This window comes from Perna viridis, chromosome 8 (genome assembly GCF_037379345.1).
Source record: "Perna viridis isolate PV_CMFRI_1.1 ecotype Kerala chromosome 8, ASM3737934v1, whole genome shotgun sequence".
NCBI classification, from domain to species: domain Eukaryota; kingdom Metazoa; phylum Mollusca; class Bivalvia; order Mytilida; family Mytilidae; genus Perna; species Perna viridis.
In genome coordinates, this window is record NC_142452.1 from 11,829,489 (window position 1) to 11,973,667 (window position 144,179).

A 144,179-nucleotide genomic window follows, 5' to 3' on the forward strand; every position below is an offset into this window, starting at 1 on the left:
GGGATGAATGTCTAACAGAGTAGGAGTCAATCACTATGTCTGTTTATCTGTATCATAGTTCATCCTTCACAAATACTGAATAAACATTAAACTCCTTTGAGACCAGCTTTTGTATTTTGTTGAAAATTTCTAGGATGGCTAACCAAGGAAACCAAGATTCTAGCGGAAATTAAAAGAATGTAATCCATGGACAAAGACCAGACATGGAAAACAGAAAATTACAACAGAAAACATAAAGTAACTAAAATAGTACACACAAAGAAACAAAAGTAAATGAGCAACTTGGACTCCACTAAAACTAGAAAAAAAGGAGATTTTCTTTATCATATTAAGCAGCCATTTCAATACAACAAATTTGGCACATTTTCACAGAGGTGTTTACCTCTATAATTCAGTATGATATTTTCAGATTTTTACTCTTGATTATGTATTATGAATTGTTAGTCTGAATATGGTCACTCCATGTAAAAAGTGTAGAGAATCCCGAAACTCAAGTTATCATCACCCTCACTAAACCAGTGGTTTGTTTATAAATTGGGGTCATGTTGTCAATCTATTCATCTGTCATTTTGTCTGTTTTCCAGATTTCGTTGCATTTTTGTTCACTCCCAATGGATGACTGCTTGATGTAAATTTGGTATGTGGCTTTATAAGGATGGGACATCTTGGTTGCCATTTAATAATTCACTATATGGAATGATTAAAAAACATTTTGTCAGAAATGTCTTGGCAGCCACTGAATGGTGTGATTTCAAACGGGGTATGTAGCTTTATATAGATGTTGTAATATTTGTTTGATATCGAATTCCTGTTTCGTGGGACTCAATGGACAAGTGGGGGACATAGCAAGAGAATGCATGCACTTCCTGTATTGCAATGTTTACACATTGCAGTCATAACTACCCGGTAAGGAATTTTAAGAGTTATATCAGCTATTGTTATGGCTTGTAGATACAAGTTATCTAACTGGTAGGCAAAATCAACTTGATATATCAATATGTTCTCATATATATTTCTCATTCATATTGGCCTTTTGGTGAGCCTTTGGTCAATAATGATTGAGTTTTTTAATTTACAGTGCCCTGTTGGTTATGCAGGAAATGGTAAACAGTGTGGGAAAGATTCAGATTTGGATGGTCATCCTGATATCACTATAGCCTGTACAGACTGGGAATGTTATAAGGTCAGTGGTCTCCAGGGTGTGGTGTAGGGTCTCCCTGATATCACTACACCCTGTACAGACTGGGGATAGTATAAGGTGAGTGGTCCTTAGGGTGTGGTGTAGGGTCTTCCTGATGTCACTACAGCCTGTACAGACTGGGGATGTTATAAGGTTAGTGGTTCTAATGTTTTGATGGACTCTGACAGCAATGGTCTGATTGATTCTATTGTGAGTAGTAAGAACTGGATGGGTACTTAAGGGAGACAGGGTAGGGATAGAGATAAAAGATGACAACATGGGGTATGATTGTGATATGGACTCTGTCAAGGATGGTCTGATTGATTAGTAAGAACAGGGTGTTAGGGAGAAAGGGGAGTGGTAGAGAGAAAAGATGACAACAAGGGATATGATTTTGATATGGACTCTGACAATGATGGTCTGATTGACTCTATTGTGGGTAGTAAATATTATAAAGAGCGGTACATTTGGAGAAAGGGTAGAGTGAAGGGAACTTAACAGAACATAACATGGGGGATTATTGTGATTTGGACTCCGACATTGATGAACTGATTGATTATATTGTGTGTAGTAGAATCATGGAGAAAGAGAATGTAGAAAAAACTGGTGATATTATGTTGGATGATTGTGTAATGAACTGCTAAGTGTTGGTAGTAAAAGTAACAAGGAATTTGTAAAATCATGAAAGGTACAGAAAGTGAGAAATTTGTTATTTGACCTATAGCAACTACATTTTGTATTATTTTGGTGAAAAAAGGGTTTATTTGATGTATCACATTCCAGAAGAAAATTGAAATAGGTTTGATGCTTATGGCTTTCATGGCTTCATGAGAAATTTAAAAAAAACTGGCTTTTCTGAGAATGCAAGACAATGAAAATTCAGATAAGATTTTTTTTCTTAAAATGATCTGTACGGTAGATTTGCATTTGTAGTTTTAAATTGAAGTAGTTTTAAGATAGTTGATAAAAGAATGCAGGTGTTACAAATATGTAGATGCAAGATGGTATTCAATTCCATTTTTTTTTAATTTTTCAGGACAATTGTCCATTCTTCCGAAGTTTTGATAAGACTGACTCTGATGGCGATGGTGTAGGAGATGCCTGTGATAACTGTCCTGTCACCAATGCTGACCAGACAGATACAGATGGTGATGGTACTAGTGATGTGTGTGATACTGATGATGATAATGATGGTGAGTTCAACACTATTTTGATAATGAAATGGTACTAAGTTAATCTTTGCTGGTAAGCCCTATGATGACCTTGAGTTAAAGACAATACTTATGACATTGATGGTGAGGAAACCAATGTTAGTATTCCTGATGATGACAAGAAAGGTGAGTTTAAACAATACTGACAATGAGATGGTGAGTACACTTTTGCTGATGTTATTGGTAGTGACCGTATATAATTTTGAATAGACATTGTCTTGTGATACTGATGTGAAAAAACAGAAGCAATTTTTATGATGAAAATAGTGGTGACTAAACCTATGCTAATGAAACTGATGATAAAAATGATGATGAGTTATAAAGGTAATACTGACAATGATAGTGATGGTAATAACAATGCTGATGAGTAAACCTATAGATATGACTTGAGTAGTAACAATAACATTTTCTTGATCTAGGGTGTACTTGTACTTATGTTGAGTGTTCTCATACTGATGTTGAGTGTACTCTTACTGTTGTTGAGTGTACTCGTACTGTTGTTGAGTGTACTCATACTGTTGTTGAGTGTTCTCATATAGATGTTGAGTGTACTCATACTGTTGTTGAGTGTTCTCGTACTGGTGATGACAATGATTCTGAGTTAAATTGATTCATAAACTTTGAATGGTTATTTGTTCAAATCAGGTACTCACTCAGTTTCTGTAGAATTATTGTATGCACTTATTGTTGAATTTTCAGTATTTTGGATGTATTGAGTGATTTTCATAAACATATAATTTAGTAGTGGTAATTTCAAAATTTCTTAAGTCTTGTTATTACTGCTGTGCACAGCTTAGAGTTTCATGGTTTAATTGAATTTTTAATAGCATAGCAATTATCATAAAAATACATATTTGGAGGGAGAAAGATGTATTGTCACAAATGAAAACTAGGGTTCAATGACAGTCATACATTGTATGAATTTCAATTTTTTTTTTTGTTGATTTCCAGGTGTATTAGATGAATCAGACAACTGTCAGTTTGTAGCCAACCTTGATCAGGAAAACTCAGATGGTGACAACTTTGGTGATGTATGTGACAACTGTGTAAATGTTGCCAACAACCTACTGACAGATGACAACAAGGTTGGTGACGATTGTGACACTGTTGGAGGGACAAAGATCAGTAAATATTTTTAAATAACAAATTGACTAATTTTCTATTAATCACAGATTTAACTTAATTTTTACATGACTAGTAACAATTTATTTTGTGGTAAATGTTGTGGTACTATTATCATCTCATTATATAGACATATAAAATCATGTTAAAGTTAATATACCATGTGAGCTATTGCCATCGGTTGGCATCCATCGTCATTAGCAATTTTTCAAAACTCTTTTCCTCTGAAACTACTGTACCAATTGGAACCAAACTTGGTATGAATGTTCCTTGGGGTATCCTGCATTGAGATGATATGGGGATATTTGATCCGTCGAAAAACGTGGCTGCTGTTACTAAAAATAGAACATATGTCAGACAGTAGTTTTTCGCATATATCTCCTAAACTGTTAGGTTTAGCCAAATTCTGACATGGGGTTAAAAGTGTTCAGCATGATGAGATCTATCTGTGGTCAAAATTTGGTGAAAATCTGTTGACCCATGTTGGGGTTATTGCCCTTTTTGGACGTTTTTTGCTGTTTTTAATATTATTTTATAACCCATGTGAAACTACTTCACAGAATTTAATAATAGTTGGTATTTTTGTTTTAAAGGGTATCCTTAACAAAATGAATATTTGGATTTTTGATCTGTTATAAAGCATGGCTGCTGTTACTAAAAATAGAACATAGGGATCAGACAGCAGATTGTTGCATATATCTCCAAAACGGTTAGGTTTAACTAAAATTTGACTGGGATAAAATTATTCAGCTTGACGAGATCTATCTGTGGTCAAATTTTGGTGAAAATTTGTTGACCCATGTTGGAGTTATTGCCCTTTTTAGACGTTTTTTGCTGTTTTTGATGTTATTACTTTAAAAAATCTGCTCCTCAGAAACTATTCTGCAAAATTCAATGAAAGTTGGCATTTTTGTTTTATAGGGTATCCTTAACGAAATGATTGATTTTTGATTGCTGAAAAAACATTGCTGTTGTTTCTAAAAATAGAACAATGGGGTCAGACAACAGATTTTTGCATACATCTCCAAACCTGTAAGGTTTAGTCAATAGCTTTCAATTGCTGAAATAATCCTTATTATAAGGCTTACAAATGTGTCCAATGAATCAAATGGAGTCAAAATTGTATGACAACTCCTTGTTAGAGTTATTGCCCTTAAATGGCAAAAAATTAACAAGGTGAGCGATTCAGGCTCCTGGGAGCCTCTTGTAAAGTATACAGGCAAATATTTTTCACATGAAATTCATTTTAATCGAGCTTCACATGAAATTCACATGAACTTCACATAAAATTTACATGATTTTCACGTGAAATTTGCTTAACATGAATTGCATGTGAATTTCTTGTGAAGTCTCTTTTCAGTCGAATTTTACATGAACTCTGTCACAAAGTTTATTTGCTCAGTTCTGGTGAATATCATTTGAAATTATGGTGAAAATAATGTAAATTGATTTTGCCTTTGTAGGTCCACAAAGGGACCCAAAGGGTCTAAAAAAAAATATTTCAATGAAAATAAACTTTGTTCATTGACTTGATGTTGCTAACTTTGTATTTAGTTGTTGACATGGTGTTGCTAATTTTGTGTTTAGATTTATTTTTTTTGGCTTCGCTGCTTGTTTTCAAGTTTGTATGGTATGATATTTAGGGTCCAAAATTAAAAATTGATTTTTTTGGGTTCTTTTAAATAAGCTGAATTTGTATGTGTATTATTAGTTTAAACTTTGGACGATTTGAGGTAAAAGTCATTTTTTTTTAAGTTCTTGGACCACATATGTTAGGTGTGATATACCCAGTGGCTACACTGTGGCAAATTATATGAACTTATTTGTCAGCTGAACTTAGGAAACATTTTCAAAGGAATGATTGCTGCTTAAGCATGGTGAGTTGTAATAACTCAAACTTTCAGGCATGGTACATATTATTATAATTTTCACCAGGAAGTCCTTGTGTCTCCTATGGACACCTTTCTTACCCAGTTTTTGTAATATTTTTTTATATTCATGTTTTTTTTTTCAGAGATGGTGATGGTGTATTGGACTTACTTGATAACTGTCAGGATGTAGCTAATGGTGTCCAATCTGATGGTGATGTACAAGGTAAAGTAAGAAGTGGTTATATTCACTATTTTAAAGATGATGATGGTAATGAGAGCAACTTGGTGATATTCATCATTTCAAAGGTGATGGTGCTATACCAGTATTAATAATAATAATTATTACTTGTATCAGGGACTAGCTACTGGTATTGTTGATACTTATGGTTAAGGGCAATTCAAGTATTGTAAAAGTACTTTTTTGTGGGTACCAATTTTCGTGGTTTAGGAGAAAATCATAAGTTTGTAGATTCTTGAATTAGTTGATTTGACAACTCCATCATACAAGTTCATTGGAAACTAAATTTCATGGTTTACTGAATCCATGAAAGCCATGAATATTGGTACCCCTTTAAATATTGATACTTTCACAATATTTGATTGTGAAGTTTTCTCATCTGCCCAGAAAAGAGAACAAGGACTATTTATTGAGTGGAAATATTATCATTTCTGATGATGTCTGTGATAAAGATTCAGATGGAGATACTATTCTGAACACTGTAGATAACTGTTCCTACAGAAATAATCCATTACAGACTGATTTAGATGGTAAGTATTGACCTTTAACCTCGATACAGAAGGGGTCAGGGTTCAGTGATGGATCATACTAGATAACTGTTATTACAGAAATAACCCTCTGCAGACTGATATAGATGGTTAATATTGACCTTTAACTTTGGTACATATGGAGTCAGGGTTCAGGGTTTAGACACAGTAGACAACTGTTCTTACAGGTTAAACCCACTTCAGACTGATATGATGGTAAGTATTGGCCTTTAACTTTTGTACATACAGAGTCAGGGTTCAGTATTGGGACACAGTAGATAACTGTCCTTGCATGAATAATCCTGTACAGTCTGTTTGAGTATTGATCTTTAACCTTGTTACATAGTGGGTCAAGGGTGAATGATTGGACACAGTAAATAACTGTCCTTATAGATAGATATAATACTCTACAGACAGATATAGGTGGTAAGTATTGACCTTCAACCTAGGTAAAAATATTAAGTGTTTGTGATGTAGGTCAGGACACAGATAGCAATGGTTTTCACAAAATCTTCACAAAGTTTAATGAATTCTTTTATGGAGGCATAATAAAAGTCTTAAAAGTTTCTGAATAAAACTTTGTATAAAAATTTAGTATACTAATTGATATTCATTCATTTCAGTAAAAATGGGCACCATACAAAATTCTGTATTTTTAACAAAATTTATCACTGACAAATGCAGTAATTACCTGCTCACGTCTTGATAAATCTGTTTTATCTTTCAGGTAACAAAGGTCTGATTGTGATAATGTTGATGGAAGACAGTAATGATACCTGTTCTCACCTGTCCACAGCTTGATAAATCTGTTTTAACTTTCAGGAAACAAAGTTGGTGATGATAGTGATGTTGATAGTAATGGAGATGGCACCAAAGACAGCAATTACACCTGTCCACACAACCCTGACATCCTTGAAACATCCTTCACTTCTTATTTCATAGTAGATTTCTATCCAGGATACAGTAATGATGCGGACTGGTTGGTGAAGGCTGCTGGCAGAGAGATATATCAATAGGCTGACACTGACAAACCAACAGCTTTAATAGGCAAGTCATTCTTACACATCTGTAATGTGTTACCTTGCTTATCGCATAGTGGCAAACCATTTGATAGGGAGACATACTTATTCTTTTTTACCATGACTTGGCTTCTAGTCGTGTTAGACTGATTTAAATGGTCAGCTGCCTATTTTGACAACCTCCATAGAACTGGAAGCCAGTTAATGATAGACAATAGACTTGACATTAAAGAATCTAACTGTATTTTAAATTATTTTTAAGCCTGCTTTTTATGAGTAAGAAAAGTGAAAAAAATCTCAGTTATTCAATCTCCAGTTACATTACATTCTTCAAAGTGTGGTTTCTTCTATGTTCCTCATCATGAACAGTTTAGATTAGAACTAAAACTTTCATTGCTGGAATAGAATTTCCAACTAAGGACTAATTCAAATTCAGTGGAAAGACAATAAAGTAAGATGAGTATATTAATTCTTGTGATATTGATATTTGAATGAAGTCAATAGTAATTATTTTAGGATGATGTGTGTTTTTCCACCAATTTAATGAAGTATCTGCTATCATATCTTACAAGCCGATCCTTTAATACAACATTTTAAACCAAAAAGAATAAAATTGAAAAAAAAACTTTTCTCAGAGGTATCTATCAATTTTTCTCTAGGTGATTAGTCCTATGAATCTATAGAATACAATGGGACAGTTTATGTGCGATCATCAGAAGATGACAATTATGTTGGATTTATCTATGGTTACGTCAACAATAGGGTGTTTTACTTGGTGTCATGGCAACCAAACAGCCGCAACATGGGAACCACAACATATAAAGGTGGAATAAGAAGTGTCCATATCTCTGTAAGTAAAAGTTTGAAATAGGTGATTTGTCTGTACAACAAAAAATTGGTATGCCACAAAAGTTCTTGCACAGTTTATTTATTTCATGTAAATAAAACCAGATTTAGTACAGCTGTGTATTACCTTGTCATTACTGAAACAGCTGTGTATTACCTTGTCATTACTGACACAGCTGTGTATGACCTTGTCATTACTGAAACAGCAGTGTATTACCTTGGCATTACTGAAACAGCTGTGTATTACCTTGGTATTCCTGAAACAGCTGTGTATCACCTTTTCATGACTGAAACAGCTGTGTATGACCTTGTCATTACTGAAACAGCTGTGGATTACCTTGTCATTGGAGTCAGGTTACTGAATCAGCTAAATACCAGTGTAGATATGTTAAGTAGCACTCTGGCTAAGAATCATGCAAAATGTGATTCATGGTTTAAAGCCTACATATTTTTATTTTTGATATTTTGTTGGAAATGTCATAGTGAACTTAAAGTTACATGTGATTTTTCATATAACCCATGTTCATAGGAGATAAAAATTATATAATTAAGGGAGATAACTCTGTAAATGACACTCAAATACTGTAGAATCTATTGGATTTTCAATGTTGATTATCTCCTAAGAGCAGGCAGATTTGAATCAATAATTACACATTTCATAGTATAGACCCATAAAACAACTTAATTACAAAAATAAAAATATGTAGCCTTTTTTGGGGTGTATCACTTTTCAGATTTTGCATGATTCTTACAAAAACAACTTAACTGTATAAAGTCTTTGAAGTACATTGTATACTGCATTATGCTTACCTATAGAACACTGTTTAAATGTACCAGGATGCACAAAAACAATAACAGTGCACGGACATGACATAAAACTGATATATGGATGAAGCTTACAGCTGCGGGAAAATGCAAGGCTGTACCAAGCATTTTCAATGGTTTTAGTCAAATTTGTATATTAAAGTTTTTGTCAATTCAGTGCACTGTTGTTGTCTTAAGACTGCAACTAAAGTTTAAACGAAAAATGATGTTTTAAGCAAGTAAACAAAATTTTATATTTGAAGCAGATCTTGACAACATCCTAACAACTTCAAATCAATATAATGTTCAAGAGACCCATTTTACCGGGTTGGCCCACCCATCTTCCAGCACCTCATCACCCCATCCACCCCACCCTGTGATCACCAATCTTTAACTTGTATAGAACAATCAGCATCAGTACCAATGTACAACTAATTTGCATATAATTAGCATAAGTTTTCAAAATATAGAAATCTAGACATTTTTGTCATAACGATTCAGTACGACTAGGGTTAGCATGGGAAGTCGAATAAAACAAAAACTGGGTTCTTAGTACTAAATTTTGTGTTTAATTAATCCTTCTATTAGTGCATCATGACAATACAAGCATGCTAAGACAGATTTAAAGCATATTTTTTAAAAATTAAAAACTTTTTGTCACTAATTATAATTGTTTTTATGATGTTCTTTACAATAGGCCTTAGCCATTTATTGATGATGAGTTTGTGCCAATAATTATTGAACTGAACATTGAATCAATCAATGTATCTTGTACTTTTTCCTCTACCTGTATTGATGTATTCAATAACTAAAATATTAATCTTTATTTTCAGAGCACCCATGACAACAGATTTAGACTACCCCATCCAAATAATTAAGATTTTTTTCATGCATGAAGGATTGGTAATCTTGTGCACATGACAATTGTTTGAATAGTATATGATGAAATTCATGATTCTTTGTATTAAAAATATGTTAATTTGACAAGTGATTGAATAAATTGTGTATTATTTGTTTTTTTTATGGTTTTAGTTGAGGTGAGGTACATGTGAACATACATCATCCCTTAAGTTTTAATGTACAGCAATCATTCGTTCTGATATCATTCTTTGTTTTTTTTATGCTTGGTCACACTTGCATGTTGGTTACTTTTGATTGATAATTGATTTGAATACGAAGTCTTTTACTGTAAAACTGCATTCTTTTCATTATACATTTGTAGAAATTGACAAAATTTCTACAATATCTAACAGCAAATTAATTTATGATAAAGTATAAAAGTGTTTAATATTTGCATAATATATTGAATTCCATTTAATTACATACCTGTTAATAGCGTAAAAACTAAAAAAATATAACAAAGATATTTCCCATCTTATCCATGAATAAAATTCCTCATATTTGCATAGCATAAGACCAAATAGTCAGAAAATTATAATTTTTTTTTCTTCGAAATTTACTAAAAAATATAAATAAATGGGTAAAACAACAATAACATTTTATCTTGTTTTTGTTTCTATGCTAATCCAGGAATCTAATAAGTCATAAGGAAAGGTTATCAAAATTAAACATTGAAAACATTGGGTATTTTCCCTTAAAATGGTAAATTTGGTTAATTGTATATTCCTGTTAATTGCATGTTTTTTTTTACAAATAGGGCATGCAATTAACAGAAATTCTCTGTGTAATATATAATAATTAACTTTCAGTAGAAATACGACTTACAGAAATATATTTATAAACGATGCAATAAAAATATGGGGCAGAACTGGTTCAAGTTTATCATTTTCTCAGCCATACATACATGTATGTAAGTATTTCTCAAAAATTAAACATTTAACTTCAAAAATAGATTACCTCCTCCAAGAACAAAGATTACATTCTACTGTACTTATTACAAATTAAAGTTAAATAGTATTCATTTTTAACTATATTGTCATGATTAAACATCTTCATTATATGCATAAATACTTAGCAAGTATGGGCAACAAATTACTTTATATGTGTGCATGCTTATAACATTTATTGCTGAAGAAAAATGGCTAAGATTCATAGTCACATGGGTTCATAATAGGAGGTGCAAGTCTATATGTACATGTATATAAACAGGATGTAAAGTTTGAATAATCTTTGAGTTGCAGATTTCACTTCGTAGGTTCCCTTGACAATATAGTGACAAAAAATGGCTGAATTTAACATGCAAAAAAAATGAGGAAAACATTTGTCACATTTCTCCATAATTGAAGGTGACACACACTATTCACAGTTTGATTGATATTGGTTGTGTATAGTTTGATTTACAGATTACATGAAGTAGGTACCACTCACAATGTCACATCAAGTAACAAGAAATGACTTAGTTCAACATTCTAAAAGTGTAGGTAAATCGTAACCAAATTCTTACATAACGGGAGATGTGCTAAAACTTTTTGAATTGCAGAATACGCGAAGTAGATACTCCTGAAGTGTGATGAAGGTTGAGACATGCTTTCACTATTGGTCAGAGGCAGGTACAGCATGTATAAAATGATGTATTGAAGGCTTTAACCTTTTAAAAGCATTGTATTCGACCATAAGACATCGTAACATATTGGTGTATTACAAACATGCAATTTATTTTTTTTAAGCCAAAAATTTTAGAATTTGTATTTTGGTCAGTTTGACATAGAATTATGGCTCGTCAACAAACATCTTTTTTATGTTCTGTCTGTCTGTCTGTCGTCACTTTTATGCATTAAAAGTGACGACGGACAGACAGACGGACAGAACATAAAAAAGATGTTTTCCTCATTTTTTTGCATTTTAAATTCAGCCATTTTTTGTCACTGTGTTGTCAAGGGAACCTACGAAGTGAAATCTGCAACTCAAAGATTATTCAAACTTTACTGTTTATATACATGTACATATAGACTTGCACCTCCTATTAAGAACACATGTGACTATGAATCTTAGCCATTTTTCTTCAGCAATAAATGTTATAAGCATGCACACATATAAAGTAATTTGTTGCTCATACTTGCTAAGTATTTATGCATATAATGAAGATGTTTATGTGCTGTTATGTCAAACTTTGTAGGTAGTGAGGACCCGATATGCTTTTTTGTAATCCACTAAATTTTGTAAGAGTATTTTACGTTAATACTATAATTATGTGTGAACTCAAAGCCTTTCATGAACTATATGAGCTGGAGAAATATGTCTCAATAGATAAATCATTTTGACCTTTCAAAATTAAGTTTACACTAGTTATGACATTTTTTTTTTCGCTTACGACTTACAGAAGTTCTTCTATTTTCAATCACTATCAGCTTTCCAAAAGCTTTTGGACCTTGGATTCTGAAAACAAGGATATTTTTAATCATTTATGCATGCTCCTCCTGAAGTCGACGACAATCAGTAACACCATAAAAGTTATATAGCTTAATCACTTAGAGTAATCGAGGGAACCAAAGTTCTAGCGGAAATCAAAAGAAAGTAATCCAGGGACAAAGACCAAACATGGAAAAACAGACATATATAACAAAGAACATTAAGTAACTAACATAATACATACAAAGTAAATAATAGAATCACATTCAACAGCTAGGTTTTGATCGACTGCTATGACATTGTTGACATTTTGTTGAATGAGTAATCAAGGGAACCTAGGTTATAGCGGTAATCAAAAGAATGTAATCCAGGGACTAAGCCCAGACATGGAAAACAGACATACACAACAAAGAACATAAAGTAACTAAAATCATACATACAAAGTAACAAAAGCAAATGAGCAATTGTATGTCTATGAATATATATCACTACTGTGTTGTACTTGTTCCTCGAGAGCCTTTAGTAAGTCAGATAAACTCGTATTTCTTGTACTCCCTATAAAGGCATTCAAGATAAAAATAAAGAACAAGAATGTCTCAGGAAAAATAATTAATACATGTGTCTTAGTATATTAATAATCGAGGCATAATGCAAATCTAGGGGCATCGTACACGTCATGCCATTTATAATAACTAGAGATCCTCAGAGCCAAGAATACTTCAGAGGAGGCATTGCCTTAATGACTTCCTGGACTAGTACTGTTCCAGTTGAAGTATTTTGCCTCCTCCCCGTTATCATAATACCATACATAAGTTGTATTGCGTCTCGTCCCTTGGAAGTATCGCTTTCTATCTTCTGTAACTGGAATATAAATAAAGTTCAAACTGCAATTTGACTATATATTTAAGTGCCGCTTAACTGAAGAATCGAGCAAATTTAGTGATAGGTGATGGTCATAAAGCTTAAATTCATTATGAAAGAGTAATCAAGGGAACCAAGGTTATAGCGGTAATCAAAAGAATGTAATCCAGGGACAAAGACCAGACATGGAAAACAGACATACACAACAAAGAACATAAAGTAACTAAAATCATACATACAAAGTAACAAAAGCAAATGAGCAGCTCGGACTCCACTAAAGACTGGAAGCATGGACCAGGTGCACCGGTAGGGTAAGCGTCTTCTGCTTTTCTAGAAACGCCCACCGAGTTGCTCATAAAAAGTCAAGTCCGGGATAGACAAACGAGAAAATGAAAACTATGACCCGTTGAATAAATCAGTTTTCATGGTGCTGATGGATACACCATAACGATCCACGAGTTCATGATGACGACCATAAAACTTCTGTAGTGATTACTTCAATCTTGTAGCAACACAACTCTGTTCCAGAAGCCTATTTGTTATAGTTCTAGCGCGATGCAAAAAGTCTGTGTAGTTTCGGCAAGCTCTGGCATAACGTATGAGTTGTGATATGAACACTCCATACGCAGGAGCCGAAGGGATGTTGCCACAGATGAAAGGAAAGTTGACAATTCTGAAGGAAAAGTCATCACGTTTGTCGTAAAGTTTGGTCAATAGTTTTCCTTTACCATCGATTTCTAAGTATAGGTCAAGATATGAGGCTGACTTCACAGTGTCTGTAGTATCCTTTATCTCAAGTTCTTTTGGATAGATGCGATGTGTCAAATCCCCAAAGTTAGGATTGTTTAAAGATAATACGTCATCTATATAGCGGAAACTGAGATTGAAGGATCTAGCCAAACGATATTCTTTCTTTCTGATCAGATCAGCTATAAAGTCAGCCTTTACTCGTTTGTTGAAAAACAAGTCCACCACACTGGACAAATATGTTGTCGATTAAAAATTCCAGCATTTTGTAAACATCTTCCTCTGTATATTTGGAAGATGATTTGGAATTATTTCTTACAAAGTATGAGGAATCTCTACCAACAACAACGATGTGTAATGTTTTTAAGTCGGGAACTTAACTGAGTATGGGGAATGGAAGTATATAGTGTTGAAAAATCATAGGTTTTAATGCTATTATATTCAGATAATAGTCTTGAACTGATTGTCTCCAAAAGATCTTTCGAATTTTTCAGGATCCACATTGAGTGAATACCACTACGGGAGTAACAAGTGTTGTGGTAGGACTGCAGACCCTCTTTGACAGTTGTGAGTATGGAAGTTAAAAGTTTTGAAAGAGGTTTGGTGGTACATTTTGCAGATCCAGCTATGAAACGTTGTTTGTACGGATTCTTGTGGAGTTTAGGAATCCAGTACATAGACGGTAAATCACAATCATCGTCCTTGATAGAGAGATCAAAAGAGGATAGCACAGATTTATGGTTTTCCACAATCTTACATTTAGTGTTAGGTGATAAAACAGGAATAATAGTTGTTCGTATGATTACTCTGTTATAGTAAGATCTTGTCGTATTTATACAGATGTGTTAGTACACGAGCATTTTCGTGTAAGCAGTCCCGAGAAACAGAAGTAACACTTACTTTTAGATTAGTTTCCAGTAAAATTAATTGAGTAGCATTGCAGCTAAGAATCATGCAATTTGTGGTTCATGGTTGGAAAGCTTACACATTTTTGTTTTTGATAATTTGTTTAAAATGCTACAGTAATCAGAAAATAACGTGTCTTTTCATGGAACCTTGTTCATATGAGATATAAATTACATAGAAAGTACTATAGAATTCAAGGGATATAACTCCGTATATAAGGGTAACAACAAAATTACCGAACATTAATCAGGTCCCTAATCAAGTCAAGTCCAAAATAAATGTTACATCACCGGTATCGGTACAGGCATTTCATCGATATGGTGGGTATATTGACACTTAAAAATAATAAAATCGATTTGTTTTTTAATATGAATTATCATATTATAATGATTGGAACGAATATGTACGCATTTTATCATGCAGTCCTATTATGCAACTTAATAAAAAAAATAAAAATATGCTGTATGTAGTCTTTTTAGGGTGCATCACATTTTATAGAATTTGCATGATTCTTACAAAGATAGCTAGGCGTAGCTAGGCCTGTTTTATTTGTACGCAAAATTACGGCGAGGGGTCTTGCGGGGGGGGGGGGGTCGCTCAAGGCCCCCAGTGAGTCATTGCATAAACCTTTATTTCATCTTTAAAATGTGTGCTTTTATTTTTGTTACTTTTTCCGAAAGTACGCAACTGCGTATTTGCGTATAGGCAGCTACGCCCCTGTAAGTATGTACTACTTGAAAATGATGGGACAGAAGACAGCTAAATTACGCAATAGTAGGAAGTACTGCAATATATAGCTGTGATCCTGGGAAAACTTTGAACGGGCATGCAACAAATAAATGTAACCCGAATCAGAGATGGTCTTACTCCTTGCCAACCTATGTATGAAGATAGCAAGACTTTTAAAAACGAAATGAATAAAAAATGTTTGTGAAAATTGTGGCATGAACTAAATTTCAAAGATTATATGATGTTAAATAAAATTGTGATCATACATTGCATTTAAAATACTATTAAGAACTGTCCTTTTTTAATATGTATGAACTGAAAGTCAATCTATACTACTGATTCAACTTCACAGACATTTCCAAATTTTCGTTCCATTTCATCCTTTCCCCCAATTTTAAATCTATTCAAAAGTTAATGTGCAATTACATTCAAAAGCTTTATTAACAAAGTATTTATCCTACATAACAATTATACTTAAATAAAACCAATATCAGCTTAAGAAAATAATTTCCTTAATATAAGACTTCAAAAATCTAGACACGTTAATCAATTTGAATTTTCCCGCCAATTTCACTCGGATAAAATCACTGTTCTTCACTTCCTGTTAATAAAAGGTAAAATATTAATGAAAGGATGGATAATTTGACTTATAAGTGTATTAAAATGAAAATATTAAACATACTTTATCCTTCCAGACACATTACCGCAAGAAATAAATTCCCTTACTGTAAATTTATTACTAAACATCTTTCAAGGCCAAAAAGGAGTCCCTGAAATCTTGAGTTGATAGGAAGACTTAAGATAATCTTAATTTTATTTGTATAAACAACATAATATTACTGAGCTGATAAATTGCAAGAAACATATTTACTTGTTATAAAAGAGGTGTTGAATGATATAATTAGAATTACATTTGGACTATATCTTTGTGCAGTGCTCAGAAATAGTAGGGAAGTTCCAGTGATAGACCGGTAACCCCAAAAAATAATTATTTCCTAACTGCATAGCAATTCCCAAATTATGTTACTTTTGAAAGAACAATTTTGAGTCATTTATGTCTCAGTACATCTCCTTACATAGGACATCACTGGTGCTTGGTCTTTACCAGACTGACAAGAGGAGCAAAGTGTATCAAGTGCTTTTTTTAAAGTAGAGCTTTTCATTTAAGTTGATAACTTGTAAATGATAACTTGTAAATGTATCTTACAACCCACACATAAATAGTTCTACGTTTTGACATACCCAGACCACTTGAAAAAAAAATTTCAGACACATAAAAAACAAAATATGTATTGGATAGTTTTATTTTACTGTACATATCTACAGAATGTACAAAACATTCAAATAACATAGTATAATACAGTTAGTCATACTTAGCTGTAAACTCCACAATAAACTTCTGTAATTAACTACTAGGAAGACTTACACTAACAACCTTCCATGAAACAAAACAAGCATAAACATACTGTATATTAGCAATAATCATTTACTACAGTAAAATATATAGTTAACTAATACAGCGAAACCTGTCAGAACTAAACCCTGAATAAAATAAAAGCTGTCTTAAAAAAAAACTAATTTTAAAAAGTCCATTTATATCAGTTTTAAGGTATTTTGAATGAAAGTAAACATTACACCTGTCTAAACTGAACAAATTATAGTTTAAATGGGGTTTGCTTTAGACAGGTCTTACTGTACATAGTTTATAGTATGTGATTTATATGAATACTGGTAATAACATTTGAATGAGAATTTAGAACTATAACTGCTTATACAACTTGATGATGAGAGATGTAGATATTTGGCAAACTCAGAATTCACATACTTATTTTCAAGTACTTAAAAACTGGTAGTTTGTGATTGAAGTCCTTAGAATTATATATTTTAATGAGTTTTACTTTATCTTGTTAATGACAAACCTGCAGCAAACATCTCCCTTATACACTTTAAGCAAAGTCTTGAAATTTTGCACATGTATTTTAATGAATTCCTTGTGACTAACAATATAAAGTTCAGTAAGCACTGTGATAGCTCACATTCATTTTTAGTACAATGTATCTTGTGGCATACTTATTTTTGAACCAAATCAAACCAAAATAGGAAACGTTTTCAGAAATTTTTTAAAATATACCTTTACACAGGGCATTTACACCAGACATTAAAAATATGAGTCAAAAATATGACAGTTACTTTGGTTAATATCACAAGAAGTGTAAACTTAGTTCTAATCATGATGTCATAATGAAAATTAACATTGTGTATAAAACAACTTTAAGGCTTCCAACAACTGTTTATACATGCATTACATCTAATATTTCCAATACTTAAATGTTAAATAAAGTATTAACAAAATATCACTGTGGATTTCCAGGACCATTTGGTAAATAACAGTTTCAAAATCATTTTATTTTAGGAATTTTGACAAAATGGATGTTAACCATTGATACTGAAATTTCACATTTCTAGCTTTTCTGCTTACTGAAAGCATAGAGGCAAATTATACATGTAAACAATACGCATGCTTATTTGTAGTGATTGCCAAATACGCTCTCAGCTATATTTTTGACTACTCTTCTCAACATACACATAGATTATGCATTAATAATGCCTATATCTTTTGGTAATACATAGACGGGTGGCCATTTAACCTTGAACTGGCATCAAACTGTAACAAAAATAATAAAATTTAGCCTGAGTAGCATAAAATATTTAATATAATCAATTTTTTCAAGACATTCAAACACTTTCTACTAGAAAAACTCCCACACATTTTACAATCAAACCATTTTACCCTTCAGTATCCCTCTAATAATAAAAACAAAATTCTACAATTGTAAGTTATGTGAATCATACAATAGCACTTGTTATTTATAACAACTTTTACCTTTAGTTAAGTTTTCACTGGTGAATGTAAAATTCCTGAAATACATCTTTTATTCAGATTCTGTCTTGTATTAAGGAATTTAACTTTGAGTACCAGAAAACTTGTAATTCTTAAAAGAGCAAATAAAATAATGTAGAAAACCTTGCATTAAAACTGATTATAATTTGTTAGAGACACTCTGACTAAACTTCAAGGAGGTTCTGAGCAGATTTAAAAAATACACAAATCAAACATTTTCATATCACTGCACACTGTTGAAAGAAAAACCTTATATTCATGTTTAAAGATGTCATTTCAATTTCACTACTACCAGTATTTATTATTGCTACTAACTTTTCATTTAGCATGTATTTTAAATTTGACATATTCATGGTGATTTATTATCACAAATTTTCTTGCTCCCAAAATTAGGGAAAATGGAAGTATTCAACAGGTGAAGTTAGTTACAGTAAATTGATATATATAGGTATTTGTGACCAAATTCATTTTTCTTGTAGGAAAAAAAAACCAGCCTTTGTTTATGATTCCATTACTAATGTTACACACTATGATGCTGAAACGTATAGAAACAATATGTTTCATCTTTCATTCAGATCTATACTATATTACTGTACTAAATGCACAATAATAAAATGTGTCACTGACTGCAGCTAGATATGCCTGCAGATGTCAAAACCTGAAAAGATGGGACACATATGGACACAAAATTCATGTTTGATACTCCTCTGAATTTTGACAGTGATAAAGTATTTGACACAAAAGATACATGATTAAAAATATAATCCCCCTTATTTATAAATAAAGACCAAATACTCAAAAAAGGAAAATCAGTAATTTATAACAATTGAAAAGGGAGCTTACATCATAAGTAATAAACTATATTCCAAAGTTTCATGAAAACCGGTGCAACCACTACTGAAAACTATGAAATCACTCCATTTTATGAACTCTAAATCACAAAAGTTTAAATCAGAAAAACTACTGAAGTTAATGTTTACTGAATGTTAGGATAAGTATTCAATAAAAAACTAAATTTTACACAGATGTTACACAAAAGTATAAAAAAGACTTACAATTGATCAAAGAAAATGATATTGATACACACACCATAGCCATTAAACAGAATTGTAATTATAATGTACAAAAACCCATAATGTATGGCTATGCTATTCATTAAAAAAAACCAAATATTTTATGAAAATCTTTAAATAAATAAGCTATTACAAATGATCACATCATATAAAACAAATGTCACCAGAGAATGCTGCACCTGTTGTGTTGACACACCCCAAAATAAAGCAAGAAAGGAGTTTTTATTAAAGGTATGCAAATCAAATTTAATTATTTTCTTGCATAAAAGATACTAGAGTTAAGGTAAACCTGCTTAAATAAATTCTTTTCTTTTGCCAAGGAAAAATTTGAAAAAAAAAACATTCAGAAATTAATTGAAGAGAAAAAAGTTTTATAACTTTTTTTATTAAGAAACAAAATTCAAAAAGTAACAACAACCACCACAGCAGAAAATGTCTATTACTTGTTAGGCCATGCAATTCAATAATTTCTTTAAAAGAACAAAAATTGAATGCAACTTTAAACAACGAAATTAACTTTAATGACAACCATTTAGTTCATATTAACTTCTTTTACTGAGCTCAATCCGTTTCAACTGGTTTCTTCATCTTGCACTTTGGGACTGGTTCTCTATCCAGGTCCTTTTTGTGACTTCAGCTCCTCCTTATATTACAATCAATCATTGTTATCCTTAATGCTAGCACATGGCACTTACCTTCCTTAAATGTAACCAATGATAGACTTCTGATTACTTACCTCCAATTTCACCATTCTTCAAATACCAAAGATTTGGCACATTATGACAATTACAATCACTCTACATGTATCATGCCAAAATATCCCACACAAAATTCAGCTATTTTTATGCACCATTCATTCAACTACTCTTCTATACACTATCCATTCAGCTATACAAACCTTATCCATCTCAGTCTTGGTCAAAATGTCTTTTCAGTCAATTAATACATCATATAAATCCATGGTAATTAATGTCTTAATGAAATTCACCTGCTCTATGAAGTTATGAGTATGATATGTACATGTTACTAGCATATGTAAACAATGATTGAAAGATAAAAAGAGTTGGTCTCTAGTAACGCCTTCCTCGAAATCCTCCACGTCCTCTACCACGACCTCTTCCTGAAACATAAAAAAAAAAAAAAAGACTGCATTTTGTATTCTTATTAAGAATTTTTCTAGAGAAAATATTTTTACTGCTATTACCAAACTTATAAAAGGTTCATTTTTGTTAATGAGAATGCTTGAATTAAAATTATGGTCACATGACCAAAAAAAAAAGATTAGCCAAATGTACATGAGAAACTTACTATAAACTCCTATCAACTTTAAATTAATGATAATTTTAGCAAATCCAATTTTATGTGTACACAATGATAACATACAGTTGCATGCCTTGACATGCCAGGCATACCCATACTCAGGAAATTGATGTCCTACGGCAAACCAAAATCACTTTCAACATATGTCCCATCTATATGAAGTACACAATGAATTTATATCAACAAATTAATCAGTAGCTAAGATTTTTAGTGCTGAAAATTATCTCTATCATTCCATATACAGTCGAACCTCGATGTGTCGAACTCGGATTAGTCGAAATATCGGATAACTCGAACTAATTACAAAGTCCCAACAAAACTCCCCTTACTCCAATGAAATTTTACCTCGGATGTCTCGAACTTGGATGAATCGAAACCTCGGATAACTTGAGGTAATCAATCAGTCCCTCAATAGGACTTCGAGGTTAATTAAACCTGATGTCTCAAAGCCAATTAATTAGTCAGAAAACTGATTCTTTTACTACAAACCATGATCAAAGTGTGTTTTAACAACAATTAGCATGGCTCTTAAAATTAATTTGTTGACACTCTTTATGGTTTAATTTGTTTATTTAATCAAATTAAAATTGCGCATGTTTTATTAATAACAAGTCGGAATTCACCCTAACAGTGATATCGGATATTTTGATATTTTGATTTTTAAAAAAAATATAGATGAATTGTAATGGTATCTGACTATTTAATGAAACATCAAACAGACGATATTGTAGAGCACATGGTTTGATGATACTCCAGATTGTGAATCAAACAAAGCAGCATGTTATGAACTCTGACGTTTTTGATATAGAAAAAATAAAAAGGAAATTTCACTAAAACACTCAGTGCCATTCAGTATTTCAAGCATGATATACAACATACAAAAAAATATCTTCTGATATAAAACGCAAAACATTACGAAGTACCGTGTAAAGTGAAGTACATGTGCATGTACAAGAAGCACAACAAATGATGCAAATACAGAAACAATCATGGACCAAACTACTAGTATTTCCGGTTTATCCTCGACCTCGGATTACTCGAACCTCGGTTAACATTTTTGCATGGTACCTTCAACTTAACGAGGTTCGACTGTAGTGAATAAAGAGCTTCGCAAAGCACAGCATGTCGAACTCTGTTCACTTGGGATAAGTGTGGACACAATATCTATTTTTGACACACTTAAGCATAGGGACTTATATTTCATTATAGATATAACAACTGTTTTGGACACAATATAGCATTAAGTTTGAAATTTAATTTAAATACAGTCGAACTTCACTCGCTTGAACTCCGATGGCTCGAACACCCAGGATTTCTCGAATGAAATTTGAAGTCCGAAACTTTTCTCCTATATAATCAACGTAAATAACCTTGGATTTCTTGAACTTTGGTTTCCCAAACACTCGAACCGACTAGTCGGTCCATTCGGTAACAAATCTTCGAGAATAACTCTCACAAACTCAAACTAGGCAGCTATTTTGTCAGCTTGGGTTATAAAGGGTGTGAAAAACTGAAACCCCATCATTACTCAGTGTCATTTTAGTTAATTACAGGTAATATTTAAGTCATCACTAATTAGATAGTTTTAATCTAACAGAGTACTGATTGAAGTTCAAGAATGTTCCGAAGTCAGCATGGTAAAAGCATAAAAGAAAATTTAATGTAAACAAATTATTGACCAAGGAACTTGAACTCTGAAAGTTTTTTAAAAGCAAACACAGCATTTTTTATGTGAACAAATCAACATAACCTTCTGAAAGCAAATGAAAAATATCCAAAAACTAACCAAACTTCGTAAGAAGTAAGCAATTTCTAACAATAAAGTCCAACTCAGACTGGCAACGAAGAATATTGGGGAATCTATGAATTTCAATTTCTCGAACTCCTGATAACTCAAACACATTCCAATGGTCCCTTGGAGTTCGATCTACCAAGGTTTGACTGTATTAAAATCTGACCAAAAATAAAAAAGTAGATACTTTGGGGTATGGCCACTTAAAACTCCAAAACCCTATAAGATACCTGAAACCAGATTGAAAAAGCAGGCAGGGATTTCTATTCAAAATCAAACCAAAAACTAAACAAAGTTGATTATTTTCGGTGTGGCCCCTCATAATTCACTGAAGCATAAGACAGTAGACCAATTGGCAGTAATGAAGTAAAAGTGCTAAATTTGTAGATACAAAATAATCTACATTGCCTAAAGAGATCCAAATAATAAGTAAGCCTATTACAAATCCAGTGAAAACATTATTATATATTCAATCTGTATTCAACCCTCGAAACTAACATTTTTCTGCATTTATTTTGTGTTTTTGTCCAATCTAGAGAACAGTTACATACCAGGTTGGAATGAACCAGCTCTTTCGCTGAACTTGCCACTTGGTGGGGAATATAATGTCCTTGATTGTTTTTTTCCACTCATACCATTGGCCTCTGTGGATGAAGTTCTCTTCTGCCTGAAACACAAGACAACATTCTTCACAAAATCCAAATAAAATCTGTCTAACAATTAAACAGATTGAACTAACCAAACATTTTGGTTATATAAAAATCGGAAATGTTCTTTGTTACAAACTGATCCATGAAGTTATCACATCATACCTATTTAGTGAAAAAATGTCTGGAATTTTGATATAAATTGTTAGATTGAAAGCAAATCTGAACGATATATTTCAGTGAATTGGTAACACTTCAGCAAAAATATCCTACTCACTAAATGAAAAATTTGTGTATCCCAACAAAACCTGATATAAAAGTACCCAAATTGAATGTCAGAACTCAACAAAAATACACTGTAAAAAGTTTCATAAATTTGAAAACATGTATCGTAGATATTAAAACAAATCATTTAAACAAACCTTTATTAAAAGTTTGATTAAAGACCACAAATAAATCATTCAAACCTACCCAATTTCAGCTGCTTTAGGCTCTGGTGTTTTCTTCTGTAATACAAAAAAATACAGTCATGCATAATTATATTTAATAAACCCATCAATGTTCCAATTTACTGTACTAAATTAAGGCATGTGAACTTAACTATCACTTAAGAGAAAAAAAAATATAACTAGAAAACTTTTTAGCATTAGTACTTTGTCTTATGACAATCCAAGAATTTCACATCATAATGCAAATGCCACTGTCAGTCACTCTTAATCAATACATCTAGCTCTGAATTGCTCATAAACTTAACCCCCTGTGAATTTTTCATTCCATTCCAATCAGTTATGTAGGAGGATAAGAGATGGGAACATATCTGCATAGCAAAAGGAAGGAGGGAAGTACAGATTCAGACTTAAAATAAAAATCTGTTCATACAAACTATTTGACACAATATTCCTTGCAAACTTCCCGATTTTTAATCAGGGGTACATTTACTGATAAGTTTCTTTGTACTGATATCCTAACTTGTCAATAAAATCATACTTACTACCAAAGGTTTCCAAGAGGGAATTATGGCAGTTTTGTACGATGGTGGACTGTGGAACAAGTCTTTTATCAATGAGTTTATGTTGGATGTTATCTTTAAAGCAACAACTTTAATTTTATTCTGAAAAAAAAATAGAAAAATCATTCATTATCTTAGCTTTTCATGGAAATTCTAAATAAAGGCCACAATTTACTATTTCTCTCTTAGTTAAAGGTTAAAGGTAACATTTTCCCCATGAGTTAATACTTGAGAATCTCATCAATGTTTGGCATGATATTTTAATCTCTCTAATAAAAACAAATAATATTTTTCAATGTTCATTTATTGTAATTTCTTGCAGTAACAGACTGGAGTAATTCAGAAGATTTATGTGACAGTTTTGCTTATGCAAATTAACTTATACATACACTACGTGTGTGTGTTCCTTAAGTTCCTCAATATTTGTTCTAAGCACTGTTAATTATTTTGGCCTTGGTCCACTGATATTTTAAACTGATTTTATTGACATTAGAAAATGTATTTGTTTATCAAATTTTTATTATTATATAAAGACACATTCACATTTTAAATGTACATTGTAAGTAATACATTGAGCTATAAATTATTCCACCCAAAAAATAAGCATTAAATGATGACAAAACAAAAAAAAATTGGTCAAAGACAGAAATAGAAAAATTTCGTTAAACAGGAAGCAGATGTTTGACAAGCCTGAAATTGGATCCCACAATACAGGACCAGTGCCTGATGCTGGGCACCAAATATCAAGAGGCTGTGATTAGTATGTGCTGAGAGAAGTGTTACAAAAATAATTTCCCTGCCCACCCAACCAACATTCAACATACTATAACCTGATCTTCACAATGTGAAATTAAGCTAATTTTCACAATATTAAATTTGGGTAAAAACTATGAGCAAAGCTCACTAAAGGATACCCCTGCTCACATCACAGCAAAGCTCACTAAAGGATACCCCCTGCTCCCATCACAGCAAAGCTCACTAAAGGATACCCCTGCTCCCATCACAGCAAAGCTTACTAAAGGATACCCCTGCTCCCTATCCTGCTACCATTTGGTTAAAATATTTAAGTCCTCATACATAAATAAATCTATAACAGGGGTATAAAAAAACAATCTTAAAATGACCTACCTCATCTGTTTTTAAAGCATCACCTTGTTTCCCTTGTAAAGCCTGTCGTAGCTGTTTAATATAAATCTGTACACCTCTAGCAAAATATTGTAATCTGTAATGAGAAGAATATGTAGGGGAAGAGTGATAGTGACATACTACTTGTACGGATACTCTGAAACATGGATGGCTCCATATCCTTCTGTCAGAGGCCATGTATTTCAGATGTGATGTGCAGGACCAGGTGTCAAAAGAGTAAGCCAGCAGTAGCACTAAGCATGTTGTAAAAGGGGACTTAATAGCAATCACAACCCTGGCTGAGGGCCAGGGCACTCTGCCTACAGAGCAACTGGGTTGCATGGCCCAGCTGGTGGAATCTTGTACCTCTGGCACACTACATGCTGTGGTTGTCAAGCCATAATATGGATAATCTGACTGCAAACCATAGTGGTGCACTATGTTAGGAAATATGCCACATTCCTTGCATGTTAAAGAACCTTGCTGTGGTATTGGACAGAGTAAAAGCCACAGCTTCTCTACAGGAGGCTAAATTGCCTGACCTTGCCCACCTCTCCTATTTTCCAGTGGCAATCAAATTCGTTGACCCTATTATCCTTGTGTCCCCTCCAATTTTTTAAAAATTTCATCATTTCATGTTCATCACCCAGATATAGCTGAAATATTGCTACTTTGGCATTAAACACCAATCAATCAGAAATGACTGTTTGAAAATGTGTTTGAACTTAACACAGATGCACAGTGTGTGTCATAGGAAGTTTCTCGTTAACAAATAAACCAACATTTTACCTACTAGGCATCACTGAAAATGTAGACTTTAGTATAGGCAAGTTCTTTATTAGAGAGGTACATAACTCAGTCGATCATTTTTTTGTACTCAAACACTTCAACACAGAATTTATAGATATTGTGCAATAGAATGCAATATGGTAAAAAAATATTACCTAATTTTAAAATCTTTAAGTCGATCAGCATTCACTTCATCAGCCAAGAATCCTGGCAACTTCCTCCCTAACTGATGAAAAGCTAACATAAGACATTCTACTGTAGAAAACTGGAATTTCGGTTCTTCATTACTACTAAGGTTATCATTTTCCTCTGCTGGTGGTAAGGGCATGTAACTCTGTAAGTATTGAAAGGTAAAGAACAAGTAAATAGCACATAATTGTGAAATATTTAGGATTCGCAGATAAAAATTCAATGTATAATCATTTAATGAAGACATCATATGATAAATACTGAATATTCCTCCCTTTCATTTAGCTTTTTGTTTTTTTTCAACAACTACGAAGTAGTTCATATATTTGGGGGGGGGGGAGGAACTTGCTCCTCTCATACTTAGGTGCCCATACAGAATAGTTTTAATATCTTTAACTTATATTTAATGTAATATATGTTTTTGTGAGTTAATATATCTTCAAATGCATTGTTCTAGTAAGACAAGTTGACTATTATAACTTTTTAATTATGTGATACTGTTGTATATTTAGAGATGTAACAGACAAATGGCGCCATTCAGAAAAGAATATGTGGGATAACAACTTCTCACGGTTTGCCTTATATAATTGTATAATATATATTACTTACGATTAAGCAGTTATATAAATTCTCTAATCTTTCCTGTGTTTTATCAAGATCTCCAGCAAACTCTGAGATTTCGGCGAACAACTTTAACATTTCTAATTGACCATCTACTCCCTCTTCAGGACTAGCTACCTTCTTGATCACTGGTAAAACATTATCACATAAATACCCAACAAATGCCTTGGAGTGGACGTTTTTCTGTAAAAGATTTAAATGGAAAATAAACAGGTCATTAACATCACAAAACAGAACTTCCTTATGTGAACAGTAAGTAGTGTGCATGTAAGATCTTGGATGTTCTTGTAAATGTCATTCCCTAAATAAACCCCCAAAAAAACACCACAGTTCCAGTTTTTAAGCAAGAGGATTCAAAACAATTTAACTGAAACATCCTATAAATATCACACAATCAACACATATTTGACCCCTTTTGACCTTTTTCACAGAACGGCCAGTGACCCAGCTTACACTAGCAGCAAGTAACAACACATATACATTCCATAACATTTAGTTCACTACAACTACAGAAAAATCAACAATGCCCACAACAATGAAAATTTTATCACATAATACAACCATAATTTTTGAATCCCATTTTAAAGCAAAAGAAAATCATGCAAGTTTGGCAAGATGTTTGGTAGAGTACATGAAGTGTCTAAAAATGATGTTAACACAAAGGGGATACATGAGAATTAGAGAACAATATTTAAGAGTATGATTTCAAATTATCTCCCTTGATGAGAATAAATCTTTAATGAGCATGGGACTTTTAGATCTAATGAAGTCACCGTAGCATACATTTTGTATCATTACTTCATTGGATCATCAATTTTGTGTAAATGAACATAAGAAGAACTATGTATTGTAGTCAAATGAAGTTCCATGACATTTTACCCCATAATCCTTGTTTGAAGAATTTAATTCAACATATACAAAAATCCTTAAATTTCACAACTAAATCACTGAGCAGTTGTACAGTATGATGAAGTTTATTTTTATACTCACAGAAAAAAGTGGTGCTGCTTGTTTTATACAGTGCATAAGTCTGTCAACACAATCTGCCTCTCCTGCCTGTGTAATGAGAAAACTAAACATTAACATTACACAAAAACTGGTGTTTAATATGTTATAAAGATCATAATGTCTTATGGAGATATCTTTAATAATGTGGTACAATTTTTTAAAAAATCCAATCACTTATGGTCCAGTTATTGTCTGGACTTGTAGAAAATGCTTGTAGATGGACCCTTTTGGCCCCCCATTCCTAAATGGTTGAAGCCTTAACACCCAATATCAATTGCAGTCTGTTATGTGTGGCACAGATCATTCTGGAGAAACATCATATACAACAACAGCCCCATTACATTATAATTTAATATGTAATAAACGTTCCGATTGGTTGGTTTTCCTTGAGCAAACCAAGTTATTTTGTACAACATGCTTTGGTACCGTGACCTTTTAACCTCAGTCAGTCAGCATGTCGCAAATCAAATAATCCAAAACAAAATAAGATTTAGATAACAAATTTTTAATTGAGCTTTAGAAATAAAATCAATTAGAATGTTTATATATTTTAACAGGTTATACAAAATAATATGGTTTGGGCCTGTTTACAGTTTTTAAATTGGTTTACAAAAAGTGTAAACTATCGCAAACCATTTTATTTTGTACAACCTATTAAAAATATCAAACTTTCTTTAAATATGATTGAAATTATTTTAATAAGAAAACCCCATATATGGCACAATTAAGAATAGTAAATTACCAAGGCACAACAGTGTAACTGGAATTGATTTTCTTATGCATGACGTTTTTTAAATATAGGGTTATATTATGGTCATAAATCCAGGTGTACATTAAGACAGTTCTTGCCTGTACCCTGAGCTGTACACTTCAAATTTACATAATATAAAATACCATTATTTTGATATACAAGTTTATTTTTTAACAGGTCTGAAAGGTGAAGGGGTACTAAATCACATCGGGATAGAAATTAGTTTGGTTTTTATTCTAGACAACAGGGTTAGACACCCTAGAATCCTTCTAGTCCTGAACAGAAATTTTAAGCCAGATAAATGTTTGACCGGTGTATTGTCTTTTTTCTTTTGCAGGAGGCATATTTGCAGTATAATGACTCTTTTTCTTTACTTTGATATCTTTGATACCCAAAATATGTTTATCATTTTTCAAACTAGTGCGGTACAAACACTTGAGTTTCATAGTGCATTGACAAAAGGACACAGGTTTCCAGAAATATCATCTGTTTTTTTTTCCTGACTGGCCTCGAAACATTTATTTTGTTTACATTTTCATGCAGTCACATGTACATAAAATTATGACATGTATGCTGGTATTTTGAGAATACATTTAGCTGCACACAAAAAAAAATATGCAGTACTAGAGCTATTCCATACGTTTGTCAGGTTTCTTTTTTCTGCAGTTGAAGTATTAACTGAGATCAGACCATATTTCAAGGGGAGATGATTGATGAGAAACTTTTCTCTAAAAAATGTCATGGAAATTTTGGTTTTCTCAATGGGTATAACCTACTTCACCGGAAGTGTTAATAGCAGCACTTTTTTATGTCAAACACACCACTTGAAGGTAAGTTTTGTCTATCATTTCAATAAATGCAGTAAAATTATATATTGAATACATGCATAAAGAGACAGATATTATAGGAAAGCTAACTACTAACTTGAGTGATTTTATATCTTAAGCACTATGCTGTATGTAAGTGAATATTTACATTCCAAAAGTGCTTTGTGTTTGCACTTTTGCAAAACACAAAAATAATTGTGCCAGTAAAACGTACCAGGAAAACATGCCACCATTGGATAATGTCAGTACATTAAATGTTACTTAATTTATAAAATGCTAATTTCTAAAGTCATTTCATTTTCATAAGAATAATATTTATTTTTTAAAGCTTGAAGAAAAGTATGTAAGCTATCACTCTGTAAATACTTCACATGTAATACATACTTCAAATACTTGATCTAAATCAGCCTGTTCAGTAACTATCTCTACAAGCTGTTGTCTCCCCTGTACAGTGGACATTGATGTCTGTGACCTTAATACATCCATTATCAAAATAAATTCTTCCTTTGTTACATCTTGTAACACCTATAAAATACAACACAGTGAATCATACACTCTGGTTTTTATCTATTGCAAGCTGAATTCCTTCAGGAATTGGTTTTACAATCTTCTCAGCACATACAAGAAGACACTTAGGGATGCTTATATAATTTGTTCCACGTGAACTGCAGATTTGTGTTTCATTATTGGTTCATACCCAGGTTAGTTTTTGATGACATATCAGATGAAGTGAAATAAATTGGTGATTGAAAAAAAATCATGTTAATGCTGGGAAGGGCAACAAAATGGAGTCTGAAAAAAAGGTTTTAATTATGCCTTGCATGGACAAGAATAACAATTGTATGTATCTTTATATGGCTAATGGTGTGTAACGTCAAAACAAGAAATACATGTAACTGAAGTCATTTGTAGAAATATACATTTTGTTTGAGTTTGCTGTAAAATTAATTTTAATTGGCCTAAATGTTGACCTTTACCAACAAACCTGTTTACATTGAGATACTAAGTACTCTTCTGCTTCCTTATCTATTACTTCATCCCCTAGTCCTTTTACTTTGGTTCCCAGAAATTTGATGGCCCGCTCTCGTACAAGTTCATCTTCTGACAAAATCTGTTTAAACATACCTTGAAATGTTCCTGAAGAAACAGAAATATATAAAGCATAAATAAAAATAAACATATTTCCAATATTTCTTAGAGCTTCACAAGAAAAAGTCTATGTTCCTTAATCTCTGGCTAACGGCTACAAAACAGCCTCTTCATTAAATTTATTTTTCAGTGAAATACAAAAATTAGTTTAATACACATTATATAAAAATACAATGTACCAACCCGTTCCTGCTCTTTCAACCTTTTTTGGAAAGTCAAACTTCAAAAGTAAACAAGTTAGTTATTTCACTATATTTTATACTCAACTGATAAATCAAAGAAGCGTTTGTTTTATTACAATATTGATGTCTATTTGCAAGGGTTCAGATAAGTGGTAGCTGTTGTCCTGGACCATCTATTTTTGAACTAGGACCTTTGACATTTTATTAAACTGGTTGCCAGACCTTCAACCAAATTAATGGGCACTTAATTTTGGACTTTTGATTAGAAATTTAAAAAATGTCCTGGACCTTCCACTCTCGAAAGTGAAATTTATCAGAACCCCTGTTTCAGATCTTAATCAGTCACTGACACATAGCCTACACAAGTGGAAATATCCTGTATTAAATTACAAGATTTTCTGTGTACAATTTACCTTTACAACTAATTCCCATCAAGTTGATTAGAGAAGACTGTATTAAACTGAGTTCTGATGTATCATCACAACCTAACAGTTGTGTCAATGCTTCGGCTATCTTTGGAACATTATCTGCAGAACTTTTACATAACGTTGGCAAATCCTTTATTGCTTGCTTCCTGATCTGTAAAGTATAACATATACTGTGGTTTCTTTTAATTTCGTGGGTATAATTTTCGTGATTTGAGAAAGACATTTTGTTGGATCCTTTAATTAGTGGTTTTTGGGTATAATTTTTTTTTAATGATTTGTCAGCATTTTGGTAAAATTATTATCAAGTTGAAGCTTTTATTAAGAAAACAAAAAAAAAAAACCCAAAAGAATTGTAAGTTTAGCAGATAAGTGTTTCACAACACTGACTATTGCGACAGATGTAATTATAACTATGAATGGAAGTTACATAAATGATACATTTGTAAATATTGTTGGGAATTTTCCTTTCCTTTATTACGCATAAGTTCTTACAATCTAGTAAATCAAAATTCATTTGATTCAAAAATTTAGTTTTTTTGTTATGTTACGTCTTTGTTGAATGGAGATGGTAAAACACTGAGTTAACTGAACGTGACTTTTACACCATGAAAAATAAAGATAAAATTTTCCAAAACAGACACTTTTTTTTCATAAATTTGAATTTCCCCCTATTTCACTCAAGGTTGAAATTATTGCACTACAGTTCCTGTTTATCAATAATAAAATATTAATGAAATGGTGAAAATTTGACTAATATTTGTAAGCATTTAAAATGGAACATTAAATGTTTCTTGACGCATGCTGCAAATGCTCAACTACCTAAATGTTAATTCATTACTTAACATCATTCAAGGCTAAAAAATAAGTCCATCAAACCAACATTCAATTTGAAAACTTGTGCAGCAATGACAAAATATTATTTAGATTAAATATTTGCCAGAAACATACAGTATTGACTGTCTTTAAAAGAGATATTTAAAGATAGTGTTCAGAAAAAAGTAGGGAAGTTTCTTCAAATGAACCAATGACATACAAGTACATACATTGTATGTACAGTATTAAGATCACGAAGGATCAAAATCAAAAAGTGCCTCCCTATTTCTCCTCATACATTTATTTCAAGAACAGCCCTAAGGTAAACTAAATTTGGTAATTACTTTTAATGTTCAGTGTTAAAAAATCATATGTAACCTAAAAATAAAGGACCCTAAAAATTGAGAGGTTTTTTATGGATACACAGTAGTAACACAAGTATTTAATCTTCATGAACTATTGGAAAAGAGTACCGTCCTTTATCAGTTTTTTAAAGGTTATGGTACATGTAGTATAAAGATAACAAGATAATAAAGCAATAAAAATTGCATAAAAAAACTTTGCCAGTAATATTTCATAATTAATGATGATGATGTCATTACTAGTGTCATTGTTTACATGTCAGTCACTTAGGGCAGACCTGTTTATGCTTCTTGAAGACAAGGTCAAAGCATATTTTTAGTCATATTTATGAAAATGATTTGTAAAATCTTCAACTTAGTGTCATTTTAACATGAGTATTATGGAGAGATTAACAATTTATAGTGTAATTTGGGAAAAATTTGTAGAAACTATATTGAAACTGTAGGGGTAAACAGATCTGTTATGGTCATATTAACTATAAATATCCCTTATTTACCTAAATGTTTCCACATGTTAAAAGACAATCAGTTCAAAATGTTTTATACAAGAATTCAGCTGGGATTACTAGACATGGTTCGAGCAAAGGTTGCAATTTCTCTTGGTTTTGAGCCTGATCTGTGGACCAGTTTTTTGGCAAATTTTTTCACTGCCACATTTTTGTCCAGATAGCAATGTTAGGTATGAATTAAACAGTTATCACCTACCATAACATCATCATCCTCACAAAGATCAAATAGAGCATTAATAGCCTGGTTGGCAAGAGATGGGAAGTATTTAAAAAATCTAGCAATAAATTGTGATGCAAGTCTTTTTTCCCCTGGTCCACCTTTCACAGCATTGATAAAACTTGTGTATTCCTCTTCATGCTAAAATAAGACAGATATAAATCAATACATGTAGCAAATAAACTGATTTAATTGACACATGCTATAATCTTATAGATAAAAGACATGGACCTAAAAAATGTTTAAACACATAGTTCACACACACATATATTGCTTCATTTTAGTTACAAACAAGCTTTTGTCTTATAGCAAAAAGGAGAAATCAAAAATCATTTAGTTAATAAAGCCATCCCTGTTTGTTCAAGTTTAAATAATGAAGTCATCCAGTGATCCCTGTTTATTCAAATAGTTTAATAACAAAACAGGAGAATTACATTAAGGAACCTAGTTGCCATTCTCATTATCATATATCTTTTTTGAATTTATCATGTTTTCAAATGTATATAAAATAATCATTCTAATTAAAGAAAAAAGTATTATGTTCATTCTTAAACATTATTATCATTTCAGCTAATGATTATGATGTACATTGTACGTTGCATACAGAATGTATAGCAGGTGTTTACATATACATGCTTTTGAGTTATGTGCAAAATGGTTTATTTTTAGTAACAGAGGCCATGTCTTTTTTTGCCAGATAAAAAATCCTCACATACAGTGTATTAAAGATGTTCTACATAACATCCATGATAAGTTTTGTTACAATCCATCTGGTAGTTACAGAGGAAAAGATTTTCCAAGTTGTAAATGTAAAATTCGTGAAAAAATTTATTTCAGGAGCCACGACTCATTCATTCATCAACGGATCTTTCTGAAAATTTTGTCATTGGTCCATCCCATAATATTGAACAATTTTACCCTTGTCGTATTTTAGCTAAACCCAACTGTTATTGAGTTATTCAGGGATTTAGCCAGGATTTTCAACCCATTAGTCACTTTTGCGTAAGACTAAATCTCAATACTGTTTTTTTCTTTTCGCTTCTCAAATTTATCAGCATGCATGTATATACATATACTTATAACAACTATATTATAAATAATAACATGTTTATTTCTATTTCAGCACTGGTATATAAAGAACAGATAATTCATATTAATAAAAAATATATAACAACATACAGTTTCTACATTAGCAACTATTCATGAATAAAAAATGCAAAAAAATACTTTGTTACTGCGTCATACATTGGGATAATTAGCCTCAACCAGGTGATCAAGCAAGGTGTAATCAATAGGTGATGCAATCAAAATATTGGTCATGACTGTTTACTGTAAAACCCTAATTGGCTTGGGAAAGGTAATAAAGTTGTCAATTATGGGGTCATGGGAACATCAGAGGCTTTTTTACCGATATTTTTTTGGATGGGAGCGACGTATCAAGTGACAAAAATTCCAAAGGAACATTCATGCAAAGTTTGGTTACATTCTGTCAAATAGTGTCAAAGGAGAAGATGTTCGAAACAGTTAACAATGACAGACAACGGGAACATAGTGATGGCAAAAGCTCACAAGGCCTTTCAGCCATGTGAGCTTAAAAGGAACAGATAAGGTGAAATGCAACAAATGCACCATCGTACAAACGTATAACTTCTATAAAAATAGTAAATTGCAGAGTCCGCGAAAACTTGTTTTGCCCTGTCAGTCCCACAGATATTCAGCCAGTCCTACTCATTTTCGTAAATTTACCGTAAGCGAATTAAAATTCTTTTATGACTTTATGGTATGCCAAGTTGCTTTTCATTTTGATATATATTGACTTGGTTGTGGAGCTTTTTTCTCAATCTGTTTTCAGAAATGGCTATTAATTCAGGTTTCATTATTACCCATTTTGCATGTGATTAGTTAAGTAACTTAAGTTTGCATCAATATAATTATCTGAATATCAATAATTTTATTTTATCATAATCATTTTTCAACAGCATATTTTTCAATCAATGAAAAGTTTTCTGCTTCAGTCTGCTCAAAGTCAAACTCATAACCACTGTCCATTTCCCCATTTGCTGCTAAATCATTGCTCTTGATTTTCTTCTGCTTTTGTGATCTAACGAGGTACGTTTTGCAGCCATTTCCCTATGATAATCATCATCTTTTATAGGCTTTGTATTATTAGTCTGAACATATGACAGTTGCTTGTCCATATGTTAGGAACGGCACTGGTAAAGTGTTGAATAGGCCACATATAGTATTTAGCACGATGTCAACAATCTGGTACCTGATGTTAAACCAGAAATGGAATTACGCAAACCAGTCAACATCTAATAACCAAACAAATAATCAAAGCAACACAGAACTATGACAGCCATTTTATACCGGCGGTCCTCAGACCGTCGCTCGTGATAAAAACATTGAACAACCCTGTTTTTTACCAGTCAGGACTGACGAATTTCGCATACTCTGAAATTGTTACAGAGAACACCTATGGGTCTTCAATAAGTGTTAACACACCTTCAAATAAACTCTGAAAGGCCCAGGCAATAAAAGTAATTAAATCTATGGTAATAGAATGATAACACTCCATCAAAATTAACTAATAGGTCAAATAAGGTCGCAACGAAACCTAAATGATGAACATTGACAATAGGGCGCAAGACAAAATAACTTGAAGCCAATGACTGAATCAGTGTAGACACAATGACTCAGTAGTAGTCAGTACATATCTTTTGAACCTGTAATAAATAAGGAACCTCTAGCTTTTGTTTCTTTTGTGTTGAAATACACACATATGTATATGTGTAACATTATTCCCCACTACACAGCACTAGCACTACAAATGAACATTCAGTTACAATTTGAAATGTAAATCATAGGAACCAGGAAAGTAACAATGAGAAATGAATTGCTTAACACAGAAACAAAACTACAAAGCTGACAGGAACCACATGAGACTGAAATCTATACAATAAATGCTTTAAATAAATTTAAAACAAGGGTAAAATATCACAACAGGCGAGAAGAGAAATCAATACTCCAATTTCACCCCGAATGAAAAGGTCTTATACCTCTCCTGCTTTGTCTTTTGCATCAGCTAACACACCGAAGTCCTTGTACATTTGTTCCACTGTCACCATCTTGCAAAATATGACAATATTCACTTAGCAGAGAACTTCAATAGCGCGTGGGTAACCACCGGAAGTCATCAATAACTTCCGTTATGTATAGAGCTAGAGTAAAGTGATCATTTAATTTTGCGTAAAAAATTGTCAAATTTCTAAAGCAAATGAGGTCCAGAAAACGCTAGAAACAGCTTGAAATCATACACTATTTAGGGAATATTTTTGGTAGAGAAGTAAAAAAATTGGTAGATACGATAGATGGTGTCATATCCTTGCTTGCCTACCGTACTCGTCGCAACTTCGGCCGAGTCCGTAGCCTCCTCATACGGACTGATGTAGAGTAGCGGAGTCACCCGAGGTTTGTTGATTGTTGCCCACCGGTCGAACGAGGTATAAATAAATATTTTTAATAAAGTTTTACTAGAATAAACTTGTAAATTATACATAAAATGTTTGGTTAAAAATGTAATTATGTCGTTACCTGTATATTCCCTATAAAATCTTAAAAACTTAATTCACTATTTTCTATTTGCTCATTTTAGCATTAAATCTTCATAGTCGTCTGCTATAAACATGGAGATTATGAAAGTGTTTATGCATAGAACTGTAATTAAAGAGTTTGATTTATGCAACAATTTTGCCAAATTTTGATTAAATTATGACAATAAAAGCGCAATATTCAGAAAATTGAGTAAAATTAGATATTCCGAAAATTTTTAATATATGTACTTTCTTATTTAATTATATTTTGTTCAAATGTATCATGCCCACCCAAACAATTATACCATAATCGAGGCAGTCACACGACATGCAGAATATACCACCAATCAGTACACAGCAGAAGGAGTTGCCATCCAAAACAGGCGTACGTACAGAAAGATAGATACTAGATTTCAAAGGCTTTTAAAATACTTCTTTGTCCAAGAACCGGACAAAACGTGTATAAGGTGTGGCACATGATGAAAAAAGGTAGATGTTTTATTGCAGGAGAGGAACATTTGATTCTTTGGTGGGGGTTGGGAATTTTTTAAAAATTAAAAATATTCTGGCACTGAAGCTCCTAGGAAATACATATTTTTACTGATCTCATTGTCAAAAATCCATTTGTATGTTTTTTTATTCTTCGAAGCTGTTCTTACAAGAAGACGAAGTAAGCTGAGATATGTATGTATCATCATATAACCAAATGTCCCAGCTTTACAAGAAAATTGCGGTAACACTTTGAGCTTTAGAGTAAAATAAAAAAAAATGTATCCCTACCCCACCGAAAAATCGATTAAATTGGCATATTTTCCCATGACAAAACCCCTAGAGTATTTATGCTTCAGTAAAAATTGGTTTATTTTTGGCATTTTCTATTTATTATTATCACAATTAATACTTCTGGTTTTTTGTTTTTGTTTTTTTTTATGATTTTGTTTTGCGATTTTCGTAGTCAGAATTCATCAAAAAATGCAATGGGATTTTCGATTTGTCTGTGAAAAGTCACATTCATTCGACTCTTAAAGTAATTGCTCGACTAAAACGTTTCAAGATTGGTATCATTCGATAATTTAATTTTCTAATTAAACCACGAATAACTAATTTTCAAGAAATGTTTTTTTTAATGTTAAACAGAGTAATCAAGGTAACCAAGGTTATAGCAGTAATCAAAAGAATGTAATCCAGGGACAAAGACCAGACATGAAAACCAGACATACATAACAAAGAACATAAAGTAACTAAAATTATACATGCAAAGTAACGAAAGCAAATGAGCAACTCGGACCCACTGAAAACTGGGAGCCCCTACTATAGAAAACTGTATCAAACAGAATTATCATTCACAGCATACTGACACTGTAAAACTCATATTTTAGGCATTCATAATTAAGACAAGGGTGTTCCCAACATATCTGCCCAATTCAGGTGCTTAGATTTTCTTTTTTGGGTTACATGTACTGTAAAATCGTAAAAAATGGGATTTTCAGAATTTCAAAATTTCATTTCTTCACCCGTTATTTTCTTTATTTCAGAATACCGTTGTTTAAACAAAGCTTTTGTGTGATGCAGTACATTTATGTAGTGTCTTCGCTATCAAATGCTCTCGAGTAATAAATATTTGAACTTTTCCGAGTCCAATTAGATGAGAAATTGCCAGCCCACCCACGAAAAGAATAAAAATAACGTGTTGTGAGGTGGCTCAACTTAAACGTAAATAAAAAGAATGACTAAGTGAACAATAGCCACGTTGAAAGGGTAAAAAGGAACTACATACAAATAAAATGTAAATAAAACGTCAAAAAATAAAGATAAGCCAAAATTTTCGGTCTTATGGTCTTCGTCGGTCAGGACCAAAAAGTGTTGAGGAGAAAAGCATCAATTGCCGATTCCTTCCACAGAGACTAGGTGCCCTTAAAAATGGTCTTGATCATTGTGAAATATGCATCAAGTTCAAGATAAAACATTTTAAAATTATAATTGAGCCGACGAAAAGCAATTGAAAACCGGGTTATGGTGAGTGAATGATGCGGGTTTTGACATTCATCCCATAGGGTTGGGCAGTTCCAAGAAAGCTGATTATACGATGTTCTAGAAACTTTCGTTGTTTTTGTTTCAGTTTCATGAAAAGAATACCTCAACATGAACCAAAATGTCAATTTTTAGCATATAATCAATGTAAATAGAACACGTTGGGTACACTTAATTTAATTATCGATGTATCCAACATATCTGCTCATTTTAGGCGCATATTTGTCAGTTTCAACTTGACAATAATGTGTTTTTCGTAAAAAATGGAATTTTCGGAATTTCATATTTTCTTCCATTTCACTGGTAATTGGCATTTTTTTTTCAAATACCGTACCTCAAACAAGCTTTGTACATTCATATACAACTACAGTGAGCAGTAGCTTTCTAATGACCCAAGTTATGAATATTTGAACTTTTCCAAGTCCAATTAGCTGAAAAATTGCCACACCTACCCATGAAAAAAAGTACCTCAAACATGAACCCGAATGTTAATTTTTGCATACAATCGGTGTAAAAAAAAAGATATGTTTGGTACTGTTTTATTGAATTATCGATGTTTTCAATATATCTGCTCATTTTAGGTGCGTATTTTTCAGTTTCAAGGTGACAATAATGAGTTTCATAAAATGGAATATTCGGAATTTCATATTCACTTATATTTTCATATATCACCTGTAATGGGCGATTTTTTTCAAGTACCCTACTTTAAACTAAGCTTTTGTATATTTAAACACATTTATGTAGCATTTTATCTTTCTAATGAGCTTAGGCAATGCACAATTAAACGTATTCCAGGCCATTAAGGCGAAAGAATGGTACCCTCTCTCATGTGGTTTATACAGACAGTTTCGAACTGGAGATCGATATGTTGAATTTCGACTTGAAAATTTAGAAACTAGGAAATGCCACTTGGTAGTTTGTAGTTCAACTACGCAGTATGTCGGAAAGTTCAGTGTTCATTCATCTAGGTGTTCCATGTAAACCGACATCGAACCAGAATATTACGCAAACTGGCACACTGCTACGATGCTTCATGAATTTTGGTGCGCGTTTTTTTTAATGTCCTTTGTAATCAGAATTGCGAATTTAAAAATAAATCGAAGAGTTTAATATCAATTATTTACAACAATAAGCATGTGTTTAATACTTTTGAATTCCATCCCTGTTATTTCCTGTTTATCTTTGATGATAGTTTGAAGTTTATTCGAAGCGTAAATATTTAAACGAGCGCTACTTGTCGTGTTTAATTAATTTATTTTTGAAATAGATTAGTATATAAGTGTTGGATAGAGCCATACCGTGGTTGTTTTTTTCTTCAAATAACTTGAGTTCATATATACGATCGCCATCAAAAGAATTTTCAAGTGTGTGCCAATATTTAGTTATGGCTTTTACTATACCGAAATTGAAAAGGAACCTCCCAAGTTCTGAAAAAAAAACACAACAAAACAAAAAACTTGATGCTGTTTGTGTACTCCTTGTATGAATTTTCATATCTTTAAATGTAGATTTTTACAAAACGACTAACTATAAAGTCTAGGCAAGATTTCTTCTCAAGTTAAGCACTGAACGGGCAAAAATAGACTAATATTTCTGCGTCATAAATTAAGTAGTATTTGTTTGATGGTATGTTAAAATACGTGAATTCATGTTTAAAGAAAGAAAATCAGAACGGAGTTCAAAGTAAGCTTTCATGGGCATCTGGTATAATCAAGTTGAGCCCAGGAGAAAGAACCAGAACTTGTGAATCTCAGTCGATCGCATATATTTACAGGAAACAACACACTTAACATGGTGAATCATTGAATTTGAATTGTTTAAACTTTTGAAAGATGTCTGCCTGCCTTGTTACCGATCAAAATCTTATTTTCATAAATTATAACATTTAGACACCAATCGTGACAATAAGAATGCAAGATGTCCAGTTTGGATTGTAGCCCTTGAGCTGAGGATATTATCTTATATTAGACTACGGATTGGAAATTATGATTTAGATCCATAGGGTCAGCACTTCTGTAAGGTTTTTGGCAAATCATTTATGAAATTGAAAAAAGATTGGGTCTCAAATTATCACCTTGTCTGACTCCTTGATTTATTGGGGAAAAAATCTGTTCCGTTTTCATGGTTACAAATGCACTATTGACTTGATACACACAAGTTTTTTTATGATGTTATATTTAATTGATCCAATCATAATTTAAAGTGATTTAACCTTTGTTATGAATAAATGTATCAAAAGCTTTTTAAAAGTCAACAAAGCAGGCATACACCATACCTTCCCTGCTATACTCCTACAACGTAAGCTGGAATTCAGTTCTTCCATTCCCCATAGAATAGCACCAAGTCAGAAAATAGCTTGCCAGACAACCTCTAGCACTGCTGGAGTATCCTTGCTACAGCAATATTAATCTATAAGGTATATGGTATGATGATTATGCCTTTCAAATAATAAACTTCCCCTTCTGTAGTGGCAAAAATACTAACATCTTCAGATACTGGCCATAATTGGCGTGCATATGATTTGTACACTGACCTTCTTTGTAGCTAGAATACTAATGTAATTCTTGTTTTCTTGTTCAGTTCACATTTCTGTGTTGTATTGTTTTCTGTATATCATCACCGTTAACTATTTTTTTTTATCACGTCTTAGGATTTTGATGTATCTTTATTGTCTTGTTATAATGGTGCCTAAGTATTTTTCTAATTATTATGGCATATATCATTTTCTTTATGGCTTGTTCATGCAAGTGATAATTTTTTTTCAGAAATATATATTTTCACTTGAAATTCTGCATTGTAAATGTGGTAATATTGAATCATAATAGCTCTGTGAAACATTTTTGGGGCAAAACTGTTTTTATAAACTTCATAAAAACTTCTTATGATATATTTTAATTTGTGTATGGAATTAAATTTGTGGTTAACCATGAACTTGTTTCAAGAAATTCAGAATATTAGGCGTATATATTGAAAAAGGGGACATTTTTCCTTGTGTTTGGCAAAGAAAGCAGATGCTTAATTAATTCAATAGAAAATATTGTTATATTTTGTTAACATGACAGTGTGTACTGTGAAAAAAATTGGTTGAAAAATGGCAAATAAATCAATAGGCCAAATATACCTATTGCTAATACAATTAAATTGTTTTTGCAAATACAATGCTTCCAACGACAATGATGTTGCAATACACTGTTCCCCTTCGTCAGTCAGTATCGAGAGTGTGGAGGAAAGAAACACAAATAGCAATAGTCTTGACTTCATTATCTGATAAGACAAAATGCAACAGTTGATACCAATTTTACTCTTTTTTTCACAATGTCTGTTGTATGTAAATTGATAAAAAATACACAAATATACACACCAATAATCCTTTTGTGACCCTAATTCCTAATCAGTTCAAGTTACAATCCAAACATCAATCCCAAACTTCCTTTAGTAGAAAGGCACCAAGTGATACTATCCAGACATAAAGTGTCTACAGGCAATGACAACGTGACAGAATGATACTATTATACGACCACACCTTTTCTTTGCAGTCCTATAAAAATCAGAAGATTATGAAAAATGGAAGAAACCTCTCATGTAGTACCAATAAATGTATTTATCAAAACCTTTAAACTGCTTTAGATTTATGGTATGATGTTTGGATGACCAACATGTGGACAATGACATATCATAAGATCTAAAATGCACATATACATGTATATAAAACAACCATACTGCTACCATGTGTAATGACAAAAAATCTTCATTGACCAATTTGCTCACTGATTTTCTTTAATGTCAAAACTTTTATCACTCTTAACTACATTGGACTTTGTTTTTTATGCCCATACACTGGTAGACAAATAGTCTAGAAAATATGAACAGATCTGAAGAAAAAAAAGAAAATTCCAAGGATTACTTTTTCTATATCCAGTTAAGCCCATAGTTAAAGCACTACGCAATGGAGCACATGTCTGTATCCCTGGATAGCAACAGACCTTCTGTTACGTTAGGGAGTAGCATTTCTCACACATAATTGTCTGCTCAAAGGTCTGCCCATTCACAGCCTGCTCAGGTCTGTACCAGTCATAAGATTCTGTATCTAAACCATCGGCCTCTATACAGCATATGATTTTATCTCAGGTTTTCTCTGTCAGTGCAAATGAATGACCTGCTCCACACCCAATTAATTTGATTACATGTTTACTGAGTGCTTCCACCTGGTGTGGGATAGGTACATTGTCTTCGCTGCCATTGCCACAGAGCCCATGCTCGTTCCATCCCCATGTCATCAGTTTTTTGTCAACTCCTAAAACAGACATTAAAATGCCAATGAGTACCCCTTTTTCATAAAAAAGAAAAATAAGTGAAAATACAAGAAAAAGGAGTGGTTGTGAAAACTCACAATATAGGTCAAAGATATCATGTCTATCCCAAAGTTGTATATTAAGGTAAAACATACCTATTTCACAGAACATTCTTTCCTGTTACCTTGCAAAATTATAAAGAAGTATGATTTCAAAGAAAATTTATATATGTGAAGGAAATGGTGTACAAATATCTTTACATTATTTGGGAAGATTTTTGACTGATATTAGAAAAAAAGCCACTTTCAAGGGTCAAGGTGGGGGGGGGGGGTTAGTTGACATGAAAATATTCCTTAGAAACGTAATGGGAATCATAGTTTTTAAAAAAAATATTTCAAGAAATGGAATTTGGTGACTACCACATTTCTTTTTGAAATATGAAAGAAATTCCATACACCAGTTTTTAATAGTTCATCAAATAGTTAAAGTTCCCAACAGAATCTACATAAAATGTTAAAATGTTGTAAAACCTTGCCTACAGTATAAGGCCCTATGATCTTGAAATCAAATTTGGCAACCTATGTTTTTTTTAGTTAAAATTTAACTGTATGTTCATTCAATGTCATATTTGAGAAAGATCAGAAAAATGTATATACAAAATATATTACTCACGATCAACCTAATAAATTACTACTAATCAAAGTACAAAGCTAATGAAGGTAGACAGTTTGGTCATGTGATGATAAACATCAAATAAAGACTTCATCTGTTACTATGTACTACTAAATTACCAACCTGTCAAAGCAAGATTGTGCTCAGAGCCACATCTGATACACATGACATCATATAGCTCTCTAATTGGCTGTGGTGTAGGGTCAAACTGGAGGTCAACCTTCCTACCAAGTTGTCCATAGTTAGCTCTACCCCAACTGTATATAATTCTTTTATCTGTTAAAAGTTATATAAAGTGTATACATGTATCTTTATATGCCTAAGCATAGGACATTAATAAATAGACTGATTCAAATTAACATGTCTGTCATGCTTAAGTACTGGTTTCTCATCATATACATCTTGACCAAAACTTACTGTAATTTGATGAATGTATAGTTGTTAAACTGTCATGTCAATTTTTATTATTTGAAAATTTTCTGAAGTTGGTGTCTTCTCTAATTATTGATGATTTGTAATATCTTGTAAAATAAACTTTCATATTGCAGCCAGTAAAAGCATGTTACTAAAAAAAAGTCTTCCTCCAATAAAAGAGTAAACAGAGCCCTCTATTTTGTGTTTTTGATCAGACTGTGTGGGTGGTTGTTTCATTTGTATTTATCTTATCTCTGTTTCACTTATATTTCCAAAACTACTCTGGGTAAAGCCTTTGTCACAACATCATTTAGAATCTCTACTCAAAAACAATACTCCATACATTTTAAATCTACTAAAGGACAGATGTATTGCCCTTAATTACATATGTACCATATCTCTGCTCAGATATACTTTACTCAGAAACTTCCTTTCCACTCATGTACTATTAGAAAACACACACATCCACACCCACACCCACACCCCCACCCCCACACACACACACATATATACATGTATGACAACATCAGACACTTTATACATTTTGACTAACTGTACATCATGAAATCATTATGTTACATCATTAGCTTCCTTAACTGTTGTTTTTTTACGTGTGAAATATTTTGAGAGCTGACCTGTAAGAGCCAATACATGCGTCCATCCTGTCTGTACATCTATTACTCTTCCTTCAAAGTGTTGCATGTTGACTATATAAGGATCTACAATCACTTTGATAACATCAGGTGACAGTGAAAGTTGTCCATAATTGTTTTCACCCCAACATATAATCTCACCACAATCTGATTGATTAGACACATTCCCTTTGTAAGTATTACACAAGCAGTATTTCCATACATGTATATGATATTTTAGTTTTTGTAGCAATGTCTTCTGATACATTATGCTTAAAACTATTCAACTGTACACGTCTGTCAATTTATGATTCACATGGTTTTAATAAGTATTACATGTACAATAATTTGTTTACTCAACATAAGGTTTAATAGCCAGCACGGCAAAAGCTGCCAGAGAACAAAACTTCATCGCTCAGAAGTGATATGTCCCTGAGAGATTGCAAAATAGCAAAGTAGTCTCCAATTACTATTTTAAAAACTTAAACGATGTCATAAACATCTAAAAATCTAAAACAGCAAAAGAGTACATGAAAGTAATGTTTAATTTATGAGAATGACACGTCAAAATTAATTTCATATCTTACAAACGACATTTAAATGCCAGGTAAATGAACCAATATGTTATGTGGTTCAAAACATATATACATTTAACATATCTTTATCACAATTTAATAATAATTTTTATTTCAAAGTTATATGCTCACATGCCTACAGCTACTAAGTATTGGCAAATCGTTTTTGGGGAAACCAAAAACTGGTCATAAAAAATGATGTGTTCACTTGCAGGCATAATTATAATGCCTTCAATAGATGTATAGAAAATTGATGGATTTACAAGACAGTTTCCATTTAAAGCTTTCACAGTTTTCATGATAATTCTAAAAACACAATGAGAAAAAGATTTTGAAAAAAATATATATACAGGTAGATTAATTTTGTCCATGTCTATGCTGTTTAATCAAGCTGATTGTCACATAAGTACTGTATTTAAAAACTTTTCTTCTGATCTTCAAAAATGAACTCCTTTCTATAATACTGTGAAGGTACTTATTTTTGCAGGTATTTGCTGAATATTTGTTAATTCTTAGAGATTTTTTCACAGCTAAAGAATTTGCAGTCATATAATGATATCATGCTCCATTCATTCTTTCCATTACGATTATATATTTAAAAAAAAAATTAATTTCTTTTCATTTTCAATATCTATATTGTATTTACATAGTAGTACATTTACATGATGTTTCTTATTTCTAACACATGCATGCTGTATGGTTAAATGTGTAAATTGTCAGTTTTAATAAAGAGATGGAATAATATTAGCTTAGCACTTGTTTCCCAATCCTGTTTGTCAAACTTTGCTTGATCTATATTGTGCATAAGTCTGATATTTATAGATAAAATATGTTTAAACTAAGGTGTCATTCAACAAAAGGAACTCTAGGATTGATTTTAGTTGTTGTGAACTGAATAAAAAGCCAAAAAAGGGCCAGAAACAAACATTTTCCTAATGTACATATGAAATCTTCATTGAAAGTGAATTAATGGATCTCATTGAAATTTGAAACTTTTTGTCATTCAAAAGCCAAAAAATTAGCATCCAACAAATACTTGTTCCACAGTTAATGGAAATGCTAAAGCTCTATATTATGCATGCTGTGTACACATCCTTACCAGTCAACCCAACAAAAAAGTAGGAACCTGCTGTGATCTGTAGAACTCTTCCTTTCAACAGTGGTGGAATCTTAACTGGAAGATAAACTAGAGGTTTTAAAGAGCCTGACTTACTTACCTGACTTAATTAGTCACATTTTTTTTGTTTTGTAAAAGCAGTCATGGTTTTTCTTAAATTTTTAAAAAATACAATAACATCAACTATCATTGATTCTATGGAGGAATTTCACTGGAGAAGATTTTCAAAAGTAATAATATCAATAATTGCAAAGAAAACCTCGAGCAAAAGACTATGTATTCTTCGTAGGTAACTAGTTATTCACAAAAATCTGAACACTGATAGATTTCATCATGCTGAACACCTTTACCCTAGTCAAACTTTGGCTAAACCCTATAGTTTTGAGAAATATTAGAAAAACTGCTGTCAATTTTAATTAATGGTTGCCATGTTTTTTACATATAAAAAATTCAAACAGTGATTTTGGAGCAGAATACCCTAATGAACAATCATACCAACTACCACTGAATCCTGTCTTGCAGTTTCTGAGAACATTTTTGAAGGAAATATAATCAAAAATAGCAAAAAACATCAACAAAGGGCAAACACTCCAAATGGGTCTTCAGATTTTCACAAAAACTTGGCTACAGAAAGATTTTACCATGCATAACATTTTTGTTCCATCAGAATGTGGCTAAACTTTGTGTTTTTTTTATTATACATGTGAAAAACTGCTGTATGACCCCTTTGTTCTATTTTTGGTAATGGCGGCCATGTTTTTTCGCATATCAAAAGTTCAAATGATCAGTTTGTACAGAATACCCTTTAAAAACAACCATGCCAATTTTCTTTGAGTTCTGTCATGTAATTTTTCAAGGTAATATAATAAAAAAATTAGCAAAAAAACTTTCACAAAGGACAACAACTCCAACATGGGCCATCTGATTTTCATGAAATTATGGCTACATGTAGACATGCTGAACACATTACTCCCATGTCAGAATTTGATTAAACCTAATGGTTTTTGAGATATAAGCAAAAAACTACTGTCTGACTCATTTTTTCTATTTTTAGTGACCATGGCCATATTTTTTGACAGATTAAAACATCAAAGCATTTACTTTGTGCAGTATACCCTAAGGAAGAACCATATCAACTTTCTTTGAATTCTATCCAGTAGTTTCTGAGGAGAAGATTTTTGAAGAAAATGTTAACGATGTCAACGATGGATGCCAAGTGACCTGTAACTTGAACCATTAAACTTCTTCCTTATATAAGCAGTCAAAAATATCTACATCACAGATGCTTGAGGATAAATAGCTTTTCAGTTGTTTTCTAGATGTATTGAATATATTTGTGGCAAAAAAGACCAAATTTAGAAATATGATGTGCCACCCATTGCCTGATTCTTATACAGAATGGTACTTAATACTTTATTGGCACAGAGTAATCAAGGGAATCAGGATTCTAGCAGAAAAAGAATGGAACCCTGGGATAAAAACATAACACGGAAAACACACACATGCAACAAAGACCATGAAATAACCAAAATAACATGTATAAAGAAACTAAAGTAAATGAGCAACTCAGACTCCACTAAAATCTGGGAGTATAGACCAGGTGCAAACAAGCGTCCTCTGCTTTTCTAGAAACATCTGCCTAGTTACTAATAAAAAGTCAAGTCCGTGGTAGACAAGAGAGGAAAGGAAACTATGACACTGGGAACAAATCAGTTCTCATGGAGTAGATGGATACAGAGTAATGATCCACAAGTACATGATGACAATCATAAAACTTCTGTAGTGATGACTTCTATATCTTGTAGCAATATAAACCATGTTCCAGAAGCCTAATTGTAATAAATCCAGCACGGTAAGAATGTCTGTGTATTACAGCAAGCTCTGTAGTCGTGTCAAGTTAGGCCTTTTTTCTTGTTTTTTAATGTCAGCATAAATCGTTGAAATGTCCAATAATTACAAAAGTGTTGATGATAAATAATCTTTTATGTAATTTAGAGGTCACAAGTTATACTTAGATGTCTCCCTGTTGTGGAAATCAATGCAAAGCCCATTAGATAACTCAACTGTTCATAAAAATAGTGACTTCAGACCAGTATATCCAAATGAAAAAAATGTTTTTTAATCATAAGTAAACACATCTTGTAAGTTCTCATTACTACATTCTGAGAGTGAAATAAAAAAAAATCTTAATTGAAAAAAAATCTAGAAGTACCACTGTCTTTGAACACTTTTTCAGAATCAGTTTTATAAAGTTTTACCTGTTACTCACCAGTATTGGGTGCTACCACTGTATCTTTAGTTTTACTTGCTTTTCTTCTTCCCCATTGGTAAATCTCTCCTTTATCTGAAAGACTCCATAATGTCAAATATTTCCCTTAAAATTAATATTTGTTAAACTGTCTGATCAACAACAACTCTCATACAATTAACCTGTTAATTAACTGGTGCTTCACTTTTAGTAAAGTCCAGTGCTACCAGGCCAATAATTTAAACAGAAACAACACTATTTTATGTGAAAATTAAAATATTTTTCAAGTATTGAATTCAAATCCCATATAAAACCACAAATTAAATAATGTGTCAACATCAGCAACTGGTTACATTTCTTCTATGTTTTAATGTGAGGTACATGTATACATGTATTATCTAAATCTAAAACATGATCGTGATGACATGGAAATTTACTTCATGAACAATGCTCAAACCTCATTCAAATATGCATCAAATCCAATAAATAGTTTTCAGAATTTTTATCATCCTTCAAAATTTTTAACATATTCAGACATTTAATTTTTTTTATTACGTTCTGCATCAGTTCTAACGATCCATCACCTTGTATGATTGATTGTTGACAACTATTTAGAAGGTTTATATCCGAGTCATTCCTCCTCATACAGTAACTTAGTACACAATTCATGGTAAAACAGGACAGCTCATCCAAGTGTTGTTTAATGAGATATTGGATAAAATTAACTATGCACGTCACAACAAATGAATATTATTCATACCTCTCAGAATGTTACGATTTTCTTCCCTACACTACTCCATCGGATCATGTTTAATACAGGGAAGATAATGTATACATATAAATATATATGGTGTGGGGTTTGACTTTCAAATTTCCTTTGAAATTTTTGACTAAGCTAAATTCTGGATAAAAACATTCCCTAAAGTCTGAATCAATACAAAGATAAAACAGCCATCTCGCATCTTAAAAGAATGTTTCAATCAGTTTTCGCCAGACCCCATACCAGAGCACTGCCCTCAACCTGCTGGAGACCATAAACAGTCCACTGACCCATTGCTGCCTTGTGTCTACACTTCCATTTATCATGTTACACCCCTGGTCATATTATCACCAGGAAAGAATAAAAATACCCATGTTCAAAACTGTACAATGTAACAACTACTTATGGGTTAAATGCTGAAAATTAAAGTTGATCTAAATTTCATAGTAAGCAATTGTTTAGTTTCTTGTCAAGTTTGAAAAAGAATCCTTTGATCTGTACTGACTACTCAAGTAATACTACTATCATCTGGAAACCACTAAGGATAGACAAACAATCCATTAACATAGGTTACCATATAATACCTAACCACTAAAAAGGGGGGTTATAAACTTAAATATACAATTTGAAAATGAAGATGTTTAAACCATTTAACCATGAATATCAAGGAGGTATTAAAAAACCACATATATTCCATTGTTGCTGCATTTTTAAGTTGACAATTTATCACTACAGATCACTCCACACTGTTTTAAATACCTGTTAGTGCTACTCCATGCCTCAGACCAGCTGAAATATCCACAATAAATGGGTTCCCTGGTAAACTCAGTTTAGTCTGTAAAGAGATATCAATACTGGTATATTGTTATCCTGTAAATAATGAATATACATGTATATGATAATGAAAGCTGAATTTTGATTGACTATCAGATCCGAAAGTACAATAGAATGATGTTAAGATCCAGTATATATTGACTGAATGGAACAATTAGTAATTTTAAGACAACAACTTTAGTAACTTCAGAAAAACAAAATAAAAAAGAGATATAAAACTTTTCATAACTTACTGGTCTTGTTATAAACTTTTCTTCAAGATCTGGTATCCCAAGCTGATTAAAATGATTGGAACCAGTAACAAATATCTGTCCTTTGTCTGTTAAGAGAATGAGTATTCAAACAAATTAATTATATTTTATTCTGGACAACCAAGACTTTATCTGTGTTTCATTTTTTTTAATCAACTGATGTTTACCTGTTTAGAAAATACAGTTAATTAATTTTTTATGGTGTACTAATTTTCGATATTTTTCCATTGGACCAGGAAGTACCAAATATAGTACCAGGGGGTGCACAAGAAATTGATTTTTAAAGACTTTAAGATGCTAATCATATTTTGAAACTGTGAAAAAAGATACCTGTGAAAATGCATGGAAAAACTCCTGAAATTGTTGGAAATCATATTTGATATTGTTTAATTCTTTTGGCTAGGCTGTCATGAGGTAAAAATTAAAAATTGGCACTGTTTTTTTAAACTATTGTAGAAAAGAGCTTCATTACTATATTTTAGATGACAAATTGGTCTTTGATGTACATGTACATTTGTATGTCATATCATATTATTTTTTGCACCTATAATTTCCTGTCAAATATCAGATTTATAAAATTCTAAAACTTTTATCTTTACAATTGCATATTAGGTAGTAATTACAATGTACACATGTTCATGTACATCTATGTTGAAAGTAGTCTTTTCGTCCTTTAAATGTATCATTACAATCTATCAGTGATAATACCTCAATCTTAGGTCAATAATTTACCATTAAGAATCAATGTAAAATCCCATCCACCATCAACTTTAATAATTATCTCCCCCTCCAAGTCTTTTACAGGTGTCAGCACTGAGATGTTTTCAGTTGATCCTATTCCAAGTTGTCCTTTTTCATTTGATCCACAAACTAGTAAAGTCCCATTTTCTTCAAAAATTTTGAACAATTAAACATACATGTACACATATAAAAAAAGCACTGCATTGTACCTTAGTCAGTTAAAATGATATATTTTTTCAACAAAAAAACTGCTTTTGTGTGGTGGCAAATAAATGTATAAGCATGAATTCAATCAATAGTTTACAAACCAGCACATGTATAATGGAACCTTCAAATAACCATGATTGTACTTCCTAAAATATACACATGCATGTACATGCACACTGAGGTCTAGAATAAGATGAAATATTACGCCCTGAAAAGTCTGAAAAAATCCATTCCGTCACATTAGCTCAAGAGAATTTTGCCTTTCTACACTCCTTATCGAACGTTTGGAAAAATGAGTAGTGTAAGCTCTCTACAACCCCTGGTTACAGGAAATTGAAATTGTCTAAACATTGAGTGCTAACAAACATGGTTAACCCTGCCATGGCACATAATTACACTTAACATGCAAGCTGTCCCAAGCCAGGAACCTGTAGTCCAGTGGTTATTATTTGTTTTTCTATAGATTAGGTCTTATATTAATAGTTTCACTTCATTTATTTTGGGGCTTTTTTCAGCAGGCTTTATGGTATTGGTTTTGCCCATCACTGAAGAATGTGTGGTGACCTGTAGAAGTTTGTTAGTTGCTTGACTTTTGGTTGATGAATGTCTCATTGGCAATCATACCACACCCCCCATTTTATAAACATTATGTACATGTACATTGAGCACTTCCCAGTGAAAAAGACAGCCTCTGACTGATCAATAACTGCAAAGACAACTAATTTATTGGTAGAAAAATATAGACATTTACCAAGAAGAACATGTGTATGACCTCCACCACCATTCATGGAGACTATGTTTTCAGCCCAGACCTCTGAAAGTTGTAGTTCTTTTGGCACTGGTGTATCATCACTGTTTCCTGACCCATGTTGCCCATAGCTATTAGCACCCTGAAAAAAATGGCAAATAATCACAACACTGTAATACAATTTATTATACAATCCTTGACTATTATGAAATTAATCACTAATAAATTGAAAAACAAACTAAGAAGAAAAGGATTTAAGTTTAGGATGTAGAGTGCATTCTCATCAGTTGCAATAGAATGTCCTGAAATAGCTGGAATTCCAGGTGGAATTCAATCAGTACATTTTTTTATTATACCTATCATTTCATTTAGTTCAAATAGTACTATCGACTTTAATTAAACTTATTTTGATTTGGTCTGTTAATTTTCCAACTGACAAAATGGATCACCTCCAACACGTGTTTCATGTAAACAAAGAATCACGTGATCATAACACCGTTAAGTGACGTAATGGAACAAGCAATACACTGAACTTTCATGGCATCTAGGTGCCCGATCTCAGCAGGTTTTGGAAAGAGATCATGTTGTTTTGAGAGCTATAAAATTTGCTTCTATATTGTCCATGAGAATGACATGTATGAATGGCTCTCACCCAGGAAAACATTCGTTGGCTATTTAAAGCCCTGCCCACTAATTCCGTTTCACCTGTAGACATTTCTGATGTCGATAACACAACGAAATTGACACACACCACGTGACTGTGTATCAACCGATAGGCTACAGAGACCAATCACGGGCGAATGAGGCTGTTCGGGTTCCCACGAACCCTCCCACGTGTGAGGTGTTCTATTTTATATTTTCGGCTACTTTATTGATAAACATCACTTAAAAGATTATGATTTGGTCATTTTAATTGCACATTTGACAAATTTTTCCTTCCCTTTCCAAATATACACTCTCGAATTAGTGAAATATCAAAAATATTCGTTAATCAATGATCATAACCCTGTCGAATACACATAACCAATGGCGTCGGCAGCCTAGGACGGATTAAGCCATGATTCGTTGCATATATAGTAAGTTGATTTTTGTAGCCAATCATGAAAAATAAAGAGTACCAATTGGACTTGAGTTAGTCCTACTTAGTGTTAAACTTAATTGATGTCACCGTTTACAATTAGTAAATACAAACCAATTTTGGGGGATTATAAAAAGCCACTTAAAATGATAATCAGATTGATTTTTAACAATGGGCATTGTTCCAATAATCAACTCCTTGGAATTTTAAAAAATTAACTTCTGTCTTCAGTTCAAAATTACGAAGTATTTTGCATTTTCTTTTTTTGTTTAATGGTCATTTAAGACTAACAATTAGTATGTTAATTTTACTATGTATCCTCAATATGTTAACCTGTTAAACATATATTTAACATAATTTGCCCAAACAGGAATTCAACGTACTATACTACCTTTTCCGTTTTTTGTAGTAGCAAAATGTGTCATGATTTCACAATTGCAGTATGTAGACGCACTTAAAACTAATTTGTTGTTGAAAATTTCACAATTTCTTCATGTGAACAATTTTAAAACCTAGTGGAATAATCAATTAAATGAAATGAATTTGAAAATTTTTCTTATCAAATTTTACCAGTTTTTTTTTAACCTATAGTTCACATTGGTATCCAGTCATGGAAACTTTTGTTACATATAAGACAAAAGTTATACTTTAAGGTATAAATATGTACATGTATGCAAGACAATGTTATTGTGAAGTATATTGTACTAGAGAATTGATAATATTTGCACTATTATCTTTATTTTACTTACATTAAGGTGGATAGACTTTGTGATTTATCAAAGGTTTTATAACTAAAAAGTACATGTTTTTTTTATGCCAATTTACAAATATATTGTCCCTTAATGTATGCATATGTACATGTATATATATGGACATGTAGTAACATTTACATTTGACCTTATAGAAGAAAACAAAACTTGAACTATTGACCTGTAGATTTTACAACATTACCTATAGTTTACTGGAATGAGATGTGACAGTTATTTCTGCAATTTTTGGTCAGCTTGACACAGGCACAGACATTGAGACTTGTGGAGACTTTTGGGAACAGTGTTCAATGTGTTGCTGCCTCTTAAAGGGAGCAAAATTGAATATTTCATGATTTATTATTTATTTATGAAAAAATCAAGTTTTTTTTTATAAAAAAGTTGAACAGGGTAGTTCAAAAGCATTACAAATTAATATGTATAAACATTTAAATAGAATGTAATTAATCCATATTCAGGATAGTCAGAAGGTTATTAGCCCATGGATTGTATCCCCTTTACTAAGGGAATACTAGATACATGTACATGTAATGTGTTCAGCAAGAATGTACCACATCACCACTTGCACAAATATGTACATTTTAATATAAATTAATTTGAGATAAATACTGTAATCTGATTGTTAAAATAAGTTTGTTATATCTCAATGAATGAAAAAATATTGACACACCACTATTCAGTTAAATTCAGAGCTACTTTTCTCAAGTTTAAAGATACAAGTATGTTTTAAAATCAATTTATAAGAATTGGCTGTGATAAAAATTTTGTCTATTGAAAAATGACATAAAGTTTCCGTGTGCATATTTTGTTTATTGCACTTCGCGCATAACCAATTCTTAAATAAAATACCTGTATGTATTAAATATATGCATACAGTTCTAACATTTAAACAATGGTTACAAACATTTGAACATGATCTTCTGTTTTTTACAAATTGACATAAATTGGCTCTTACAAATGTATTAATAATAAAATCAAGTTGAATATGTAGAGTTATCCCCCTTTTTCTAGCAGGATAACAGATAATTAGATTTCAGCAGAGGTCAAACATCAGATATAAATTTATTGCACCAACATTTCTGACAGCTTACTTATTATACTGCTCACAAGCAACTGAACAAGTATTAAAAAAGAATGAGGATTTTTTTAGTATAATTACAGTTTAGCTTATAAAGATATTATTATCTAGGAGAGATAATCAGATTCTACATGTAGTTATGCTGATATCAGTTATTTTATAACTCTCTGTAGTATAAAGGCTCTGTAATAGGAGTGTTTTTTTTAACAGTTAAATTTACATTGTATAGCTGCATTGTGGATATAGCTACCTGGTACATGTATTTAAGTTACATTGTAGACACATGATGAACAATTCAGCTATATTGTAGACATATTATTCAAAATTCAGCTACATTGTAGACATATTATTCACAATTTAGCTACATGGTAGACATTTTATACAAATAGTAATCAAGGGAACCAAGATTCTAGCAGAAATCAATTGAAAAACAGACAATCACCACAAAAAAACATAAAATAACTAAAATTATACATGCAAAGTAACAAAATTAAATGAGGAACTTGAACTCCGCTAAAAACTGGTAACATGGACCAAGTGCACCGGTAGAGTTAGCATTCTCTGCTTTTGTAGGAACACCTGCTGAGTTGCTCATAAAAAGTAAAGTCCAGGGTAGACGAAAGAAGAAAGGAAAACTATGACACGTTGAACAAATCAGTTTTCATGGTGCAGATGGATACACTGTAACAATCCACGAGTTCATGATGACACCCATAAAACCTGAAGTGATGACTTCAATCTTGAGGCAACATAACCCTTTTCCATAGTAGACATATGACAACAAATGCACCATCATATAACCTTATATAAAAAATAGTAAATACTTCCATAGTTCAAAAAGTGTAAACACACCTTTAAGTAAGCTCTGATAGGCCCTGAGAACAAAAGTAATAAAATCCATGGTCTCAGAATGATGACACTTCTTTAAAATAAACTAAAAGGTCAATTAATGACACAAAGACACACTAATGACCAACATCTCCTTACTTTTAATAGGCCCATGTCTGCTGTGGGGTTAAACTAGTTTTATAAGGCCTTAACCATCACCCTTTAATATTAGGTAAGAAATGAACTGTTAAAACAACAAACACACACATCATAAAATTCACTCAGTAATACATCCAAATCTCCTGGATCATAGAATACCTCAACATACAACATACAGACAAAATGAGAACACTTGCAGTTACTGAATGCTAGCTCAGATCCTATTAAAGAATGACATCAGCATGGTCCATTGTTTAGTAAAACATGTTATTACAAAATGTTTAAAACTCACAAAATTTTTAGCTTAAATGTAAATTTTAAGTGCATGGCAAGCATCTACAGATTTGAAAATAATATCCAGATTTTAATGAAAACTCAAATATTTTATGATTGATGATTTTGGTTTTTAGTTGGACCATGGCATGAACTATCATAATTATACTCCATTCAATTGGTATCATCTTGTAGTCATTCCATATGTCTGTCAGAATTCCATCCCAATCCTTTTGACTCCCATTTGGTAATGGATGGATTGACTTCAGATTTGGTGTACGGCTTTATATAGATGGGGCAATTATGTTCTAAGTGATTTTGGGTGCTGTCCAACATCAACCTCCTGTTTCAAGGGATTTTGTCAATTTTTCATTATATGGACTAATAGAGAAATATTTCATCATAAAAATCTCTGCCCTCAATGGATAGGTTGATTTTGAATTTAGTGTATGGCTGCATATAGAGGGAGCATATGTTTTAAGTTGTTCTCCAATATCAAGTTCTTGTACAAGTGAGGGTATGCCTAGCACAACAAAGTGTGTTTGTTTTTGTTTGTTTGTTGGGGTTAAACGCCCAAGCAGCAATATTTCAGATATATTCAGGCAGTGAACATGAAGTGGATGATAAAATGAACATGAAATGATGATGAAATGAAAAATGGGATGGGACACAAGGATAATGGAGGTCGAGAAATTTTTGATTGCCACTTGAAATTGGGAGAGGTGGGTAGGGTCGGGCAATTTAGCCTCCTGTGGCGGAGCCCTATGGTTCCTACTCCGGGAGAATACCACAGTAGGGTTCTTTAATGTGCGAGGAATGTGGCTAGGGTTCTGAGCACTATTAGTCGCCTTTTACGACAAGCTTAGCGCTGCTGCAGGCCTATTCTTTTGACACCAGGACCTACACGGGTCACAAAGTGTGTAACTTCATGTTATTTAAATTTGAAGAAATGGCAATTATTTTATGGAAATCAATTTCCACTTGCCCTGCACATTACATTTAGGATCAAGAATATCTGAATTTTAGTTTTTATATTTGAATTTTGAAAGATGGAGATTAATTAAAAAAATGTTTTTTTATACTTTTGTTGTTTGTGAAATAAAGTTTTAAGATGCTTCCCCAAAAATTAGCATGTGCTTAAATGACACATCAAGATATAAAGCAAAGTTTTAGAGCTATGTTTTATGCATAGTTAAAATGAAGAGTGAAAACAATTCTTTTAGTTTACAGCTGTCATGATAAAGACTCATTTGATATTCCCTATTATATACATGTACATGGTTTATAAATTTGTTTCTTATTTTGTACCTGTAGATGAGACCAAGACCATTGCCTTGGAAAGCTAGATGTAATCCAAAGAAAGAATACTGAAATGTCTGTGCCATCAATGTCGATCCATTAAAACCTATTCAAAATGACCAACATTGAACAATACCAACAAATACCACAGGTAACCATGGCAACAGAAATACAGACTCAGGTGCAACAACCACTAATGATGCAAGGGATGCCACTGCAGGTGCTTCAAGGTCAAATGCAAGGTCAAATCTCTCTTCAGCAAGGAACAATTCCAATACAGCAAGGTCAAATACCCATCCATCAAGGTCAGATTCAAGTTCAAGGTCAAATGCCATTACAGTCAGGCCAACCTCAGGTTAGTTTGAAGTGCCTGTATGTACATGTACAATTTTGCTTGTATGTATACTGTATTATAGGGTTATTAAATGGTTATTTTCATATTAATCCTGTATTATGTCCAAGTACAGTCGTATTGGGTCGAAACCCAATACGACTGTACGAGGACATAATACAGGATTAATATGAAAATAACCATTTTATGATCCCTTTATTAACTGATGACTTAAAATAACAGGAGTTATCTGTACAAACCTTTAAATACAGCTCAGTATGACATATTTCCTAGTGAAGACTGTAACACTCCAGATCTCTTGATGCATTTATTCACCCCAACTATTTCAGATAAAAGCGATAGTTAGTGTCTATTCCACATAACACTGCAAATTTATTGTCAGTTTTGGCAAACAAAATTCTATAGCCTGTTTCAAACAAAATGGCGGACAAGTTTAACTTTTATACAGGGCCAGAATTAATACAGGGCAATTGCCCTGTATAAATTATGGTTGCTAAAACCTCCTGTTGTATTAAAGGGGCAATTTACATTGTATTTTAAGTCATCAGTTAATAAATGACCTTTACTGTCCTTTCGATGCACCAGGTTTTATTTCAATGATGATTTTGTTGAGTTTTTCTTTTTGTATGTACCTGTCTTTTAAGATGATCTATGTTATGATGTACAGATGTCTGTCCATCATTCACACTTCACACAATAACTCTAAAATGCTACCAATTTTTGCAACTTAATAGTGATTGCAATTATTTTCATGAATCTTTAATGTATTGTTTCTTTTGATTGATGAGAGCTCCCTCTCATTTTTTTTTTAAATAAATTTCTGTTATTTCATTTATTAGTTATGGGACTTTATTCATAAAAACCCATATATTTGCAATAGCCTGAATAGATTATTCTCCCTTTTGATTTTTATTTATATATTTTAGATTTTTTTAATTATGGGACTTAATTCATACAAATATGGGTCAATTTCCCATTTTTTGGACTTTAACTCAAAAATATTTCCACCAAATACCATGACATTGTGAATTGTTTTTTTTTATTATACCCTACAAATACAGAAACAAAATTCTGAGATCTGCAGAAAGCACTTTGTCCATACATCTGTCTGTCGATCTCTTTATGTTATCCTTTAAAACTCTAATTGCAAGAATTTAATTTATTTGACAGCTTCCATTCTTGGTAAATTATTCTGTGTCATACATTTACTGGGAATCACAACCAAAATTCAGAGCTGTATCATCAAGCTTGAATTATACATGTATGTCCATATTTGTCCCATCTATTCAGGGTTTGACCTGTGCAGGCATATCTAACTTTGCTCCATGAAGCATTTTATTCATTTAAAATTTCCCATGGACAAATTTGCAGTTGTAGGATGATATCTTGCAATCATTGTCATTATTCATAAACAAAAACTCATGTGTAATCTTTATGAAAGTATACCACAAGGTATCACACTACTAAAATGAAGACTGCAATTGATTTTGGAGGTTGTGACTCAAACTGTTTAAAACTGATGAGGGTCCAAAAAAGAAGCACTCTTATGATGACCATACAGTAATTTGATTTTGAAATTGTACCACAAGGTGCCAAATCACTAAAAGAAGGATGGAATTGACTTTGGAGGTTGGGACTTAAACCGTTAAGGAAGGTGCCAAAAACTAGCATTTCATGATGTCTGGACAATAACTTCCTTAATTGTGAATGGATCCCTTTGAAATTGTATCATAAGGGGCCTAACCATGAAACAAAGGCTGGGATTGATTTTGGGTGTTATTGTTCAAACAGTTTATTAATTTTGGGCTAGAAAGGGGCTGGAAACAGGCATTTTCATGATGTACAGACAAAAACGTGACTATAAGTGAATGGATCTCTTTGAAATTGTAGTACAAGGTGCCTTAATTACCACAAAAGGATTGCTGGGATGGATTTTGGGTGTTGTGACTACATTGTAAGTCAATTGAATTGATGAGAAATGAAGGGACAAAAAGGCCAGAAACAAGCATGTTCCTGAAGTACAGATAAAAACTTGAGTGAAAAAGAAAAGATCTCTTTGAAATTGTACCAATAATACCATACACTCAAAAGAATGCTGGGATTGATTTGGGGGTGAATTAGGGTCAGAAAGGGGCCACTTGATTCTGGTTCAATTCTTTCCTTGTGTCAATTATTTAATAGCAATCAAAATTCAGAGCTTAAATGGTGTGTCCATACTTGCCCAAAATGTTCAGGTTTCAAGCTGCATACTGTGAAGCATTTTATTATACTACAGCAAAGTGAAATGTATAAATATATATAGGGGTTGTTTATTTTCAAGACATTGGAACATAAAATATCAATAGTCCTACAAGTCAGAAATTGAGGTTTCTAGACATAGCTCTTACCCACACTAATTTCAATCCCTGTTTATTTATAGACGAGTTACTTCTTTTCTGTGAAAATTATACAAAATATCAAAATAAATTGTTTACTATATGAGTGCATTGTAATTCATTTTGATAGGTAATACAGCTAGGTCAGAACCAACTCTTTCCAGGTCAGCAAGTGTTACAGATGTTACCTAATGGTCAACTGGTTCAAGGTCAACCTTTTCAAATTCAAGGACAATCAACACAACTTCAACAGCAGGTTTGTTTCTGAGCAATATCATACAATTTATTATACAATCACAACAAATTTGTATAATGTATAGTTATGTATAATACAGAGTTATCTAGTCTGAATAGTGTGTCCATACTTGTCCCATCTGTTTGAGGTTTGATCTTTGCTGTTGGATCCAGTTAGGCAGTTTTTTTATTGGTGTTTTTTTTTATGTTTTTGATGAAAAATCTTTATATGAAAATTCCTGCTGTTCAGTAAAGGGATCCTTTAAAAAATGGTGCTTTAATTTGTCTTTTCATACATTGTTAATTACAGGTAAAGATCATGATGTTTAACCTCTGAACTAGTAATTTTCTTGTTACAATAAACTAAGTTTGCGGAAAATTTCCACCCACTTGCATTTCACATTTGTAATATTATTTATTTCAGATATAGTAAATTATTATTTTTTTTAAAATTTTTCAGATCCTTTTCCAAGGTCAAAATCAGAATGCAGGACAATTTGTTTCATTCCCAAACTTAAGTCAAGGTCAGATCATAGGTCAACAGGTTCAAGGTCAGATAATTCCAAGTCAGGATGGACAGACTGTTATTTGTCACCAGCCAGAAAATTTTATCAAACAGGAGGAAGCATCTCAAGATGAACCAATAGGTAAGCCAGACGATTATGTCAAACCTTGTGTAATTTTATAGGTCAGTCCAACCTATCAGAATTTTCCAAGATGAACTTATAGGTAAGCCTGACCAAAAAATTCCCAGTTAGAAAAGTCAACACCGTAGACCACTTGGCCTGCTTGTCTATATAGCCTAGCTGGCAGAGTGTTTCTAGGGCATTGGACTTAGTGCAGACGGTGTTGCCATAGATATCACAGCAGTACAAGTTCAAATCCTGCGGAGAGAAATGACCAAAAATTAAGTTTGCAAATTTGACAGTTCTAACAACATTTGGAATTGTTGAGACCCTTATATATATGTTTAAGTCAGACCTAGTTGAACCTAGTAGAATTTCCCAAAATGAACATATAGAGACTGTATGCCAGACCTAATAGAATATCCCTAGATGAACATATAGGTAAGCTAGACCTAGTAGAATCTCCAATTGGAGCTTTCACACACTTCATTTTCTATAGAATTAGAATATTACTGTAAGTACTTTTTTTTGTATGAATAAAAAAGAAATAGCTGTCCCCAAAATGTTTCAGAATATGAAAACTACCAGAAAATTTAGTCAGTTGATTTGCTTGTCTAAAGTTTACATCAAAGACATTTTTCTATTGACATTTACTGCAGAAACACCTGTAACAACCACTGTAGAAGAATCCCATACCTCAACTGATACACCTTTATACCAGAATGGTGAATCACCACAGATAAATGGTGATGTGTCCAGCATTCCTCAAACATCTATACCACAACTCATCAACCAACAACAGACAGTCCAGTCACCTCTTACTCAGTTTCTGCCATCTAGTAATCAAACTTCATTTCCTCAGTTCTTACCCCAAACCCAAGGACAGACAAATTTAACACAGTTGAACTTATCACAGATACCAATTTTACAAAGTAATGGGCAGGTAATACCTGCAAATTCTACTTCAACAGTTCCACAGGTCATACAGAATGGCGTGGTACAACAACTTGTTCAAACTGGAGTAACACCACAAGTATTTCAGGCAGGAGTTAATACCCCTCAGATCATTCAGAATGGTATGTTGCCACAGGTGTCACTAGCAGCTGGAACTGTTGTGTCACCAGGACCTGTAGGTCAGGCATCCCAGGTGGCCACCAGTGGTACGCAAGTTGTCAATTCATCACAGGTAGGAGGAGCTCAGGTGATACAGCTCCAAGGGTTGCCAGGCAATATGATTCAGATTCCTGCTGGAGGTGGACAACAAATTATGGTATGTTAAATTTCAAGCAAAATACCCATTGACAGCAATCAATGTAGCGTCAACCATGCACAAAGTTTTAACAGTAGAGCACAATTCACTTTATAGAATTTACAACAGTGCCAGCTGGGAATTCAATACTGAATCCCTGACACTACAGCAAAATACTTCACCTTGTGATCTTTAGATGTACTCCATTAGAGCTGCTATTAGACTGTGGTGTTAACAACCAATAAATATCACACTCCAATATGTATTTAAATGTTCTTCCTGTGAGAGGAAGTAAATGCTACAAAACTTTCTTATTTTTATACCCGTACTGGCTTAAAGATATACATTTCATGTTTGACCATGACAAGTTCCAGATCAAGTTTTGAATTTTGTTTTGGTCAATTGATTTTTTTTTGAGTTATGGTCAGTAGGTTTTGAAACTTAATGCAGACACTGTTTTGTGCATTATTTTCCTGTTACCACATTATGCATGAAGTTTGCATTCTGTTCTTCCAATAAGGGACTTTGTATTGTTCCATGCAATAATCTTAGAATGCTTTTTTCGTGTTAAATCTAATAATATTGAAAGACCTATATATTATTGGTTGCACCCATTTTCATGATCTTCGGGAAAAGTTTGTTACTAAGGATGTTTAATAGCTTCCTCTTCTATTGTTATGAGTTTTTAATTTTGCTTTTTTGTGTTTTTGGACTTCATTTATAAAAAAGGGGGGTTCCCTATAATTGGACAGTAACTTCAAAATATTCATGAAACTTAAGTAAATTGTGTTTCTTTTTAAAATAAACTAAGCTTCTTTTTATTTTAATATATATTGTGTCAAATATTTAATCACACTCGCATTCAGAGCTGCATCAAGATTGAATTTGGGTCCATATTTGCCCCACACATTTAGGTTTGATCTGTGGATGTATCTAGCTGCGATCTGTGAAGCATTTTAATGTAAAATTTATTGATACTAATGAAGGAGATATGACACTTCTGATAAAGGATTATAGAAACACTGATATTTCTCCTTTTTATTTGAGGTTTTAAATGGAAATAACCTACAGAGAGTACCAATAAATGGTCAGGACAATAATGAGGAGGAACCTTTATATGTCAATGCTAAACAATATCATCGTATACTGAAACGTAGACAAGCAAGGGCTAAACTCGAGGCCCAGGGCAAAATTCCAAAAGAAAGAAGGGTAAGTTTAGAAAAAACATAAAGGCAAGGTAGGGCAATACTAGAGGACCAGGGCAAAACTCCAAAGAAAGATGGGTGAATTTAGAAAAATATATAGAAAAACAAGGGCAATACTAGAGGACCAGGGCAAAACTCCAAAGAAAGATGGGTGAGTTTAGAAAAATATATAGAAAAACAAGGGCAATACTAGAGGACCAGGGCAAACTCTAAAGCAAGATGGGTGAGTTAGAAAAAAATATATAGAAAAACAAGGGCTATACTAGAGGACCAGGGCAAAACATCAAAGAAAGATGGTTGAGTTTAGAAAAATATATAGAAAAACAAGGGCTATACTAGAGGTCCAGGGCAAAACTCCAAAGAAAGATGGTTGAGTTAAGAAAAATAAATAGACAAGCAATGACTAAACTTGAGGTTAAAAAAAAAACGTACATAATTTCTCACCTAGGTTTTATCTTCTTATCATGTCATCAATTGAGAGTTTCTTTTTATCTATAACGGTTCTCATTTTATTGGTTAAAAATGGCAACAAAAAATTTTCCCTTTCAAGGGACACAACTTCAATAATAAGGAGTCATCTTTCAACTTTGTTGTAATTATCAACTGACAGTGTCTTTCTGTCTACATTTGTATACAGATTTCAAGTTATAAGCTGAAAACCACAAAAGGTTTATGAATATGAATATTGCCTATTCTTCTTTATTGTAATTATGTAAAAGTTGTTCATAACATAGTAAAATATATGAATGTAAGAAAAAATAATAGTTTTTGGCATTAGTTTATTGTTATGACATCATAATGGTGCCACAACTACCTCATTTAGCAAAAAATTGCTGAGAATCATAAATTTTGTTTTTTTTTAACATGTTGACATCCAGAAAACTGTGTCCACAACCAAGAAACATATTTTCACATATGATAAACTATGTAATAATGAATGTTTTCGCTAAATATGAAATTGTTCCTTGGTGTGGACACCACTTCCTTGCCAAAAATATGACCAGAAAGTACAAAATTGGACAGAATATTTTAAAAGTTCAAGCAATTTTTCTGTCCTTTTCATGCAAGAATTCACAGAAGTTATGTTTTCACATTTGTGATGGATTCAAGTCTCAACATGCAGGTGAATTTTAGACCAATAAGACCCTTTATCACCTCTTCCAAGAGCAATAACTCTAAAAGGGAGTCATCTAACAACCTAAACCAGTAAGGTTTTTTTTTTTGTTGGGGGGGGGGCTTGTTATAAGGATCATTTCAAGTGTCTTTCTATCTATTGCAGATTTCAAGTAAGATGCAAAAAATGTTTTACCTTCCAAGGGCAATAACTCCAAATGCCAATTTTAGAGCTCTTAAAGCTGAAAACCACATGTTACATTAATTTTCCAGTATCTCATGACTTAATGATTTTGGTCTGAAAATAGCAACAGTGACCACATTTAAGCTTGATACACTTTTTTATCCGGATGAGCTAATAAAATATGAGAAGTGACTCCAAAAATTCAGAAAGACACAAAAATGCTGTATAGAATAAATATTGTCATATTGCAGCACATGAGCTTGCAAAATGAACAGAATAAAGGTTGTTACATTGCAGCATGTGAGTTCACAAAATAAACAGAATAAAGGTTGTCACACTACAGCATGTGAGTACACAAAATAAACAGAATAAAGGTTGTCACACTACAGCATGTGAGTACACAAAATAAACAGAATAAAGGTTGTCACACTGCAGCATGTGAGTACACAAAATAAACAGAATAAAGGTTGTCACACTACAGCATGTGAGTACACAAAATAAACAGAATAAAGGTTGTCACACTGCAGCATGTGAGTACACAAAATAAACAGAATAAAGGTTGTCACACTGCAGCATGTGAGTACACAAAATAAACAGAATAAAGGTTGTCACACTGCAGCATGTGAGTACACAAAATAAACAGAATAAAGGTTGTCACACTGCAGCATGTGAGTACACAAAATAAACAGAATAAAGGTTGTCTCACTGCAGCATGTGAGTACACAAAATAAACAGAATAAAGGTTGTCACACTGCAGCATGTGAGTACACAAAATAAACAGAATAAAGGTTGTCACATCGCAGCATGTGAGTACACAAAATAAACAGAATAAATATTGTCACATTGCAGCATGTGATATCACAAAATAAACATAATAAAGGTTGTCACATCGCAGCATGTGATATTACAAAATAAACAGATAATAAAGCAGTACAGAGGAAAAGCAAAAAAAAAAGATTTATGACATCACATACACCTGTTTGGACATTATTGTATGACTGAAGGTTTTTTTCTGCCTATTATTTTTACTATTTTCACTTTCTGACAAAAACGTATGCATGAAAACTTTTATTGTAATATATTGTGATGCATGGTTTATTGGTTACTTCATTTATTTTCAGAAATATCTACATGAGTCCAGACACAAACATGCCATGCAGCGGTGTAGAGGAGATGGCGGCAGATTTTTTACCACCAAATCAGAACCCAGGGATGATTATGATATCAAATCAGAACCAACAGTCAGTCATTTTATGTCTTCATGTTCTATAAATTTCCATCTTGTCTTGAAATATAACAAGTTTGTGTTAATTTATGATGTCTTGACTGATGAGTTTTACTAATTATAAATGTCATGTAAGTTTTCATTGATAATCTTTATTGAATTAAAATGTTGTATATAGTTTTATCATAAACAAATTTACTTTAGTCACACATCAACTTCCTTATATAAATGGATAGATGGGCTCATCTGTAACCTGCAGAGTTTTAAATCATATTTAGATGTTTTTGGTTGTCTTTATATTACCATGATTACATTGGAAATCTTTTAACCAAAACATCATAAATGTGAAATTTGCAATGTCAATAATACCCTTGAATGTGACATGATTTGTGTTTTCTCAAATTCTTCCAGGATGAAACAGATACCTCAGCAGTTACTGACTTTCTCAACTTTGATGACAGTGATCTCCGTCCATTGAAAATCAATGAAGAGAACACCATTGGTAATAGCTAGCATCGGTGACCAGCCTATGATCTATTAAGAGAATGCCATTGGTAATAGCTAGCCTTTTAAGAGAATACCATAGATGAAACCTTGAATTGGTAGCAGCCTAAGATTGGAACCCATTTCTAAATAGTGATATGGTAAGGATGCTAGAAGATCCTCTCAGTTCAACTCGTTGGAGCTAATGATCTTTGAATCTATAGATGTTTTTATAGATAAGAAAACTTGAGGAAGTATAATTTGTTTTATTTGATGTTCTATTTCTTACAAGTATATGGAGATAATGGCTCTTGATGAGCAAAATCCAAAATAGTATGATTCCACAATGGGAGTTTGTTTCCATGGAAATCACATTTAATACATGTAGAATTTTGTATATGTGGCTCTTGATGAACAACCAATGCTTACTTCCAAAAAGAAAGTCTATTTCTCTGATGTAACTTTGTACCTGAAATGGGTTTTCCATTGCAGAAATAGACAAGTGAAAGAACTGACGTATCAATACCCATGATTCTGTAGTTCATCTCAAGTATGTGCAATCATTATCATCTACAACAAAAAAAATAAATCTGTGATAAAATATACATGTTGATAATCTTATTTGGGATTTGTATATTCTACATCTACGCATGCATCATTTTAACTTAAAAATGGCTTGAAGGTTAAAAAAAATTCTATGCTTCCTGTAATGATCTTACGCAGGTAGATTGAAAAAAATACTTTAGCATGATTGGTTGTATTTTGCATTTTTGCCAGATGGAGTATTACTGAAACAAAATTTGTTTGGTACCTGAAACATAGAATTTTTTCCCCTGAACTAGAACTGATACGTTTACATAATTTTTTAATCTAGTCCATAAGTTGTCCATGTTTGACTTGTATTGAGCTAGAAAAATTGTTATACATTTTTTTAATAGATTATCAATACTTTTAGAACAATGTAGACCATATGTGTTAATGTACATTTACAATTAATATCAGTTTGTGTTTCTTTCTTAAATATCAATGCAACTTTATATTTTAAGAATCTGGAAAGTAGTTGTTTATATATTATGGCATATATTTACATGTATATATTAATGCATATGTTTATATGTATATATTAAGGCATATGTTTACATGTATATATTATGGCATATGTTTACATGTAAATATTAAGGTATATGTTTACATGTATATATTAAGACATATGTTTACATGTATATATTATGGCATGTTTACATGTATATATTAAGACATGTTTACATGTATATATTAAGACATATGTTTACATGTAAATATTAAAACATATGTTTACATGTATATATTAAGACATATGTTTATATGTATATATTATGGCATATGTTTACATGTATTGTATGTTCAGTCTTTTATTTTTTAACATCGTCAGCTATTTATTTCATAATAACAAGCCATTTATTGATGATTATACAGATATTTTTATTTAGCTCTAACACAGTTTCAATAAGTGGTTTTTGCCAATATTAAAATTACATGAATTGAACATATTGAACATGTGTTATATATAATGTATAGTAGTTACAAATGTAGCTTACTGAATTGAAGTCACAAAGGGTTATAAAAATACAATTTATATATCAATTGGTAAGTCTTTTTCTTTTTTCCATGCAATCTGATATGAAACTGGAAGACAACCTCAGTAATTTGTGATGTTTACTGTCAAACAATATACTTAGTTTTTTTTTATAATATTAAATGTATCAAAGTTTTCATATAAAGAAGAAATTTTCAGTTTTAGTTCATCTCTTAGTGTGATGTGAAAACAAAAGCAGGCATATGAAATCCATGAGTTATAGAGGATAAGACAGGCAACAACAATTGATACCATTGGAAACAATTATTTAAAAGCTTTACAGGCCAAAAGTTCTGCTTATTTTACCAAAATCTTGAATTTAAAAAATCTTTATATTAATTCAGTTTGAACTGTCCTCAGTTATGGCTTATACAGATTATCTGTCTATTGGCCAACCAAACGAAGTTTAAGTTGCTTTTTTATACAGAAAGTGTTACATTAAAAATTAGTACATATCATGTATATACATTATTTTACCATGTTTAGAAACTATTTTTTTCAACTTGGCCTGCTTTATATTTTTTTGTCAATACACTTTTAATGTAGCTTTATATACATGTTACGGTCAGTTTATATGCACAAAAGATCTCATTGTTATTCTTGGTTCACTGTGTTGTAAAATCTGTTAGAAATTGATAATATGGTTACTGTAAGAAATATAACATACATATTACCGGTACTTTTTATGCCTCCCACAAATTGTAGTTTGTCCATTATGCTGAAACAAACAGTTTTCCTTACTTTTTATGTAATTGATGGCAAATAATGAGTCAATATTGGGTGAATGTATGATGTTGACAAGGGTCCAGAATGTTATGGATCTTGTTCATAAAACAATGTACCTTGGATATTTCATTTCATAGAATAGTCACCTTTTTATATGACCCAAAAAACTTTTTCAGACATATAATGGTATTACCCTGTCATCATCGTTGTTGGAATCCATTAACTTTAGTTTATTTATGATAAATTGAGAAAAACTTATCCAATTTTTTTGAATTTTAACACATTATTTCCAGGGACATTTGAAGGACCCTATAGTTTATGGAGGTTTTTTCCCCACTCCTTTTGGAAATAAGGGACTTAAAGGGGGGGCAATGGGTTTATCATTAGAATTGATAGGAAAAGTTCATTGTTGATTCAATTTTTACGATTTAGATGTCTGTTCCTTTTGAAATTCTATTTGAAATTTTGTACAGGGTAGCCTTATCTTTAAACAATTTGAAGTTAAAGTAATACAAAACAGGGCCAGGTATCTCTTTTGGTTTTCAAGTTATTAAGGTTCAAAGGGCCTTCACCCAAAAAAATCAACTTTTTGATAATTTGATAATTTTTAATTGAATTTCAAATTTGGTGTTATATTGTTTTTAAACCAGTTGTAGTGTGTCAAAACCTAATATTGTGTCCACACTTGCGCCAAGTCAACAGAGTTTGACATGCTGCGGTCATGTCAGGCTGTGCTCCACAAAGCTCTTTATTAACTAATAATTTTTTTTAACATATTCACTTTTCAGAAAACCTATGTTTTGTCAAACATGAAATCATGGTCCAAAGTTAGAGATCTGTCTAGAATTCCCATAACCATTTTGTGCTCAATTTTCCATGTTGAGTCATTTCTTGACACATTAGTTTTTTTTATTAACTTTCATTTTAGTTCTTACCCAGTTTATCAAGGTTTTGACAGATTTTATAGTTCAACTTTGAACCCAATCTTTACCAAATTATTTTTTATATGTTGTTTATAGTGCTTTAATTATTGTTTTAGTGCTGTTTGAAATATATATTGTATTTTAAGGTATGAATGAGAAAATTTTGTATATTCATGCTCATATTGCGAGTTATAAAATTAGCTGTATAAACATTGTGTACATTTATATTAGCATTTTTAGGTTTCTGTACATTTTATTATGCATTTACATGCAACATTATTTTTATACAGGTAAAAGTTATTTTAACACTATTTTTTTCTCAGCTAACTTAGGTGTTGTTTTGTGTTCTAAATTGAAGTAATCCTCTATCCTCACATCTGTTAATCACTTGATTCCTAAAAATGGATGTTTTGAGGAAAAATCTCAGTTCAAAATGTATCATGATACTATAAACTTAACCAAAGGTTCTGATCTGCTTATGTCATAACTTCGTGTATCATTTTTCAGTGTTATTTGTCGTCCCCCAATGCCAATACTGGACACAAGAGATTTCTTAAATTTGACTAGGATGCAGAGTTGTTAATTGAATGCTGAACTTAATCCAAAATTTAGGCTGTATGCTGGACTTTTGGTCATTTTGAGACCATACGCTTCTCATAATTGATTTCAACAATCAGCTGTTGATGTGGCTCATTGAAATTTTAGGTGGAGTCAGCTTTTGGCCTATATTTCTACAAAAAATTGAATATTAAACTTGGCAAAGATACATGAAAACACAAACTATCCATTTTTGTTTGTTTGTTTTTATTGAACTTAGGTTGCTACCAGAGATTTTTTTTATCCCTGAGACAGGTAAGTTTTCAAAGCATAGTTTCTCAGTATAGAATTGCTATATAATTATCCTCCACAAACTATCAAAAGAGTTATAATTAGTTCAGATTTCATCAAGGTGAGTGGTTCCGTCTCCTTGTAGCTACTTTTGTATTTTATTTTTGCATTTGAAGATTTGACCTAATTTTTGTACTATAGTATAATAATTATGTGTATAATAAAAATTGAAGAAAGTTCTGAAATACATCAAAATGAGAAGTTTTGCATACATACATCATTGTAATTTGCTATTGTTGAACTGTAGGGAGTAACCATTTGATTTTTATGAGGGATGGGATCAAAATTGGGTAAAATAAAAAAAAAACAGAATGCAAGTGGTAGAAAAAAATCCAGGACAGGCTAGAGTAAAAATAAAAAAGTGAAGTAAAAAATTATACTGAAAAAAAAAAAAAATTCAGGACACAAAATTAAATCCTTGCACTCCTATAGAAATCAAATGGTTGCTTCCTAATTGCAATTTATTTTTCAGCACTTATAAATTGTATGGGACTGTTGTCATTGTTAACCTTGATGTTTGTAGGAACTTTGTTTTTGATATGATCACCAAAAAAAAAATAATGGTATCATGTGTCAGCATCTTAGTCGGTAGAAACTTCATGTCCAGTCACTAACTTGGGTATAATTGTATAGACCTTCATGAAATATACCTCAAGGTGCCATACCTAAAAAATAAGGGAGCTTGGGATGGATTTTGGGAGTTTTAGAATTAGGGGCCAAATAGGAGCCAGAACATGCACCTTCATGATATTCAGACAATGACGAGTAAATGTAAATGGATCTCTTTAAAATTGTATCACAAGATAGCATATCGCAAAAGAAAGGATGAGATTGATTTTTGGGGTTATGACTTGAACAGTTTAAGAATTGTGGGCCATAAAGAATCATTTTCATTATGTTTGGGCAATACCTTGGGTAAATGGGAATAAATGTAGATCTCTTTGCAATGGTACTACATGGTTTCATACCACAAAAAAGAAGGTACTATACTGCCAAGGGTAAGCTGGGATTGATTTTTCGGGTTATTACCTGAACTGTTGATAAATATGGGGCCAAAAATAAGCATTTTCATGATGTCAAGACAATAACTTGAGTAAATGTGAATGGATCTCTTTGAAATTGTATCATGAGGTACCATACCATAAAAGCATCACTGGGATTGATTTTCAGATGTTGAGAATTGAACTGATAAGGAATGAGGGGCCAAAAGCAGCCAGAAACTAGCATTATTTTTCTGATGAACAGATAATAACTTGTGTGAAAGTGAAAAGATATTGAAGTTGTTTAAAAAGTTTCCACAGAAAGCTGATTTTGGGGTTTTATCTTATTGAGGAATAAGGAGCAAAAAAATGGACCACTATGAATCTGATAAAATTCTTTTCTTGTGTCAAATATTTGGTTGGAATCAAAATTCAGAGCTGTATCAAGCTTGAATGCTGTCTTATCAAGCTGCACCCTGAAAAGCATTTTAATGGTGTTTTGTAGATTTAAATCAAACTTTATTACAAAGTTCATAACCACAAAAGGAAGATTGGTATTTATTTTAGATTTTAATCAGTCTGTTTAGAAATTAGGATTTAAAAAAGGGAAAAATCAGTCAAAAAATTAAGTTTAAAACTCTGTGAAAATGTATTATTATTAATGAGATAGTACCCCCTTGTTGAGGAATTGGAGTTGGAAAAGGGAAAAAAATCTTGTTTCTGAACCAGATCTAGTCTCTATAATATTGTATCAGAAGGTTTTACACTACAAATGATGGTATTGTTTAAGTGAGGAGTCAAACAGGACCCTAAGTATGGGGTTTTTAAACTGGACTATGAATCTTAAGTATATATGCATGGAAATTGTGTCACCAAAGTCGGGTTTGGGTTTACTATTTTAAGGTTGATGACCATAACCATAACTGAATAAGGAAAAAAAGAACATTTTTCTGGTTTCTGAATAATGACTTCTTAAAAAGTGTATGGATCTCCATGAAACTTTACTAGGCTCCAAAAGGAAGGGTTTGATGAATACATGAAATAAGTATGAATTGCTTTTTTATGTTGAACTGAAAAATATAAAGTTTTCTGATAACCTTCATTTTATCATATGCTGTGTTAAATATTTAATCACAATTCAAATTAAGAGCTGATGAATGTTTTGTCCATACTTATTTTAACTGGTTCAGGGTTTAACCTCTGCTGTCATATTACAATCTAAGATGTGACCAGCAAAGCATTTTATTGTTTTTATTATAAAGCAAACATACTTCCTCAAGGGTAAATATTCTTCAATATATGTTTTCTTTTGCTGGCCTTGTGACTGATGCTTTTTTGCATACTACCCTCTGTCTGTCTGTCTGTCTGTCCATTTGCTGGTCATGCAATAGCTTCAATTACTTTGAGGTATACTGCAATTTAGAAATTATAGCATGCAAACACTATTGTGATTTATTTTCTCTAAAGCTGAAAATGTGATGTTTATTTTTGCAAATTTGAGGAAAATCACACATCAGTTATGATGGTCAAACATTCCATCATCTGAGGTTTTAATTGTTCCAATTTTAAGGCAGTTGCAAAAATTGCAAAAATGCATTAAATTCTGATAGGGAGATTGTCTTGATGTTCATATAATTTGTGCTTAATGGAGGATGTGTACGTCATTTTCTATATTTCTATGACCGTGTAGTCATTTATGCTTAATGGAGGATGTGTACACCATTTTCTATATTTCTATGACAATGTAGTCATTTATGAACTTACAGTATGTTGGTGGTATATGATATGATATGATCATAATTAAGTGCCATAGATGCATAATTTATTTTATTTTTCAAATACATGATGTGTTCTTCATTGGATGAATATTTAATTGTTGTGTTACGGTTGAAAGTATGTGTATATTTAGATGTTCGTTAAATAATACAGATAATAAAAACCATGCTGAATATCAGTTTCGTTTTTTATTATTTATTACTTGAGTTGCTGTCAGTCCAGTTTACCCTTAATGGCCACCAGGATATTTTCCTGGAAGGTCTGTTAAGGTTTAGTTTTACACTTTTTAGGGGACAATTACTCCTACAACGTAAGAGATTGGAATTCCATACCCCAACAGTTAGGATGGCATCAAATTAGAAAATAGCTTGCCAGACAACCATTGCTGGAGTAAGGGAACAATCAATATCCACATTTCAGTTTTTAAGATTAAAATTGACGAAAGTAGCATCCTTTTAGAATTCCATTATGTTCTCTTCAAGATACAAACAGCAAAAATATGTCTTTTTTTTCTCTGTTAAGAATATACATGTAGTTTTTTCAGAAAATGACTTGGATACATCATTGTTCAATTTTTACACAGCTGCGAAGAAATCCTGGTTGTATAATTGATATGCAATATCACACTTGTTGTAGTCATTTGCAGATAATTATTTGAATAAAAGTGTATTGAATTTCATTTTATGTAAGGAAAGCTGGATTTGATACAGGTTGTTTTAGTCCTAACTTGTTAGAATTAATAGGTCAACAGGAGTCACAAATTAATGTTTTCCTCAATTTTGCTGCATGTTAATGTGCATAGGAAATTTTGTCTCTGGGTTCCTTTTCCAGGTTGGATAAAAACCGGTCAAATTAAAACTTTGATTTCATTGAGAAAATATTAAATCCTCATATTTTTTCAATTGACTCTAACCGTGCACTGAAATTTCTTTTGCCTTTATTGAATTGGTTCACACTGAGGTCCAAAAGGTGGAAAATTAATTTATGACCAATTTCAAATTTTATGTTCTTTTACCACTGTCAGAAACATATGCTGTGTCAAATATTTATCACCAAAAATATAGAGCTGTACCAAGCTTAAAGCTGCATTAGCTGTCATTTTCGTAATTTTTTTGTTTCAGTGAAACATACCTTAACTTTGCATTATTTCTACTAAATTGTACTTTTCCTGTATAATTTCATTTGATATTCACTAATAAAAATGCATTAAATACATTTTTTAGTAATAAATCTGATTGTAAAGCGAAAGTGGTTATTCAACGGTAAGAAAGACCGATGAACTCGGGCCGTAACAGAAAAAAGTTCGAATATAACGCGAGGATCCTTTTGAAATTTACGTATTGTGATATAATGTGGCTCAAATATGGTCATTATAGACCCTTTTGTGCTAACTTTGGGGAAGTTGATGAGCATGCTCACCAGCTTACCACAAAAGGGTCTATTTATTCGAAAACATTCAAGAAACAGATGTAATGAAATGAAAACAAGACACGTGCTCACCTGTGTATCTGTTATTGTTATTTTTCTTACCAAGGTTTAAGTATTTTTAACCCAGATATATGTCCTGTCGGCAATCTTCGGAAGTAGTGGCGAAAAATAATTAGACCAGAGATATCGATCCTTTATGATTAAAAAATAACTTTGTTTTCACAATATTCTGTGGGAATTATTAACATTTATGGCTTCAGTTGCATTACTACAGATTTATTCCATTGAATCAGCAAAATTCAGTAGAATCAAAACTGAACAAATTTGGCAGCTAACGCAGCTTTAAAGTTGTGTGATACTAGCCCCAACTGTTCATGGTTCTACCTCTGCAAATTTATTTAGTTGCCCCAAGTGGAGCTGTTTATTCTGACATGTTTTCCTGTTACCACTTATCATTTACGACTATGTTTGACATATTTCTGATATTCTTTCTAAAAATAATGTACCATAAGTCAAAACATTGCATTATGATTAACAGTGTTGTGATTGTTTTGATTATTTTTTTTAGCTGCAGGTGTTGCTTTGGTCTTCATGGTAACTTAAAACCTTCACAGCTGTGGAGTATTATATCTTATAATTTTAAAACTTATCAAAATGTTAGGAAACTTTTTTCACAAACAAGATTGAGATCCACCAATTTATATTTTCCGTCCTTATAGTTAAGTCCGACAAACAGATATTGCCTGACAACTATACTTAGTAAATAAGTAGATACTTAAATACAATATCTTAGATTAGTCCAGATACACCTAATGACTTACAGACCAGTACAACGTGTTCACACTTGTGTCTTTCTTGGACCATCTTCTGTTTGCTGCCTTCAACTTATCTGCAGCATCATGTCACACTGTCGTGGGCATATCTTTGTGTAGCTTTAAAGAGCTCATCATTTGTATATACAAGGTTAGCCGATGGATGTCCGTCAGTAACGTTTGACTCAAGTATGATTTTTGCATTTAAGTGTCCATTTTCGGTAATCATTCATATTTATGATTTAAGTTGAGTTGTGCCTTTGAAAATCTTTAAAGGAGTCAGAGCATTAGCGGTTCCGGTATTTGTTGGCGGTAGAAACCCCCAGCCCTACTCCTTTTGTTTGAAAATTTGTTTAACTTCGTGCATTTTATTGGCAAATATTTACCGATATATAGTCTTTAACACCCTTTTGTTGCCCCCTTACCAAAATCTCCCCCTCTGATTTTATTTTCTTATTTGTTAAAATGCGAACTTCATCTTTTCACTTTTCGTATGAGCAAAAATTATTAAATTGAAGATAATCGTTTTTTATGTATAAAATTTTCCTCTGGTTTAGCAAATCTAGCAAATATTTCATAAAATCTTCAATTGAAAGTTTCTTCAAAGCCTTGAGTTTAGCCTCAAATATTCAAATTCAATTGATGTAATTGTTCAAAATCTGAGTTCAGGAAGGGTTTGAAGGATTTTTTATGAAACCGGGCCCAGTAGCTTCACGAAGGACTAAAGTTTTAAAATTCTATATAAGTTCACTAATGTCCTGATGATCCATGTATGAATTGCAATACATGACATTGACTAATTGTTTCGCCTTTTAGTAAAATTGATGTCCTTACCGGTATATCAACAATGACTGAGACTTTAACTGTGTGTGTGTGTGTGTGTGTGTGTGCATCTTATTTAAGAACATTTTGTCTATCATTTAACTATCTGTTAGCACACTTAATGCAAAAAAAAAGCGGAACAATTCACGTCTAGAATAGGCAGCGAAACATTACATTAAAACGTATTCTTTCAATTTCTCTTTGCTCTAAATGATTTTAGAAAGGAAAACTAAGTCACCTACTCTCTCATGACAAATCATTTGGATATAGTCGTCAGCGCCGAAGTACACTTGTTTATGTCGTTAGAGGAGACAGTTCATGCAGAACAAGTCCCATTAAAAGAACGAGAAGTTGGCAAATGGAATAGCACAATCAATTTATGTATATTGCACTACATTTATTTACAACTGTACATAAAAGAGTATTTCGGTACAAAAATGTCATGAGGTTTTACTTGGTAATTGTCAATTCATGATCAGTAATCTACTCTATAAGTCTTTCTTCAAACTCGAATTCTTTGCTCAGCATAAGTTCGAGATTTCTAGATTCCCGTTTGAGTTTGTTTTTCTGATCCCTTGTTTGTCGACGTATTTGCCAAGGTTTCAGTTGTCTACTGGCAAAACGATTAACGTCTGCTGATGAAACTGATCTTTCTTTAAAATCTTCAAAATTTCCAGAAAATCTCACATCTTTGTTCCCAACAGAGTCTATATTCAGCAAGTCACCTTCACTCTTGCAGCTTTTCAGAATGGCGGGAAGATCACGCTCACTACAAAAGGAGAAGCATTCATTACCGCGTCTTCGTTTGAGATTCTTACGCCGTCTATGTGTTATCTTGAATGCACTTTCTTGAATACTTGTAGTTCTGAACAAATTGTTCATAGACGGTGAACCGCAGTCAAAAGATTCTCCGATAGCACTGTCTTTACTTTCATCTGCCTCCCGAAAATTATCTAGGATATCTCCACATGATCGGCTTTTGGTTTTCATCTGGCGACTCATTGGACTATAGTTTTCTTCTGAAAGCAATGAAATTCCAGAATCCCTATAACGGATCGGCATATCGGCAGGCTTTACTTTACCGACCCCACACACAAGCGACATCCAAGATTTTCTGTGTTCCTCGACGGGTGAAGTTTTTGTAAACGGCGCTGAGGATTCCTTTTGAATGTCAAAATCCAAATTATCAACGCCACACATAAATGACATCCAAGATTTCCTTTTATCTGCAGAGCTTTCTTTCGCAGTTTTCGGCTTTGGTACATCTACGTCGTTTGTTTCAGAATAGTGAGGTTTTACAGTGCTGTTCGAATGTACTTCAGGATATTTCTGTTGCCGGCGTTTATCACCAGAGTCGAGCTCTGTACTGCTCAATCCACACATTAATGACAGCACTGAGTTTTTACTTCTTGATTTTGGTAATTTTGGTGGTTTCTCTGGCACGATTATTGGGCCTCCATTATTAAGGTCATCTTCAAACGAGTAATAGGTAGAATCAAGACCGACGTTCCTTATCACATCAGTTACGATACTCCGAGGTCGCTGATTTTCTTTGTTTCTTCTTGATTTTCTCCACTTCGTGAATTTTACAAACGGGGAAAATCGTTCTATCGTAGGCATTCTGAAAATACAAAATATATTTTTTAACATAGTTAATTCCATCACAAGTCACAGTATTCACCCCAACCATAACCCGTGTAAACGTCATTCAATATTGATTCTCTCTTACTGTAGAAATATATAATTTTTATTTAAATATATAAACAATTACGAATTAGGAGTCTTAATTAGAATAGTTATTTACCAAATAAAAGAAAGCTAACTTACTTCAAATAATTCTATCAAGATGTTAACTTATTAGAGTCCGGGCGAACAATGAAGAGAATGAGCATCGAAGGTTTAAATATATATATAGCGGTTAGGATTTCCCGATTTAAACCCAATTTAAATCTGTTTGTTATGATAATACGATACATTATTTATGATGAGCCGCCTTTTAAACCCAATGACCTATGATTGTTGTCACATGTCCCCCCTTAAATCGATCTATAATTAGGCTATTGTACTGAAGAGTAGGGCTATCGGTCTTGTGAGCAGTGGAGTAGCTGGTCTAAGCAAACAGTTATATAACCATTATATTAGATTAGGTGGAATTTTGACGTGTATTGAGGTTTTGATGACCTGTATTTATTTATATTACTAAGGGCAACCCTGTGTGTTCAAACATTTTCGTTTAACTTGTAGTAAATGGTCACTGTGCTTGGGTTTGATGAAAAGATGATGCGTATCAAAATAAACACGTTCGTTATATTTTGAACTCTTTATTCCCCGTGCTAAAAGTAAGGTCGAGACCAAGATGCATATACATGTATATAAAACGAGATCATTTAATTAAAAAAATACATTTTTTCTCTCTGTTATTCGGATTTGAACAAATTTGTTCGAAGTTTATTTCAGTAGTATACCGTTCCCTTTTTCATAGGTTGTTTCGGCATTTTCTCGTTAAACGATTTAATTTCACATGTTTAAATGCCTCTATATACTTTTACTTAAGTAAGATTGACAGAGGAAAAAAAGCTAAACAAATTTGCAGCAGGGTTATAAACAAATTCGTCTGATGCCCTTGTTGTTATAAAGTAACTAATTAACAAAACAGCCGATCTAACATTTAAAAAGAATTTAGTACACCCTACATGTCCGTGCAACTTTCTTCGGTTCTTATGGGGTTATACTTACAAATTCCAACAGATGTTTTGTAAACTATCCGACCTAGTTTAATTAAAATCCAACGAACAATAACAATGGTAAAGATTAACTGAGATATCGGAGACAAAAGTTATCTCTGGTATTTCCTTTCAAATTCCAGTGTCATGTCATATAAGGTAAGATATAATTACATTGTAATGCAATTATCAGGGACTTAAACGAATAATTGAGATATCTGCGAAAAATCTTCAAAAATGTCCGCGCTTCTGAAATTGTGTGGCTCGAAAGTAACAACTTAAAGCGTCGATCTGGATTGTGCTGCTAACACGTTCTATTATTGGCGCCTAGAATCCCCTCCCGAAAGAAACCCCTTTTCTAGCAATTGCAAGTTCAAATAATTTTTCGTTTAATTCAGTTGGTAGAGATATTCTAAATTCCTGCTTAAATACGCTTTTCTGAATTAATTTGAAATGAATCATCGGAGTGGACAAGTCATATTTTTGTACTTAAAGAGATATATTTTCTAAGGCTAAATACCTTTCGTCGATAATTACATAGTTATATCCACATCTGTTGTATCTGTGGAAAATAATGTGACCTCGACCCCTCCCAAACTCAATTTTTCAATAACCCTGTACCATAAAAATCTTTCTTGCGGTATCGAGCAATTTGGTTGTAAACGTGTAGAAAATGAGCGTTATGAGGATTATATGGTGGGGATATGTCCCATGTCGTCATGTGCGGTTTATTTATCGATTCTACTAGGTTATTGGCGGGTATTTAACAAATTTTGACATTTTGATGTGGACATTACAATAGTAAATTGAAACACCGATTACCACATCACACGGTTTTTGTTTGTTCCGTCTTTGCAGTGTTTCTGTTCAAAAATATAATTTTGACCCATTGATCACACTATCAATATGAAGATAATAGATTAAATACTTCGCTTCATAGGCACATGTATATGCATTGTTGCGCTGACTTGAAACCATTCAAATTGGCAGGTGTCTATCGGACGTGCCATTTTGCACGTGTTATGTGATATAATTTCTAACCATATTTAGAATGTAGGAACAGTACATAACGATCTTTCCCTCCTATTTTCTCTCGAGAATCTCCATACCGGGAAATCTTACTTTAGATCCGTATTCATTAACGTTCAATTTTCATTTCACCTATTATAATGTAAAAAACAAACACAGAAGTGGGAAAGTTGACTCAATACTGTCCTCGTGTTATCTCTCTCTTCCTAATATTATGGTCCAAATGATGTTCAAATTAACTGTTTAAAATGTTTAAATTCTAAACTTTATTGTCAATTTATTTTATGTAAGTTACAAAATCAGAATTTGTCTTGATCATTTCTGACAGATATTGTATCTTCTTCTTTTTGTTTGCCTTCAAACATGGATTTATGCTTCCTTTATAATCCGGCGGTTTTCTCTAAGACATCCACTGTCCCATATAGCTTCTCCAGGATCGGTGGTGGCAGTGGTCATATCTGTTGTCTCAATGCCTGATGGTTCTTACATGTCTATATAAAATATTATGGTCATATAACCAAAGCCGGATCTAAAGGGGGAGCCCACCCAATTAAGCTCGAAAATTTTAGTTTTTTTATGGTAAAATAACTAATTATTTAAGTGTTCCCTTAGGCCAGTCTGAGTGGGCATCTCCCGTTCAGAATTTCTGGGTTCAAAACTAGCAACTTAATTCGTATCACATAAAAGTACAAAAGAAGACTAACGTTTTTGCATACTTAATTCATGCGAACTACCACGAATGCGGATGACTAAAATATACATGTTTTCGACATATCTTTTTGTGGACGGTTTAATCATTTTAAAACGAACTCGTGTATAGTTTGGATGTGTCCTACTTAAGGATGGGAAGTCCAAAATTTGTCTTTACACAATGAACATGACCTTTAAGGAAATCAAATAGATTAGTTTTCACACTTGAATAAGTGACTAAATTTTAAATTTAGCAAAAATTACTACGAGTTGTATTGGTAGTAAGTCTGCGAGTTGAATGGGTACATAGAGCGATATGTGGTTTTACCTTTATTCTGTGGTCACTGGGTGTATCTTATGATATAACTTGGGTGCGGATTTTGACCCATACATGGTTAAAAAACTTCATTTGTAGTTTGGGCGCGGCTTTGATTCAATATATAGGTCATGTGTCATTGAGTGAATTAAAAACTTGTTAATCCTCCATACTAACTTACAATGAAAAAAATTAAAGAAGTTATTAATCCTCCGTACTTACAAAGACATCACATTACCCCCTCCAAATGCAGAAGCGGAAATTTTATTAAGCACAAGTAATTAGACCTAAAACTCCTTCTTCACTACATAATTTAAATTACATAACATCATACATACGTACACATAAAGAAATGGTCGTGATCTATAACGACAGCTTGAACGTGAGTAAAAATATGGATTGTGAACAAGAATTTTGTTGCTTTTTTTAAAATCAGCAAAGCTGTAACTATTACAAAATAATCAATTATAGTAATGTGTTTTAATTTTGATGAGCCATTTTTCGGAAAACACAAAAAAGACAGCACATCGCCGTATGCGTTAGAACGTATCAGTTGGTTATAACATACAATGTTAAATGTGTTTTTAATAAGTTACGTATTTACCCCATACCATTTGCAAATGGTAATCATTTAATTTGACCGGAATCCTTGATTTATATGAAATCTTAAATGGGTCGGAACCAAATATACATGTATCAGCACCATGTTGTAGCAACATACATCTTGCCAATAATCAATGTATAATGCTTAATGCAAAATTGTTACAAATAAAACAAAGAACTAATGACCCGTATTTACAAGAACAAGATTCAAATACTGGAAAAAATAATGAAATAATATTCTTCAGGGGAGTCTACAAAATAGGTATAAGACCAACTTACATTGATAAATTGATAAATTTAACAAATAGATCTATGATGCCGACTATAGAAAAAGAAATACATTGTCTACTTAATTGCGATTGTTATAAATCTCATAAAAAGATTTAGTTCTAAACAACAACCGTTTGAACAAACTTAAAATGTCTTCAAAATTCAAGCCTAACTATTTAAAACAAAAAAATAATATATGCCATGAAAAGTCTCAATATATTGTAATTGAAACTGTTATACATATAATATCTGTATGTGTATGGTCCAGAATCATTTTTTATCATTGTGTAGGAGCCAATAAAATTATATAAACAATAAGTGTACACACAACACTTATTACAACACAACAGTTCAGACATGTGACCATATTTTAACAGATATTGGTGTCAGTCAATTTGATAATACACCATACAATATAAAAACAAATTTCAATACTACTTTAAAAAATAAATCAAACTATTGATACCTTAGAAAGAAAATGTTTTTTTATGTGTTTTACTTAGATGATATAAAGAGAATGCATATGATGAGTATATCAAAGCGACAACCACTCCACAGTGATGAAAAAGTCAGCTCAAGGCCACATATGGGTCTTCAATGAATGACGATGAAACCCTTACACCTTTGGGCAGGCTGCAGCTGGCCCCAAAACATAATTATACACAGGTCAACAAAAAATAGTTGTCCTCATATAATCCAGCGACAAAAAAGTAAACGAAACCATACAGAAAAATATCTTAAAATCAGTTCAAAAAGGTCTGAGTTCCTTGTTAAAACAGAAAAAAAGAAATTAATTTTTCGTTACACAAATCCACGAACAAAGGACTACTAGCAGTTGACTGACATTCCAGCTCCTGACCAATTTAAACCTACAAAGAGGTATGCCCTCACCATATGTAAAATCAATCCTAATTCATCCAATAAAGGGTTGAGAACCACGGTGCATCAAGGACACAACCCGTGTCATCCCGAAAATGTTTTTTTATATATTGTGTTAGGTTCTATGTAAAGACCCAAAGAGCTAATCAATCTTAATACCTTTAATGATTAAAACAAATGCTATCTTTAACGATTTGACAACAATATCATTACTATATCTCTTACGAATAAAGCTATTCAGCGGTTTAGTCACCATGTTAGGTAAATATTGAGCTTACCTGGCTTCTATGAAGAATTTAATATTTGTATTTGCCATAAAATATAGGGTGGGAGATACCCGCATGCATTAATCGTTTACCAGTAATTCTGCATTTGAGAATGAGTTCATGGTATCGGTTGAATCATTTTTGTGAATGTTTTTACCAGTTTGTGATATCAAAAACTTGATGTAATTTTTTATTTCTTTTATTAAAATCCGAAACATTGTTACAAATATGAGCAAATCGAACCAATTGTGATTTATGATGGTGGCAAAGGGATTTCACCATCTGAAAACGAATAGTTTACAATAGGAAATGAAACAAATAATCCCTTTCACCGTAAGTTTTAGTATTGAGTTCATAATTATTGGTATGAATACTAAGACCAAGAAAGGAACATTTTTTATTATCAGTATTTACTCTATTCAAAGAAAGTTCTGCAAATATATATACAAAAAATATTAATTAGACTTGTTATGGTATCGAGCGCACTAGTAAGTAAAAAAAATTCTGGTTGTTGAGCAATGGCTTGAAGAAGACATCAATCTATATTTTTAAGGTGATTTGTGAAGTTTGGGAAGCTAGTACATGGAAATAACTGTCATGCTCCTAGGCTCAGCTTTATAGAGGTAGCGAAGAGTTTGTGTATGTTCATAATTTCACATTCTGAAAATTTAATCAGTTGGAATGTCGGTGAATTTCTTAATCTCTTTTTGTAGAATTTCAATATAACTTTCATGTACAATAACAACAATATTATTTACAGCTTTATCAACACCATGAACATATCAAAAAATCCTTACAGAGTTTATTCAATGTGTGCTTTATTTGGAAAATACGGGGAATGATAGTATTCAGACGGTTTTATTTATTTTTAACTATTAAAGAAAGTTTTAATTTGTGATTTTTTAAAATCTTCTGAAAAAGTAACTTGAACTGTGATGCAGATTACCATTTATTCAATGAGTAAAACAAAATTTTGGACGATTAGCCCATTAACAATTTTATATTTTTGCGACCTTGACAATATTTGAACCTTGTTAAAGCTAAAAGTGCATTTGTGAAAATTTCTTTGTCAACAATATAATTTTGTGCGGAAAATCCAGATGACTAATTGTATGCTTGGCCACATTGACACGATTTAAAGAAAGTTAAATCAATTGTAACGTACGACATACCAACTCAATTAAATCAAATGAGCAAATGGACGGACTATGGATATCATTTTGGACGATGCCAGCAATAAAGAAGAAATAGGCTTGGAACAATTGACCATGATCATTGCCAATGGTTAAGTGATTCGTGGTGATGAAAAAAAAAAAAAAAAACACCAAACAAACGATACCTTTTCAATGTACCTATGCTATACTTTCAAATAATGATAATCATTTCTATATTCCGATCCGCACAGTTTAATAAATCATGCACTAAAATCGACCAAATGAATCAAAATCAAGAACGATAACTCATGCAAAGTGCCATTTTGATGTATAATCTATATAATTTTTAACCCCAAAAAGCAGCAAGTAAATGAAAACTAAGACTGGTTATGTGGTCACTAACTAAAAAAAAATAAATTCGGTGGGTTTTTGACTTACATGAATCACCTTCTATCTGATAGTAAGAAAGACTGCTATTTAAATATTGAGCATGGAAATAACGTTTTGTCCTCAAGTTGATGAAGCAAAACTATATTTCAAAGGTCTGAGAAGTTTTAATGATTTACAGAAAAAAAAATGTATAGATCCGGAGCATAACAACCTTCTTTCAGCCACATTTGACTAAAGGTCCATGCGAGATATTGTCATAACTTTGCATCTGTCGTAATGTTCCTTTTCATCTGAAATGCTCAGTGAATTACATGTATTAATATAAAATTGGGCAACAGCGACATCTTTAGTTGGTGTATCTTCTAATAAAGATAACATTGTGTAGATACATATTTGATAATCGCTTATAAGTAGAATGGATTTGGTGAATATGTCGAAGAGACAACAACCCTACCGGGATGAAATTTGTCTGCTCAAGGCCACTCATGTTTCTTCGATGAACGACGAAGAAACCCTCACACCACTGGGCAGGTTGCAGCTGGCCCCAAATCAACATTATACTCATATACAGAAAGGCAGTTGCCATTATAGACACCAGGAACATAAAAGTAAACTGAAAGTGAAAACGAAATAAGACATACAGACGCTATCGATTCCGGACTTTGGACAGGCACAAAAATGCAGCGGGGTTAAAGTACTTTGGCGTAATCACAATCACGAAAAAGGGCAATAACTCCAACATGGCCTTTCAGATTTACACGATTTGCATCTTACCTACTGTCGAAATTTGGATAAACCTAACGAATTTGGAGAAATACACGAAAACATCTGTCTGACGGCTATGTTCTATTTTTAGTAACGACGACCATGTTTTTCGACCGATCATAAATCAAAACACTATTATTGTGCAAGACATCCTAAGGTACAATCATTTGTGTAGGAGAAGAAGAGAGGATGTTTGAATAAAATGCTAATGACGACGGACGCCAAGGGATGGCAATAGCTCACATGGCCCTTTGAACCAGGTGTGCTAAAATGCTATTTTTAGCAATTTGACAACAATATTATTACGAATAAACTTATTGAGGAGTATAGAGCTTTCCGTGTTTTGTAAAGGTAATTGGCATAAATAAATATTGTGGGGGATTCTTGAACGTATCACTTGTTTACAAGTACATCTGTATTTGAGAATGAGTTCCTTGTTTCGGTTGAATTATTTTTGGGAATGTTTTTACGAGTTTGTGATATCGAAAACCTTGACGTAGTAATTTCTCGGTTATATAAAGATGATTTCTTTCGTTAATATCCGGAACATCAAATACGAGCAAATTGAACCAATACTGATATGTAGACACAATGTGATGGCGACAAGGAGACGATTTTTCTACCAAATGTTGTTTGGAAGGGTCTTTATTTATTCTAGCCTCAAATTACGATTCGTAACAATACAGAAAGAGGTCCGCAATAAATGATGCACAATTGTCCCCATGGGAATTCCAATAGCTTATCGATACATGGCATTGCCAAAGCGAACAGAATTTTTTATAACAGGAACTTGAGTGTTATAAACATATCAAAAGAAGTCTATAAAAAAATTAGTATTGACGTAGTTTTGATATTTTCGTTATTTAAAAGAAAGAATAATAAAGGGAACCAAGGTTATAGCGGTAATAAAAAAATGTAATCCAGGGACAAAGACCAGACATGGAAAACAGACATACACAACAAAGAACATAAAGTAACTAAAATCATACATACAAAGTATCAAAAGCATGAATGAGGAACTCGGACTCCACTAAAAACTGGGAGCATGGACCATGTGCACCGGTAGGGTAAGCGTCTTCTGCTTTTCTAGAAACACCCGCCAATCTGCTCATAAAAAGTCAAGTCCGGGATAGACGAAAGAGGAAAGGAAAACCATGACAGGTTTTCATGGCGCAGATGTTGCCACAGATGAAAGGAAAGTTGACTATACGGAATGAAAAGTCATCACGTTTGTCGTAAAGTTTGGTCAATAGTTTTCTTTTACCATCGATTTCTAAGTGTAGGTCAAGATATGAGGCTGACTTCACAGTGTCTGTAGTATCCTTTATCTCAAGTTCTTTGGAGTAGATGCGATGTATCAAATCCCCGAAATTAGGATTGTTTAAAGATGATACGTCATCGATGTAGCGGAAACTGAGATTCAAGGATCTAGGTAAACGATATTCTTTCTTTCGGATCAGATCAGCTATAAAGTCAGCCCCATAGGAGTGAAGGAATAGGTCAGCAAGTAGAGGATCACAATTTGTTCCCATTGGAATGCCGACCGTTGTTGAAAAACGCGTCCTCCACACTGGACAAATATGTTGTCGATTGGAAATTCCAGCATTTTGTAAACAACCTCCTCTGTATATTTGGAAGATGATTTAGCATTATTTCTTACAAAGTATGAGGAATCTCTACCAAGAACTATATATTTGTATCTAGGTGTACCATTTTGTTTTTAAAACAACGATGTATAATGTTTTAAGTCCCGATTTTAACTGAGTATGGGGAATAGAGGTATACAGTGTTGAAAAATCATAGGTTTAATGCTATCATATCCTGATAATAGTCTTAGACTGATTGTCTCCAAAAGATCTTTCGAATTTTTCGGGATCCATATTGAATTAATCCCACTACGGGAGTAACAAGTGTTGTGGTAGGACTACATACACTCTTTGACAGCTGTGAGTATAGAAGTTAAAAGTTTTGAAAGAGGTTTGGTGGTACATTTTGCAGATCACGCTATGTAACGTTGTTTGTATGGATTCTTTTTGAGTTTAAAAAATCCAGTACATAGAGGGTAAATCACTATCATCGTCATTGGTAGGGAGACCAAAATAGGATAGCACAGATTTATGGGTAAAAGGGATGTCAATGCATTTAAAGGCTAAATAAGTGAACACCATTTTTTTAGTCAGAAATTCACTGCAAAAAAAAAAAAAATATGTATTTTGTTTCTCAAATAACTTTTTTCATTATTTCATGGTAGGAATATATTCCCAACAGAGATTATAATTGGTTTGACAGTTTAATCGGTCAATGATGCCAAAAGCCCAAACATCATTTTGATGTCACATTTTAGATTAATTGTAAGACTATTTCCTACTACTTATAATGAAAACATTATCATTTATCTGCCAAACAGTTTCTGACATTATGGTTATTAAGTACTAGTCTTTATAGGAATCAGACAGGAGTTAATTCGTGCATGTGAAAAACCAGGCGATTTCATTTTTATTTCAAATTAAGAAACAGATAGGTACAGACCACATAACCAGTCTTAGTTTATCATTTGGTTCTTGCACTTTTGAAATAAAAAAAAATATATAGATTGTGCACATTGCAAGAGTTATATCTCTTGAGTTGGTTTGATTTTAGTGAGAGGTTCGAGTGTGGTTTTCTTAAAAGTACAGATCTTAATACAGGAAGAACTACTGTCAAATTAAATATAGCATATGTAGAGCAAAAAGCAATGTATGTTCCGTCGTTTTTCTACACCATAAATCACCTTTGCCATAGGCAGTGTTTGAATTTTAGATAGACTGAAACTTTAAACTTGTGTCTCTCTGCAGACAGTGCTACATATGAAATGGTAAAAACTGTCATGATTGACTCTTTATAATGACTTATGATTTTAGACCAGCCTGTTATATTTAGACCATACAAATTTTTGAATCTTTACTCTAGCATAAAGATACTGAAATTTAAAGAGAGAATTTATTTCTGAACTGTGCTTGTAATAAATATGTTTGTACATGCAAATGCCAGCTGTGTACATTTTTAAAGCAAAATATGCCTGATAGGGACACACATACTCCCACCAGTTAAACCCTGAATTTTGAAGACTCAAAAGAGTCAATGTTTGACACATCACCTTCATTCCATGGGATAAATACACTTGTGCCAATTTCATATTTTAGATAAATCATTTAAGCGTACATTTTCTTCAAATGTTAAACTCATATGCATACGTCAGGAAAATGTACCCCATAACAAAATTGTAATTATTCTTGAATGAAAAAAAAAATAAGTAGAGATAAATGATACAAGATAGATTGATAAGTGTTCCATTAAGATTAAAAAAATATCAGATTTATGGAAGTTGAAATCAAACAAATTTAAACGATTATTTCAATTGGTGTATACTTTTCTGAGTGGCATATATTAAGAAAAAAATTGGAACCCCCTTTTGTTATGAGAAAATTAAAGTGCTTGAAAATGAAAACTTGGAACTTTTATAGATTTTCAACTATGGATATAATAGACTAAGTATGCATTTCCAAAATTTCTTTTTAAGGAACTTAAGACAAAAGTGGAATCAAAGTGTATAAGGCGACAGACTTACATGCAAACATTATTAAATAGGTCTTTTTGACCTTGGTGCTAGATCAAACTATCTCTTCTTTAGTTTGTGGATTTCACTGTTTAGTTCTTATTTACATTTTTGCTTGAAAACACTTATATCAGCATCATTGATATTCTCATGTTCTTCATCAGATCTGTCAGAAGGCTTCCGTCCCCCTAAACTCAAAGGTTGATGTAAAACCCTTTGATAAACAGTATATACATCTTTAGTTATAAGATTCTTAAACCTTGAAGTATTTGTGTTCTTCAAAACATATTTATACTCTTCTGGCCTTTTATCTAAGGTGTTGGAATAATTAAGTGCTAATCAAACCCTATTCAGTGTCATCAGATCCAATTCTGAGCCTCCTTCTTTTCCCCAAATAGGCATCTTAGTACTCATTACTGTCTAACTCACCATTGTAAAGAATGACTCGGATTGTTTTTTTCAGTTACCAAAGATGAAGGCAGGAACAGATTAGATAAAGATTTTTTTTGCTAGAATTATAAAATGCATTCACAATAGCTTGTGATATAACCTGTGACTTTACTTTAATTCTTGAATTCTTTGATGTATTTACGCCACTAAATTATATAAAACTGGAATCATCATCACTTTATCAAAATGGTCTGATTTTTCCTCAAAACTCATATCTTCCCAATCTTTCTCAAGGTTTACCTTTACAATGCCTGTCTTCAGCAAAATATTAACTTTACCGTTCCAAACTTTACTATTACCTGAGAATACCAGTATATACATATATACACATATTTAATATATATTCAAATGAATTTTGAATACTTGAAACAAACTGATCCAACAAGAAATCTGTGAGCAATGGCTCCATAATGATACCCCACTGCTAATTTACAATTTAAGGAACATAAAAATAGTTCTCGGAAACAGGAAGTCAAGTAAAAGAACTGCGTTCCAATTTCCCCCACGAAAAAAGTGCGGAAAACTTTTCTAAGTCAAAGGGCCATAACTTTCATAAAATCAATCACCCGTAACCAAAGTCAAACTTAATCTGTAACTTCTCATAGTAAGACTACATACAAAATATAAAATCAATTGGAAAAAGCAATAAAAAAAATAAGACTCATCCTCAGAGGTGGTAGGTAATTTTTTCCTCTCTCCGAAAACGTCATGTAAAATTCCTTAAAGACCCCTTTACTTGGAGTAGAGCAGAGTGAATACAGTTTTTAAAATGCAGGTTTGCTGCGACTTATCAAATAATGTGATCTACGGAATTGTAGACTTTTAGAATACTACAATAAACTATTATGTGTAGCAGTTAGTGACGATTGTCCTATATTATGAACTTGTACATGTACTTTGATAATTGTATATGTAGACCTGTTGATTTTATATTGCTGTAATAAATGTCAACTCCAGGACAGAACTCTAAACGCAAGGAGAGAACACGTCAATCCACCCCTCCTTTGAAACTCGATATTAAGCGTTCAAAAACTGATATGGCAGATATTCCAGTCGAGTCCACCGAGCAGTTTACACATGGTAATGCTTTCGCATCAGCAACAATAACCTGCTGGATTCTGATGTTGAAAATATAGCTTCGGCAGTTGAATATCGCCCTTTAACTAACCTCAACCCTATTATATCCGACATGATTGACTCAAAACTACAACCCATAAAAAATAAAATTCATGGACTGACAGTGGAAAAGTCTAGACTCAGGGATAGAATTGACGACCTGGAGCAATACAGACGTCGAAGTCTTAGAGTCTCAGGTATACCTGAAACACCTAATGAAAATACTGATGAGGTGATGTGTAAACTCTTTAGTGAGATAGACTCAAACTTTAATGTTAATAAATAGAACGCTCTCACAGAAATAGTGTTGCCGCCCCCTATGCAAAAAGCACAAAAGTCGTCTGACACACTGGAAAAGGCTAAATCAACAGAAAAATGTAACAATCTTAGCACAGACACTCAAGTAATGGAACTCGATACATCCGCAAGTCCTACTGTTGATGCTCAAGGTGGCTTTTAAAGTGATCTGACCGACCAACCGGTCCAACTGCTGAACTGCGACAGATCATGGAGAGGGTTCGTAATCCAAATATCAAAATCGGACCCTAAAAATGCAGGAAAAATCTCGAAGACTCACGTGATTTCCCTAACGGTGAAGCCACGTCTTATTGTTTTCAATGTACATTTGATATGTGTAAACCACTTTATGTTTGAAGTTGATCAATTTAAGTCATTTTCAGCATCATAAAATGAGTTTTCCTATGTGTACCCCTATACATGGTCTATAAGTGGATTGACCATGGTCGCATGTATAAAAACCCAATTTTTGGCCTTAAAGCAGCTGGAACTTGAGTAAACTGAACTTTATTGCATCAAATACACATAATATGATGCAACCAATGTAAAAAATCACAAAAATATTGCATTTAAAAAAAAGGTACATTTTAGAGGGGCCTTATTTCCTTCGACCATTGGACATGCGAGTCATGTAATGCACCACTGATACTAAATTTGCTCTAACTTATATATTTTTCAAATAATCATGATGAAACTTTGTCCTTGAAGTCAAAAAAGGTTCATCTTGACATGAGTGCAGTTTTCATCCAAAGTGAGCTCATTTACTGATATAATAAGGGGGTTGCCTGGGTATCGGAAGTTTTATTTGCTAGTGTTTGCTGGGGGTTATTTGATGTTTATTTTCAAGAATTCAGTAAATCTACATGAAATTTTGGCCCTTTATTCTCTATTTTCTGAAATTAAATCAAAAATATGGTTTCTATCGTATTTTCCATTGAAATTGCACTTTTGCTAGGGTGCTATTATGAAATATAGACCAGTGTGGAAAATATTGTACAGCTTTCAGTTTTTCTCCTCTAACTATACACTAGAAACATCAAATCAACAAAAACATACTTTATGAACAAGGTTTAGGCAGAAATCTGACAATTTAGTGTAATTTTTATGAACCCAGCCAATGAAATATGGCAAAATCAGGGGTTTTCACAGCCGTGTCTTACGATCTTTAAAATCTCAGATACGTGTTTTATTGGTATTGGTCTGAATCTTTTGTATTTGCTAGTAAATTATATAAATAATGTAAACAAAACCGCATATATTCATTCCATTGATATTCATGCATCTAGTGTAAGTCACTACATGTTTATACCTTGTGATGTCTCAAAAACAAATCCTGTTACATATTCATTTTGATATTCGAATCCATTCTATATTCAATATATAAACCGGAAACGAATGTCAAACGAATATCGAACAGACCAAACTCCTGTTTGATATTCAGTTTGATATTCAAATCTATTTTATATTCAATATATAAACCGGAAACGAATGTCAAACGAATATCGAACAGGAAAAAATACTGTTTGTCGAATATCGAACGTCGAATATCCAACGCACTTGATCTCGGTTATAACAATTCTTACTCATTACGAAATACAATCAAAGGTAACATATCTATTCCAAGAACGAAAAATCAACTCTACAAAATATCTTTTAGTTATTCTGGTCCAACTCTGTGGAATATTCTAACAACAATTAGAAATCAAAAAACAAAAAACAAAAAAAAGCCTCATTTTTAAACACAGATTATGACGCTGTTTACTCAGACGTAGCGTACGGTGTTGGTGTCATTTTTGGTAACGTCGAAATCGGCAAAATTTGACGTCTTTTTTGTATTGCGACGTACATCGTTCTATAATTGTTACATGTAAAAAGAAGTGTGCTTAATTATTTTTTTTACATAAAATAACACACATGACATGTTTATTATTTAATTTAGAAAAGCTGTTTCTTGCATGGTAAAACAGTTAATACAGTAAAACCTTAGTACATTATGTCCGACTATTATTTACACCCATTACCACTTGGCGAAACAGTTACTAACTGACCATGAACTATATTTGAACTTGTATTGAACTACGTATGAAGGTATACTGATCGCAAATGCACAGCAACAATGAAATATACCAATGTTGATTACTGAGTTTTATCGAAGTGAATTTTATAAAATGTCGGGAAATGTGTTGTTCCCTTATATAAATCACTTACTTAAGCAAATCAGAGCTGAACAAAAAATTGAGAAAGATTTCAAAGCGTAACAAGATTTTTATGTGAAAACATTACTTTTATGGGCTCTTTACAGCCACAATCTTGGTATTTTCGAGTAATCCGGTTTTATAATGTAACCGCAAGGAGCAAATGTGAGTTCTCTATCGTTCAGAATGTGTTGGCCTAGGTTGTAGTTTTTTATAATATTTTTTTTCGATACTCTTTTTCTTAAATTTTTTCTGCGATTTTGAAATTTCAGTCAAAAGAAAGTTTGTGAAAATTGTTAAAAAATACATGAATGCTTGATGGAAATAAAATAGAATGCGTTGTATTACTAGAACTTTGTTGAATAATAGGTTGCATCTAAAACCGAATATACATGGTGATTTTCATAGGAATATGTACATAATACACAAATTTCGCACACTATCCTCATAAAGCGGTATACATGTTCTGTGATAATATTAAAACATGGTTGACTGGGTTGTACTGGAACATCCAAATTGCAACTAAACTCTGGAGTTATATTGGATATGACAACACTGAGGCCAGTGTAATTAATAAGAATCGGTTAAATAGGGGAATAGATACTTCAGATGGGAACCAGGATTCGGATGGTAATTCAAAGAATATCATAATCAGAAGAAAAAAAATGACTAGAAAGGAACAACAGACACACATAACCAAGAAATTAAATTAATTAAGTAACACGTGCAAAGAACCAAACGTAAATGAGGAACCCGTAATCAACTAAAACTGGGAGCATAGACTAGGTATATGGTAAGGAAAGTTTCTTTTTTTTCTAGAAACACCCGTTGCTCATAAAATGTCATTTCCGGGGTACAATGGAAAAGAAAACTATGTACATCTGTACAAAACCTGAGGAAATTGAGATCGAACAATGGTCCTTCTTTAGGATAATTAACTATGTAAGTCAGCCTCATAAAAGTACAGAAATACTTGTTTAAGAACTTCCCGACTAAAAAATTGATTTAAAAGCCGAAAAAAGGTTTTAAACGATGATTGCACTTTCCTGATTCTGTTTCACGAATTTGCATTTTTGTATAACGATTTTTCAACAAATTTTAATGTTAATGAATTCATCGGACATATAAACTTTTTAATAGGATCTTATCCATGTTCAGAATCCTAGGGTCCAGCTCCTTTTACCATTGTATGTATTTTTTGAATTTAGTGTTGTATTCTCGTTCTGTAAATGTTTTTGTCTGTTATTTGGTTTTATTTACTTTAGTAAGTTATTGATTAAGATATTGTGTCCCCATTGTATACTAAGGTGTTATTATTATATCTTATCTTTATCGTCAAGATTCAATCTTACAAACATAATAAGTAACGGTGTTAAACGTGCTTTGTTAATTTCACGACCATTTGTTAATATTCGAAATAGGGCGTGTTTGTCAAATTGCGACCATTTACGTGCATGTTTATTGTAATAAAGAGTGTCAAAGTACTTCAGATTTTCTTAACAAACAAACCAAACCTTTAAAAAAAAATCATTAAAATAATCGAATTACGTGCATGTTTATTGTAATAAAGAGTGTCAAAGTACTTCAGATTTTCTTAACAAACATACCAAACATTTAAAAAAAAATCATTAAAATAATCGAATTATTCTCAGAAAAGCAAGTTTAGAAAAGAAAACGATAACAAAGTGAGGTACACTAATAAACTCTATAGGTTTCTATTGCGTACACCGGATGTACAATATTCAAATCTATAGGTTTCTGTCGCATACACTAGAGGTACTCTCCAAATCTATAGATTTCTGTTACGTACATGTACACTATTTGGTAACAAAGTCAGGTACACAATCCAACTCTATAGGTTTCTGTGGCGCACATTAGAGGTACACTACCCAACTCTTTAGGTTTCTGTCGCGTACACTAAGGGTACACTATCCAGCTCTATAGGTTTCTGTTGCGTACACTAAAGATACACTATCCAGCTCTATAGGTTTCTGTTGCATACACTAAAGGAACACTATCCAGCTCTATAGGTTTCTGTTGCGTACACTAAAGGTACATTACCCAACTCTTTAGGTTTCTGTCGACTACACTATTTGATAACAAGGTTATATACACACTATCAAACTCTATAAGTTTTGTCGAGTACACACTTCTAGTAACATGTGTCAAGAAAGAAGTCATCAAATGCATTCTAATAGCATTGAAACTTAACATGTAAACGGCTGTATATAAAAAAGTGAAATGTCTCATACAATATATAAAGCGATTGTTTTATAATTAAGTTGAGAATATATAATTGTACATGAAATTTTGCACTTTGCAAGAGTTATTGTTCTTGATTTGGTTTGCTTTGGTTGATTTTAGTGGGAGATGAATGTATGATTTCTAAAAAAATACTGATCTGAATACAGAAAGGATTACTACTATAAAAACACATAAAGCATATGTAGACCAAAACGTCATCGTGTTCAATGGGTTTTCTATACCATGAATCACCTCTGCCATTGACAGTGTCTGTATTTTATATCGATTGATACTTAAGAACTTGTTCATACGATGATGGGATGCACCATGTAACACGAGTCTGTAGTAAATCTTGGAGAACGTTAAGAGGCAGAACTCTGTGACGGTAATAATAATGATGATAAACTAAATCTTATGGCTAAGTATCAACTATTGCCCTCTGTCTCTGATAGAACTGAAAGAAACACATGAATAGAAATTTCTAAGGAATTTCTTTTAAATATGTTATAATCATTTCCGTCATTTAAGATCAATTTGACCTTATCTATATTGAAGTTATGTAACATCTTGTGGTCCTATGTATTTTCAATGTTTACAATTATTATATGTATAATCAAGGATTTAAACCTGATATATTAACATTCCATTTCTCAAAACCATATTTACAATACCGAATCCACCATTTATTAGACTATTTAGAAAATATGTTATGCTACAAAACAGATATGTAATATATAACATATTACTTAAAAGAATGGTTACAAACAACTAAGATGAAAAGCCTAGTTGTTACTTTCATACGATATTCTGGTTACCCTATCCAAAATGTACGAGCTGGCTAGTTTTATCAAAGATAACGTAATCTCGTAACAGTTGTACAATAAAAAAAAACTAAGGTTCTGTAACGTTTCTGTTATTGACATTCGTAGCCAAATTTGGTAAAATGTGATATCATTATGAAAATCAACCGTGTTCAAGTTAAAAAGAATAAAACGTGGAGATCTATAAAAGCGAGGCCTTCATAAATCAGAAAACATACTTCGATAATACCGTCAAAGATCACTTCATATCAATAAAAAGCTTATACTGACAATGACGGAAGGGTCATTGCAGTTCATATAAGTTCATACCTTTTGAATAAGTGACGCTTTGGTCTACATTCGATGAAAGAGGGATCGTTCCATCTTTTGGCCCATAAACTTCCCTCTCAACCTTATTTATCCGTTGTTGTCGATCTCTTTGGAATCGCCTCTTAGCAATACATTTTTTGATTCCGTAAACCGTTAAACCAATTAAAATCAAGAAAGCAACTATACCTCCTGCCAGTCTTAAATAAAACCAGACCCTGTCTAAAAATAGAGTAATACTAAGGTAATTAAATTATGCCTCCAAAAAATGCTAAAATTTAAATCATTCTAATGAAAATCATTGTTTACATTTTTAGTATCATAAGGAGAAAATAAGTAATCGTCTAAATAATAGTCAACAATCACTCTTACGGGGTGATGGATCGTTAAAAACGATGCGAAACATAACAATAAATTAAATAAACGTCTAAATATGTTTAACATCACCAGAAGATGGTAAAATTCAAATTGAATATTTCGGATAACTGATATCCTTCCTCAACATAAAACTCATAAAACTATATGAGCATAAAACTCACAAAACTTCACGAGCATAAAACTCACAAAGTTCAAGATCAAAACAGATTCAGAAGCTGAATCGCGTACGCTGTGGGTGATTGTACCTTTATCAAAGGCTCACATAAGCAACTGATAAGGAGCCTGAATGAAAAAGGTCTGAACAATTCCCAACGATGTTAGAAATGTCAAATTTGCGATGCAAATTTTTGGTTGTTCCCTCCGCGGGACTCGAACTTGTACCGCTGTGATATCTATGGCAACACCGCCTGCACAAAGTCCAGCGCCCTACACCACTCGGCCAGCTAGGCTATATAAAAATATAGCTTTCGCTGGCCAGGTCATTCCTCCTCGTAGGATTAATCTAGGGTTGTAACTTAGTACACGATGTATGGTAGTACGGGACAGTTCATTTAGATGTTAATATGTAGGATAGAGGATCAAATTAATGATGCATGTCACAACAAATCAATATTATACAACGTCTCAGAATGTGACGACTCTATTCGGTACAATGCTCCATCGGATCAAATTGATATATATATATAAATATTCATACATTTTATCATCATGGTATCATCAACAATTATCGCTGTCTTTAAGTAACCCGAAACCGAGCCCGGTATAGTATAATGAGGTAAATATCGTCAAACTATCCAAACTAGCAATATGGACCTTACCACTGATACCGCCCTCAGATTTTCCGTTCTTCACATTCAAGACAATTCTAGAACTCGTGTCCTGATTTGACTCGATTGTGATGTACAACAGTTTTTCAAACGGTGAGCAGAATATTGGGATATCATCTCCGTTATTAGCACAACTGTATGACTACAAAAATAAAACATAGATCACAAATAAGAGTTAAGCATGAAATGTTCCATAAGAGTAATTATTTTAAAAAAGCGTACACTCAGGAGTTTTGATAATAGCAGTGTTAAGGCAAGGAGTATCTACCTTTATTGTAAAGGTAACATGACCTTATTTACACGAAATTTTCCCATGCAAGAAGGCTTGTAGTCAAATTTTGTATAGTTGACCCTATCGTACTGTGTTAAAGCCAGTGTCATTCTATATCACCACACATATTTCTATAAAATACTCTTTGGCTGAAGAACAGTATTTTACAAATGTATTTTACTTTTTCATACATTTTCTTGACAAATCATTTACGATAATAATACTTCCGTACAATGTATACTCATCCATATTCTCACCTTATCTGGACTATATGTTGAAAAGCTTGTGCCTGCTCTGTATTGAAGTGTGACATCACATGCGACATTAAACTCTTTAACTTCCACGCAAACCTCGTACTCAAAACTTTTGTCATATCCACGGAAAGGTATTGTATCGCAAATTCCATAAACCTTCTCTCCATTGTAGATTATTTCATAGCTTTGTTCTGGAATGGCATCTAATTTGTATTGACAACTATCATCGTCCCAGATCACTTAAATGATTAAAATTATATATTAACATAACATAATGAGCAAAGCGCCCGATTAACATCATAGGAAAGGAAATAATAAAGTTCATTTTTGTTAAGTAAGAATTCTAGAATACACATTGCATAAAATTGATGGTTCTCCTTTTCAGTTACAAGTGTAACTGCCGTTGATCATTAGAGTATATATTGTTGCAATACAATGTGTGTTCACTATCAGTATACATCAGGCGTTACCTAGCTGTATTGTTGTGTAACGAGTCACTGGTAATAATTGTACTGAAGAATTTTTACTTCATTCGAAATAATAATGATATATCTTGTATTAGGCAAAAATGAATACACATACTAACAAATGAACTTTATACAGTAGTACAAAAATAATAATTACAAGAATTAAGTGCCCTTTCAAACTATGTACTAGACACTTGCACCTGTTTACCAAGTGTTAATTATTTTGAGGCCAGAGTAAAATTAGAAAAATGAATTAACATACTACATCACAAATATACCAGTAAATACTGACAATTCAATAAATGGAATAAATAAATACACTACACGTGTATGAAAACTCGATATTCAATTATGTGGAACTTACATGTTCTCATTGATGCATATGTCCCAATTACGTAAATCATATTTAGGAGGAATACATGCAGCAGACACTTTGCATGGCTCATTTTAAAGTAATAAAAGTAAAACAAAATTCTATTAACGAATACAGAAATTTGGCACACAATTACATCGCTTAATATAAATGTACATAACTTGGTTACACATCACCGAGTACAGTTATACTCATATGTTAGAAAAACGCACTGCGTACATCAGAGCTACATGTTATAAATGTTTGTGCTGTTTTCATTTATTTAGTCTTTTATCTGCATGTTAAAGGTTTAATTATACTCTATGAATTGTTTTAAGTAAAAAAAAAAAAAAAACCCAAAAAATTGACAAAAAGGACTAGTAATTTCGTAGGAAGATACTATTTGTAAGAAAACTTTCTGTGAATTAGAAGGGTTTGGGATTTTTTTGTTAAAAGAAATATTCTCATTTGATGCCAAATACACAATGGCAAGAGTTAAAATGACCTATACCTGGAGTAATACAAACCCCATCGACATTAGTTATCAAATGTCGTAAGTTGTTTGTATCGATGATATATATTTCATATGAAGGTACTTCGACTTAAGAACTTCAAAAACCCTCATATTACATAATTACATATTTAGAATAAATTATGCGTTCTTGTAAATGCATTATAATTAATTTTTTTTAATACTGTATCACCCCTTGACCCATATTGCATATCCTATATCACAACCAGTGGCACGTGGAGAGATATAACAGGCAAATCGCGATAAATATGAATTCGATATACTCATTTGCAATCGAGAAATTAAAAATGAATAACAAACCATTTATACCAATATTCAATAACAATACTAATAACTTCGATGCAATTTTATTTGAACAATATTTAAGATGAACAAGAAATGTGGTATCTTGTATATATAGTCCAGAAGAAGACAGCTTTACACGCTTAATTTCTTACAGTTTTGATTTATAAAACATTGTTCGATTCCTGAAATTTGTCAATGATTAAACTCGTACTCCTTGAATGCATTTTGGTAATTATTTGTTTACAACAAATATAGAAACAACTTCATATTTAGTTGTGACATGCAATATTACATAATACATAATATAAAACTAACCTTCCAACGTAGTCTTTTGTTATTTGGCATACCGGTATGTCCCATCAAAGGGAATAGGAACCCAAAATGAGTTCTACTCTAATTTAATAGTATCTATATAAACATGTAGAAAAATATGTTCCTTTAATTTCAAAGCCTCGCTCATTTGTTTTAACTTACTGATAAACATTAGAACAGGAGGCTGACATTTTTTCCCCAGCATGCATCATGATTATGACCGTGGCACTAATTTATCAAGTAATGCTTTATCTAAACACTAGAAACAAAATGTGCATGAAGTAAACATAATTAAAAAAAATGCTGAATGAAATTTATCGAAACTTGAAACTGTTAAAGCACGAGTTTTGACCTTTTACTATTACATTATAACTTAGGGACAAATAGTATCAATTTTTTCCTAGTAAATTTTCTTGTCAAGGCTTGATCTTCTTGATACGTTCAATATCTGGTATATTTGGTATACGGATACATCACTTTAAAACATTATGTTATATATCATCCTTGTTGACATTTTACCTTGAGATCAAATGCCATCATTCTAAAGTAAATTATCTTGTCAAAGCAGTAACCATTTCAGCTATTAAGATACAATTTTGACATTCCGTATATGGTAATATCACTACAAGGCCGTTTGTTAAATGAAATGCCATACTTGTTGACCTTTGACCCTTACATTTGCCCCTAATATCACATAACATAATTCTCAAGGTCAATTTCTTTTCATGGCCCTTCTACCGTTTATAGTAGACTTTTGTTTTATTTATATGTGGGTAAATATGTATGAGACATTACTTTAGAAATTATACTTGTTAATCTGTCATCTTTACATTTTACCTCAAGTTATGAAAACATCAAATATAATTTACTTGTTATATAGTCTTAATTCTTCTACATTTGAAGGTAGACTTAAATGATATTTATACACAGTGGTTGCCCTTTTGTTTCACTTAAAGATTTAATGTTATTATTTTATCATCTTTGCCAAAAAAACACACATTCGGGTAAAGTGGAAGAATCGGTTCATCTCATTGTACCAAATTGACTCCCTTCAATTAGAGTAAACATATTTTATTGTTCTTAAAAAAAAAAAAAAAAAAAAAACAAAAAAAAAACAAAAAAAAAACAAATGGATTTTCATCAGCATGTTATGTCCATCTGCAATCACTGCTAAAAAATACCAAGATGTTTATGCGGATTTACTGGTTTCAAAATCTGTTCTGTTTTATTTTGTTGACAAATAGAATTTGACATTTTATTTTAAAATTGGTAGTTTCCATAGCTTATCAACAACTTACGAAAATCGCCTTAGAAAAAAAAAGGATGATTTACTAAATTCTTACAAGGGCTACAACGTTAACAATAAAATAGCTTTAATTTTATTTGATATAAAACGTGTTCGCTTTAGCGGTAAAAGGTATTTTGATTTTATCATTTTAGTTTTCAATATTTCACAAACAAGTGTTTCAGGGTTGTAGTTGACGGCAAAACACTGGTCTTGTATAGGCACTGCCTTTCACACATTTTTAACAAATTTGATTACATCAGCATATTGTAATGTGTAAACTGCATTATCCTAACTTTAAAACTAGCAACAGTAACAAAGACGACCAACACAAAAACCTATAGTACCAACATAAGCATTTGATATATTTCTTATTCTAAACCCGTCAATGTCTTATGTCCGTTTTTGAAGTAAAAATAGTATATTGTACAATTTGGCTATGGAACACGGAGGCTTTGTGCGCTGTAAAATCATGTAATTTCCATCGTCTCATCGTGCGACTTTGCTATGTTTGTCTTTTCCCGAGGATTTCTACTTAATCGATAGAGATGTCATTTCCGGGTTCAGATATTTTCTTATATTCGCCGCAATTTGATTATCATGTCCGGCGAATTTATCAAGCAAAATATATTAAATGGCTTTCGGGATTTTTAGTCCTAATTGTACTACCATAACATGCTGCACTTGGTACAGACTGTAATTGCTTTAAAACTTTAAGATTTTGACAAGATTCCAAACTCTAGACATATTATTTGCCATAGTAACGTCTATGCACCGGTATACCTATGTTATTTCGGTATTTTTTAAATATGTTCTTAAATATAGAATAGTGAGCAAGTTTGCTTAATAAGAAAGAAAAAAACCTTAAGTATTGAGGAAAGTATTAATTCAAAACACACAAAATTAAGAAAGATGAGAAGATAGTCCCAAGCAGAAAGTAACGTGCAGTTATCTCTCGTGGTTAAATGTTTCATCCATATTTTTAATATACTTTTACGTCTTCGTTCATACGATTACTATTGCATAAACATTACTTGAAGGAGAAAAAAGATGTATGCATTACAAATCTATATGCAGATGTGCATCAAGGAAAATAAATTGAAGTTCACGCGATGGCATAAATCTCAATGAATACATACAGTTAGCTTGGTTTTATGAGTTGGCGAGTTACAAAGGTATCAAATAGAAATGAAAAAAAAAGTAATAAATAAATAACAAGATTTGTCAAGTGTTAATCGCGAGTATGTTTTAGAATAACTGTGAACAAATATTTCCATTCTTTTTTTTATCTATGATATTAAAGTAAGATTTCTATATATAAGTGTACTATTTCTTCAAATTGTATCGGCTATTCATAATTTCTTATATACCGTCATCAAATAGAACGGCCAAGAAAACAAGATAATTTTGTAGCAAATATACATGATTAAATAATGACTAAATATCTAGATAAAGAGAAACAAATAAAAAATTCGTACGTTTTTTTTATTGTAGAAACAATGATAATGACAAGTAATATAGAGTATTGTTGTGTTTTGTTTGCCGTCCATTTTTCTCTATTCAAATTTTAAATTATTTTCATCAGTCTTATACAGAAGGAATTTGAAATGTGAACCATTTAATTCATTCCTTTTCAAAATCAAAATATAACTGATAGATTTTGCTTTTCTGTTAAAAACAGAACCTTGTTTTGATACCAATACGTTTAAACACAGCAAGAGTAAGTAAATGAAAAAAGTGAATGAGGCTATAATGAGAGTCTTTTGTAATGTGTTCCAAGTCTCTAAGGAGTATTGACCTGGGCTTGTTCTAGGCTCTATATAGACTTTTCCTATGTAAAGGCCTATGCAGTTAAATTACATTTGCAGACATAGAAAAGTCGGAAAAACCTCAACAGTTACAAAGGAAAGATTTACAACTTTACAACAGTTTCCTTGTCAAATTTTATATGACAAATATTCTAAGGTGACTTTATTATAACGACAGAGCTTTAACCTCACAACAGACACTTCAATATATGGCCATGGAAACATTGTAGTGCAAGTTAATTGATTATGTTTTTTTTTTGTGATCAATAAAAAACGAAAAATCATTTTTGGCGAAAATTTGAAAGTATGTCGAGGCATTAAGCACATATATCCTATGTGAACCTATTTGAATCCTTTGGCACAAAATATGTATCTACGTTTACAAAAGATTGTCCAATTGTTTCAATCTTATAAGATGATTGTGCAGGCATGTAAAAATGTACAATGTTTTTTTATAAGATTGTTCATGAGATGCAATTACAACATGGCATAGCCGCTTTTAGTTATTAACTATGTATATTCGTATAAAAACTACACCATTCCCTTCATGAACTATTTAATCAGATAAAATTATATAAAATACCAGTGGTACAGGTAGTTACATGTAAGAGGATTGTAAAGCATAAATCTCAAGTTTTCAACAAAAGGATATTAAAGCAAAGAGAAATACACAAATGGATAAAACGAGAACGAGGAGACATTGATCCTCTATCAGAGTGGGTAAAGGCTGTTACATGTAGGTCTTTAATTTTGAAACGTATGAAAGTTTTAAGTGGGTCAATGAATGTCAATGCGAAATCAGTTTTCAAACCCCGAGATATAGTAAAAACATTAGCTAATATACATGACAAATATCTTGTCGTACGAGCAGACAAAGCCCAAAACATGGTTTTCATCTGGAAAACGTATTACATCCAATGTCTGTTATCAGAAGTAGACGTAGAAAATGATAGCAGTAATAAGACCTATACTGCTAAAACCTATAATCTTTGATATCCTCTTTTGGTCTCTTCTACCAAAGACGATTATTGTGATATACCGTCTATGTACTGCATTCCTAAATTCTGCAAGAATCCATACAAACAACGCTGCAAATATGGATCTGCAAAATTTACCACCAAACCTTTTTCTAAACTTTTAACTACCATACTCACAGCTGTCAAAGAAGGTCCCTAGTCCTACCACGACACTTATTACTCCAGTAGTGGTATTAATTCAATGTGGATCCTGAAAAATTCGAAAGATCTCCTGAAACCCCTCAATTCACCACCATTATCTGAATACAATAGCATTAAAGCCTATGACTTTTTAACTCTTTATACCTCTATTCCCCATATTCTGTTAAATTAAAAAAAAACATTATACATCGTTGATACTCAAAAAAAAAGACGAAACGCCTAGATACAAATATGTAGTTTTTGGTAGAGATTCCCGATACTTTGTTAAAAAATGATTGAAATCATCTTCCAAATATACCGTAGTAGATATTTTCAAAAGCCTGGAACATTTTATTAACAACATATTCTTCCAGTGTTGTTGGCGCGGTTTTCAGCAAACGGTCAGCATTCCAATGGAAACATTTTGTGCACCTCTATTTGCTGACCTTTTCCTTCACTTTTATGAGGCTGACTTTATAGTTGATCTCATCAATGCAAAGAACATGAGATAAAGGATACTACAGAATCTGTGAAGTCAGCCTCATATATTGACTAACACTTAGAGATCGATGATAAGGAAAACTACTAACCGAACTATACGACAAACGCAATGACTTTCCATGTTGCAACTTCCCTTCAGCATCTGCGTATGGAACTTTATATCACAACTCATACGTCATACTAAAAGCTTGCCATAACTACGGAGACATTTTGTATCGCGCTTGAAGTCTTACAATTAGGCTTCTGGAACAGGGTTATGTTGTTACAAGATTGAAATCATTACTACAGATGTTTTATGGTTGTCATTCCGAACTCGCGGATCGTTACGGTGTATCCATCTGCACCATGAGATCTGATTTGTTCAATCGGTCATTGATTTCCTTGCCTCTTTCGTCTACCTTGGACTTGATTTTTTATGAGCAACTCGACGGGCGTTGCTAGAAAACCAGAAGACGCTTTCCCTACCGGTGCACCTGGCCTATGCTCCCAGTTTTCAGTGGAATCCGAGTTGCTCATTTGCTTATGTTCTTTGTTGTGTGTGTCTGTTTTGCATGTCTTGTGCTTGTCCTTAGATATCATTCTCTACATTTCCGCTAGAATATTGGTTCCCTTGATTACTTTTTCATGAAACCACACCCTGTGCAAGGACTATCTTTCAAACTTTATTATAGACATCAAAAGAGCAAATTTCTTCTTCAAATTCATATTGATAATTTTTATGGTTTTCTGTAACTAGAGGAATTATTTGATTGATAAAACAGGATATCTCGTCCTGTCTATATGTTGTATGGTGTGTCATTTCAAGGAGGAAATTTTATGTGCGTACGTTTTTTTTTGAATGGGAATGGTTAAGGTCTTATAAAATGAATTTTCCTTTTCCGCTGGTCTCATTCACCTGTCCATAGTCAGTAGATATTGATCATTACTGTGTCTTTGTGTTGCTTCTTTACTCATTATTTTGATTATAAGGAAAACAATCAATGTTCTGTTATTGTGGAGGTGTTTCTCCAGTTGTCGGAGACTCAAAATTAAAAGCAAGTCAGATACCCTTCTCCAAATTCAAAGTAAGGGCTTCTAGGGCTTCTTGTTACAAAATATAAATCGCTTATTCCAGTTTTTTTTTTTTTTTGGCCCCGTGCAGGTCCGGGTGTCAAAAGAATTGGCCTGCAGCATTGCTAAGCTTGTCGTAAAAGGCGACTAAATAGTGCTCAGAAACCTAGCCGGGGGCTAGGCGCTCTGCCCACAGAGCAACTGGGATGTGTGCCCCAGGCGGTGGAATGGGGTACCCCTGGCATGTTACATGCTGGGGTTGTGAGGCTATAATACGGAAAACCTGACCGCAAACCGTGTTGGGAAAGATGCCATGTTCCTCGCACGTTAAAGAACCCTGCTGTGGTATTCGATAGGAGTAGGAACCTTTGCGCTCCGCCACAGGAGGCTAAATTGCCCGACCTTACCCATCCCTCCCTTTTTCTAGTGGCAATCAAAATTTGTCGACCCTACTGTCCTTGTGTCCCATCCCGTTTTTCATTTCATCATCATTTCATGTTCATTTTATCATCCGTTTCATGTTTATCGTCTGAATATAGCTGAAATATTGCTGCTCGGACGTTAAACCCCAACAAACAAAAATTGAATTGTTTTAAAAATCTGCTTACTCTTAAAAGTTAAGGATTATGTATAAGCATTCATTCACTTTAAGACCCGTGCTCCTTTCAACAAAAAAGAAATCGCAAATGTTGAATTAATCGTAAGTTATGTTGTCATAATTGATCAAAGTATTGTGAGGTCAGAACGTACGACTTATTTTACTTTTACGATACTTGTATAAAAAAGAAAAGAAGCTCTAGGAGCATGGACAAAATGTGGAATTAGAAAACATAGACGGTAAACATATACGATGTCGGCAAAGAATAAAATACAATAACATAAAAAATGAGTACATAGAAAATGAGAGTAGCGAAAACAAGGCCGTACAAAAAAAGTACTTGTAAATGAATAAACACACACACTTATATAAGTGAAATTTTAAAGGAGAGGTACGATTTATTTTATCCTCTATAGGAAGTGGTCGTGTTTGATATTGATTTTTTTATTTTTTAAATAGCACACTGTAACATGATAAACCCCGTGCAGGTCCGGGTGTTAAAGGAATAGGCCTGCAGCAGCGCTAAGCTTGTCGTAAAAGGCGACTAAATAGTGCTCAGAACCCTAGCCGGGGGCTAGGTCGTTTTGCCCACAGAGCAACTGGGATGTGTGCCCCAGGTAATGGAATGGGGTACCCATGGCGTGTTACATGCTGGGGTTGTCAGGCTATAATACGGAAAACCTGACCGCAAACCATAGTGGTGCACCGTGTTGGAAAGATACCACGTTCCTCGCACGTTAAAGAACCCTACTGTGGTATTCTCCCGGAGTAGGAACCATAGGGATCCGCCACAGGTGGCTAAATTTCCCGACCCTATCCACCTCTCCCTATTTCCAATGGCAATCAAAAATGGTAAATTCTCAACGGATGTGGTACTCACCAGGGGTAAGACAGTATCCAAAGTGCAATTCTTTCAAATCTTTTTCCCTCTGATGGTAATTTAGGCCATAAATTGTTCATCACGGTCGTAAGGGGAAGATCAAGGGTCCCCCGAGGGGTCATTTATGAGAAAAAAATGAGGATTTTTTGCTATTGTTGACTTCAGATTGGCCTAAAAGCGGAAGTGGTTAGTATATGGGGTTGACATCGTGGGAGTGGTGAGATATATCATTATTCTATAAAAAATCTGATGGAATGAAGCACTATTGATCCATTGTGCTGTAAAAAGCCGAGAATTGCACCCTACCCCTAAAAAATCACAACTTTTTGTGGCCTTCTTAAGAGGTTGCCTTGGAGAAAATCATGCAAAAACTTATTTTATTTTTTAGGAAAAGTAATTTTTGCATTGACTGAAAATTTTTGTTGGTGTTGGAAGGTTGTAAGTTGAGATTCCCAAAAATGCTAATTATTCTTGTCAAACATTATTCTATATATAGTAACAATTATTTTTAAGTATTTACATAAAGGGCCTGTACCGAACTTTGTCACGAACAAATAACGATGTTATTATGGGTGATAATGCTGGAGTGGTGGTGATCGTGGATTGTTTTGAAAAACTGCTTAACCATTCTAAAATTTGGATATGAGCCCAACATGAATTATAGCTTAAAGGGCATTGAGAGATCACAGCACAACATTTATTAATTTTGCGATATATGTGTGTGAAGGATAGACCAAAGTGGTGTATTGATAAACGTTGGACAGAATCACGGAAACTCTAACGCCAGTAATGGATTCAACAAAGAAAAGTGAGACAAATGTATTGATATAATCATTATTTTGAAAAATAAGAAATCAAAAATCCCAAAACATTTCGATTACTACTGAAAAAAGTACAAATGTACATTTTCTAGTTGCACTTGTACAAAATTGTACAATGTATGGTACTTTGTACTGAATAGGCATGGAATAAGCCTTATACCCAATGTGGTGAATTCTTTTTGTATTAGCCTTATACAGTGCAACCCAATCCCTTTTGGGATTCAGTGTCCGAGGCTGTTTTCTAATTTGCCGCCCAATGGCCAAAAGGGATTAAGTACAAACTACAGGAAACGCTAAAACATACAAACCATATATTATGCATCTGTAAATGTAATTTTAAAATTGATTCATAAAAGATGTTTTTCCTGTTAGGGGTCCAATAGAATTTTTAGTAGTATTGGCTGCCGGGCCCTTGCAAAGCTTATTCCCTGCTTTGTTTTCTTGAAAAATAAGACAAAAAGTAACAAAACGTATTCATGAAATTACTTTGTCAGTAAAATGCTGAATAACTATGATATTTATATACGGAGTTGCTTATAGAATATGACAGTGCATGCATATATTTTTTCTGTGTAGAGTTTACCAGTATTCACATTCAAATGTTTTTTGGGTTTCATTTGCTTGTTTGTTGTATTGTTTTTTCACTAACAGTGTTGTAGATACAAATGAACAAATATATATATATATATGTCAAAATTACTTTATATTTATTGTTGAAATTACAAGAATTTCGGTTTTCATAGATTTTTGGTAATCTCTCCAAAATGAGTTGAGCCTTTCAGCAATGCTTTGCAAACCCACTCTATTCGTTATGATATCTGGTCTCCGCCGTATTTCTAAATAAAGTTGAGGAGAAGTATTTTCCGTGGAGAAACATTCAGGGTGTCTATCAGTTTTTGGAGCCTCGACATCTTGAAAGATTTGCAAAAGGAGTAAATAAATAACACTATTTCCTTTAACTTAGTCTGGCTTCCAATCCCAAAGAAACTTATAAAAGATGTTCTGAATCTCTATCAGAAAATCAGAAAGGGGGTTAGGAAAAACAGTAAGTGTTTGTTCAAGGATAGAGAGAGCTAATATTTTTTATAACCGTTGTCTTTCTTGTCAATGTAAGCTCCCTCTTAGTTCAACATTCTAAGACATCTTCAATGTCTTTAGCTTACATATATGCCTATGATTTAAAATTTCCTTGATGTATTCCAAAAAAGTTTCGTCTGTGGAGTTAATCTTTTACCACTTCCTTTTCTTGAGCAGACCCATATTGCCTTAGTCTTTTTTAAATAAACCTTAGTTCAGCACAAGCAGAGAATGAATCTAAAATGAACAGAGTCTGTGCCAAAGAATTTGTATATTTGTATTGTGATCAAGATTAACGTTGAGTCGGCTGCATATTGGCTGAGTAAGTACCCAGTTTCATCTACCTTGTCAAAATTGGCATCGGGATCATTATTTAGTGATGGCCCCAGGAGCTCTTACACAAGAACGAATATGTGAGTGATAAAATACCTCCCTGCCTGACACCTCTTTTTCATTAAAAAAAACTCAGACATATGGCCATTCTTTGTTACAGCAGATGTAATTTCAGTATTAAAGGCTTTGATCCAATTACATAATGACTGGCATTTAGATGCTTAAGAAAACACATACATCAAATTTCGACAAAGTAATCTTCATGGATTTACTTCGTGTTGTGTTTCCATCCATTAAAAAAAAAGAAAAAAAAACTATAAGACTATAAGTGTAAATCTCATAAATCATACAGTAAAATGAAAATGCATCGAATTTGCTTTTGGTTGTAGAATGGATATTCTATTTTAATTGTAAACTACGTTTAATAATTGTCATTGTGTTCTTAGTATCTTCCAATTAATCGTCTTGATTAGCTTTCTTAATGGTACGGATGGTGTATAAGTATGAGATCTTATTTACATAAGGGCAGCTGTTTATTGAATTCCTGAAAGGAGAAAAAGGTAATTAAAACTGAAAAGTATGTAATAAGTTTATCAAGAATTTATGATCTTTTTAGACTTTGTTTTATTGTATAGATATGTGACGATTATTAGTTACAAAAATACCCATTGTTCGAATTTTCGTCAGTTGGTATTTTTGGATCTCATTAAAGCATCTTTTCAAGAAAGATTTGTACACGTGATCTGATAAAACCATAGATTCTATGTACAAATATAAAGTGGAATTTTAGAAACTTATTTTTTTACTTCATAGATATATGATGGAAAGTTCCCGAATAATACATTGCTGGCAACTAGAAGTGGGACAAATTTAGGAAGAAACATTATCACAACCAGCCAGTTTCTACTTATAAAATGGACCACAGACCACAGCGTCACTAAAACAGGATTCGACATACACATATATAGATTTAAATAATTTTGATATATATAAAAGTACGTGATTATATTATGACACTAATTGATGTCAAAATTTGGCAATGGCACCTGAAAACTTGGGAATATTCTAAACTCTGTGTGATGTAATTAAGTTGTAAGTTTATATAAATAGACGAGTATCTTTTGGGCATTCATAGAAATTTCCCTTCTGTTTTTTTTTTTTATCAATAATTGTTAGATAAAACTAACAAAGTTCAAGATCAAGATCCATGTTTTGATCTCAAACTTTGCTGGTTTTATGCTGAAGAAGGATATAGGTTATCCGAAATATAGTAAATGTTACTATCAATTGGTGATGTTGATCATATTAAGACGTTTATATATAAGGATAATTAATATAGTGAGTATTTAAAACAAAAACAACCAAGCTTGCCGGGCATTTTAAGGACAATCATGGGCCTTCAAAAAACGACCAGGAAACACTCACACGGTTGTCATACATTTAGGGTTGAATATTAATTTCTTGTATATGCAATTATAATTATCCGATATCGCATACCCAATTATATAGCATAAAAAGACTAATACTACATACCAAATATCGCATACCAACAAAGAACACTCTTGAAGTATAGATAAGTTATACGATCAAATGAACTTGGTATGTCAACCCTATCTCAAATGTCAAAATCTGTATCACACGCCGTATCAACCCTACATCTATTTCAACCCTCGGGCCGGTGGCCTTTGACTGATATAGAAGTTTCTGGTTGATACGGCATGTGACTAAGATTTTGACATATGAAATTCTACGGTATTAGTATCTATTTGAGTAACACTTGATTGATGAGTGCATTAATGTGATTGATTGATTGATTGTTGGGGTTTAACGTCCGAACAGCAATATTTCAGATATATTCAGACGATGAACATGAAACGGATGATAAAATGAACAAGAAATGAAAAATGGGATGGGACACAAGGACGATAGGGACGACAAATTTTGACTGCCACTAGAAAAAGGGAGGGGTGGGCAAGGTAGGGCAATTAAGCCTCTGTGGTGCAGTGCAAAGGGTCCTACCCCAGTCGAATATCACAGCAAGTTCTTTAACGTGCGAGGAACGTGGCACCTTTCCCAACACAATGCACCATTATGGTTTGCGGTCAGGTTTTCCGTATTATAGCCTGACAATCCAAGCATGCAACACGCCAGGGGTACCCCATTCCACCACCTGGGGCACACAACCCAGTTGCTATGTGGGCAGAGCGCTTAGCCCCCGGCTAGGTTTCTGGGCACTATTTAGTCGCCTGTTACGACAAGCTTTGCTCTGCTGCAGGATTATTCTTTTGACAACCGGACCTGCACTGGACATACTAAAGAGTAATCAAGGGAACCAAGGTTATAGCGGTAATAAAAAGAATGTATTCCAGAGACAAAGACCAGACATTGAAAACAGACATACACAACAAAGAACATTAAGTAACTAAAATCATACATACAAAGTAACAAAAGCAAATGAGCAATTCGGACTCCACTAAAACTGGGAGCATGGACCAGGTGCACCGGTAGGGTAAACGTCCCCTGCTTTTCTAGAAACACCCGCCGAGTTGCTCATAAAAAGTCAAGTCCGGGGTGGACAAACGAGGAAAGGAAAACTATGACACATTGAATAAATCAGTTTTCATGACACAGATGGATCCTCCATAACGATCCACGAGTTCATAATAACGACCATGCATAAAACTTCTGTAGTGATGACTTCAATTCTTGTAGAATTTACAATAGTCTTTATTCTAACAGACCACAGCGACCAAAACTCAAAACTTACGTAAGTCGGAAAATGTTTTTTACTGTTTGTTACATCCTCAATGTCAAAGACTTTGAATAGAATTATCATGGAAGTAAAGAACATTTATTTTAGTTCTGTGGCTCTTAGTCTTGAGTATGTACGTTGTAAATTCTCTGCCGTTTGTGTGTTTATGCATTATTGTTATTATTCTTTTTAGTAGTTTACTTAAATCTAATAAATTGAAAATTCTCTGAAAAGCGTTGTCTTTTTTATATTTGATTTGATTTACACATAAGTAAGAGATGAGTAAGAAAAAATGCTATACTCTATATTATACTGCCTTAGTATTGATAGTTGAACATTTGTTTAACATAATAATTACATGGAAATGTTTATAAGCTGTGAAGAAAAAAAACCAAAATCTGAATAAATTAATCAATCTATCTCCCGTATAACCGTACTAGCAAAACCCACCGGTTAAGGTGATTCATTACCCTGCCTCGTAAATTTTGCAACTGGAAGCATTATTTTTGGTAAAAGGTAAAAACCATCAGCAATGATAATATTCGAAATTAATGTCAAATTTATTTAATTTAATAACTGCATCGCTCAGCTTCCCCCCCCTCCCCAGGACTATTGTTTTTATTCAACAAAGGTTGAATCTTGTCAAAAATAAACACTATTCTTATGATTCTATTTCTAAACAATTAAAGTTAAAATTAAGAATTGTCCCTTCGTTTGAGGCTTATTTAATTTTATTTATGGAAAATAACATATTTGCCATATGAGAGGTAAACAATCTATTTAGTCAACTGTAGGGACTTTTATCATTTTGTACAGGGAAATGTGTATAATAGTATTACGTTATAAAAACTATCAAATAAAAATGGAGGTGCAATATGATCAAGTTTACATAGTGTTTACCACCATTCAACATCACAGAAAAATTTAATCACATCACACACTTTGTAAAAGTTTTACCCACAAAGTATCTGCGAAAGACAGATAGATGAATGCTGAAGATTACAAATTTCCAACATGAGGACCAAAACTGGTGAAAGCAATTATTAATATAATATGAACTATTTGGTTGTATACATCAATAAGACAGATCAAGTTGCAATTTCTTTTCATATTTATCATTTGAGTAACATTTAATTTAATTTTGAAATTTTTGGTTACATAAATTTTCACAGTTTTAACACATTGTTTGAATGTTGATTAGCGAATGCAACAAGAAATATGTAATCTATGTTGTTATACAAACCAGTGAAATATTTAAAACCTTTTCTTTTCAATGAACAGAATTTTGTGTACATGTCCCTACAGTTCTAGCAGGGTTCAAATAATTGAATTGTTTTCTTGAAAAACGAAACAAAATATTAATTGTCAAAGGTTAAGATGTAAAAATAATATACCATACGATTTAAAAAGTGTGATTAACTTCCTGATTTTAACCTGTATTCATTGTGTCTTATAAAAATAAAAAAAGAGTTCATTGACCCCCAATTTTTGTTTTGAGATATGCCAGAATGTCAGTCAGGTGTTCTCAATATGAAAGAGTAATCAAGGGAACTAAGATTCTAGCGGTAATTAAAAGAATTTAATCCAGGGACAAAGACTAGACATGAAAAACAAAGAACATAAAATAACCAAAATAACACATACAGAACGTAGATAAGCAACTGAGACTTCACTCAAACCTTGGACCTGGTGTATCCTCTGCTTATCTAGTCCAGGGTAGACGAAAGAGGACAGAAAAACTGAAACGTTGAACATATCGGTTCTCATGATGCAGATGGATACACCTTAAAGATCCACGAGTTGATGATGACGACCATAAAACTTCTGTAGTGATGGCTTCAATCTTATAGCAACATAATCCTTCCAGAAGCCTAATTGTAAGCAGTTAATCGCGGTCCAAAAAGTCAATTAATCAAATATCGTCCATAAAAGCATAAAAAGTAAAATAATTTGATTCTATATTACATATTTGATTTTTAATATTTTTGTTTATAAATTAAAAATTGTGCTATCATATTCATAATTTTATAAAAAAAAACTACGTAGTCAAATATGATACAAAAATAATTCTTGAATTGCTAATTAATCGTCATGTTATGGTCTGCTTTATTGTATATATGAAATGGTAGGTTTAAAAGATTAATTCTTAGTATGACCAGAAATGACACCTCAAACAATATTGACTGAAATGCAGCAAGTTCACGAAATCATATAATGACTAGCTACACTTGATTATTTGATTCTGATATTTTCATTGAAGAACGTCACTATAAAGACGACAAGCAATCAAAAGTGCTTCAATATTCGGGGATTTTAGAGAAAAAAAAATCAATTTATTCGGGCCAGATTTTGGGATTTTGACGTTTTTGAAAAGTCCCACTGTTCGATGATTTTACCGATTCTGAATGATGAAAATAATATTCTGTAAAAAAATGTTTTTTTACAATAGTCCTTCTTCATATTTACTGAACTCAAGCCATTTTAGCAAGTTTCTCGAAGGGATGTAAACCAACAACACATGACCACCTGGTTGGCGAGCTCATTAGGGAAAAAGGAAGAAAAATATGTTTTTACTGTTTTAACTTCGGTAAATAGCTGAATGGTATAAAATAAGTTATTTGAAATTACTTATCGCAGATGTACTGCTTTCAATAGCTCCAAATTAACTAGTCTGTCGGATTGGAGTGTTACTTCCCTTTACTCAACATTCAAAACTAATCGGGAATATGAAAAAAAGGTCTATTCGTATTAACAATTTTGATTAGCTTTTAATTTCTTGTCCTTTTCTAAATACGGTGCGTGTTCGAACAGCGTTACTTTGATATTGTCCAATGTTAAATGGATTAAAAGAGGTCATAAAAATTGTATTTTAGGTTAATGAAATTTGATATTCTTTACATTTCCACTTATATATGGTAAAGAAATATAGATGATTTACATCAACTCCATCATTTTATCCTTTGTGTTGTCTGGTTATCCATCATTTTATCCTTTGTGTTGTCTGGTTATAGACGCGTTGTCTGTAACTAACTAATATAGACATTATTGCTATGAACAGCAAGTAGGTTTAACCCGATATACAATGTATCAGCTTCTTTCAAGCTGAAAGACTTCACCACCTGCTCAAACAATTCATTGACTCTTGACATACATGGACCTCATTTCCGAAATCCCATAGTTTCGACTATTTCAGACGAAAGTAATATTTGGGTTAAGGAGTGTTTCTATTTGGTTGGATGGTAGGTCAATATTAAATGAAGTAACAGTGTCACTTATTTCAGAAAAAAGTTTATCTCTCAATGCCACATTTTGATTTCTTTCAATAAAAAATGAAATATTACGTTGATTGCATAACACCCCCGTTAAAGTATCAAGCGAGAGAAATGAACATGAACTGATCGATAATATAAGTCATGTATTGCAGCCTGGTCGTGAATGGAGGATGTTAAGGATCGTTAATAACAAATAATCGATAAATCACACGGAAGATCAGTCATGTTTTACTACTATTATATTTTAGTTTATGTTATTGAAAAAAAGAAAATCTGTCAAACTGATGTTATAAACACTATATATCCAAGGAATAGCCAACGTCCAAAACCGTATAGTTTTCACATTTTCGCTTAAGATATCGGCCATCACTGCGTGTGCAAACTCCAACATAATGTAAACAAATCACGTATTATTTTTTTTTAAATGTAAACGAAATTACTTTGGTTATCAGCACATCACATATTGATTTTACCCTCTTATTTCTAAATGTCCATTTATTTAAATCAATTTTCATTGATAAGACAAAATAGCACAAATAGACTATGAAGAAGGAGGCAAAGAATTTCAAGATCGTTAATATTCTTATAAAGTTTTATTGCTGCAACTAAGTGTCATCCTGAATTACAGATTTATTTTTACAAAAGTTTTTTTGTTTTTTTTTGTTGTATTTTAAAAAATTCTATCTATTTTCTAATTTTCACATCATGTCCACCTCGAACTAGTGCTTATTGTGATGAACACCAACACAGATCTTCTTAAAACGTTCTCATTGCCACGTCAGTTCCGAAATTCAATTACTTCCCCCGCACCCTCTCTTGCAGTTTTAAATAATTTACGACAAATTCGTTATTTCTCTGCGCTAGCATCCTTCGCACGCCCTGAACTTTTTTCGTACACAAAACTGACCTGGTCTAATTCTGTAAAACTTAAAAATTATGGTGAAATTTGGTGTAAATATTAATTGTGGATAGTAGAGCATTCGTATATAAATAGATGCAATACTTGTGAATTCCAAGGTAAAGAGGCGTAAAACGGATGTTTTTAGTTATCCGGAAAGATTCAGGTCCCCACCATATTGGGTTTATTGTTCCTTGCACCAACTGGCTGTTTTTTTTTTAAATGCTAAATTTCTCGCGAGCTTTAAGAAATAAAATCATAAACAGATGAGCAGAAACAGGTTAACTTTTTATGTTTTTTTTTACATTAATACCATGCCCGCTTACTTTTTCTGGCAGTTTTAAAGTGCCTGATATTTTAGAAAACACAATTAATTTTATGAAGGCACCCAAAATTTGTTATGAAAACTGATATGTATCAGTTATATTATATACATTTTCAATCTATTATAATGGCTACAGATTTTCATGACAATTTCTTTAGGGGGGAAAGGGTCACCTGGGATATTTTTGAAAAAAAAAATCAAATAATTTTAAATTCAAGCAAAACATTTTCTTACATAACCATAGACAGAAAAAAATATTATGATTGAATACACCCAGTCACATTAAGTCAGTGTAGGTATTCGAATAAAAGCGTTTGACTAAAAAAATTCTTACTAAAAAAATAAATCCCCAGCCACCCCCACCAATTGAGTATTTTGAAATATTCACCCCTGTCCTTCATACAATGCAAAAGGGAAGGCAACTACTAGACACAGAAATTGTAAAACAATATTATATACACCTCCTTGAAACATGTAACATTCCCATTTTAGCATGCTTCGTGTGCGTGTTTCGTGGGATCGTGTATCGTGCAGCGTGGACTTCGTGTGCGTGTGCCTTCGTGTGCGCACTTCGTGCTTCGTTCTTTCTTCGTGTTTCGTGCAACGGTTCTGTATTCGGATTGGATGATAAAAATAGCTCCTATGGTAGATCAATTTTACGGAATATCATTGTAATTTCGTTTTCTATGCCAAAATCAATATTCCTTTTCATTGAAAACACAATATTTTGTCAGGAATCAATACTTGCAGGAATTAATTGGTTTCAAACATTCGAACATTATTTGTACATATAATAAAATACTGTAAATATTAGAATGACCTTCCAGAATGATCGGGGAAAAGTTTTCCGAACTAAAACTGTTTTTGATTTCATGACGATCATTCCCCTAATGGTAATAGTTTCTCTTTTGGGAATAACAAATGGGTATATATTTCCCCAAATTTATAAAATTTCAATATTTTCACACTCCCAGACCAGTGAAAATGTTTTTGCAATGTACCATGTATAATAAAATGGACACTTTTGGTATCAACAATGCAACATTTTTTTAGACAAATAAGATGGTATCGCATTAGTTAAAAGAGCTAAATTATACAAAAAAGAGTACTTTTTACCAATGCTTTATGAAATTTTGATATTTTTGTTCGCCTGGAACAAGGAAAATGTGTTCACAATGATCCATATACAACAAATATGGATATTTTTTTTTTTACATAAAAATTACTTTATTTTCATATTTAGAGCAATAGGATGGTATCGCATAAGCAAGAAATATTCTTTTTCCTTAAAGTTGGGTATATTTTACCCCAATTTTATGAAATTTCAATTTCTTCATACTCCCAGTCCAGTCAAATGTTTCCGCAATGTACCATGTATAATGAATGGACACTTATCGTATCAACAATGCAACATTTTCTTTTTAGGCAATCAAAACACCAGACCAAAATATGTCTATCGACGAAACTTTAATTAGCACTCGCGGACAGACATCCATGCTTCAGTAATTACCTTCAAAAAGGCCCAGTTTGGTATGATGTTTCCACTTCTGGTACATGTAAAGATGACACGAGGCAATGACCGTTCTTAAAATACGTTGAGTTAAAGATAGAAACACAATCTGTTTTCAATCTAGTATAGGTCGTTAAAATTGATTCGGTTTTTTAAAGTAAGTTCAAGACCATTATACCGAAAGAGTACGTTCTGTTATTATTAATGGAACGTATACTTCAGGTATAACGGTCTAATAAATAAAGGTTCTATTTTAATGACGTTGCTAAAATCACAGTAATTTGACGTTTTATTGGTAAAAAGATATATAAAAAAAGAAAGAAACATCGTAAATATACACATAGAGTGAAAATGTTAAATAAATAAAGAACAATCGTGAGTATATACATTTATTGAGATATGTATGTATGTACTTAGGGATTTTCCCCGTCTTTTTTTACCACTAAAATGTCAAATTGTTGTGTTGAAATGCACAAACCATAACTGGTACATCGTAATGATGTTAGGGTTTGTTCACCTTTTAGTTTATATAGTTTGTGTAGAATTTAGCCCAAAAGAGCAAATTATAGCATGGAACCAGTTTCTTTATCGGAATCACTGCCCATACGTTATAAAAATTTTGCATTCCTACCTACATGACACGACTTCAGCTTGATCAAGTAAACGAAGAATCCGGTGCAGCAATCTTGAGGTGTCCATTCCTCAATTATGTATACATTTTTGCTACAATTTCTCACATACATACAAAATCAATGTCCAAAATATAAGTTGTCGACAATTTCGTATTTCAAGAGAGATATTTAAACGGTTAATTGCATTAAATGAGTCTTCCGCAGTAAAATACTATGTTCACATCGCGAATGGACTTATTTTCGTGGCAGACGGGTTCGCTTTTGGATTATAAAAAAATACAACAAAAACAAATTCTGTCATGTTCCCACAAAGAAACAAAATGATTAAATGAATGTTTATAATGTACCGTCGACAGAACGTCTGACACATAAGGGAAATATTTATATTCAAAACGAACGAATGAACACATACACTCGTTTTTAGGAAATGACCTGGAAATGTCCTGCATGAGGGTTCATCTGTTGTCATGAAAACTTTTTGAAATCAAAAATTTATGACATGCTTATTTAGATGTATAAACTCAGCTGCAAAGTGTTAAAGTGTTGATTTGTTCTATTTATAAGTCTTTTATAGATTTTTTTTTATCTTCGACATTTAGTTCTACGATTTTGGTGATATTTCACTATTTACATCATTCGCATACTGTAACTGTAAGATTAATAGATATCGAATCTGGTGTTGCTCCTTAGAATTTCTTTGTGACCCGTCCTTGCTTCCATGTCGGGGATGTATACTGTAGTTGTTAAAATCTTCCGGATTTTACTCAATTTTCGGAGGAGTAATCAAGGGAACCAAGATTCTAGCGGAACTCAAAAGAATGTAATCCATTGACAAAGACCTGACATGGAATAATAATCAAGGGAACCAAGGTTATAGCGGTTATCAAAAGAATGTAATCCAGGGACAAAGACCAGACACGGAAAACAGACATACACAACAAAGAACACAAAGTAACTAAAATCATACACACAAAACAGCAACAGCAAATGAGCAACTCGGACTCCACTAAAAACTTGGAGCATGGACAAGGTGCACCGGTAGGGTAAGCGTCTTCTGCTTTTTTAGAAAGGACATACCAGGGGCATTATATCACTCTCTTTGTTTCGTGTGAATGGAATTGCTTTAGGTTTTTTGTGTTGTATCTTGTTTCTTTCTTTTTCTTCATTTTTTATGTAAAGTTATTTTATTCTGTTTTCTATATTATGTAGAGTGTCTATGTCGATTGTTTTTTATGTTTAGACCATGTACATGGATTATGGTGTGTCTGAATTGTCTTTCTATTATTGAGGCATTGCATTGATATATTAAACTACATTATATACACCTGATGTAAAAGGTGAGGTAATTGGTAAATCAATTGCATTAAAATTTGTTAAAACATTGTGCAAGTACTGACAAGTTATCCGCATTACTTGTTGTTTCTTATTCAACTATAATGAACTTAACTTAATAGCAGTTTGTGAATATATTTAATCCAAGAAATTCATACAATCCTCAATGAGAATTAGGAAGCTTGCCTCCAGTGTTTACTGTTTCAACAAATTTTCTCAAACAAATCTTCTTGTGGAGAATTGAAAGAAAAGAACAAAAAATATATAACACAATTATCTTAACGCAAAAATAAAATTAGCAGAAACAAACAAACGTGGTTTTTCGAGAGGTCATCCTTTTATTCTTTGCATGAGAGAGTCTAAACTTACAATCAGAAGAAAGAATTAACTGCACGCGCCTTATGACGCAATGATAGCAGTTATATCACATTTCAATTATATTGAAATTATATATTAATTATGCAATAATTATAGAATTGAAGGATGTAACTACATCAATATCTATTTCACGCCCACATATAAAGTTGTGATTGTCAAACAAGGGCCAAATATATACATACACATGTAATTTCAGTATTGTAAAATAAGATCATAGATCATTAAACAACAATTAAGGATTAAAACACACTTCTTTTATCCTAATCTACATATTTGAATGTCGAATCCTGTTTTTGTCACAATTTCATCGCTGGTAAATTGTATAAGAACAAACTGACCGCTTGTGACGATGTTACTTCCTTTAATGTTCCCAGTTTTTGTTGCTAGCAACGGATATGATGTTGATGATCCGTCATATATCTATGAAATATAAAACAAAAGTGAAAAGTTCATATAATCCTATATACACTTAGATTTACTATATAGCTTAATTGTTTCTGTTCAAAGAGTTCACATCGTCGTATTCAATAAGCAGCTATAGTTGTGAACGTGATACAGAGCAGTCTTAACGAAGGGATAATAATCATTAAAGGAAATCCAAAGGAAAATATAATTAACAATGTACACATAAAAAACCTCAACTTTTTTTGGCTAAAAACGTTCAATGCATCTCAATTTATTTATATATTATATAAAATACTATGGTTACGTTTGTAGTCAAATATTTCCACTTATTCAAGTGTAACCATGAGAGCACGGATTCTAGCGGAAATCAAAAGAATGTAATCCAGGGACAAAGACCAGACAGGGAAAACAAACACACACATACAACAAAGAAGATAGAAAAGCCAAAATAATACGTACAGGTTACAGACCACCAATTCAACCAATGAGCATTTGGAACGTACGCAAAAATAGTCCTACGCAGAAATTACCCCTGTTCCTCATAGTGCTGTGAAAAAAGTTCTCATCTTATTTAAAAAATTTAAACAGTTTCTGAAAGGAAAAACATTTCTGTACATTTTATAGGTGCATTTTGCTTCTTGTGATGTGAAGCCTAATCTCCATAATGATTTTTAAATATACCCCTATCTTGTGAAAATACTGGGATTTCCCATGCTATTTATAGACCCTTCACTTCCGGTGACCAGTACTGCACTGCAAGTCTGCTAACCCCAGATGCCATTCTGAGGATTGTGAGCTGACATATGTAGAATCATGCTGATATATAGTCCTCTGCAGATTAAAGTTAAGGTAAAGTCCAGAGAAGCCATTGAATATTGTGAAATTAGCATAGAAGCCTATGAGAAGTGGAATTAGTGGTTTTTAGCCTACAAAACAACCGACATTCCCGCACTCTTTCCCTATATAAGCAGTCAAAGATGCATCAGAATAAATCAAATTAGATTTTCATTGTTTTTTAGGATGAACGGAAAAGTTTTTAGGCAAAATGGCTAAATTGGAGGGAAAATGATATGTCACTCATTGCTTGATTCTTACACAGAATGCACCTAATACATCAAAACTATTTAAATATAACCTCTGTAGTCGCAGACTTCGGGACAAAATGATCACCATGCATAATAAATACAAAACATATTTTACATTTCTTTTCCTTTCAAGATATGTTTATCATATGCATTTCAACATATTTCCTTTGTTAGCAATATTAATACAAAACAATAGTTTGTCTTTTGACAAATTTTACTATGAATAATGTTAAAAATACATCGTGCGAGAAATGGACCTTTTTGCGTTCATGTAATTATCAGTGTTACGAGAAAACGAATGCTTCTTTAGTTCGAACAAAATGCACAGCTTGTTAATTTTGGTACGTTAAAGACTAACCAGATTATGAAGATTTGTAAAATGATCGAAAATTACACAATTTATGCACAAAAAGTAAACGTTAAAAATATTATGTTCCTATCAACATGGCAAATATACTGAGCGTGTACCACTATTTAAAGGTTTCGATAGCATACTTTTTTCATCAGAAAATATACATCTATTTCCAAGATTTGAAATACAAAAGCATTAAATGCAAATGCGTTTAACTTGGGTCTACAATTATTGAAATAATGATATTGAAAATATACGTCTACTTCCTTGCAGCAAAAGCTTAAAATAAGATATAATCATTCCAAATTTTCAATTATAATGGACTTTTTATCAATTTTCAATTGCTATCGCACACAACATAGTTTTTGCATGTTCATTTCTTTTTGCTTTAAACTTGTTAAGAAAAAATATTTGGTCTCATGAAGAGAACATGCCAGTTTTAATGTGTTATCATTTTTATTCGGTTCGCTTAATATGTTTGTTGATCGTCTCTGTTTCATGTGTCCATATTAAGGCCATGTGTCTGGATTTAACAGTGTTTTAATCATCCAACTTCTGAGGCTTCGGTTTGTTTTTGCCTATATTTGTCCCTGCTCATAGGTTTAGTTAGTGTCTATTTTGATTATATCGTTTGAGGCTTTTGTGTGTATTTTTACAAAAGGTCTCAGAATATGTTTTTTTGGTCTCTTATCTTGTTGTCCAATAAAGTGTCATGACTTGCGGGCGTAACCTCTATTAATCTTAGTTGAGGGGCCGACGTATTAACCTCTCTTATTTCTCCCGCCCCTTCTCTCCATTCTGTAGCTCCCTTTCTCTTTTTTTTTCTTTCCTTCCTACCCCTCTCTCCTTTCTCCAATCCCATTTTTTCCTGTTTCCCTTTGCTCTGTCCGTTTTTTTTACAATTTAAAAACATTTAATTACATCAAACAAAAAAAAAATAAATAAATAAAATAAAATTCAATACACTAAAACAACAATGAATTATACTTCTCTTATTTGTGTGTACTTTGGAATTGCTAATGTGAAACCAAACAGATGAAAATTCGCAGTGCAGTAGATCAAATATCGCAGTAGAATAATTATCAACCACTGTTGTGACACTATTGCGCTTAAACATGGCTCGTGTTTAACTAATACAATAAATACGCAGATATGTTGATAAAATCATAACATCAACTCGTAACCTGTTATATGTAAATGTGGACGGAACTCAATTTATTTGATTACTGAAGCTGGTTTAAATGCTCAAAGTGTTACATTTAAGAGTATTCTTAATTTATCTGTTCATTTTTCTTCTATATGACAATACTTCAACATTATTGGTTGTCATTTAAGTAGACTATTTCTAGTCTGTTGGGTAATATCAGGAAGTGTTTTCTTTACATCAAGTTGATATTTGTCTTTTACAGATACATACATTGTCTGATTTTCCCATTAATCATTTGATTACAGCGATAAATTATACCTGAGAACAGGTTAATCGTTCTTCATCTCTGGGACATATATGAAGAAGTTTTCATGAAAGTCTCTAAAACCAGCCTTTTTAGATGGGTTCCGTGGGCATCAAATTGGGAATTTTGACTCAAATTTCGAAATTTAAACAGGAAAAAACATTGCATTAAAATATTGGTTGGCTTGTTTTACTTGATAAATTTTTCCCGACCCTTTACACTGGAATTCCACACTTGCATTTGAAGTCTTAATTTGAATATATAATATATAAACTTTTCTGCCAAATGTGCTGATATCAACATACTATACGTTTTATCACTTTTGAATATATTTTGAAAGTGATGTGTCGCATTTTTGCCGTCGAAACAAATTACAAAAACTCAAAAACGAGTTGAAAGAATTTGAATATCCCATTAGTTATTTGGTTCAAATGCTGCGTGATAATTACTAGAAAACCGTTTACCAAAAAAAAAAAAAAAAAAAAAAAATAATAATGATAATAATATAAAGAAAAAAAAAAGAAAAAATTCAAGTTTCAATTTCTATATGATTGGTATTTTGTACTTAGGGCTGTTGCCACTGCAAGATGTCTACAATAACTTGCCATCGCACAAAGTTCGAAACACTTAAAACAACGTGGCTTCATTTCTTGTAAATAATGTAGCTCCTTTGAGATACTCTGGTAGACATTAATGGTGCTTGATCTGGCCTCCTACTTGAATGTTTTGTTTTGTTCCGTGCACTCGTTAAATCTAAATGATAGTTTGGTTATCCCAATTTTTTCAATTAATTATCCTTTTATTCATTAGATTAATTTAACACCTGGATGCCCAGGCCTGACATGTTTACTATATTGTACACCTGTTCCACGGGTCTCAGAGTAACCGAATTGCCTTGCATTTGAGTAAAAGTATAAATAGTTGAACTCACGTTGAAATTATACTTTATTAAAAATATAAACAAATTTAACGATTCCATTTAAAGTGTCTTCGCTGGAGAGATAGGCTTTTGCAAAAACGCTCATATATGTCGAAATGAACGGGTAGGTGATACGAAAAATAATCAAGGGAACCAAGGTTATAGAAAAGAGGATGCAGCATTATATAAGTTCCGGGTCAGTCCATCCAGTAGCGAAAAAGTCTCGATACCCGATAAAGTTGACAAGGGACTTGCTTACATTTACAGTATGTTAGAAAAGAAAGAAATCTTCATGTAATGTGAGGAAATACAAGCACAATAATTTGAAAGGAAAACATGTACAGATAACACGGTAACATCGATTAGCTTACTGTACTTTGCAATTTTCGGCAAGGTCTACAACAGAGATCTATATTGAACAATCAGAATAGTGTTTATATGGTTTACTAGACGGAAAAAGCTCAACATTTACCTGAAATGGTCGATGTGAACGACAAAGTCAACAATAGCCGTTATAACCTGTACTAATTGAAAAGGTGTACATCAGATTTTTAGACTTTTGCTTTTATGTTACCGAGTCATACTATAGATATCTATTCTTACCCTCACATAGTCATAACCGGATTCTACGTCCATTTTAGTAAACCGTATGGACGCTTTATAGCCTGTTCCTACATCATAAGGTCCATATAGTGTATTAGCGTAGTTTGTATATTGGCTGGCTGATAAGGATATGTTGGACAACAAAAAACAAGGCTGTACTGTAGAAAAAAAAAGAGAAATTACACCCCATATATATATCGCTGTGACATCTATGGCAACACCGCCTGCACAAAATCTAGCGCCCTAGACCACTCGGCCAGCTAGGCTATAAAATATAGCTTTTACAGTTCTAACATCGTTGGGAATTTTTCAGACCTTTCTATATTTGTAAATTTGCGACGAAAAGTTTTGGTCGTTCGCTCCGCGGGACTCGAACGCGTACCGCTGTGACATCTATGGCAACACCGCCTGCACAAAGTCCAGCGCCCTAGACCACTTGACCAGCTAGGCTGTATAAAAATATAGCTTTCGCTGACCGGGTCATTCCTCCTCTAGGAACTATTATGTAGGATAGAGGATCAAATAAATGATGCATGTCACAACAAATCAATATTATACAAACGTCTCAGAATGTGGCGACTCTATTCGCTACACTGCTCCATCGGATCAAATTGATACAGGTAAGATAACGTTAACTTGTAGAAGGGTCTGAAAAATTTCCAACGATGTTAGAACTGTCAAATTTGCGCAAATTTTTCCCTCTGCGGGACTCGAACTCGTACCAACGACTAATAATTTGCATCAGATCAGTTTAAATCTCGACTAAGAAACATTATACACCGTTGTTACTCCACACAAGACGGTATACCTAGATATTGTCAAAAACTCAAGTAAATTCGTCCCATTTTTGAACAGTTGCCATGCACGTCGTAACTATGCGCCTCTTGTGTCACGTAATAATTATTAGCTTTGAGTTGAATATTCGCATTTAGGAAGCCACATATACGTCTTTGTTATTCCTGTTTAACGAAGTTTAACACAGATGTTAAACACACGACACACATGCCGTCACGAAACGTTCGGCGAAAATGACGAAGAAGAAATCCATTCGAGTAGGACATACAGGACAAGTCATAAATTTAAAATCGAAAATTTGGGAGAAGCTAAAGAATCCAACGGAGCAACAGGAAGAAATTAAAACCTTGTGTGACTCTAAAGAAGAAAATATATATTATTTCTAGGGTAGAAAGACCAATTCCTCTTGAGGAAACTGAGGATGATTTTATAGAATCGGAAATAGAAGAAGCAGATATGTATGATCTTGACATAGAGCCTTTAAGTACAAAACACATCTAGTCAGACACACAATAAAATATAACAACAGTAAAGCAAAGAGACATAAACCATATCAACGGAATCTTAATCCTAACACAGAAGAGCATGTTTATTCTCAATCTCACAACGGAGTAAGTCACCAACTGATATACCACCCTTCATATAGTTCATCACATGCCAGTGCATTTCACTAAAGTACCAAAACTTTTCTGGGATGCATTTTAATCTTCTATTGAAGCTTTACGACAAGATATATTTGGTCAAAAACACAAGAAAAAAAAGAAAAACACTTATATTCAGAGTGTGATAAACTTACCTCCGCCAAAATAATCTAACGTTGACAATTTTAGAAACTACTCCGACAGAATAGTATGTAGTATTCGTGGTCTTGAATCGTTAGATACACATGAGATTACATTTGCAAGTCCTTACACCTATACTTTACAACAAACTTCCGCCCGATGTAAGAAAAAAAGCATAACCAGAGACGGAGGTAACGACGATTAGGACTCACATTCATTGTACGCAGCAATAAAAAGAGAACAATGCGTGGAAGGCGCAAGACACATATTCAAATGTAAACAGTCCAGGGAAGTAGCACCTACAAGTATATGTAAAGCTGAACCCAAAACAAATGAGAAATATCTACAGAAAACCGTTGCAAATACAAACATTGAAGGGAAAAGTAATCTTGGGCGGTCATAAACATACCCATTTTTCATATTTCAACAGCACATTAACTTACATTTTTGGTTCCGAGATTGAAAAATACTGGGTCCGGGTTGCTCATTTCCTTTTATTTTTGTTTTGTGAGATGATTGCCATTGTCTAGTCGTTCTCCTTGGATAATGCTCTTTTTCATTACTTTTTGAACCCTTGTGCTCTGGATTTCCCTTTCATGTAAGCTTTAAATGTATTTCTAAAATTGAGTTTCATGAGTTGTTTTTACATTTGTATAGCAGTAACAGATTCATATCTTACTTACTGGTAGTCTGACAATAGTATCCACTTTTAGTCTTTATACACCTTAACATTCCTGTACATGGATTTGGATGACAGTTGTCTCCATTCTGAAAGTGAACAAGCAGGTATCACTGTAGGAAAAGCAGGTAACATATCGTGAGTGAAAATCAACATTCAATTCAGACATGACTTTGAATATTAAAACATTACAGTATTTTAGGCGGTATATTGAATTTAATTTATCAGGGATAATTTACCATTCTTTTTGCCACTGACAGGTCTTGAAATCAAAGGATTGGATACCATAACTAACATTAACTGAGGTCGGGCGATCTTTACCGTTTCCACTCTTATATACAATGCATTTAGTGATTAAATTGTCGCTCCTGGTAAACTTATTACAAAGATAATGATAACCAAAAATAAAACAAAAACAAAACAAATCCAAAAGCAACAAAGAAAAAACTAAAAAAAAACAAAAACAAAAACAAAAAAAGAAAACAAAACGAAACCAAATAACGAAAAAACATGAAAAAATTACATCAATTCTTACCGAAAATGGTATTTGGAAGTCGTAACTGACATTACTTTTTTTATGACGTAGAGAAAGCGTGTGAGTCATAACTAGGATATAAGGTTTCTGGGCGGTAGCAAGTAGGACAACATGTTTGTCTACGTTAAAGCAACTATGGTAATATGTTATCTAAGGTAAAGCGGGATATCCATTTTTTTATTATTCAGCGTTACAAAAGAAACAGATTGCCTGCAGATTTTATAATTGTTTTAATAATAACAACTCGGTGTGCAATGTTTTGTATTTAAGCATGAAGAATAAAATATTCAGTTAGAGTTTTATTTGTTATATACCCAATATTTTCGGCCAAAGTATTACGAGCATCAGTATACTATTATATAACCAGAGGATGTTATCATGGTTTTCTAAAAAACAACACACCTCAAGTAAATTTCATGTTTATATTTTGTAGGACAATGAAAATAATATAAAGGAATATTAAAGGCACGGAATCCTGGTTTTTAGCTTGTATAAATACACTGTTTAAAGTTTTCTACTGCAATTTATGAACAAAATTTTTAATCGAAAATTTAAAAAAAAACAAAAAAAAAAAACAGTGGGTGTTATTACTTGTTCATCACTGATTTATCCTTTCTTACCTAGTATTTCACGATAAGAATGCATAACAAATTAGGAATAGAATTAAAGCAAAGCAAAATAGGCAAGACAAGACATTTTGAAAAAAAAATTACCTATAATACAATGTCATTTCTCGGATTATTATGTTAAAGCAGGCTAACAAACGTGGAAATACGAAACAACTAGCATGCAGTTGCCTAAGCTAATCGGATCGTTGGTTTTACGTCTTGAATAGAATTGAATGGTGATGATTGACACAGCATTTAACTAATTTTCTTTGTTACAGATTAACAAGATAATCGGATGTTTTGCTTTGAGTATCCTTAAATGGAATATCCTTTCAATTCATTTACAGAAAATACTCGATGACGTACTGAACCAAACTAATACATTCAATCACCGTATCAATGGAAATCGTATCTGCAAAAAAGTGTCTACAATCGAACGTATTTAATTGGTAATTTTACCGATCAGATCTTGTCGGATTTGTAATAAAGCCGTAGATAAAATTTCTGCATTATACAATACCTATATACGATTCATTTTCAATTTACAACAGCCTATGCATTATATTGAGAATGGAAATGGAGAGTATGTCAAAAGGACAACAACTCAACCTGGATAAAAAATGCCACCTCAATAAACGACGAGGAAAGCCTCACAGGCTGCAGCTAACCCCAAATCAATATAGAACAAATGTTGCCACTATTTACTCTAGCTACATAAAAGAACTGAAAGTAAAAATGATCTAGGACAAACAGAGTCCAGAAATTCCTGACTTGGAACAGGTGCATAAAATGCTTTGGCGTGATAAAAAAAAATCCCCTTTTAAAAAAATGGCCACTGTGGAAAAAATATTACACAATTAAACATACTTAAAAAGCAGTTCAAAAAGGTCTAAGTATCTTATTGGAGAACAAAAACGCATCCTGACATTTCTCGACATATCGAGACGTAGACATAAGGGGACCGGTTCTTATTCAATAATAATATGAAAAAACAGGTGTTTGGCCAATTGAATTACATGACTTATGCAGTTACTTTATTTTTTCATGTATTTGACTTAGCTAAACCTTAACCTATAAACCTTCCCTCACAAAACGGTTTAATGTGCTGACTTTGGTCGCTTTATCAAAAGGTCGAATTACGTTTCAATATGTTCTTGTACGTGCTTGCAAACAGCTACCAGGGTTACTGTTCTTGATTAAATGACTGTATGTGTTTTCTTTTATACTGTGAAAGTACTATTATTCATGGGGTACCAATTATCGTGGTTTTCGTGGTTATGCTAAACCGCAAAATTTGGGGATTCCATTGATGTGAATACTGAAAACCTCAAAACCATGAATTCAAGAATCCGTGAACTTGAGTTTCTTCCCTAATCTACGAAAATTGTTATCCACGAATTAAAGTACTTTTACAGTATTTAATGGTGATATTTGCTGGGCATATAAGTAAAATACAAAGTGAAAATAGATTGAGTCGAAAATACTTAAGTTATGCACACTAAAACATCATTTTTGTTATATGTGCACCAAATCATCCTTTTGTAAACTCTGCCAAGTCATCTTTTTAATTTTTATAAAATATACAGTTTTTCAATTGTCTTCTTGTCCAGAGATTTAAACGATAAATATATCGGACACTGAAAATGTAGGGACTAAACAAGACTACTTCATGTACCTAGATCTTAATGGTGTCGAATTCAATTAACTGTTGTTAAAATATATTAAGTACAACTCGAACTGGATCGATAAAAAAATGTATTACCCGTACTAACTTTTTCTCGATACCCAAATAATATGTTCACAAATATTCATTTTACAGAACATAAAGAGTTTTTTAATTGATCAAGATATGTGGTAGACAAGATCAATTCATTCCTCATAGTGAAAGTTCATAAATAAATAAATTTCCGATATTTCTATTTTTCGATTTTTCTTTATCTCATTCCACTTATACTTACTTTATATGCAAGTTTAACATACTGTTCAAAAGGCTGAGTGAAATGCGACAGACATAATATGAACAGTGCTAGGTCGATCGGTTTAATTTTTTATATCAGTTTGCTTGCTTTTTATGAAATAAAAACACCATTAATGTTGCGTAAAATCATTTACTTTTTCCCGACTTTGCATTTTCCTTGAAGGCTGGCCGCGGCGTCTAAAAAGAGTTTCGAACGTCAGACGCTGTTTCAGAGCTTGGGTCAATTAAATATTGTATCATTGTAGGATATGATTAAGAACCAAAATAAACAAATTAGATAGAAAAACACCATTGTACCCTATTAATGCATGAGTCATTCATTTTGCTTGATTCTTACATGGAGTGATACCTGACTACATAAAAAGAAATCTTTATTAAAAAAGATCCACAAAAAGGGATGTCCCTATGATTCAGGTAAAACGAGGTATATTCTTTAAAAAATGCGTGCAATACTCCTATTCTAATGTGAAAATTAATTACAATAGTATAATATGTAGTCACAGTCCTCGAAGTAAAGGCCTCGATAATCGATAATAAAGACATTTATCTGAAGTTTGGTTTTATCTCAATTCAAAATCGCAAGCATTTTTTTTTCTTCAAAATTTCGTTTGAACGATGTGCATTTTTATAATATATTAATTATTTTGAAGTAATAATAACACGATCATACTTTTGAAAACAATATTTTAGTTTAGAAATACAGTTGTGAGAATTTCATTCCGTGCATACTAACTAATTACGATTGCGCATAGGACGCGATCCGTCTGCGTCATGCTTGAATTCGATATGTGGCGATAGGTAGCCATACGTTGATAGGTAGAGATACCTAGAGTAACGTCAAAATGCTGTTGTTCTCTAATAAAACATAAATAAAGAAACTGATTAAACGTTATATAAATGCATGAACAAAGGACTATAAGCAGTTAACTAACATGCTATGTCCAGACCAGTTTAAACTCTAAAAAAACTATATGTCCTCATTATATGTGATACTGTTTCAAATTCTTCCTATGCGGGGTTAAAACAGCGGTACATCATTTGTCGTACAATTGAGACACAACCCATGCAATGTCAACAACACTTTTGAATATAGTATGCTAGTTTCTATGTAAAAACCCTATGAGCGAATCAATGATATTGCCAAAATAATATATACTTAACGATTTGACAACAATGTCATTACTATATCCCTTATAGATGAGCCTATTTATCGGTTTTGAAGCTTACCCTACCGGTGTACCTGGGCCATGCTCACAGTTTTTCAGTGGAGTCCGTTGTTTGTTTGTTTGTTTGTTTGTTGGGGTTTAACGCCCGAGCAGCAATATTTCAGCTATATTCAGGCGATGAACATGAAGTGGATGATAAAATGAATATGAAATTATGAAATGAAAAATAGGATGGGACACAAGGATAATGGGATCAACAAATTTTGATTGCCACTGAAAATAGGGAGAGGTGGGTAGGATCGGGCAGTTTAGCTTCCTGTGGCGGAGCCCTATGCTTCCTACTCCGGGAGAATACCACAGTAGGGTTTTTTAACGTGCGAAGAACGTAGTATCTTTCCCAACACGGTGCACCACTATGGTTTGCGGTCAGGTTTTCCGTATTATAGCCTGACAACTCCAGCATGTAACATACCAGGGGTACCCCATTCCACCACCTGGGGCACACAACCCAGTTGCTCTGTGGGCAGAGCGCCTAGCGTCCGGCTAAGGTTATGAGCACTATTTAGTCGCCTTTTACGACAAGCTTGGCGCTGCTGCGGACCTGCACGGAGCTCAGGTGGAGACCGAGTTGCTCATTTGCTTTTTACTCTGCATATATGATTTTAGTTACTTTGTTGTGTATGTCTGTCTTCCATGTCTGGTCTTTTTCCCTCGATTACATTATTTTGATTACCGCTATAACATTGGTTCCCTTGATTACTCTTTGACACCTTATTGGATGAATATTGAGCTCTCCATGCTTTATGAAGAATATTGGCATAAAATATAGGGTAGGAGATACTCATACGTATTAAATGCTTACAAATACATTTGTAATTGAGGATGAGTATCTTGCATCGGTTGAAAAAAAATGTGAATGTTTTTACGAGCTTGTGATATCGAAAACTTAAATGTAGTAATTTTCGGTAATATAAAAAATTCTTTCATTAAAATCCGAAACATTGTTACAAAAACGAGCAAATCACTCAGTTATCAGTTTTCGATTCTCAATAGTCTGAGTTTTATTCAATCATAACGTGTATTTTAATTAAACCAGGGACATTGGGATCTTTGAAAACCGATGCAGATTTGATGCTCATTGCACTCAGTAAAACTTTCATACGTTTCAAAATTAAACACCTCACAGCCTTTACCCACTCTGACAGTGAAGCAATGTCTTCTTGTTTTATTCATTTTCTTGCGTAGTCCTCCACGGCTTCTAAAATAACTTTGAAGTTATAATTTTAAATTATTTAAACCATGATTCAAGGTACTTGGGACCTTTCATAAAGGACCTTACGGAGAGCTTTGTTTTCGATTGTGTTTAAATTTACAGTAATGACGTGACCGGAAGGACGATATTTGAATGGATATTTTTGCAAGAACAGTCAGGTGGTTAAGCCTTGAAGTCCTCATTCTCGAGGTCCTGCAATAGCCTTTTTATAATTGACAATAGATGCAATATAGGAATTTGAATTTGAAATAAATGATATTAATTTGTCTTTGAAAAACGGTGGAATTTCGTTCGTGACATTTTTGTCAAATTATGGATAAGCGATGACTGCCTTTGAACACAATGGCATCCTATTTGACAATGTTATCAAAGGGTTGCTAATTAACATTGTCAACGGTGTCGAACAATTCAACATTTAAACAAAAGCAGTTTTGTACATACAATGTATGAAATTGTTAATCGGGTTGTGCCTTTTAAATTCATTTACGGGTAAGAGGCAACAAATTCTTATTAACATATGTCAGGACATTGTTGGGGAGGAAGGGGTTTCACTGTATTTGACGTATATCACCTGCGTATGGATTGTTCATATCACAACTCTTACGCCAAAGCTTGTCGTAACTAAGCAGACTTTTTGTACCGCGCTAGACTTCTTACAATTAGGCTTCTGGAACAAGGTTATGTTGCTACAATATTGAAGTCATCACTACAGAAGTATGGTCGTCATCATGACTTTGTGGATCGTTACGGTGTATCCAGCTGCATCATGAAAACTGATTTGTTCAACGTTTAATAGTTTTCCTTTCTTCTTTCGTCCAACCCAGACTTGGCGATTAATGAGCAACTCGGGGGATATTTCTAGAAAAGCAGAAGACGCTTACCTGGTGCATGCTCCCGGTTTTTATTTGAGTGCAAGTTGCTCATTTGCTTTTGTTACTTTGTATTGTTTTACTTACTTTATGTTGTTTGTTTTGTTTATCGATCTTCCGTGTCTGGTCTTTGTTCATGGATTACGTTCTACTGATTTCCACTAGAATCTTGGTTCCTCTGATTACTCTTTAGTATAGTCTTACCATTGTCCATGTATTGATCGAAGAGTACAAAGACCCGAATACAGTTTCCAAAGTTCCTCCAGCCTCAAGTAATTCACAAACGAGTGTCGCGGGGATGTAGTTAACGGCAGAACATTGGTCTTGGTAAAGACACTCTCTTCCACACATTTTTAATCCCATGTTATCATACGCTAAAATTACATCTGTATCTTGGTATGCGTTATCTAAAACCGTCCCAATTTTTAAACTGGCCGTAGAGAAGAAAACAATCAACAGAAAAACAAACAGTGGAAACATTAGCATTTGATAACTTTTCGTAAGTAATTATCCTGATGAAAATCAGTTTCGACTCACGTAAACCATTACTGCAAACCGTGCATTTGAACTTTAAATGTTAAGGTTTGCTATCCAAGAAAAAAATTATACCCATAGAACCATGTCGTGAGTTTTTGATATATACAACAAATGGCTAATCATGGTATCTTATTAAAAATGTCTCTTTTTGCAGTCTGATTACTGGTGTGAAAATAAAACAAAATATTTAAACAAAGATTATGAATATTTAATACTGATGAACTGTTTGCTGGAATCGAATATCTTTGTAGATTTTTCGGTTTGCTTTGGCCACTCAAATAAAACTGAAGCTTTTTTCTTCTATTATATGGTCATCCACTGATCAAGTTAATGTAGTTCTGGAGGTCGATAAAGATGCCTTATATTTTGCATTAAATATATTTTTACAAAAATTACATACAAGCCTCTTGTTAAATAAGGTGTTTAACTTGTAATTAAATATGCTGCATAAGACATTAATTACCAATCATTTAATCACGTTATGGTTATAAAAAAGTTTTTACTGAATTTTAAATTCAAAAGAGATTGTTAAACATTTGCGTCAAGATTTGAATTATTTATTTATCTCATCAATTTGCAAAATTTTTACATGAAGTATATTGTTGAACATCACGAAGTACTGAACACAATTTTGAATCATTGTTTGTTTCCCATTTTTCTTTCCGTTACTATTTGCACGCCTTTAGAGTTTATCATCTGAAACAAACAATTGTTTCCTCATATCAGTCGGAAGCGTATTTATTGGCAAAAAATTAAATATTTACAGAAGAGGGTATGTGTTTTTACTTAATTAATATCTTTAAACGTAAGAAAATTTGTTTTAGAATTACCCACTAGGGTATCAATCGTTATTATAGTTATCAATATACAAAATATGATAACTCCCATTACAGATAAAAAAATAAAGCTTTTTACTTCATCGATTCTTTTGTAAAAACCTATATGTTATATTATGGTGGTCAAATAAGGCTAAGACTCATACAAGCACATGTACATTGTACTTATGATATTGTCTGATAGAACATTCCAAAAACTAGTACCAAACACGTTTTTATATCTATAAACGTGTATATCAAATCCTTTTATTTAGCAAGCGAAAAAGTTAAAAGTAGTGTTCAACCAAAATAAATCATTCAGAAAACCTAAAAGTGACTAGAAAAAACTGTGTGCATTGCTTACTAAATTGATATACCCCGCTTTCTTACTAGAAAGTGTGCACCTTTTGACAATTGGCCTTGAAAATCAAAAGTGTTCAAAATATTGATATCAATAGGTCTACATATGGTCCAAATTCAATCGTAGAAATGTTGGTTCATTCGGTGATTCAGCGTTACAGATAAGAGATCCAAATTGTTATATGATTTCCATTGTTAATTAAGTTCATTCAAAAGGAATCAATTCAGAACTGTTGAGTAAACTAAAACAGGTCCGATACGTTTTCAGTGTAATGCATATTTGAGGCTAAACCAATTTCACAATCATAACCTCAGTACATGTACAATAAAAAAACTGTGATAAACTTCAATGGTTAACGAAACTGAAATAACCCGATATGGAAACTTTGAAGATGAGTATGAAGACATGATTTAAAAAATATATAAATGGGACAATAAGGTGGAATCTATTTATGTCAACTACTAGTAAATGCATTACACTATTAGCTGGTGATTCTTTGACTAACAATTGTATATTTCAGATATGTGATTCAGAGTTCACAATATGAAGTCATACGCACTGTCTCGTTTACCACCTGCAACATGTAACACTTGTCTGAAAGTACAAATGTATAACAAAATTATTTTCTGCTGATATGTTTTTACTTATTTTCGCTGGAGAAATTTTGTTTGAAGTCTAAGTTCCATGATCTTGATTTTCTTGAAATGACTTTTTATGATTGTGAGTGATTGGTTTGTAGATAAAAAGGGGACAATTCAGGCCCCTTATTTTCTCATTTAATTAAAAAACGGTTTCTGACAATTATTTTTTGGGAAATTTAGACTAATTGCACATGCTTTGAAACTTCAACTCGCTGTTATTTTTTTTTCATAACTTATATTAAGACACGTGAAAAGAGTAATCAAGGGAACCAAGGTTATAGCGGTAATCAAAAGAATATAATCCAGGGACAAAGACCCGATATGGAAAACAGACATACACAACAAAGAACATAAAGTAACTAAAATCATACATACAAAATAACAAAAGCAAATGAGCAACTCGGACTCCACTAAAAACCTCAAGTTCTTTTGGGTAGATGCGATGTATAAAATCCCCGAAATTAGGTATTTTTAAAGATAATACGTCATTAAGAGTGTCATACAAGTCATACAAGTATTGTGCACATAAGCCTGTTTTTAAACCATGTACGCTTATTATATTTTTTTATAATTATGATTCTTGTATTTTTGTATGTGTGTGTAAAGTCATGTAAAGATAGTTTGTTCTGCCTAACATTCACACATGTGATATAAATTGATGTTTAACCATATCATTCTTAAATATACATATATAACAGACCCTTCATTTTAAGCATGGAACTATTAATGGATACATTTTATTCACTTTTGTTTTCTTCTCTGTGTTCACTTGGGCAGTACATAGGAATTTTTTTATGCCAATTGAATTAGAAATAAAGATGTTAAGAACAACAAAGTAAGATTTAAAATAAAATATCCTGTAAAATAGAAACAGGGTCTCTATAAAGTCTTAAAGTAGCCTTTTGTGGTTCTCAGTCCCGAGTATGCATGTTGCAAATTCTCTACAGTTTGTGTGTTGATGCATTACTGTTGCTTTGTTTTAACAGTTTACATAAATGTGGTAAATCTAAAGTTCTCAGAAAAAGCGTTTATTTTTTTTTATGAAATTTGATTTACCCAAAAGAAAAAGAGCAAGATATGAGTAAAAGACAATGCTATACTATATATTGTAGCATTATGTTTGATAAAAGGTAAACACGATCAGCAATGATAATGAACGATATTAATGTCAAGTTTACTTTAAATAATGCATTAGATTTAATGACTGCATTACCCAACCTTTTCCCCTAGTAGGACTCATTTTGTTTATTCAAGGATTGTTTAACCTTGTCTTGTGAAAATTAAAAACAAAGAACTATATTCATAATTTTATTTCAAAACGATTAAATTTAGAACTAAGATTTGTTCCTTTATCTAAAGCTTATTTAGTTTAGAATTATTTGAATTGCGGAATGCGGATCTATCTACGTGAATGATGTCGCAGTACTAGGTTACTTTAATTTATAATTTATGAAAAACAACCTATTCTGCCCATATAAAAAATGAACAATCAAACAAATCGATATACATTTGAATTTGATACAAGACCAGCGTTCATTTGTTACTACTTTCTATAGTGCCTTACCACCATTTAACATAATAAACACTTTCTAAAACGTGTTACCAACAAGTATCTGCGAAAGACGGATAGATACACAGTTAGTGGTTAGTAGAGCCAATTGGTGTTGGTAGTGGAGCCCAGCCTTCGTGATATCTGACCGAAGAATTCGGGCAGGGCTGCTATGTAGACACTCTGGGCTATACTGCCAGACCTCACGTTGGTCTGGAAGGATTTCCACACTTTATCTTTTTATATATATATTCAATCGGCTTCCCACCTTTAACTGTCTTGAAATTACGTTTACGGAAGAACTACGGAGTATTATTCGAAATTTGTAAAATTAAATATATGGTTCCACAACATTGCCTTTATAATTTTTAAATGGTGTTTAGTTTTTGCTAATATTTTGTAAAAAAATAACAATTCAAAGTTTAAAAATTCAAAATACATTTAGTTTATTTCTTTTATTCTGGTTATGTAATAAAATATAAGAAATATTTAAAAAGCTATTAGAAAAATAAATAAAGCTAAGAGATAATGGGCGATTATTAATATTTTAAAGTCCCTCTTCCATAATCCTAGCGATACGTATTTCTTCGTAACAGAACGAACGAAACGTATGATATTATTAACTCGATTTTCAGTTAAATTTCAATTAATTTTGATTATGATTTCAATGAAATTGAAATGAGTTAAAGCTTAGTTTGATCATTACTTCTACTATAATTGAGGTAATTCAACATCACAAAACGGACAATACCTGTCGTTACGTCCGTTTGTTCGTCAATTATCTGGAAATCTTCACTACAAGCTAAAAAAAAACACACAAAGACATGTGTATGATATGTTTTTTAAAAAGGTACGTTGTAGCGATCTTTGGGTCGCTTATAATATTGACCAGTGAACCCGATTATGGACCTGATTAAGAATCTGGCAATGAATATTCATAAATATCGGGGTGTGCTATTGTATATGACCTATATATTCTTGTAACGAGCCTCAGTGCCAGAATCGGAAACTAGATAATGTTAGCTAGATAATGTTCAAAGCTAACCGATCATTTCATGTAAAGTCCCCGTTCTATTTTTGATATATTACTTTAATTTTGGTTGTCTACATCAATAAGACAGATCACATTTCAATTTTTTATGTATTATTTGAGTAATATTGAATTTAATTTGAAACTCTTGGTTATCTAACTTTTCACAGTTTGAACACATTGTTAGAATGATGATTTGCGAATGCAACAAGAAATATATGATGTGTAAAAAAATATTTAAATTCATGTTGTATTACAAATCAGTGAAATGTTTTACAATTTTTCTTTTCAATAAATATTTAGAACTTTTTGAACTTGTCTGTACAAATTGGTTAACATAAGGCTCAATTATCTCTAAATAAGGTTAAGTGACACACAATTCTACAGTATGTTCATTCATCTTCGAGAAGTACTAGGACAGTTTATCGACTAGAAATATTAGGTATGATCTACCTTAAATTATATAATAATTTCATTACACATTTTATATACATGAACTTCAATCACTCTTGCCCTGATGTACAAAATATCGAAGCATGCCTAGAAGAGAAATTTCCCAAGCCTCCTTTTAATGCAGACTATTGTAATGAGTTGTTTGTTCCTTCCGGTCTATCTATTCACTCTTCACTGCTAATGCTTCATTCTACATGTTCCACTTATTAGCCTATTAAGGATTTACCATTTACAGACGCGACAGAATATGCGATTATGAATAAACATATTCAAATTGACACGTCAGCATATTGCGTCATTGAATTATAGCATAGTATTGGTTTTAGTTTAATCTGTATCTTCAAATTACAAAAACTGACAAAGAAAAATACTTCAACTCTTTTGAACGAATGCGGTTAAAATTTCTTTTTGAAGAATGTATTAATAAGTTAACAGCTGATTCGATCTGGTATTTGTAACAAAAAAAAAAAAAAAAAAAAAAAAAAAAAAAAACCTCAACACCCATATCAAACATATTAATTCGTATAATGACAATTTCATTTTAAAGCTTGCTGAGATTTCTTTAAAACAGACTCGCCGAGTATGATCATTTTACATTTTAGCTTTTTTTTCATGAATGTAGCTATTAGTGCAAATACAATATGTATATCTTTGCCAAGAACAGCATGCCTGTGGTTTAAAATTAAAAACTTATCTTTTAAATAAAAAAAACCGTCTTCAACAGACTCTTCCACTTGGTATAAATAAAAAGAAGTATGCACAATCGGATATTGTCATTTTCGGGCAATAATTGTGATTAATCAGTAAAATATACATAGTAAAACTTTACGCATTAAATTTGACGGACACGTCCATATTGTAAGTATCACAATGACTTTCGTTTTATAAGAGAGTTTCTAATTGACTTTAATCAGCACATCTCTGCGCGAAACGAGTATGGAAAATATACTTTTTTCTCGTGTATTGCTTTTGACAACTGTTACTCTTACAACCACGAGAGAAAAGTTTTTAGAGGTCATCTAGGTGGTTCAGCTGATGATATAAGGGTATGTTTTTATATGATAAGCTCTTTAATGGAACAATGCATCGAAAAAGCGTATAGTAGTGATAGAAAAGATTTTGAACGATTCTGAATGTTGAAAATCATATCATGTAAACAATTTATTTATTGTTGATTTTACAATAGTCCTTTTTTCATATTACCCAGGAGCCATTTTGCAAGTTTCTCAAAGGAACGTAACTCATAAACACACGACTACCTGTTCTGCAGTCTAATTGGGGAAAGGAAGAAAAGCAATTTTGTCAAAAACTCTTTTCACTTCTGTAAGTAGCTAAATGATATAAAACAAGTTATTTGAAGTTACTTACCGCAGATCCAATAAATCAAAATATTTGAATTTAAAGTATACAGCTTTCAATTAATCCAACAGTTAACCAGTCTGTAGGAAAACCTGCTGTTTTTTTCGCTTGAGTTCATATTGCTAATGCTTTGTTATTTTGATATATGACGTCTTTTTTATTTCTTATCTTCGGTTTTTATATGTAATATATTTTATTCACTACACTGTGTACGTTAATCGTCTTTTTGTCCTGTTTTCACGTTCTGTTCAAGTATTTGGATTTTGACATATCCAAATTGTTCCATTGATCATGCTTCCGATTTTGTTGTTGATATTCTGTATTGTGTAACCTGATCAGCGGATGGCAAATGATGTATTCGAAGACAAAAAACTTCAGTTTTATCTATTGCATTTATTTTTTTCCATAAAATAACTTATCCTTCTTGACGCTCTAGACGATTTTAGCCAGAACAAGCGAAATGTGTATTTTGACATGAAAAACCTATCGATACTAATTTACTTCACTCAGGAGTATTTTGTAAAAGACATATTTTCTTTCCCCTACATTTGCCTAGTCACATACATTGTAAATGTATATATATTTATTCAATTTCATCACCATATTTCATTATACTAACTTTTAAATAATTAATTTATTTCATTGGACTCAAAGAGATATCAAATCCAACGTTCAATGCGATTCCAAATATGAAATATTATGACCATGATACGAACAAAGCTTTTGAAAGCAAAATGAATCCATATTTGCATCTACGGAAATAACTTACTTTGACTACCCAATGCAGCGGAAAAAAGTTAATTGTAGACCATTATTGATGTATCAACAATATTAATATATTAACAACTAATTATGAAATCATTCCTATGTTTGTTATGTCGTCTAAGCGACATCATAGCGTATCTTTGAAAAATTGCAAGCTTCATTTATGGTATCAGACTGTTGAATTTAAAGTGTTTTAATTGAACAATTGTCAAATAAAAACTTTAGACATATTTGTCTAATATAGTTTCTTAGGGTTATATGATTATTAAAAAAAATACAATACCAAACTGTTAATTAAATACAGAACTTAGTAAATAGTAGATAAATAAGGTGATTCAAAAAACATTTCCATTTTTTTCTGTAAATTTTCACCTATTTATAGACCACTCTATTTTAATAAAAACAATAAAAGATATGGAAAGAGACTACTTCACAAAAACATTTGCAGTCTTATTCTGGTGTGAAATGCAATTCTGTCTGTTTTTTTTCTTCTAAATTACGCAGTTTCTGATGTGATATAAATTTTCTAATAATGAAATTCTTTTTTTTTTTAATTTTCTAATATTAATAACTGACTTTGAAAAATGAATTTTGAATATCAAATTTGAATTTAAAAAAAATAATTATCTTTCTTTTTTTTTCAGAAGATGAATTTCTTCTATATGTAAATTAGCGTTTTTTTCACTTTAGCTTGCTATACGCAATGTACAAATGTTCTTGTATTGTAGAAGAGTACTGAAAGGAAACAAGATTCTAGCGGGGATCAAAATAATGTTATTCATGGACACCCACCGAGTTGCCCATAAAAAGTCCAATTTGGAGATAAAGAGAAGAAAGAAAAATTATGACACTTATAACAAATTGGTTCTTATGGTGCAGATGGATACACCTTTACGATCCACGAGTTCATCATAACCATTACCATACTGTGCATAAAGTATATTGCTAATTGTTGCTAATTAAGTCATGTTCTAAACCGTCATGTTCTGAAAAATACTTGTTTCAAGGCAAACACTAAAACCACAAGGAAATAAAGTTAGAACATATAAATCCTCTACAATAATTACATAAAAAGATACACAAAGACACATATGTCTCTGTGCGTATAAGTAGGGAAATACACATAACATATTTCAACACTCATATACAATTCGATACAATTACTCAAGTAGAACATCATCCCTTTAGATGTGCATATATACATCGTTTAGATTCAAAAGTGTGGAAGAGTAATGGAATCAAGATCCTAGCGGAAATCAAAAGAATTTAATCCATGGACAAAGGTCGGACATGGAAAACAGACAAACACGACACAGAACATAAAGCAACTAAAATAAGAGTAATCAAGGGAACCAAGGTTATAGCGGTAATCAAAAGAATGTAATCCAGGGACAAAGATCAGACATGGAAAACAGACATAGACAAAAAAGAACATAAAGTAACTAAAATCATACATACAAAGTAACAAAAACAAATGAGCGACTCGGACTCCACTAAAAACTGGGAGCATGGACCAGGTGCACCGGTAGGGTAAGCGTCTTCTGCTTTTCTAGAAACACCCGCCGAGTTGCTCATAAAAAGTCAAGTCCGGGGTAGACAAACGAGGAATGGAAAACTATGACCCGTTGAATAAATCAGTTTTCATGGTGCTGATGGATACACCATAACGATCCATGAGTTCATGATGACGACCATAAAACTTCTGTAGTGATGACTTCAATCTTGTAGCAACATAACCCTGTTCCAGAAGCCTATTTGTTAGAGTTCTAGCGCGATACAAAAAGTCTGCGTAGTTTCGGCAAGCTCTGTCATAACGTATGAATTGTGATATGAACACTCCATACGCAGGAGCCGAAGGGATTTTGCCACGAATGAAAGGAAAGTTGACAATTCTGAATGAAAAGTCATCAGGTTTGTCGTAAAGTTTGGTCAATAGTTTCCCGTTACCATCGATTTCTAAGTATAGGTCAAGATATGAGGCTGACTTCACAGTGTCTGTAGTATCCTTTATCTCAAGTTAGATGCGATGTATCAAATCCCCGAAATTAGGATTTTTTAAAGATAATACGTCATTGAT

At 32.6% G+C, this 144,179-nt stretch overlaps 5 protein-coding genes, 1 long non-coding RNA gene and 2 pseudogenes across 10 annotated transcripts in view; 3 read left to right on the forward strand and 5 right to left on the reverse strand.

Annotated features, from left to right (window-relative positions):
• LOC148609344 (uncharacterized) overlaps window positions 1-7,110 on the forward strand; it is a 15,295-nt pseudogene extending 8,185 nt beyond the window's left edge. The window contains exons 12-17 of the transcript XR_015914569.1: window positions 1,079-1,190; window positions 1,509-1,615; window positions 2,217-2,373; window positions 3,343-3,516; window positions 5,528-5,607; window positions 6,972-7,110. The product of XR_015914569.1 is annotated as an uncharacterized LOC148609344 (transcript). The remainder of the gene's footprint in view (window positions 1-1,078; window positions 1,191-1,508; window positions 1,616-2,216; window positions 2,374-3,342; window positions 3,517-5,527; window positions 5,608-6,971) is intronic.
• Window positions 7,111-16,658: 9,548 nt separating this feature from the next.
• Window positions 16,659-36,302, reverse strand: LOC148609345 (apoptosis inhibitor 5-like). Its single transcript, XM_088596514.1, has 13 exons — window positions 36,143-36,302; window positions 33,063-33,224; window positions 31,168-31,333; window positions 30,409-30,560; window positions 29,808-29,948; window positions 27,828-27,893; window positions 26,826-27,020; window positions 26,183-26,361; window positions 25,242-25,335; window positions 24,096-24,215; window positions 23,576-23,610; window positions 23,009-23,124; window positions 16,659-20,465 (listed from the first exon to the last, which is right to left on the reverse strand). The coding sequence occupies exons 1-13, from the start codon at window positions 36,209-36,211 to the stop codon at window positions 20,416-20,418; spliced, it is 1,545 nt and encodes a 514-aa protein (XP_088452640.1). The 5' UTR covers window positions 36,212-36,302; the 3' UTR covers window positions 16,659-20,415.
• Window positions 29,288-34,259, forward strand: LOC148609346 (uncharacterized). Its single transcript, XR_015924831.1, has 2 exons — window positions 29,288-29,426; window positions 34,207-34,259. It is a non-coding gene; the product is annotated as an uncharacterized LOC148609346 (long non-coding RNA).
• Window positions 36,303-41,947: 5,645 nt separating the features above from the next.
• Window positions 41,948-52,983, reverse strand: LOC148609347 (secretion-regulating guanine nucleotide exchange factor-like). 2 transcript variants are annotated; one of them, XM_088596277.1, is made up of 10 exons: window positions 52,851-52,983; window positions 52,202-52,340; window positions 51,235-51,390; window positions 50,485-50,570; window positions 50,177-50,252; window positions 48,679-48,753; window positions 46,392-46,466; window positions 44,721-44,885; window positions 43,795-43,947; window positions 41,948-43,001 (listed from the first exon to the last, which is right to left on the reverse strand). In XM_088596277.1, exons 1-10 carry the CDS (start codon window positions 52,911-52,913, stop codon window positions 42,832-42,834), a joined length of 1,158 nt encoding a protein of 385 aa, XP_088452403.1. In that variant the 5' UTR covers window positions 52,914-52,983; the 3' UTR covers window positions 41,948-42,831. The 2 variants fall into 2 exon arrangements, with proteins under 2 accessions (XP_088452403.1, XP_088452402.1); XM_088596276.1 differs by lacking the exon at window positions 52,851-52,983 and adding an exon at window positions 52,648-52,839.
• A 189-nt stretch (window positions 52,984-53,172) lies between these two features.
• On the forward strand, window positions 53,173-73,812 carry LOC148609348 (uncharacterized). 3 transcript variants are annotated; one of them, XR_015924802.1, is made up of 9 exons: window positions 53,173-53,274; window positions 57,696-58,035; window positions 60,538-60,663; window positions 61,102-61,288; window positions 61,927-62,537; window positions 63,564-63,725; window positions 66,140-66,259; window positions 66,655-66,887; window positions 67,219-73,812. XR_015924802.1 is itself a non-coding variant. In XM_088596274.1 (8 exons), exons 2-8 carry the CDS (start codon window positions 57,796-57,798, stop codon window positions 66,754-66,756), a joined length of 1,548 nt encoding a protein of 515 aa, XP_088452400.1. In that variant the 5' UTR covers window positions 53,173-53,274; window positions 57,696-57,795; the 3' UTR covers window positions 66,757-73,812. The 3 variants fall into 3 exon arrangements, 2 of the variants coding, with proteins under 2 accessions (XP_088452400.1, XP_088452401.1); XM_088596274.1 differs by having other exon boundaries at window positions 66,655-73,812; XM_088596275.1 differs by lacking the exon at window positions 53,173-53,274 and adding an exon at window positions 56,130-56,181 and having other exon boundaries at window positions 66,655-73,812.
• A 3,260-nt stretch (window positions 73,813-77,072) lies between these two features.
• LOC148609349 (uncharacterized) lies at window positions 77,073-78,668 on the reverse strand. The gene is made up of 2 exons (XM_088542034.1): window positions 78,524-78,668; window positions 77,073-78,317 (listed from the first exon to the last, which is right to left on the reverse strand). The coding sequence occupies exon 2, from the start codon at window positions 78,314-78,316 to the stop codon at window positions 77,180-77,182; it is 1,137 nt and encodes a 378-aa protein (XP_088398160.1). The 5' UTR covers window position 78,317; window positions 78,524-78,668; the 3' UTR covers window positions 77,073-77,179.
• Window positions 78,669-89,475: 10,807 nt separating this feature from the next.
• Window positions 89,476-90,147, reverse strand: LOC148609350 (uncharacterized; annotated as a pseudogene).
• Window positions 90,148-94,970: 4,823 nt separating this feature from the next.
• On the reverse strand, window positions 94,971-99,556 carry LOC148609351 (uncharacterized). The gene is made up of 5 exons (XM_088541524.1): window positions 99,367-99,556; window positions 98,539-98,774; window positions 98,002-98,152; window positions 96,809-97,027; window positions 94,971-96,132 (listed from the first exon to the last, which is right to left on the reverse strand). Exons 1-5 carry the CDS (start codon window positions 99,446-99,448, stop codon window positions 96,104-96,106), a joined length of 717 nt encoding a protein of 238 aa, XP_088397650.1. The 5' UTR covers window positions 99,449-99,556; the 3' UTR covers window positions 94,971-96,103.
• Between the last annotated feature and the right edge of the window lie 44,623 nt (window positions 99,557-144,179).

What these genes read in the sequence shown, in the direction of transcription:
- LOC148609345 (XM_088596514.1), bottom strand. Translation starts at nt 36,211, where the DNA reads ATGGTGACAGTGGAACAAATGTACAAGGACTTCGGTGTGTTAGCTGAT. An exon ending in ATGCTTTAAAAACAGATGAG is followed by an intron (nt 24,216 to 25,241) that starts GTAGGTCATTTT and finishes TTTTTTTTTCAG; the next exon opens with AATAAAATTAAAGTTGTTGC. An exon ending in AGCTGGTTCATTCCAACCTG is followed by an intron (nt 20,466 to 23,008) that starts GTATGTAACTGT and finishes TTTATGTTTCAG; the next exon opens with GAAGAGGTCGTGGTAGAGGA.
- LOC148609347 (XM_088596277.1), bottom strand. Translation starts at nt 52,913, where the DNA reads ATGTCTACAGGTGAAACGGAATTAGTGGGCAGGGCTTTAAATAGCCAA. An exon ending in GCATGGAGTAGCACTAACAG is followed by an intron (nt 48,754 to 50,176) that starts GTATTTAAAACA and finishes GGAGTCTTTCAG; the next exon opens with ATAAAGGAGAGATTTACCAA. An exon ending in GCACAATCTTGCTTTGACAG is followed by an intron (nt 43,002 to 43,794) that starts GTTGGTAATTTA and finishes TGTCTGTTTTAG; the next exon opens with GAGTTGACAAAAAACTGATG.
- LOC148609348 (XM_088596274.1), top strand. Translation starts at nt 57,796, where the DNA reads ATGACCAACATTGAACAATACCAACAAATACCACAGGTAACCATGGCA. An exon ending in TACAGTCAGGCCAACCTCAG is followed by an intron (nt 58,036 to 60,537) that starts GTTAGTTTGAAG and finishes TCATTTTGATAG; the next exon opens with GTAATACAGCTAGGTCAGAA. An exon ending in GAGGTGGACAACAAATTATG is followed by an intron (nt 62,538 to 63,563) that starts GTATGTTAAATT and finishes TTTTTATTTGAG; the next exon opens with GTTTTAAATGGAAATAACCT.
- LOC148609349 (XM_088542034.1), bottom strand. Translation starts at nt 78,316, where the DNA reads ATGCCTACGATAGAACGATTTTCCCCGTTTGTAAAATTCACGAAGTGG.
- LOC148609351 (XM_088541524.1), bottom strand. Translation starts at nt 99,448, where the DNA reads ATGAGCCATGCAAAGTGTCTGCTGCATGTATTCCTCCTAAATATGATT. An exon ending in ATATGCATCAATGAGAACAT is followed by an intron (nt 98,775 to 99,366) that starts GTAAGTTCCACA and finishes TAATCATTTAAG; the next exon opens with TGATCTGGGACGATGATAGT. An exon ending in CAACATATAGTCCAGATAAG is followed by an intron (nt 98,153 to 98,538) that starts GTGAGAATATGG and finishes TTATTTTTGTAG; the next exon opens with TCATACAGTTGTGCTAATAA.